Source organism: Microtus oregoni, unplaced genomic scaffold (genome assembly GCF_018167655.1).
Source record: "Microtus oregoni isolate MIOR12 unplaced genomic scaffold, Mior012 000070F_ref0000104, whole genome shotgun sequence".
In the NCBI taxonomy this organism is placed as follows: Eukaryota; Metazoa; Chordata; class Mammalia; order Rodentia; family Cricetidae; genus Microtus; species Microtus oregoni.
The window spans coordinates 2,164,248-2,293,298 of record NW_024543977.1 but is presented as its reverse complement, the minus strand read 5'-3'; the positions used below and the strand labels follow the sequence as shown (position 1 = coordinate 2,293,298).

At 43.3% G+C, this 129,051-nt stretch overlaps 1 protein-coding gene across 1 annotated transcript; it reads left to right on the top strand.

The window, feature by feature from the left end:
• Positions 1-36,071: 36,071 nt before the first annotated feature.
• Positions 36,072-127,764, top strand: Prtfdc1 (phosphoribosyl transferase domain containing 1). The gene is made up of 9 exons (XM_041641588.1): positions 36,072-36,168; positions 46,693-46,799; positions 52,694-52,877; positions 109,034-109,099; positions 118,925-118,942; positions 120,254-120,336; positions 120,809-120,855; positions 126,115-126,191; positions 126,567-127,764. Exons 1-9 carry the CDS (start codon positions 36,121-36,123, stop codon positions 126,612-126,614), a joined length of 678 nt encoding a protein of 225 aa, XP_041497522.1. The 5' UTR covers positions 36,072-36,120; the 3' UTR covers positions 126,615-127,764.
• The last annotated feature ends 1,287 nt before the right edge of the window (positions 127,765-129,051 follow it).

The window sequence follows — 129,051 nt, the reverse complement described above, 5'->3', positions numbered from 1 at the left end:
TTAACTCCTTTATTAACCAAGGGCAAATATAAAATAATGGACAGTACATGATAAACACAAAAGCTGTTACCTGGGAAATTCTCACTTGTGCAGCTAAGAGCTGCAACACTAAACCCCAGAGGAACAAAATAACTGTTAACAGACCTAGACCTGATTCCACGGTCGCACAGGATCTTTTTGCAGAAGTCTCTTTCACCATCAAAGTCCTCCCTGCCATGACTCTCAACCTTAGTTGCCTCCAGTGCAATTGCTCCCAATTCACACCCAATCCTGGCCACCCTAACAGCCAGAGGAGGGACAGACACCTGCTTCAGGCAGTTGTCCATGAGTAGTCAGTTCTCACCTTTAACTGTGAGTGAAGAGACCCAGAGACTGTGACCACTGAGGAGCAGACACCTGTTTAAATGTCCACAGCATTATCTCAGCGGATGTGACTTACCTGTGATTCTGGTCTAAGACGATTGAGAAGAACCAAGAAATGCCACCAGTTTCATTCCACTGTAATGGGCAGTCCTTGGGGTTTGAATCAGAATGGCCCCATAGGTGCACATATTTGAACGCTTTGTCATCAGAGAGTGGTGCTACTTGACAGGGATTAGGAGGTGTAGCCTTGTTGGAGGAAGGGTATCACTGGGGGTGGGCTTTGGGGTTTCAAAAGCTCAAGCCAGGCCCAGTGTCTCTCTTCCTGCTGCCTGTGGATCCAAACCTAAATGTAAAATTCTCTTGCACCATGTCTACTTGCGTACTTCTGTCTTATTAGGGTTTCTATTGCTACAAAGAAACACCATTGCCACAGAAACTCTTATAAAGGAAAGCATTCAATTGAGGGGCAGTTAAAGGTTTAGTCACACAGTTTAGAGATGTAGTCCATTATTGTCATGGAGGGAAGCATGACGGCATGCAGGTGGACACGTGTGGGAGAGGTAACTGAGAAAGCTACATCTGAATCCACAGGCAGCAGGAAGAGACAGTGAGCCATGAGGCCTGGCTTGAACTTCTGAAACCTCAAAGTCCACCCCCCAGGGACACACTTTCTCAGACTAGGTCACACCTCCAATAATGCCACTCCCTATGAGTCCATAGGCACCATTTTCATTCAGACCACTGCAGGTGTCAAGCTCCCCCGTCATGATAACAATGAATTATACCTCTAAACTCTGAGCAAACCCCAGTTAAATGCTTTCTTTTATACAAATTGCAATGCTCATGGTTGTCTCTTCACAGCAATAGAACAGTAACTAAGTCCTCTCAGATCTGCAGCTGTGATCCCCTCTGCAGAAAATGACACTTTCCCTTCTCACTGCCTCTAAGTCTGGCAGATTCTTATAGTATGTTAAGGCATTACTCCTCCTGCATTCTAAGTATTGAATATTTGCCCATTTCCCATGGAACTGGAACCATCTGCAGGGGGAGAGACTGTGTCTTTTTTGATGTAGGTGGGTCATCTATCTATGTGTTACTTTCATTGGTTAATAAAGAAACTGCCTTGGCCTTTTAATAGGGCAGAAAATTAGATGGGCAGAGTAGGCAGAACAGAATGCTGGGAAAAAGGCAAATGAGGCAGACACCATGCCTCTCCTCTCTGAGATGGAAGCCTGTTAGATTCATCCCGGTAAGCCACAATCAAGTGGTGATACAGATTATTAGAAATGGGTTGAATCAATATATAAGAGCTAGCCAATAAGAGGTTAAAACTAATGGGCCAGGCAGTATTTAAAAGAATACAGTTTCTGTGTTATTATTTCTGGGGCTAAGCTAGCCATGTAGGAACTAGGCGGGATGAAAAGCAGGCCTGCTTGCCTCGTCACTACATCTTTTTACCAGCATTGTTTTAGAATCTGAAGATAGTTACAAACAGAAGGCTCTCAGAATTCCTTATTGAAGGGCAGAGATGGCTCAGTCTAAAGGTGCACGCAGCCAAGTGTGATGATTTGAGCAATCCCCAGGACCCACAGGATAGAAGGGAAGAACTAACTCCTTTGGCTGTCCTCTGATTTCCATATACACCGTGGCACATGCATGTGTGGGTATACAAACACACACGCTAAATAAATGTAATCAATTCTCTACTGATTAAATTCATGAGTAATATCACAGCACGTATTTTAGTGACCAATTGGCTTTATTCCTATGGCCTGAAACAGACTTTGAGACTAAAACTTGGGCTTTTGTTTGTTTGTTTAGCTGGCTGGTTGGGTTTTGTTTGTTTGTTTTGATACTAAGTAAACTAGTTGATACCCAAGCAGACCTTTAATGTGGTGCTGAAGAGTCCAGGCCCTGGAGCCAAGCAGACTCCGGTCTACAACTAAGTTCATCCCCTCCCCTGACTGTGCTCTGAAACCCTTCAAAGTCACAATTCCCTTCTCTGTCAAATGGAACCAATAACACAGAACTCAGCTTTACAGAGCAATGGCTAGCAGGAGGAAACAAAATGTGGTCGCACGACTCCTGTCCTATGGAAAGACAGGGACTTGCCACTGTGATTTCTTAGAACCATTTGCCGATTCTGTGTTACTTCTGTCCAGTTGGTGCTGAGGCCATTCACATGATGTCAGCAGAACTTTCCAGGACAGGAAGAAGTGGTTGCAGTAAGAGACGTGCTTGGAGAGTTAGAAGTGCTAAGATTACCCACCCTGGTTAATCTCCCAAGTGGCTCCTTAATAACTGGCTAATATTTGGCAAAACTTTCTAAGTTACTCGGTGTAGGCATTCCAAAATAAAATATAAGCTCAATTCAGTAATGGTGCCAAATAGACACCAGGTTGGAAAGTCTTCAGGGATGTCTTCAGTAAGGCCCATCCCACAGGCAGACAGGATGCCTCAGTGGGCAAAGTAACCTCCTAGAAGGCGAATGACCTGAGATCAGTTCCTGGGACCCACATGGTAGAGGGGGAGAACTAACTGCAGAAGGTTATCCTCTGTCTTCTACACGTGTGTCCTGGCATATGTGTTTACATGCACGCGCGCGCACACACACACCAAATGTAACTGTCTACAAAGCACCTTCTTGACTGATGTTAGTGAATTAAAGCAATTACAGGCTTGATCTCAAGTCTGGGGACACCATGAATACTCTCAGGACTCCATTTTGCACGTGAACTGAAATCTATTTAAACAGAATTGTTACCTGAACATCAGTCTTTAATAAATATCTCACTGGGTGGTGGAGGTGCAGGCCTTTAATCCCAGCACTCAGAAGGCAGAAGGAGGCAGATTTCTGTGAGTTCAAGGCCAGCCTGGTCTACAGAGTGAGTTCAGAGACAGTCAGTCAGGACTGTTATATAGAGAAACCCTGTTTCAAAAAAAAAAAAACAAACAAACAAATAAATAAATAAAAATCTCCCATATCTCCCATCTAAACAAGTTCAGTTGGTACATGAAAAAGTCATAACCCAAAGGTTATTTGTAACAGGGTAAAAAAATTTGAATGGATTTATTTCATCACCACCCCTTTAGCTACCATGGCACAATCCTTGCCATTCTGAAACAGTTACATGCCAGGAACCATCCTATCTATTGGGCTTATACAGATTTTTTTAAAAGCAATGTTCAAAGGATATAAATAAACAGTAACCACACAGCCATTTATACTTACAAACTTGGTGTTTTGAAAAAGAAAAAAATAGGATGTTATGCCAGAGAACATTAAGAAGGTCTTAGATTAGATTTCGTAGTATTCATCATTTCAGCTAGATTACAGAATTAGCAGAAGTTGGGGGACGATGAAGAAGCAAAGATTGCAAGAAGAAAGAATTCTGAGCAGAGAAGATAAGATGCATGACAGAAGCAGACCGCCCTTCAGCTGGGTGGGGCTCAGGTGGGGCTCAGGGCGGAACATGCCACCTGAAGAGGAAACGGGACCAGAGAGTTTTGTAGGCGCAATGCCATCTACTTTCAGTCACTTGCTATGTTGACAGACTGTGGAAGATTAGGGGAGTTGGGCTAACCTCCAGATGGAGAGGACAGTGACATAGGTCTCAGTAACAAAGATACAGAGTAGCTGACAGCTTCCAGATACATTTATGAGCTAAAAATAAAACTTGGTGATGACTTGAAAGGGAAAGAAAGAGCAAGGTCTCAAGCGTAATAAATTCTGCTCTGAGAAAAAAGTAACTGACCGGGGTAACATCTGCTGATTGAGAAAAGCTAGAAGTAGAGATTGGAGAAAGACATGGAGGAGAGACAGAGAATGCTATGTTAGACATCTGGACAATTTCGTGACATCTACTTGAAGATTTAGACTGGCGGATTAGGGGCAGACTCACATCCACACATGAGGGAAGAGGGCGTGAACATGAGTCAGGAAAGAGATCTGGGCAGAGCTATAAGCCCAGGAATACATCAGCAGGCAAGAGACAGGGACAGTACTGATGACAGGCCACTAATGAACCCCGAGCAGCTCTCCATGAGGTCAGATGGGTTCACAAGAAGTTAGAATACAAGTGAGGGGCTGGAGATAAGGCTCAGAGGTTAAGAGCACTGACTGCTCTTCCAGAGGACCAAGTTCAATTCCCAACACCCACATGGTGGCTCACAACCATCTGTAACTCCAGTGCAGGGAATCAGATGCCCTCTGCTGGCTGCTTTGGGCACGAGGTACATGCATGCTACTCAGCATATTTGTAGGAAAAACCCATACACATAAAATAATAACTAAATAATATTTTTAATTAAAAAAGTGTTGATGGGGACAGCAAGAATGGCTCAGTGGGTAAAATACTTGCCCTGAAAGCCAGACAACCTGAGTTCATCACTGGGATCCACATAACAAATGGAGAAAACTAATTCCCTAAAGGTGTCTTCTGATCTGTGTAAGTGTGTGTGTGTGTGTGTGTGTGTGCGCGCGCGTGCGTGCGCGCACACACACACAACAATTTAAAACTTAGTCACTGAATGAGATCAAAGGTGGTAGTTTTTAAAATTTTTCTTCCACACACTAAACACCTGATGAACAAGAAATTAACAACATGTAAACATGAAACTAAAGCATGTTATTTCACTGTTAGTATAGTATAGTATAGTATAGTATATTACTTTTAATATGCAAATACTGCCTGTTTATATTTTAGAATAAAATATGTATTTTTTATTCTGAAGTAGTCATCCTGCGCAAGAAATGAAATTGTGCCAGGCAGTGGTGGCACACACTTTTAACCCCAGCCCTTGGGAGGCAGAGGCAAACAGACCTCTGAGTTTGGGGCCAGCCTGGTCTACAGAGTGATTTCCCCAATAGCCATGTCTACACAAGAAACACAATCTTGAAAAAAAAGAAAAAGAAAGAAAAAAGAAGAAGAAAGAAAGAAAGAAAGGAACAAAAAATGAAGGAATGAAGGGAGGGAAAGGAGGGAGGGAAGGAGGGAGGGAGAGCAGGAAGAAAGGAACAAAGAAACAGAGAGAGAGAGAGAGAGAGAGAGAGAGAGAGAGAGAGAGAGGTAATGACTGAGAATGGCCTCAACAGGCTTATATGTTTGAATCCCCAGTTGGTGGAACTGTTTGAGAAAGGTTAGAAGGTGTGGCTTTGGTGAAGGAGGTGTAACTCTTGGGGTGGGCTTTGAGGTTTCAAAGAGTTGTGGTATTCCCAAGTGTGATGTTTTCTGATCTTTACTGCATATGAAGATGCGAGCTCTCAGCTGTTCCTTCTGCCTTGCCTTTGCTCCATGATCATGGACTCTAACCCTCTGAAACTGTAAGTCCAATTAAATGCTTTCTTTTGTAAGTTGCTTTGGTTATGGTGCTTTGTCACAACATTAGGAATGTAATGAATATAGTAGGCAAAATGTATGTTTTTAAAAGTGCTCGGGGTTGGTGAGATGGAAGGAGAGAATCAATTCCTGCAAGTTATCCTTGACTTCCACATTCTCTCTCTCCTTCTCTCTCTCCCTCTCTCTCTCCCTCCCTCTCTCCCTTTCTCTCTCTCCCCCTCCCTCCCTCTTTCTCTTTCCTTCCCCCCTCTCATTCACATACACACATACATATGCTCTCTCACACACACATACTCACACATACAAAAAAACACATGAATAAATAAAACTGTTAAGTGATGTGACATTATTACTCTCACACACACATACTCACACATACAAAAAAACACATGAATAAATAAAACTGTTAAGTGATGTGACATTATTACTCTCACACACACATACTTACACATACAAAAAAAATCACATGAATAAATAAAACTGTTAAGTGATGTGACATTATTACTCTCACACATACATACTCACACATACAAAAAAACACATGAATAAATAAAACTGTTAAGTGATGTGACATTATTACTCAAGTGAGTGTGGTCTATGATGGAAGAACATTAAATTCACCTAAATGACACTGCTGACATAGTAATCATCAGGACAGCTCTTATAATAAAAAGTCGCCACCCCTAAAACTCTGCTCTCAAGTCCGCCTTTCCTGAGACATCCAGAGCTCTCATCTTGCAACAGCAAACACATACGTATGCACACATGGACACACAAATAATTACAGCACACCACCTACATCCCTCTAATTTTGTTTGAATTCTCCCATCTGAGTATCACCCAGGCCTGACCCTGCATTGCTTCCGAGATCAGGCATGTGCAGGGTGGTATGATAGAGTCCTTGAACTCTAATGATGGTGTGGCATTTGCCTTTGTTGTTGTTGTTAGTAATATTATGGAGCTCACGTCCTATCAAGACACACTGTCCTCACTCCTTTTGTGGATGCATGCTATTGAGTTGGATAGGGTAAAATATACTTAATCAGAGTCTTTGTGGCAGCTGCTTTCATTCTGTCAGTCTTTGCTATTAAAATCAGTGCTACTGGGAGTTAATGTGCAAGGACATCATTTTATACACGTGGCTGTTTTTATAGCCTATTATTCCTGGGAGAGAAAAAAATTGAACCTAAAAGCATGCACTTATAATTTTATTAGGTGGTATAGTTTTTCTGTGTATATGTCATTAGGTGGTATAAATACAAAACGTCTAAAATTTACAACCTATCTAACAATGAACAGGGAGTGTCTGCCTTCCTCAGGCTCCTACAGCAATGAAATCCCCTTTCCCAGAAGCAGCCACTGTAACCAACTTCTGATATATGTTTCCAAATAATATATGTATGTGGATATTTAAATACAAATATATATGTGTGTATTTCTATAGAAGTATTCTTATGCTAAAGGTATTGTCAGCTCAATAATTTATTCATATATCAGCTATCCTGAGTATTAGACATTTACACTATGGTTCATATATATATGAATATATATATATATATATATATGGAGAGAGAGAGAGAGAGAGAGAGAGAGAGAGAGAGAGATGAAGTCTCTCATTAGGAAAGAATGGTTTCATTATATTTCACTGTGTTACTGTGTTGATGGCTTCACTCTGGACAGAAGAGAAGCTATGAACCTGGAAACCTTCACTGTACTGGTCATACTCTGTTGAATGTTCCTGTTTATATCTGAGACCTTTCTGAATCCTGTTGAGGGCATCGACATGCCAACTGCTTTCTATGTATTTCTCTTTCACAATTGTTTTTCCCAGTATTAGGAGGCAACTCATTCTTTTTTTTTAATTTCAGCCCATCTGCAGAGAAAACACAACACAATCTCATCTGTTCATTTTTGCCCTTCCATGCAAACAGTGCACTCCTTGTTTGAGTCCTCCTCTTTCACATTATTTTGCTAAAAATAACAAGGAGCATCTGACCTGCTACAAAGTTCTGAGTATTTACAACCATTTCCCTTGGAAGAGTAGATGGCACTTGGGTGCTGTTCTGTGGCAGTTTTGCCACGGAATAACAATGGTCAACGGCTTTCCTGTCTGCCCTCGGGTCTTTCCCGTGTACCACCATATCCAATGCCTACTGAGAAATGCACTCTTCTGAGACACAGCAATCCCATCAGCTGTTGATTTCAGTAGGGTTCTCTTCCAAGGACATGATGTGTCATGTGACCTGAAGTGCTCAAGGCCTCCTACCAACACTAAGCTGATGATCTCATTCAAAGTTCCTTCTAAGCAAGTCAAACAAACAAACAATGGGGAACAGAGGCCCCACAGCATTTCTCCCCGTTTCCTTGATTTTCTGAGGCCAGCAATGAGGACAAATCTCATCTTGTGCAGTTCTCACCCATGAGTTGTGCTGTTTTGGACTATGGAAGGTTTCTTTTATCCTATTGGCTTTGATAAGATGGTCCATTTTATTTTTCCTGGATAAGAGGGATGGCTCCACACAGCCAGCAGGCTTGAGGCCCAGAGCTCCCTGGAGGCCAGATGTGGTTTAATCTGGACAAATGCTTTGAAACAAATTCCTGGCTTTCCTTCAGGATTACTGAGCTGACAGGCAGCTGCCACCCACATAGAAGGATGATGTCCGGTGCTGGCTAACATGGGAGCCCTGAGGATGTAGAAGGTATAAACCATGAGCCTGGGGAGCTGGCCCTCACATTACAACATCCTCAGAATTTGGATGCCCACTTCACTGGACCATTGCACTTCTGTTGTTCCTCTGTAGTTCACTGAGAGATTTTTCAAGATTCCTTTGACACACCCGTGAGCATATTAAAATACAGTATAAGCCCTAAAAGAGTCTTTTTCCTACAGGCAGATTTTATGACTTAAGAACTGCAGAAGAAAATGTGCCAAGATTCTTAGTCTTCAAATTTTCTACTTACTTCAGCATAAGCCAAATAAGCTAGTAGTGATTGGCTATTATATTTTTTTTTTAAATTTAAAAACTTTTTTTTAAAGTTCTGAAAAAATTAAGAATGTGACCCAAGGTTTTTGCTTATTTGTTTGAACTTAATCTTAATTGTAGAAGACGCTTTGTGTAGGCCTATCATGGTCCCAGCATCATCGCAGGGGTTTGAGCTGTACCTGCTACTGAGTCTTCATTTGGCCTCTTCCTTCCTCTTTCTGTTCTGCCTTCTGTTCTCTTCCTTCTTTTGCTTCTTACCTAAGTGTTTTTATGGCTTAACATGAAAGCGTTTTTATGTAAGGAGATTGCACTGTAATGAGTCAGACAACCCCCATAATACACACATCAAGGCTAATTTCCCTAAAAACAAATTTGAACTATTGTTAACGTGCTACAAGTTTTATTCTAAAGCTCACACCATAATTCAAGCATTCTGGTTCTCTCATTCCTTTCCTAGAAAATAAGTTTTAAAGGTAGTGTATTTACTAATACGCAGAGGTGGTCTTAGAGAGTTTGGGTTCCACAGGCCCCTGTATTCAGCTGGTTTTCCTACCATGGACCCTAAATGCTTCTCTTTTGTCTGTTAGTCTTCTTTGCGTGTCTGTACACCATTAAGTCTGAGGTGTTATTGTAGTAAGAAGCACAGCTATTTCACGTACCACAAAGGAAGAATTTCCTAGCAAAACGTCACAGTGTTTTCTTAGCTCTTTGAGTTCCAACTTTGTATTTGTTTGCAAATGCTCTATTCAGCTAAGATGACTTGTCTTCCCGTGATAGTGTGTGGGTCTAGAAGGTGAAGGCTAAGTGAGCCTATATGTCTTTATGTCAACAACGGGTATGTCTCTATCATCCTGATGCTCAGACCATCAATCTCAACATCTCAGCACATGTTTTGTGCCACCCAGCATGTTGGTGGCACACTTGCCACCTGAAAGACTCCAGCATCGTTTCTGTGATGCTGCTCCACTCCCTTGGCAGTTAGACAATCCTGGGAGCTCCTCCCTCAACAACCACGGGTTTCAGTTAGCATCAGACTTTTCACTAGGAAGTTTTCATCTCAAGAAAGAATAGTACAGCCTTTTGTATAACATTTTAAATGTAAATCAAATTCAGTGTACACAGAGCCAGTCGCTGACAAAACAGTCAAATAAACAATGACCAAGTTTACGCATGTGCAGCTAACATCACATACATCATAGCTGCCATCTTTCTGGGACTATGACACATGATCCCATCTAAACTGGCCTTACTTCATGCACACTCAAGCAAGAGATACGTGAACTTTTCTATTTATTTACTTACACACTTCTTAGCTTTTTCATTGATTTATTTAGAAAATAACAAAGATGGAGTCCAAGACGTTGGACATTCTATCATTAAGATACAAGCCCAGGGTCCACCCCTTGCATGTTTGATATGTTTCATTTTGAGACAGAACTCACTAGGTTGCCCCAGGTTTTTGGTTTTTGTTTGTTTGTTTGTTTTTTTAACTTGTGACCTTCCCTTATAACCCTCTCAGTAGCCAGGATTCTATGCCTGTGCCACTAGGCTCTGCTAAGACTGTACATCAAAGCTGGGCATGGTGGGGCACTTCTATAATCTCAGGATTCAAGAGGCTGATGCAGGAGGATCACTACAAATTTCAGGCCAGGCTACATCATGAGACCCTGTCTCAAAAACACAAAAGCACCTTGCTCAAAGCCAGCTCCCCCAAGCCTTCCAAGGTGAAAGTCCTTCGGACGGGTGCCGTGTTCACAGACCTGCCCACCCGACCAGCCATGCGATACCCGTGCTCTCACTCCAAGAGCAAAGCCTATGAGCCGGGTAGAGGAGCCCTCGGACACTGCCGAGCAGAGGGCTGAGAACGGCTGAAAGGCTCTGCAGACGTCCCGAGGCGTCTTCAGTGCTGGCTTAGAGAAACTCTAGTTTGAACTTCGCCTGTGAAGGGAAGCCCCTCCCCTTCTCTCCACAGATAAGGCCTGCTTATTTGAGAAAGTGTTCAAATACACAACCAGATGAATCTGACTCCCAACCAGTGTGTGATTCGTATAGCTTAGATATTTGTGTGGAAATTCACTACAATGATTAGTCTTCCATTCAGTGGGGGAACGTTTTGTTTCTATGGTGACTATCCTAGACTGGTGTGTATGTACATACTTACTATACTAGTGAAGTATGCAGCTTGTCCCTATGGGAGTAGACATCATCTTGAAAGGACTTTTTGCGTTTCAATAAGCATTGGTTTTTTTTTTTTAATCCTTTTTACCTGATTTCAGAATAAAATAAAACTTTGTAAGAATTGCTAAGGAAGAGCTTCAGGAAATGAGAACCATGAGTCACTCTGCCCTTTGCAGCTGTCATGGGAGAGGAGCTGCTCGGTCCCCAAGCGGTTTCTGGGAACACATGCCCAGGCTCTGCACAGCTTTATTTCTCCCAGTCTCTGGATTTTCCGAGCATCATCACTCTTGCTGTGTTTGGGATGTTGCTATGCAAAACGCTGTAAAAGAGTAGGGTTTTTTTTTTTCTTTTTCTTTTTTCTTTCTTTTTTTTTTTTCTGAGGCAATCAAGAGTTGAGCAGATGCAAGTTTCGGACGATACAAACATTTCTTAGAACAGTTTTAGAGTTCCTTGGGGAACGGTATAAGAACACCCATGATAAGAAAGGACAAAGGCCTAGGTTGTCATTCCACATGACAGACTCAGATACCAGCAGCTGTGCAGCTGCGGACAGCACTTCAGCAGCAGTTTCAAAACCTGCTCTCATTTGGATTTTGCGAAGGCCTTCCCAATATCTGTTTTCAAACTCTTAGTCTCCACGACTATTCCCTGTACAAATCACGGCACAATCTTACTAAGGCAACAAAATAAATAAACTAAGACTACAACTTGTGGCACTTATTTTTAAATAAGTGCCTTCATTTTTCACTTTATCTTGCTTTTATGTATGAATTTTTCTCTCAACTTGATTTATAGAGATGAATGGATGTTGGAGTTCTCTGACAGATTCATTCAAGAGGAACTGTGAAATGTGCTCATTATATCCTCAGCAAACGTGGCTCACAGACTCTAAAATCCTGAGTCTTCACAACCACAGAGATGTGAGCCTATTTGAGGACTGGAGTGAGGACTGGAGTGGGTAGAATCACTGGCTGTACAAGCGTAAGGTCCTGAGTTCAATTGTCCAGCACCCACATAAAAAAGAACAGTGTGGCTCTATGTGAGCCTGGGCCCCTGGCATTCTGGGGGAGTGGAGACAGGAGCATTGCTGGGAGTAATCATCACACTGGCTCCTGATTCAGTGTGAGACCTTATGTCAAAGCTATAAGGAAGTGATAAAGCAGGATACCTGATGCCTGTCTGGGCACATGTTAGGTCTTACACACACACACACACACACACACACACACACACACACACTACATACACACCTGTGCACACACTACACACACACACAAATACAAACAGAAAGAATGTATAATGATCTGTCCTGTCTCTTTAAGAGACAAGCCATACCCACTCCCTCTCTGTCCACTAAGGCAGGCAGATCTTCCTTCCTGCTTGCAGCCCAACCCTCTTCTTTTTCTGTCTCCCTCTCAAAAAGGCAGCTTCTGCCTCTTCCCACTTTTCCCCTTCCTCACTTCTCTCCTCCCCCCCCCCCCGTTCTTCTCCCTTTCCCCTCCATAACCCACTAAATAAATATCCAGCCTCACTCTGTTTACTCATGTCTCTGTCTCTAGCCCGCCACCCCATGGCTCCCTGCCCTGGACCAGCTGCCTTGGGAGACCTGTAGTGTGGTCTCATGGCATGCCTGTCTGTCTGTCTCTCCTCGTGGCCTGCTGAAGCCACTTGGAGAACTGGGCCATCCCTGCCTGGAACTAGCTGCTCTCGGGACCACTGCCCACAGCTGCTGCTAGGGGACCTGTAGCGCTTCTGCCACTGCAGCTGCCTGGGATCCGTAGCATTTTATTTAATCTATGACAGAATGGCCATTTATGATTTTATTTCTGTACCTGCAAAGGTGGGCTACTAGCAACTGTCTACAGAAGTTCCAAGTAAAATATAGGATACCCAGATAGTATTTGCATCTTCATGCACCCTGTAATGGTTTAGATAAAATGCCTAATAAAAGATTTAGTTAAAATTCCCCAAGCGGCAGCAGTGGGCCATGAGGGACAGCTGATCCCACCACCCTAGGCCTCTGTGGGTCCCAGTAGGTGAGAGACAGATAGGTATGCCTTGCAGAGAGAGAGAGTTTGGATATAGTTTATTCAGTGGGTTATGAAGCAAAAGGGGAAGGGAGAGAGAGAAACAGAAAGAGAGAGGGAGAGAAAGGAGAAGGGAGAGGAGAAGAGGCAGCAGCCACCTCTTCCAAAGGACAGAGGCTTGCCCCTGCAGAAGGGAGGGAGTAGGGGGGCCCGTCTCTTAAAGAGACCACTATGCACCCTGCCTGCCTTCAACCCCTAACTACGCTACCCAGAATCCCACCATTGAACCATATAAATTATTACTTGAATTCATTTTCCCATGTGGGTTGATGGGCCCCAGATAAAGTCAGAGGCAGATAAAAGAATAGAGACCATGTAGAGGACTGAGAAAAGGGACAGCTGCACAGTAACATTGGACAGGGAAGGGGGGGGGATCTTAATACAACAAAATGTATTCAAGAGGACACTGGCCACTGTGTCAGGGGCCAGCCTCCACAAAAATATCTTCTTCCAGAGTAGAGGTGTGGGAATTTAGAAATACAGTAAAGAATATGAAGATGGGAATGAAAATAATAAAACAGAGAAACATATAGGATAGTATCAGGAAGGAAATTCACCCACGTTTAGTTTCCAACTGCTTAAAATACCCCTGGCCCCAAAAGGTAGGAGTAAGACAAAAGACTGCATTAACATGATACCAGGAAATGAACGTATCAATTGAAGGTCTCAGGCTACATCCATAATCATTCTATAGCTAGAACAAAACAAGTCATACTTAGACTCTTGACCAAAACACTCGTAGGCAAACCACTCCCTGGGTGGAATGACAAGTTATCTCCATAAAGGGAACTGGAACTTAGTCATACCCTTAGACTTTTGTTTGAGGTAGGAACAGATCTACTTCTCTATTCCTGGAGCACAAGGGATAGCTATTAGCCACACCTGTTGACAATAACCTTGAGAGAGTAGAACTCTCTGACCAAGGTCTAGATGGGGCCTTTGTTTTGAGGTAGAAGCAGGACAACTTTGAAGGAACTAGAAACAAGTTCCGAATCTCTGTGACTTTTGGTCACCAGGAAACAGGCTCACATTTTCGGGTCTCCACACCACTTACTGAGCCAGGAGCACCTGCCTCTGCAAGGAGAACGGTTGAAAGCATGGAGGATTTTTCCTGCCTCCGCAGCTTGCCATGTTCACTCCACAGCACAACCTGCCCCTGTCTTTCCAGACCTCACCAAAACATCTCAGAACCAAATGACTTCTACACTGCCTTCCCTGTGCCAACCCTGAAAAAGAATTCACGCAAGAAACAAAGGAAGAGGACCACAGAGGACTTCCTCTGTCTCATCTTGGGAAAATATCCCATTATCTGAGGCAAGAAGAGCTTTTAAATCTACAACAGAAGCCAGAGAGGCAATTCAAAAGTTAAGATCACTTGTCTCTTGTAGAGGACCCGGATTTGGCTCCCAGCACCCACATGGCAGCACACAACCATTTGTAACTTCAGCTCCAGGGTATGACACCCTCTTCCATGGGTACCATGTACACACATGTTGCACCTACATGCACACAAAACACTCACACAGATTAAATAAAACAAATCTATTTTTTAGGAGGTAAAACTGCAGCCAAATATTTATTTCAAATTTACTAACATGTTTGCACAATTAAAACAATTCAAAAGTAGAATTAGTTAAAAGAATAATCAAAAAGATCCATAGTGTTTTATCACCAAAATATACAAACACATTTTTGAGAGATGTATAATAGTTATGCCACATCTTACTAAAATGAAAACACTATTGATTTATATTTCACAGATTTATTGGCATATAATTTATATACCATAAATTTCAACTATTTTGAGTGTACAATTCAATGACTTTTATTATATGCACTGAATTGTACAACTGTTACCACTATTCAAGTTAAATTGGGAGGTAGCCTTTAGGATGTGCTTTAGTTTACCTTTTTTATTTTTATTTTTTGTATTGAAAAAATTTCCGCCTCCTCCCCGCCTCCCATTTCCCTCGCCCTCCTCCCACTCCTCTCCCCCTCCCTCTACTCCTCTCCCCCTCCCCCCACTCCATTCCCCCTCCCTCTCCAGTCTGAAGAGCAGTACGGATTCCCTGCCCTGTGGGAAGTCCAAGGTCCTCCCCTCTCCATCCAGGTCCAGGAAGGTGAGCACCCAAACAGGCTAGGCTCCCACAAAGCCAGTTCATGCAGTAGGATCAAAACACAGTGCCATTGTCCTTGGCTTCTCATCAGCCCTCATTGTCCACCATGTTCAGAGAGTCCGGTTTTATCCCATGCTTATTTAGTCCCAGTCCAGCTGGCCTTGGTGAGCTCCCAATAGATCAGCCCCACTGTCACAGAGGGTGGGTGCATCCCTCACAGTCCTGACTTCCTTGTTCATGTTCTCCCTCTTTCTGCTCCTCATTTGGACCTTGGGAGCTCAGTCAGGTGCTCCAATGTGGGTCTCTATCTCTATCTCCATCCATGGCCAGATGAAAGTTCTATGGTGATATGCAAGATAGTCATCAGTATGGCCATAGGAAACTAAATAAGAAGGTGAACCCAAAGAAAAACATAGTCATCCTCCTGGATATGGGAAGTAGATAAGATTGCTGGGCAAAAACTGGGAATTTTGGGGGTGGAGTGGGATGGGGGTAAGGGGAAATGGGGAGAGAAAAGTGAGAAGGGGAGGATGGGGGGGAGCTTGGTGGAATGGGTTGGTTGGGATAAAGGAAGGGTGGATATGGGAGCAGGGAAGTATATATCCTAATTAAGGGTTGGCAAGAGATTTGACTATAGAGGGGCTCCCAGGTGTCCAGAGAGATGTCCCCAGTTAGTTCTTTGGGCAACTGAGGAGAGGGAACCTGAAACAAATCTATTTTTTTTTAACCTACTGAAATCTCTTTCAGTTTGGGGAGTGTTGAGTTATAATTATTTGGCCAGGTTACATCTGTGCTAGATGATATCTGTGTCTACATAAGAGACAGCATGACTACGGAAAAAAATCTGTTGTAGAATACAGACTTAAGTCAAGAGTAAGACAATGAGAAAGAGTAGACTTAGTGAAAGAAAACTCCTGATATTTCAACCCCTACCTCCATAGTGAGTGCTGAGCTTATTTGGAGGGTTCTTTTCCTGAGGCCAGCATCAGGCTTTTCATCATTTCTTGGCATGACATCCATTAGGTCAGTCCAGGTAGTGCCAGCTGCACATGATGAAAGAGATCACAGTTTCATTATGCAAGTAATGACAAGAGGAATGAGCAGTCCAGACCAGCTGGACCCATCACTGTCATTCTTACTGCTCACAGACACAAACACACACAGTCACGTAGACATACATACACACAAAGACACATGCACAGAGAGGTATACAGAGATACACATATACATACACACACAAATGCAGAGACATACAGATATATAAAATATATATACTAGACATAAGCACACACATAAATATATACACATATATACACACATTCATATTCACAAAGACACAGGTGCACATACACACATATACATGCACACACACACACAGAAACCACAGATACATTTATGTATACACACACACATATATATACATGCTTACACAGAGACACAAACATATACACTTGTGTAGTAATAGGGGCGACGGGGCTGCATTCCCAGCACCCAGGCCGCCTGCTCGGCTAACTTATGCTCCGAAATAACAACACACAAACTGTATTCATTTAAACACTGCTTGGCCCTTTAGCCCTAGCTTTTACTGGCTAATTCTGTTATCCCAATCAACCCATCTCTAATAATCTGTGAGAACCGGTCTTACCGGGAAGATTCTAGCCTATGTCCATCCTGGGTCAGAGCTTCATAGCGTGTGTCTGCCCGGGAGCCGGGCATGGTGTCTCTCTCTCTCTCTGAGGCGTCTGCTCCCGAGAGGAAAGCTGTGGAGTCTGAGCTCACTTCCTCTTCCTCCCAGCGTTCTGTTCTGTTTACTCCTCCCACCTATCTTCTAACCAATAAAATGGGCCAAGGCAGTTCCTTTATTAGCCAATGACCTTCCTCCATCACACTTGTACACAAGATATACACATGCACACATACATTCTTACACACAGATACAAACATACACACATAGATGTATTCACTTTTACAGATACATACACACACACACACACACACACACACACACTCACACCAGTAGAAAAGTTCTGAACTCATGGAGGCAGAACCTGAACCTGGGCCCTATGGTCTATTATGTTGATATACAAAATGGTGGGCCTTGCCCACATAGAATTATATCTGCTTATTAAATTAGGTTACAAATAAAATTAGTCTATGTTTCAAAGTCTTTACATAGACAACAAAATGAAACACAGCAACATGATTGTGTCTTTATTTCTATAGAAGTGATAGACTTACAAAGGGCTTACTGGTGTCTGCATCATTCAAAAGGCTGAACTTAAATTAACTCAATCCCCCTAATTTGTTATGCAAGTGTAGCAATATTTCACTGACAGGAAAACTGAGGTACAGAGGAGGTAGGGAGTTGTTGAGGATCTCATCACTGAGGCTTAGCTATATAATGCTGATAAAGGAGAGTATCCATACTGTAATGGTCTATCCTATCTCTTTAAGAGACAAGCCATGCCCCACTCCCTCCCTACCACCCTCCCCCACCCCTCCCCCACCCCACTCCCATCCCTGTCTGCTGAGGCCAGCTGACCTTCAGTTTCTAACCTGAGTTCTTCCTTTTTCCATTTCTCTCTCAAAGAGACAGCTTCTGCCTCTCCCCCTTTCCCCCCTTCTGTCTCTCCCTTCTGTCTCTCTCTTTCTCTCTCTCTGCCTCTCTGCTCTTTTCCCCTCCATAATCCACTAAATAAATATATACCCTCACTCTGCATGGCAAGCCTATCCATCTGTCTCTCGCCAGCTGCATGGCTCCCTGCCCGGGACCAGCCGCGTGGTCTGCTGAGACATGCGGCTTGGTCTTGTGTGTCGTCCCTGACAGGGACTGGCTGCTCTGGGGTCCTGCTGCCTGCTTCCTGCCCCTGCTTGAGGACCTGCAGCATGGTCTCATGGCCCACTGCACACTGCTGCCACTCGGGATCCACTACATTTTACTTTTACCATTACACACAGCCCTAAGTAAACCTACTTAAGCTGCTTTCAGGACCTAAGTACCTCTTCCTAAGGTTTCCTGTCCCACATTCCATGCATGCTAATCTCTGCATTTGTGGAGTGGCCTATTCTGTATTCCAAGTGAGGTGAGATTGCACAGATACTCAGGGAAAGGGTGGGAGGAAGCACGGCTGGTAGCACAGGATGTTCGGGGTGCAGGGAAGTGTCTTGTGGGAAAGGTGTTTTGATGAACAAGCAGTCTCTGTTTACACAGAAACAGGCCCAGTGGGGAAAAGAACTGAACAGAACTGGACAGTGCTACCTTTGCAGAGGAAGTCAAATGGCTTTCAAAGCCACATAACCATCTCACGGGATCTCTTGTTTGATAGGCACCTGACTATTCAGACTGTCATGTTTTGCATAAGACCCTCACAGGTTCCCGTTTAACCCCTTGGCTTCTGTCAGATCATGAGAACTGAGGACACTGTGGACCTTTGGGGAGTGGAACCTAGTAGGAAGAAGAACATATCAGAGAGATGAAGTCTATGGCTTGACTCCAATTTCTGTGCTTCTTGCTTCCTAAGTGTGCCAGGATGTGAGAAGTCCCTGGTGTAATAGTTTAGATTAAATGCTGTGGTTTCACTGTGCAGCAGGTGAGAGACCTCAGCAAGTCAGTGGGTCCCATGAGGAGCCGCAGTGGGAGATGGATAGGCACGCCATGCAGAGTAAGGTTGGATATTTATTTAGTGGGTTATGGAAGGAAAAGGGGAGAGGGAGGGAGAAGGGGGACAAGGGAGAGAGGGGCAGAGAGAGAGAGAGGGAGAGAGAGAGAGAGAGAGAGGGAGGGAGGAGGGGGGAAAAGAGAAATTACCTCTTCATCAGAGAGAGAGAAAGGAGCTCAGGCTGGAAGCAGAAGAAGATCTGCTTGCCTCGGTTGCTGGGGGAGGGAGTGGGCAGGGCTTGTCTCTTAAAGGGACAGGACAGACCATTGTCCTGGGTGTCATGGGGGCATCTGCTAGTATGCCTTCCTTACCATGGTAGACTGTATTCCCTTAAACTGAAAGCCAAACAAATTGTTTACTTCTGCCCTATCACAGCAATATATAATATTAATGATAGCAATGGAAATTGGAAGCATTGTTATGAGAAACCTGATATAATTGAAGGATTTTGTAACTGAAGGGTCCAAGAATAAGAATGTAAAAATGTAGATTCCAAAAATAAGAATGTAGAAATAAAGAAATATAAAGTTGTAAACCTAGGAGAATGAGAACAGACCATCAGCAGCTTGCAGATTAACTATTAACAATGGGTTACTCCATTTTACAACCCATAGCTCTATTTACAAGGTCAACACATCTCACTGCAAACTGAGAGCTAGCCTACGGGTATAAGCTGAGTCAACTTTTAGGAAATAGGTATATTACCTCTGGATTATGCATTATCCTCTCTATGTGAAACTGGCAGCATCAAAGGGGGGACCATAGGGCTTCAGTAAATACCACGTAAAAGTACCAGGGAAGAAAATAGATTAAGTGCAAACACTATTTAACTGAAAATCTCTGTTAATGGAGATTGTAAAGTAAGGCAATCTGTATCTGAGTTTTACCACGAGATTATAAAAATTCCTTTGTTCAGACCTACTGCTTAGTACCCTTACTATAAAAAGGTGGGTTCAGAAACTGGCCTTTTGCCACAAACCTAAAACAATCCATCTCTGGCTGTAGTCTCAGCTAGCCCATAAGCTTTTTGTGCCCCATGGAAATTTGTTTCTAATTTTTTCCTGGATTCTGGTTTCTGGAATAAAGTTTGCTTCTGGTTTATTAGACTTGGGTGGTCTGTCCCCATCTTTGTGCAGTTCCCCTGGATCCAACAGTAACTAGATTGTAGAAATAGTTCAGTATAAAGAACTTCTAGAATCCTATAATTTGAGTGTAATAGTCCATTCTGCAGGAGTACGGAAGTCTAGAATGCCAATAGAAATGCAGGCAGTGGAGGCTCATGAGGTTTCAGGAAGGACCAAGGAAAACTGGGCCAGAAGACTCTCATGTTATATTTTAACAAAAGAAAACAGACTGTATTCTGCTTCTGTCCTGAATATTTGAGTGAGGATAACAGAGTAAACTGAACATAAAGGTACATGCTAGTGATGGCAGCACTTGAGAGGTGGAGGCAGGAGGATTAGGTATTCAAAGAAAGACTCAGCTCTATAGTCAGCCTGAATTACATGAGAGTTTCTCAAAACACAAGTAAAGACCTTGTCAATTTGGCAGAAAAACAGTCAAGACAGTGCAGCGCTGGCTCAGGCTGTGCCATGGAGGTTCCTCATGACTCTAAGCCAAGATATTGAGAAAGGGCAGCAAATGGTGCTAAAAGATGTGAAAGACGTGTGGCTCGGTAAGGAAAGGAGCATCAAAGACTTAGGCACAACAAGGCTTGTCCACCAGTACAGACAGACAAAGCATCTGTATTTGTTAAAGAGATTAGCACCACTGAAAAAACTACAGAAAGATGTCTTAGGGACAAGTTCTTGCCGTCTTGAGCTCTACAGTTTAGTGCTGACAGTTCACGGAGAGGAAAATGCCTGAAAAGCAGAGCCTTAAGGCTGAACAATGGACCTAGGGAACTGGTTTCCCAGAGTCAGCCCTGAACTCACAGATGCTGTTGTCTGAGCGGGCAGAGGGACAGACTATCTTGAGTTGGTAATGGAGCTTGGCATTATCTATCTGGTGCTGGCTTTCCAGTCAAACAGAGTAAGAGTGAGGAGTTCACCAAGACTTACCAAGGTTCCAGAAATCCACTGCGGTCAAGGTTAGGTTCCTCCCATGGGTTCCTGAGTGTTCTACATGTCAAGCTGTGGCGGTGAAGACACACTGGGGTGGAGATGCAGGATACTGGTGAAGCAGAAACATGAGATCCTAACTAGGGAAAGCTGCAGACACTGCATGGAGCTGCCTCAAAGGAGAGCCATATGTGTCGTGCAGCTTGGAGGTTACCCAGGCCATGTGGGCAGATGATGCCTTACAAACCCAGATGCTGGACATGCAGGGTTGCTATTTGCTCTGATGTATTTTGGTCTTACTTTGGGTCAATGTTTTATTTTGCTCTCATTTTTTAAGATTTATATATAAGCATGTGTGTGCATGCATGTGTGGGGGGTACTGGGGATTTGTACATTTAAATGCAGTGCCTATAAAGACCAGAAGACAGAGATGGATCTCCCTAGAATGGGAGTTACAGGCAGCTGTGAGCTCCAGATGTGGGTGCTGGGAAACAAACTTGGGTGTTCTACAAGAACCTTAAGAACTCTTAACTGCTGAGCCTTGGTCCAGCCATGGTCTGACGTTTCCTTGCTGTGCTCCCATGCCTCCTCTTTGTAATGGGAGCATATACTCTGTGCCATTATATGTTGGGAATCTTTTATTTTTCTTTTATGTCACAAGGTGTCTTAGTGAGAGTTCTATTGCTGGGAAGAGACACCTTGACCACGGCAACTCTTACAAAGGGAAGCTTTCATTGGGGGAGATTTACAATTTCAGAGATTCAGTCCATTGCCCATGATGGTAGCATGCAGGCAGACATGGTGCTGGAGAAGGAGCTGAGAGTTCCACATCTTGATCTTCAGACAGCAGGAGGAGAATGTGTGCCATAGTGGGTGTAGTTGGAGAATATGAGGCCTCAAAGTCAGCCCCCACAGTGACACACAGAGAAATCTTGTCTCATAAATATATATATATATTCTGTTGTTTGTTTTCTTTTACTTCTTGACTCTTTGGGAGCCCATCACCCAACTCCTAAATAAATCACACAGAGTCTTATTCTTTTGAATGGCCAGCCTTAGCACAGATTGTTCTAGCCAGCTTTCCTTAACTTAAATTATCTTGTCTGCCTTTTGCTTCCGGGCTTTTAACTTTTTTCTATTTCTGTCTATCTTTTCTTTCCTTCTTATTCTGTGTCTGCCTGTGTAGCTGTGTGGCTATTCCCTCCCTCCTCAATTTTTCTCTTTCCAGATTTCTTCTCTTATTTATTCTCTCTGCCTGGCAACCCTACCTATCCTTTCTCCTGCCTAGTAATTGACTGTTCAGTTCTTTATTAAACCAATCAGGCATTTTAGACAGGCAAAGTAACACAGCTTTACAGAGTTAAAAAAATGCAACATAAAAGAATGCAACACATCTTTGCATCATTAAACAAATATTCTGCAGCATAAACAAATGTAACATATCTTCAACTAATATTCCACAACAAAATTCTGCTTTAAACCTTGTGTATTTAAGATAGCATTGCTCTTGGCAGTATTAAGTATGATGTTAAGCCTCCTGAAACTTACTTACCTTTCTGTGTATGGGGCATGGAAGTCTATATGTTCATTGGCATGCACTGGGGGAACCTGGAATGTACAAGGAAAGGAATAAAAAACCTGGTTTTGGCCCAAAAGGTAGAAGCAGACACGCTTAGTAGCTGCGTCGCTGCACTCTATGTGCAGTAGAGACTTTCCAGCATCAAAACCTCCTCCAGACCCTTCTCATAAACTTGTTTTCCTCAATCTATAGAACCCATCTTTATGGAAGGTGTCACATGTACTTTACGAAGAGTTTTGATGCAGGCACATCTGATCTGTATTTTGCTTATTTTGTTGCATGCAGGACCGAGTTAATCATCACAAGAATAGTCTTCACCAGATTGTGCTGTGTTTAGATAAAACAAAAATAAACCACTCAGGGTCAGACTCGCCAAGTTTGAACCAATATAGCTAACTGAACTTCATTCTTGCCTCCCAAGGCTTGTCTCTATGCTGCCCAGAAAGGTTGCAGAGACTTCTGCATTTCTCTATGAGAAATGAATATTTATGAGCTTTAGAAGTCTATTAATATTATGTTATTACTTACTATCTGATTGCTGTGACAAAAACACCCAACAAAAGCTAATTAAGGATGGAAGGGTTTATTTGACTTGCAGTTCCAGGGTACACAGTCCATGGTGGCAGCATGAGCAGAAGGAGGCTGGTCACATGGAGTTCACAGTAGGGTTGTATGGTAAGTGCCTGTATTCTACTCTCATTCTCCATTGTATTCAGCCTATGGAGCAATCTGTATAGATGGAACTTTCTATCCTGCTTGGTCCAATAGCCATTCAGCCCCAAAGAAACACACAGACGTTTATGTTAATTATAAATTGCTTGGCCTATTGGCTCAGGCTTATTATTAACTAGCTCTTACAGGTAAAATTAGCCAATAATTCTTGTCTATTTTTAGCCACGTGACTTGGTCCCTTTTCTCGGTGAAACATTCTCATCTTGCTTTCTCTGCATCTGCCTGGAGACTAACTCTCTGCCTTTCCTCTTCCCAGAATTCTCTTAGTCTGGTCACCCCACCTATACTTCCTGCCTGGCTACTGGCCAATTAGTGTTGTATTGAACTAATACGAGAGACAAATCTTTACAGTGTACAAGAGCATTATCCCACAGTAGTACTGCCCACATTTAGGCAAGTCTTTGTACCTTAACCCAACCAAAATAATCCCTCACAGACAGGATCAGAGGTTTGTTTACAAGCTGATTTTAAATCCCAGCAGGCTGACAATCAAGAACAAATATTATATATTTATATTAATAATATTATATATTATAGTCTCCCAATTCCTGTTTTGTAAGTCTAGGTTAGTGGTTCTCAACCTGTGGGCTGCAACCCCTTTGGGGAAGATCAAAAGATCCTTTCACAAGGGAGGTCTAATAGCATTGGAAAACAGAGATATTTACATCACAATTCATAATAGTAGCAAAATTACAGTTATGAAGTAGCAACACAGATAATTTTATGACTGGGGTCACTACAACATGAGGGACAGCACTAGAAAGGTTGAGAACCACTGATCTAGGTGAAAACAGAAAGTCCTCGGGTATCAAGTAGAAAGTACAAATCCTGAGTTTTAGTTTGACTCTTTTACCTGAATTTTGTGTCTACCTTTTGCATTACATTCATGTTTCTGTATTTCAGAAAGAATAAAATAGAGAAAGCCCTGCTCATCCCACACACACGGGGTCGGGGGCACTGCTCTATTATCTGTGGGTCTATAGGTGCTGGACCGATTGTTCTCTTTAATTTCCTGAAAACCAATTAGGCAACAGTTAAGACCGGTTTAAGAATTGTTTGATCTAGGATTGTTGAACTTTAACCAGTGCTGTATTCTCCACGACCCCAAGAGGCATCTGCAACTTTTGGGAGATATTGTCGAGTGTAACAATTGGCAGTATCTAGTCAAAGATGATGCTAACTCGTCTACAAAGTAGCAGACATTTCATAACAAGGATTATAAAGCTCATGTTATCTACATTGCTAATGTGGAGAAGTCCTGACTTGAAACCAGGTAAAATGCATGGAGTTTATAGGCCTGGACAAGTCCAAGGAGAAAATCTTGCACAGTGTATCCCCAGAGCAACCCCAAAGAGGTGGTACTGCCTACGGCAGACCTGTGTGCCCTCTTTAGGCTGCAGCTCATCAGAGGAGGGGCTGTGCGGAAGGCAGGCTGTTTCTGCGGTCATCACTACCTCTGTAGTCCGTCTATAACCCTGCAGACTAAGGCAGGCTGTTTCTGAGGTCAGCCTCTGTAGTCCGTCTATAACCCTGCAGACTTTGGAGATTTTGGTTCTCTCTCACTTCACATGACTTTTTCGTGATTCACTTTTGATGTCAGAGTTTTCCTTTTTTCACTTTTATAAGAAAAAAATGTTTGGGAAAACCTTTAAATCTTTCCTGTTGTCTCTAAGAGTAGAAAAAATATCTCTGGAAACCTATGTGTGTCCATTTCTAAATGAGCACAGAACGACGTCTGGACAGCCATTTAAATGGTGACTCAGGGGACCACTCTCAGCATCCACCATGTTCCAGCTTACTCCTTCATTTTCTCCATGGTTTGGGTGCTAGGAACTTAACTTGGACGTCACAGCAGTTAAGCAAGCATGCATTTCTACTGCTGAGCTACACCCCAAACCTACGTATGTCACTTTAAAAATTCCACATAGCTGACTAGACAGCTGGATTTACGGCAGGATGTGTGACTCATGTGAGAACGCAGAAACAAGCTTTAAGATTAGGAAAACAAGTTGGAAAAGAACGCATAAAGGTCATAGACAACCCTGAGACTCCAGACTCAATATAAAATGTACACAGGGCCAGAAACATAGTAAAGACTACAGAGCACTCCCTTCGCGAGGGCACGGTCCCTGTGGGAGAGGAAGAGTCACATCACCTGCCTACGTAAAGTAAGGGCTTAAAGTCCAGGTATGATTTGTGTAACTGTTGAGGCCATCTATCTACACCACTTAAGCGTCAACAAAGCCGTCAGACCCACAGGGAAGCCTGAGTCAACCATGTCTCACGTCTCTGTTCCCTGTAAAAGGTCACCAAGGTACCTGTTCTGTGGCCAGTGGTGCTGAGAAACCCAAGAACGAAAAGCCAGCAGTCTCAGTTTTGGAGGCAGGAAGCCTTAATATGTAAAAGAGATTTTTCTTGTATCAAATTCCTTTGGACTATTTGAATTTAAAGCCCATTGAAATGCTCTCAATTGTGTGACTTTTATTATTAGATTGTTTGCTACGTATGAGTTTGATAGGAACCAAAAAGAACCTGAAGGAACTTTTTCAAGCAGTCAGAAACTGACAATGTAGGCCAGAGAGCAGAGCTCAGAAGGATCCTGACCAAAAAGAAAACCAACCAACCAAACAAACAATCAAAAAAACTAAAGCAATGTGAACCAAAAAAAAACCCGTGGACCACAGCAATCAACCAGCATCTCAAGTGGCCTGTAGAAGCAGAAAGCTCTTTCAGCCCAAAACCCAACTCCGGGGTCTGCCCTGGTTCGTTTTTGTCAAGACGACACAAACTAGAGTCATCTGGGAGGCAGAAACTTCATGTGAAAACGTGGCTCTATCAGACTGGCCGGCAAGCACGCCTGGGTGGCATTTCTTGATTGTTGATTGGTGCCGGAGGGCCCAGCTCATTGCAGGCAGCTCCTCCCCTGGCCAGTGCCACCCGGAGCAGATAGTCCTTCTGATTGACTGAACCTCCTACACCTGTGGAAGGTTTACAACTCTGCAGGTTCAGAGCCTAATTCCAGTTTCTCTTGGGCTAGCTTTAGCCCACCGAGTAGCCATGCCCTGCTCACCAGAACGGGAGCCGACATCCTGACTACAAATAAAACCCTCAAGACAAATCAAGAAAGCCTCAATTTCCAACAACGAAAAGGCCTAAGAGTCACCAGAAAAGTCTCAGGCCCAGAGCTGGTATTTCTCCACTTTGCTGTAATCATGTAATTAATGTTCCTACCTGCATACTTGAGAAGTGGCTTAACTAAGACCTTTCTCTGTCGTTACTATAGAAACTTCATGAGTCTGCTTTCACGGTGGAACATGGAATTTGAGATAACTGTGTTTCTGGGCCATCATCACTCAAATTTGGATTTAAAAAAACAAAGCAAAACAAAACAAAAAAACAACCTCTTATCTTTTTTGAGGTGAGTGTAGCTTTTGCATTGGCAATAGAAACAGACGTCAAAGTAGGGCAGGATCCCTTCAACACCAAGAGACAGTGGATCTAACTCCTTCAACACCAAGAGACAGTGGATCTAACTCCAACACCAAGAGACAGTGGATCTAACTCCTTCAACACCAAGAGACAGTGGATCTAACTCCTTCCCCAGCCCTTCTTCACAGGGACACTTGGGAAAACATTACAATTTAATTTTTTAACTCAGAATTTGTATTTATAATTTTCCTTACAGATAAACTGTAAATATTGAGATTAGTTGGGTATTTACATATTATATATAGTTGATTTAAAGTATATTCATTAATTTTGCAGTTAAATTTTGTTGTCCTTTGTAACCCAAACATTAGGAACATTAAACCAAGCTATTTGCTTCATAATATAAAATAAATAAGAGGACAATGTTTTGAAAACTAGGTCTCAACTTAGACTATCATTGTACTAATTATATAAGAAGTTTCTTGTAGATTGTTTTGTTTTATGTACTTACATGTACATACATGCTCATAAATTTACAGCATTCTACAGAGGGAAGGAAGAAACACAACTTTTTGGAGAGTTTTTAGCTCACTTGAGTAAAGAACCTGTTTCAGATTGCTGGTTTAAGTTTCAAAATATAATTCAATTAATTTGTTCATTAATACAGACATTCTTTCATAAGATTTTTTTATTTGTTTGAGTGTTTTGTCTATACATATATCTATGTATCACATGTGTGCCAGGTGCCCACAGAGGCCAGATTCCCTGGGACTGGAGTTACAGAGGGTTGTAAGCCACCATTGATCCTGGGATTAGAATCTGGGTCCTCTGGAAGAACAAGAACTCTAAACTGATGAGTCATCTCTTCAGTCCCTTAATGCAGAAATCCTATAGTTCCATTTTTAAAAATCCTATTTAAATACTGGATGGATGTATTAAGCAGGATTCTATTAGTTGGCACTCTGCGTATATTGTTTAATTTTCCATTTTTACTGTATTTCCAAAGGTTAAACTCAGGGTCTTGTACATGCTAGGCAAGGGCTCCACCACTGACTTACACACCTAGTCCCTGAGTATATTTTTTAATATAGGGCATTTTTTAAGATTAATTTTAATTAATTTAGTGTGTGTGTGTGTGTGTGTGTGTGTGTCCATGCGCATGAGTGCAGAGAACCCGGATCCCCTGGAATTGGAATTACAGGCAATTGTGAGCTGCCGTGTGGGTGCCGGCTATCAAACTTGTATCCTCTGGAAGAACAGCCAGTGCTCCAACCTGCTGCTCTCCCCCAAGCCCTATATATGCCTTTAACAAGCCAAAGCTGGCACTATCTTCATTGAAGAGATGTAGCAAATAAAGCAAAGAAATTAAGAAATTTGCCCAAAGTCAGGTGACAGGAAACGGAGTCTGGCTTTAAACCTGAATCTGAAACAGAAAACCATAATGTAGAGCCAAAAACCTGGAACAGAGCACCATAAACTTTCCATTGGTCTAGGTATAGCTTTATGCTGGAGGAGAATTAATCACAAATTCAAACTGACTTTTCTTATGAGTTCCAATTACCAAGCTTTTACATCTGTCGGTTAACAAACAGGCTTTACCTTCAAATCTTAAAATGTTTTCAAAATAAAATTTTACATGATTTTTAAAACAACTTGTAAGATTTACTGTTTTTCCATTTACATTGCTTCATTCACCAGTGCATGTCAAAGGCCTTTGGTGTAGGAGGGTCTTCTGTCTATGTGTTGCTTTCATTGGTCAAATAAAGAAACTGCCTTGGCTTTTTGATAGGGCAGAATTTAGATAGGTGGAGTAGACTGAACAAAATTCTGGGAGAAAGAAAGCAGAGTCAGGCAGACACCTTAGCTCTTCTCTTTAAGATGGACACTGATTAGACTCATGCCGGTAAGCCACAGTCAAGTGGCAATACAGATTATTAGAAATGGGTTAAATCAATATGTGAGAGTTAGCCAATAAGAGGCTAGAACTAATGGGCCAGGCAGTGTTTAAATGAATACAGTTTCCATGTAATTATTTTGGGTAAAGCTAGCCAGGAGCCAGGCAGCGGGGAACAGCCAGCTGCTCCAATTACAACAAGCCTTAAAATACTTATGTCTCCTAATTTAGAAACTATTATCCTCTAGAACTTGCTAAAAGGCACATATTTTCTTACGAACATACTAATTTAAATAAATTTATAAACTTGAAATTTGTGAGTAACTTATAAACACATTAAGGAATGGTTAAATAAATGATAACCCTGGTGTTCCAAAAGATGCTGGTAATGTAGCATAACATGGGAAAACACGCGTGCTTTCTTTTTATCTTACCTGGAGTGTAAAGCAGAGAAGCATATGGAAGGGCTAAAGTCAGCTATAAGCCCCACTGTCCAAGGACAGATAACTTCCGGGATGCTGTTGTTATATAAGATAACAAGGCATGTGCTTTCGCTTCTGTAAACAAGGTTGATTGCCCCAACTGCACAGGATATGCTTGGTCACATGCAGGCAGGATGTATATACATAGACAGGAAGTACGTCTGGATGTATGCTTGCCCCTGACTGGACAAAGGCAGAAAGACATAGCCTTGTAGGTTGGGCGCTTATAGGCACCTGACTGACCTAATTTAGCGTCATTTCTCTAGGCATACTGGATATGGACCTGGTCCATCTTCCTGGCCAGAAATTAATAAAGCTTGCTTCAGTTGGACAATCGTTGATTCGATCTCTCTCCTCGCAATTTTCAGGTTTAACAACTGTGTAAGATGAACCTGAAGATACCAACTCAGGTTTTAAATGTCTTTGAAATTCACTTCTATTTTCTCTATTTTGTTTTTTCTCTTCCTTTTAGGAAGGGGTGTAAGGGGTTTGAATCTGGGGGGTAATGTATGATAGGAAGTCAGGCTAATGTGAAACAGAAAAATACCCTTTAAATTTCCTTTTAAAGTTATAAACAGAAGGGCTAAACCTCAGCTACTTTGATCTGTTTTAGGTTCAACCTGCAAAGACTCCCACTGAAGGAAGGAGTGTTCTTAACCTCCCTGGTTGGAAACACAAATGCTTGGGCTTTTCCTTCACAAGCCACAAACTATTAATACATTGCTGCATTTGCTCCCATTGTCCAGGCTGTAAGATCCCTCTTTAGAAACAGCCAGGATCTTAGCACACCCATACCCCATGTGGCTTGTGATATCACATCCCGATTTTGCTTCCTGGTTCACGAGTTTGCTCTATATGCTGACAAAGCTGAAAAACAATTGTCTTCCAAAGCCACTGAGAGCCAAGAGGAACAACACAATGACTTCCTCTCTGCTACTACTTAGAAGGCTGATATTATTGACACATGGGAAGTGGGGCAGAAGATTTGGGACTGGGAAGATAACTCAATGGTTAAAAGCACTGACTACTCTTCCAGAGGACCCAGTTTCTATTCCCAGCCCTCACAACTGTCTATAACTGCACTTTCAAGGGCATCTGATGTTGCCTTCTGGACACTGTAGGTGATGTATGCATGTGGTACATATATGCAGGCAAAACACCCATATACATAAAATAAAATATAAAAGGCATAAAATAATAAAGATTTATTTCAACTTAAAATATGGCCAGACTGCAAAGTCAAGGTCTTTGAGGAGTTGGGATATAACTGAGCCATAGCTTTCAAATTCCCTACTTCATATTCTTTACAGCAAAAACTATCAACATAAAGTTTGAAAAATGTTGATAATATCCATTCACCTTTGTGTTGTTCAATTTCTAACTGATCTTAATAATAAAAAGTCAGAGTCAGATTTAGGGGTTAATGCTGAAAGATCAGAGAGGCAGAGCATTTATCCTCTGTTCTTACCTCTCCTGAACCCTCAGACCAGAGGGCAACTCTGTCCCAAAGAATCCTTAGACTAAATGCTGTCTCTATGAGACTTCAGACTAATGCGGTGAGCTCCTGTCTCCAAACACCTTATATTCCTCTCTATGCTCAGCCTTATCCCTTCTTGTCTCTACCTCCCTCGTGCTGGAATTAAAGGCATGCGACTCCCAAGAACTGGGATTAAAGGTTCGGTTCGAGCCACCACCACCTGAATCTGATCCTTTTTTAGACGGGATCAATCTTGTGTAGCCCAGGGTGACCCTGAAATCACATAGATTCATCTACCTCCTCCTCTGCCTCAGCCTCTGCCTCCTGCGTTCTGGGATTAAAGGTGTGTGCCACCATTGCCTGGCCTCTGTAGTGACTAATTCTGCACTCTGATCTTCAGGCAAGCTTTATTTGTTAAAGCACAAACAAAATATTAGCACATTTTTGTGTTTCTTAGACATCATATCTAATTTCTGACTTGGAGATAACATTAGAAAACATAAATTTAAGTCCATATTTGAGAACTTTAAAAGTTGAAAAAAATGACAAACCTCTTCCAACCCTTTTCATCCTGAAGCCACAGCTCTCAACCTCTCTCCTAAGTATCTCCAACCTTAACTCTAAAATGCAACCCATAACCCAGCAATCCCCCTCCCCCAAGTGGGTATTGTACATCAAGTCAGAGCTGAGGAGGTATCTACACAGCTAAGCAGAATAAACAGCTTGTCACCAGCCCTGTAGACATTCAGTCTTCTTCGCGAACTAGCCAAAGCTGTAGACTTTAGGAAGTTCATTTGGTTTCTATGCGGGTTTGTTTTGTTTCCATTAGAGACTTAGCGCTGGCTGAGGTACCAGTTAATTTTGCATCAGATGCCACAGCATCATCAGCTGCTAATCCATTCATTCCAAAGCACACGGTGCTAGGGTCAGGTAGAGAACTTTTGCCTCCCACCCTGAGGGTTATTTAGTGCTTAGCCGAGAGTTCCTGCAGCTGTGTCCTTTCAGCGGCGCTTTATGATGGCCAAGAGAGTTGAGGTCGGCTGCCAGGACTTGGAATCTGCAGTAACACGTGAACACATTATTATTTTTCTCTGAAGCTATCCAATTCCTCTTCCGGTCAGATGTTGGAGGGTGTTCTGAAATGGCCCAGCCACTTACTGCTGATGCCACTGCCCACGTATGACACTACCGTGACAGAATGGGCTCCATCTCCCCTCAGCGTGATCTTTACCGAAAGGTTAATTACCAAAGAAGGTGCCATACATAAAACCTAACCCGAGCAGCTTCTGGCTTCGGCTGTGGGAGCTGCCATTTCCTTTCTCAAGGACTACACATTGGGGTCAGTCGGCAATGAGAGGCCAGGAAGATGGGTTCCTGTTGAGTAGGAAAGAGGCTCTCGTTTAAGTTGATTTTTGCTACAATCCTTCACAGCTACGATTCTCTTTGCTGCAGAGAAGGGAAATTACCTCAGCGGTCACAGGCTTTTTACTTAAACTGGAGTAAAAGTTTTTTTGTTGTTGTTTTGTTTTGTGTATGTGTGTGTGTTTGTTGTTTTTGTTATTTTGTAAAGTGTTTTGTTCAGCATGATGGAAAGGCAAACTGCCATCATCATCATCACTGGCCTTCCTCCACAGCGGCTTCTCTCCAGATTCTCGCCAGTAATTCTGACTAACCGTCTGAGTCACCAAGTTTCAGATGTTTATGTATTTCAACACAATCCCCAGGCTTACAGGATTTTATTTATTTATTTTCTGGTTTCAGGACTTGGAAAGACTCCGGCATCCTGAATCTCCCATCTAGTGTCACTGAATGACTGGGCACAAGGTGGGCAGATAGAACTGTTCCTTCACTAACAAAAGTCCAAGTGTCACCAAAATGCCACAAGATTAGTAAGTGCTTCCAGCTTGGAGGAGATTCAGTTAATGATAAATATTTGTGTTTCCACCATGGTAGTGGTGAGAAGTTAAGAGAGACATTCAGTGAAAATATGGAAAAGTGGATGTTTGGAAAATGCAGGGCAATAACTAGCTATTAACGTGGCGAAGATGTACATCTTTGTTCTTGTAGCTCCTCCAAAGCATTATGAGTGGGCACTCAGAACTAGCATACCACTTTTTAGTGAAAAAAGTCCATTCCTTTCATTATATTCTCACTTTTGACCGGGCGGTGGTGGCGCACACCTTTCATCCTAGCGCTTGGGAGGCAGAGACAGGTGGATCTCGGTGAGGTTTTTTTGTATCATATCCGTCCCAGGTTGTCTGTAGACTATAGGTATTTCTAAATCCTATGTCAATTCTTTAAAAAAAATGCTTATTTACATTTTATGTGTATGGAATGTTTTGACTTCCCATATTTAGTATCCTGTGTGCATGCCCGGTGCCTATGGAGATCAGAAGAGCGCATTGAGTGCCTTGGCAATGCCACTGGATGGTTGCAAGCTGCCATGTGGGTACCGGGAACCAAGTCCAAGTCCCCTACAAAAGAAGCAAATGCTCTTAACTACTGAGCCATCTTCCCAGTCCCTTAGGTCAGTTTTAAAGAGTAATTCCTAAGAACTGGAGAGATGGCCCAGTGGGTAAGAACATGAAGACCTGAGTTCAGATCCCCCCAATATTTAAAATAAAATAAAAAATATAAAAACAGTGTGTATAACTGTGCACACTTATAACTCATCATTGTGTGTGGTGGAGACAAGAAGGTTGCTGGGGTTTGCTGGCTATGAGGCCAGCTCCTGGCGCAGTGAGAGAGCCTGTCTCAAGGGAATGAGGTTGCATAGTAACAGAATAGGGTACTCTGTGTCCTGCCCTCATCTCCAGGTATACATACATACATACACACACACACACACACACACACACACACACACCGACTTCCTTTCTCTTTACATGAGATAATTTCATAATTCTTCCCTTTTATCTTTTTATTATTTTTATACATGTTTAATTTAAGCAGAGTTATATCACTTACACCCTCCCACTTCTCCTTCCAGTCCCTCTCAGGTTCTATCCCACCAACCCCCTTCTGGCAACCCCTCCCCCAAATTGATAGCCTCTTTTATTTTGATTATTATCATTATATACATATCCATGTATGTATATGTATGCACAAATATACACACACAGCTTGCTGAGTCCATTTTTGTTGTTTCGTAGATGGTTTCAGAGCTGACCACTTTGTATTAGAATACCAACTAAGGGGCTCATCCCCTGGAGAGTGTACTTCTTCTTCTTTTGGCAGTCATAAACTTTTCTTTGCTCATGAATTCTTTTCACAGCATCTCAGATTGATGATGTTACAGTTTTTAATATTTTCAAAGGATTTTCATGCATGTTATCGCATGCTAACCACCTTACTATATGCAGTAGAGAAATGTTTTATATGTCCTACCTTTTACAGAAGAGAGAATTGAAACACAACACATTGGTCTTACTAGTTTAGACTTGTGTGTTAAAGACACACGGGTCATACTAGAATTGAAATTCCTATCCAAAACTATTTCACTACCTTTATTACAGAAATTAAAAATCTGTCTCTAAATATTCCTAATGTAAGATTAATAGTAAGGCCTGGATATGTACACTGTTCCTTTTCTATCCTTGCAAATATAATTTAATATTATATTAATTCATGTGGTCCAGAGTACCAGTTATAGTCTGACAACACAAAACATGATAGGAAGTAAACTAAGTCTGATGTTTCACAGAGTTTATTCATCATTCTTTACAGAATGTTCTACAGTGGTATATATGGGATGTTCTGGAACATGAATTCTTAAGATTCTTGTTGTCCTTCAAGCAAGCTGTATATTTTTTATTGTGAATTCATTGCCATTTATGTCTAAACAGACTGTCTTTTGAAAAGGTTCTAGCTGTCATTTTTCAGCCAGTGAGCGTCTTTAACACATGCTTTTCCACTAGACAAGTACCTTGCAGCCCCCTGGAACCCTGTTTGTCCTATGGCTTCACAATGAGATTCTTGAGGCTGAGTTTGACAGTGAAGCAGATGGACACTCAAGTGATATTATGTCAAGCATGGTTTGTGAACTACCCACGGTCCCACTCAACGTCAACCAATACCCAGTGGAAAGAGTGTGCTCAGTGAACTTGCTCTCTGGCCTCTACAGTTACATTGTTGGCATGACAACACCACTTTTCAGTTCCTGGACATTTTTTTTTTCAAGACATTTTATGTATGAGTGCTTTGGTCGCATATATGCAACATGTGTGTGTCTCGTGCCCACAGAAGTGAGAAGAGAGCATCAGATCCCCTGGAACTGGGGTCATGGGTGGTTACAGGCACCATTTGGGTACTGAAAATTGAGCACTCTATAAGAGAAGCAATTGCCACAGAGCCATTTCTCCAGCCCAGTTTTTGGAAATTTCAATAACAGTTCTTATGACGAATGAAAGTGAAAAACGGGTGAGGGGCAGCTAGAGAAATGGCTGACTGAAACGGTTGGCCTCTGCACTGGGGAGCACCACCTACCGGTACAGCCACTTGGCAAGTACAACATCGGGAGCCTGCGCCTTGCACCCCTCTTCTTCCTTAGTTCTGGACCTTGGACATTAACAGCCAAATCGATTGTCCACCTCACATAAATACAATATTATTACTCAGTTATTCCAATCTAAGCAACTTGAACTGATGCATAACTATTTTCCCTTCAAACCAGAAACAACCAGCATTCATCTTGCCAGTGTGTGCCAGAAAATGAGTATTGAACACTTCTTTTGCACTTGATTCTAGCCAAAAGGTGAAGAAGCGCCGTGTGTGTGTGTGTGTGTGTGTGTGTGTGTGTGCGCGCGCGCGCGCTTGCTTATTGTTGTTGCTGGACTTAGAACCCCGGCGACCTTGCACATCCTAAGCAAACACTGTTATATCACTGAGCTACGCCCTAGCCCAATAAAAATCTTTTGGAGAAGACTAAATCAAGAGACTATCCATGTGAGGCCTTTAAACCCAAAATGGCCATAGGCAGGCTCTGGCAAGAGGTGGGAGAGCAAGGCCTTGGAGGAAAGAACAAAGAACTAGGGGCTGGGCTAGGAGAAAGCTGGGATTTGACAACAGATTCATAAAACAAGGTTTTCTAACCGAGTAGAGCAATCGCCTTCAGCTACAACCTGAAACAATTAGAGTCAAGTAGTAAATTAGATACAGAAAAAAAAAAAAAAAAGCCCCTGCCCTAGGCCGATCAGATCACTAGGGTTTGGTCAGAGGAAATGCCGGCCTGTGGCCATTTCCAACTCCTGGCAGGGCGCCAGGAACTGAAACCCTCCGGGATACTCCAGCCCATTCCCAAAGCCGCCGAACGCTCAGTACTGCCGCTCTTTTAAGCTTTGACTTGGGACAAATGTGCATTTAAAACCTGGCAGGGCGGAGTCTTGGAGATTGCTGGCCTGGGGGCAGCAGCGACGGACTTTGGGAAGGCTAATGACAAGAGGCTGTTTTCGCACCAGAACTGATCTCAGGCCCGCCCCATATCCCCGCGGGGTGCGGAGCCACGGGTCGCCAGGGACCTCCGAGGAGCGCGCTCAGGTGCACCAGGCGCTGCTCCACAGCTGCTCCCGCGCCGCCTCGGGAATGGGGCTCGGCTGAGGTCGCGGCTTTCCCGCCCGCAGGCTCGGGGGCGGGGCGGCCCCAGCCACATCCCCCGCGTCCCATCCCCCACCCCCCACTCCCAGTGCAGCCCGGTCTCCACATCCTCCCGGCGTCTGTCCTTCCCGCGGTCCCCACGAGAGACATGGCCGGGAGCAGTGAGAAGGCGCCAGACTCCGGGCGAGGCGTCGTGGTAAATGCAAACTCCGGACCCCGGGCTCCCTAGCTCGCTCCCTTCCCCTCCCTTCGTGGCAACCTCTTTTAGCTGAAATGCGTTAGGGTGAGAACCGGCCTCGGCTTTGTTCCTCCTCCGGGCAGAGATCGCTGCCTTCCTCGCATTCAGGCCTCCCCCCTCCACCTTGTCTGACGAAACCCCTGCTAATATTGCTCCCTCATCCTTAGTTCCCAGTAACTCCTCCTCTCCCACCCTCCCTCGGGTTCCCGGCCTGGAAGCCTGCGTCCTCCCGGGTCACCACTTCTGCTAACCACAAAGAACCTGGCCTGCGAGCAGGGGTCTGCGAGGATCCCAGGGTACAGCTCTAGCGGCCCTCCCTTCAGCGCTGCCTCCTCACTTCAATGAGTTTCAAGTTGTATTTTCAAAAAAGCCACTGAGAATTCTTCAGGGCAGCCAAGCTATAAACTAGCACAAGTGAATGGAATTGGAGCCTTGAATCTGGGGAGCAGCTCTGCAGAAGTCAGCAGCCAGAGTGCCTTATCTGTGAAGGAAGGCAAAGTGAATGTGTGAAATAGCTAGTAATGTGTCAAAACGGAAGGATGGAGGGTGGGGCCAGATCCGAACCTTCCCAACTCTGGGGATTCAGGTATCAACCCGCAGGTAGTCACTTCCCGGAATCCTAGAATCAAGCTCCAGCGGATTGTGGTTGTGACTACCTGGACTGGTGTGGAAAGGTGTACGGGTGGTGGGTGGGGCTGGTTTGACACTAAGATTCTCTTCCCAGAGTTCAGTGTGTAATTCGCAGTTAATCTGTTCATGGAAATGAATGGACTGGATTAGAATGAGTGCGTTGGAAAGGAAACACCTCTCACTTAAATAGAACTGTTCAGATTGAATGTGGGGTTCAACAGTAAGACATCCCTTTCTTAAAGGAGGGGTGCCTTTAGTCTGCCCTGCTAGTCTGGTCTTACTGATGGAGTAAGACAAAGGCTCTTTTTTTCCTGACATGTGCATTGGGGAGGGACCCAGGCAAGCAGTGCGAAAACACACAGTTAAGATAACTCAGGTGGACAACAGGAAGGAGGAGAACAGTTAGGGGGAGGGGGTGGGTGCAGTGTCTTTGCTCACATGATCAGAGTTGTCGTGACATTTCACCCAGATCTGAAGCGTAAACAAAAGCTAAACGTGGGGACCCAAGACAAAGAGACGTGTCAAGGGCAAAGAAGAGATCACTGTGTGTGTTTTTACAATAGAAACACTCCAGTCACCATGGATATGAAAGACCAGATGCGAAGGGGTGAAGATATGAAAGAGGAAATCATTAAATCAACTCTCATATTAAGTCTATAATGCTCACAGATGAGGTTACCCTGTTGGCAATTTGAAATCCATACATAAACTCCAGAATGTGATAGGGTAGATTTGGAAAATCATCAAAAGAAGGTTAGTTAATATTTTGGGGATAAATGAAAATAAAGTGGAAAATGAAAGAAAAAACAACTGTTTAGAAGAGATGCCTGGGGGAACTCCCAAATGCAAGCATTACACTGTGGCACAAAGCCAGATGAAGGGACCAAGAATGAAGAACTGTATGGGAGAAACCAAGAGAAGAGTAGGTGCCAGGAGAACATGGTTTGGTGGAAGTGGATTTGCCAGGGTCATGAGGTCATCAAGACTGTCAGCTGCTGCCAAAGGAGCAAGTAGGACGGGGTGGGCAAAAGGCCTTTAGTATGGGGCATCTTTCAAATAGCCACCCCTAGACTACTTAGAGTACCACTGTCTCATAAGTACTAGATGCTTCTAAGGAACAGTGCATGATCTGGCTGGATGTGTGCCTTAGAGGCAGAGCATTTGCCTTGCATAAAATCCACCCCAACACCACTGTTAAAAATCCAAAGGAATTAAATTTAGATGTACTAATAGGATGAGTAAATTATTGAAATCTAAAAAGTCAGTGAAGGAACGGTGTAAATAAAACAGTTTCATCTATTAGTGTCAACAGACAACTTCTTGAGAGAAATGCATGATCATAGTAAGAGGTGCATAAGGAGAGGAGAAGTTGTGTGTACCAGCTAGTGTGGGGCTTGGGCCCCAAGGGTAGCTGCTAAACTGCACAAAGTGCCCCCAAGATTGGCAATAACCAGTGTGTGATAAAAATGCCCTCTATGTATATTCATTTCTCTGAACTCCGGTTGTAAAGTTCAGAGAACATTCAGGTGCTGAGGAAAAGGAGGGCCTGGGAAACCAGGAGAAGATGAGTGTGCTGGCAAAACAGATGCAAAATCTTAAGGATGGTGCAAAAAACATCAAAAGGAAGTTATAACAATAAAAATACTAGCAGGAAAATAACAAATAATAAAAATTAAAATAATAAAACCCAGAGGTTTATTGGGCATCTCTTTTGTATTTTTTGTCAAGTTTTCATTTAATCCGGACAAATCTGTAAGTAGGTACTCCACACCCTCCATTTTACAGAAAAAAAAATAAGGGTTCTTTGAGAATACATGAAGTCCACGTTATGTAGCCATGCTAGGCACATGGCTAGCAGGTGGCAGAAGCAGAATCTGAGGCAGCTTTCCAACTCTGCTACCTAGGAGACTGCAGCTCCAGAGGTAGGGCTGCTCTGGAGGAGTGGTGTGTTCGTGGGAATGTGTTGCTCATGTAGAACTAGGGTGAAATAACTAAGTGGAGCGGTTGGAAGAGCTACAGGATGACTGAGAAAGACCAGGACGGCGGCTTTAGGAGAGCATCCAAGGTGTTTAGCAATGACTAGGAAGGAAAGCTGGGTGGGGAGAGCTGCGGGGCAAAGGTGCTAGGGGAGGAGAGTGGAAGGATTTAATCATGACCCAAGCACACTTTGTGTAAGAGGAGCGACTACTAAGAAACTGGAGCCATTCATAGCCCCGCTCTACTGAAAGACCCTCAGAGAGGAACTTTCCTCTCTGATGAAGACCCCAGAACCAGGACACTCCGAGACCAGGCCACAGGATGCAATTAGCAAGAGGTTTATTGAGTAAACACAGGTACCTGTGGGCGGCAAAGTCTTTCGGAGGACTTGCGCGCCTGCCAACTGGAGGGCAAGCTTTTTATAGGGGAGAGCAAAAAGCAAGTTTACAGAAGCAAAAGCGTGGTTATCGGTCTATTGGAATGAGGCAGGGGCATGAATGGTTTCCTCTCTCAGCATGGATGCCTGGCCTATCTTATAAATATCCTGTTTTGCAGTCAACCTGCTTTGTTGATGTCCTATCTTATTGACATCCTGCCTTGCAGTCTTCCTATCTCATAGACATCCTGCTCTCTCAAGCACATGGGATGTTCTTAGGAGAGCAGGCTGGCTGCTGATCCTGAGAATTTTTTTAAAGCAAACAGGACGTTCCCCGGGGAGCATGCTAGCTGGGGGTTTTGAGGAGGGGGTCTGTAGGGTCTTTCACTACCAGAAGTGTGCCTGAACAGAGAAGTCTCCCCTTCCGGCTGATCCAGATGGTAAAAATAAAGAATGGCTGAGATATCAGCCCCACACAAGACGGGGATGTGATCTCCTTAAGGCTCAGGGAACACTGAGGAAGAGAGGGCAGAAAGAATGTGGGAGCTTCAAGATGGAGAACGGGACTGGGAAAGAGCAGGATGTAGGCTTGAGAGCCATGTATTCCCCAGCAGCGGGTGTGCTGACAGAAGTCATGCCCTCCTGACAGTCAGCTCTGAAGAAGGACTTGGTCACACGCTGCGGATCTGTTGGCAACCCACAGATTCTGGGAGGACGAAGGAAGCATGGCTGTGTGTATCCACTGCTGAGCCCACCAGAATCTGATGGGAGGTCCAAACTCAGATGACCCTGGTTAAACAATATGGGACACTAAACAAAACCAAAGCTAATAGGGAAAGATAATTATAGGGAGGAGGGGTTGCCCGGAAGGTTCCAGAGAGAAAAGGAGGGAAGGTGGATCCAGAATACAGAGTGCACATGTATGAAAATATGAAATAACAATTTACTAATAGGAAAGTTAAAATGGGTCTTATCTACAAGTGACTTTCAGCATTTTAAAGACTAAAACAGTAGCACACAAAAATTGTTAAATAAAAAGATGTGGACTGAGTTCAGAGATCCTGCTGGAAGTTGGTTGTCACTTGGTTTGAAGCTAGTAAAGTCACCAGATGCATAGTTCACAAGTCCTCGTTATTTCTCAGGGAGCTAAGATCTTCTCTGCCCACCTGGATTTTAGGGGTCGGGTTCTCAGATAGCTTTGTCTCAGCAATTTGTGTTTTGCTAATGTGTTGTCAAATGATGCATAGTTAGTACCTACACAACGAGGTTTGGGAAAAGATGAGAAAAATCAAAGTTACTGCTGAGTTTTTGTTCCGCTTGACTCTCTCCTTCCCTTTCGTCCATCCTCATTCCCATGCGGGTGGAGTGGCAATTTGTGAGAATAAATATGAGGAAGAGAAAAATGCAGAAGAGGAAGGCGTTGCATTGGGATCCAAAGTGTCCTGTGTCCTGTTGAGCTGTCCTCGCGTTAGCAGAACGCAGGCCCTTCTTTCAGCCCTCTTGTGTCCATTGTTCTGACACGGTAGCACTGGGCTCTGGTGCTGGGCCTGTTGCTGTCTGGGATTCTCTGCTGATGGAGAGAGAGAAAGAGAGAGAGAGAGAGAGAGAGAGAGAGAGAGAGAGAGAGAGGGAGAGGGAGGCAGAGGCGTGAAAACCAATGACAATTGTCTGTCTGCAGGGAGGAGCGGGTGAGCTCGGAGCAGGACAGAAGCAGACTTAGGCTGTGCCATGTGTCTCTGAGCCGTTTTTTTTTCTCCCTGGGAAAAAACAGTCTAAGAAGAAAAACAAAACAGGTTGTCATTGTGCTTTAAATGGGAACAAGAGAGTCAGATGGGCTCTGGACTTGGACGTGGTATAATGTGACTCAGTTTCTGTGTTTGTCACTTCTCCAGCTTGGAGATGTTTTGCCTCTTTGAATAGAGAAAGCATTGTGTGGAATAAACTTGGAGCATGTTATCTGTGATCCTGAAACTATTTAAAGATTCGTTGTTTTTTATTTTTTGTTTTAAAGCAAGTGAATCCATTACCTAAGGTTCAGAGCCACCCTGCATCCTCCAGGGATAGACTTACTCATAACACGATTAGTGTGCAAAGACAGCAAAACAGACCTGGAGCCTCTTGTCTCTGAGTGTTTTATCTCCACAGTGAAAACACCATTGCAGATTAGCCAGAAACAATGGTCACTTGTGATTGTTAGAACAGTTTGCGAGAAATGCGTTTCTACCAGATTCAATTCACTGCTTGAGTTGGGGTAGTTAGACTTTGACAAAGTACACTGAGGTTTTTCCTTAAATGAGTCAAGGCCTGCTTATGTAAATGACTGTGAGTTATACGGACTACTGAGGCTTCAGTATAGTTACATGGCTAACATCATTAAGTACTATAGACCACGTGCTAGTGAGTCTTATATTATCTGTCCTGTTTAACCTTCACAATAGCCATGTGGGGCAGCCATTGACTTTATTCTAGAGACATTCATATGCCCCAGGTCCTATAGCTAACAGACTTCCCGGAGGAGGTAGACTGACGTCTGTGATATCCACCATTACTCAGGTTGCTCTGAGCTGTTGATTGCTTTGACCATTTTCATGTAAAGATTTGCCTCATATTTTTTATCATCATTTCCTTCTTTTTGGCACACGCATGTGTGTTGGGGAACTGTTGCATTTCTTCAATACTAGTTCTGCACTAGTCATTGCATGCAGTATGGATGCTATCCGCTCCATAGGTTCTCTTCTGTCTTAAAGAAAAGAGAGTCAGGACCAGGCACAGTGGCACACACCTTTAACCCCAGCACCCAGGAGACAGAGGCAGAAACAGGTGGGTCTCTGTGAATTTTACCTCCCAGTCTGGTCTGCCTCACTAGTTCCCGGATAGTCAGGCCTCCAGAGTGAGAGCCTGTCTCAAAAACTAAAGAAAGAAAAGGGAAACAGGAACTCCTAATCTAAAAATGGCAGGAGTGGAGCCTGACCTTGCCATAGAGAGTAATCTCAGTGATTCAGAGCAAAGATCTGCAAGGATTTGTGTGCAGGGGGGGAATTAGCTTGAGACACCACTGGTTACAGTGTCAGCAGACAAGCACCAGGAAGTGGAGGGGTAGCATCATGTGTCCAGAAGGAAAGTGATTGGATGACCTCCCTGGATCGTTGTTACTGTGCCAGGGGCTCTCGCAGAGACTAAATGCCATTCCGGTGCAGCTCGTAGGACACTGAGCAGCCACTCTGGTGTTAGAGGTCACAGCCGGCTCCTGGAACTTCCAGGTGGGAGCCAGTGTTGCTCTCTGTACACATTCAGCGGTCACACCAACCAGTGTGCTGGTAAGGTGCGGCAAATACGACCCTTTCTGAGTGTGGATGTTGTACACACTGAATCTCCAGAGCTGTGAAGAATAGCTCTTTCTATCACAAAGAGACAAGCTGAGGGCTGAGACTGGAGTTCTGAGGTAAAGATTGTCTCATTCATTTGATTGTTCAATATTTTTAGTACTGAACACCAGATCTCAGGTCAGTGGTCTCGGTACTAGGGATTGAACAAAAAGTAAGATGAAGTCTTCAAGAAGGAATACATATTCTAGAAGGGTGAGACGAGTAAGGATACACACACACATGCACACACATGTACCCACACACATTCATGCACACACACACGCATACACTCACACAGAGCACACACACGCATACACACGCATAAACTCACACACTCATGCGCACACACCCTCATACACACTCACATAGTAGTAATATATGCTATGAAGGAAAGTAAAATTAGATATAAAGGATACAGAAACAGGATGGGAAGGGAGGGGAGTGCAGTTTATATTTGTACTCGGAAAAGGCCTCGCTGTAAAGGTAACGGTGAACGAAGACTGGAGAAAAACAACATGCAAGCCACGTGGTCATCTATAGGAAGAGTTTTGTAGGCTAAAGAAATAGCAAAATACTAAATATTTTCAGCAGATTCAGTCGGTGAGGAGCTGTGGTTGGAGCAGAGGGAAGGAGAAAGTGATAGAGAAGCAAGAGAGGGACATGGTTGCGGCCACAGTGGGGACTCCAGGTTTTACTCAGCATGAAGTGAGAAGCCCTTGAAAAAGTTTGAGCAGGATTATGTCATGATGGGAAATTCACTCCATAACACTCGCTGCGGCTACCGTGGTGGGAGAAGGAAGGCGGGCTTGGCCGTTTCCACAGTTGTCCAGGCTGAAATGATGGCTACATAGACCCAGATCAGGGTAGAGAGGCGGGGATCAGGGGAGCTTGCTCAGGCGTGGTTCTGACTAGAGACCAAAAATGAATGAGAGTGGCGTGGGCTCTACTATAAAACATCCTTTCTAGAACCTGAGTCAAAGGGAGCTGGATTTGAGTCCTCCATACAGAGGAGGGTGGAGTGGGGTGGGGAATGTCTCAGGGTGATGGAGTGACCTGGAGTGGCCGGGAATGGGCTCTGAACCAGCCACAAACAGATAAGAGAGAGCAGGAGAATGGGAGGTGTGAAAATGTTCCCGATGAACTGGAGGTGGAGCCTTTGCTGAAGCAGAGCTGCAGAGAAGCCCAAGGGAATAGGGCAGAGGACAACTACGTGAGAGCAGCCAGCAGAGCTTCCAGGAAGATGTGGGCTTGACCTGAGCTTCCAAGAAGGAGGTGAACTTTGGCACAGAGACAGAGGAAGCAGAAACAAGGGCAGTGTGTCAGAGAGATGAATGAAATCAGGACTGGGAAGAATTAGGTGTCCTGGAGACCCCCAGAACACCTCAGGCTATAGCCATTGCTCTTGGTTTCCACCAGGACTTGATGGTAAGACCCTATTGCTGAAAATCTCACACACCTCGATCACAGGGCATGGAAGAGTCAAGTTCTAACTAAGAAGCTTCCTCCCTTCCAGCTAGTGTTCACAGTGCTGGAAAGTGCTGTGTACTATGTGGTAGAATGCCTGACACCTGTAGGTACCCTAGTGACCTGAGTTTTATGGGTGCACCATCACCTTCTGCTGCACCACAGAAACACATGTCTGGTACTGCAAATATGGCCGAGAACCCATGATTGGGAAGCTCGTAGGTTACAGCAGTGAACCTTTTACAATTATTTTTCAAAATGATATAGCATCAAACTAACCTGTAAATGCCTGTCCCTTGGGCCAGGCCTGGTGGTGCACACCTTTAATTCCAGCACTCAGGAGGTAGAAACAGATGACTTTCTGTGAGTTCAAGGCCAGCCTAGTCTACAAAATGAATACCAAGACAGGGTTGTTACAGAGAAAGCTTGCCTTGAAAAACAAACAACAACAACAACAACAACAAAAAACCAAGACAACAACAAAAAACAAAAAATAACAACAAAACAAAAGGCAAACAAAAAAAAATCCTGTCTCTCTACCCATAGATTAGTGCAGCTCTCAAACTCATCAGAGAAGTTCTTTTGTGCAGTGGATGCCCACTAATGCAGAGACTCCCAAAGCACAGAGAATGATGGCTGTGGAGAAGCCATCCACAAACAGGACATCTGTATCACGCCCCTTCCCTCAAGGCTCAGGAACCGGCTCAGAAGAGGGAGCAGAAATATTTTGCAAGTCAGAGGTCAGGGAGGACCGGAGGGCAGTCATGAGTTCACAGCACATGTGGTTTCCTGCAGATCAATGCAGTCCACATTGTAGTGTGGAGAGGAATTTAACTAAGGAGCTAGTTACCACTGATGGCTTCTGGGGCAAGTAAAGTCCGTTTTCTCTAAGGGCATAGCATCTAGTAGATTAGTCATGCTCCAGTGAATAGCAGCCCCATGTCCATCAGTTCAAAGTCAACACAACAGGTTCAAAAAATGAATATGAAATTGGAGACGTGGTTGGTAGTGGATCAATCAATAGCAGCCCCATGTCCATCAGTTCAAAGTCAACACAACAGGTTCAAAAAATGAATATGAAATTGGAGACGTGGTTGGTAGTGGATCAATCAATAGCAGCCCCATGTCCATCAGTTCAAAGTCAACACAACAGGTTCAAAAAATGAATATGAAATTGGAGACGTGGTTGGTAGTAGATTAATCAATCTGAAAGAAGCTAGGAGGAAGAGTTGGGGATGAGTATGATCAAAATACATTGTATGCATGTACAAAATGCTCAGACTTAACAAAATATTACATATATATGATATACATACACAGAATCATGACTAGATGGGAAGCCAATCCGAGGGCGAGGGCAGGGATTAGATGTAGAAATGAGGAAGACAAATAGGACGGGCCTGTGTTGTAAATGCCCTGCGTGCCTCAAAGCTGGGCAGGGTGGTCCAGACTGTGTGGAAAAATGGTTAAAGAAGGAGAGCTATAAATCCTGATGCAGAAAGGTTTCCAAGCATGACATTTTCACTATTGCATCCTTCTTGCTTATGTGAAAGGAAAAGCCACGTTCTCCTTCGTTTTCTTCCACATCTCATTATTCTAACCAGAAAACTTGCGCATTAAGTCTCAAGCAAGAGAAAGAGTCTCTGGCTTGCTGTCAGGCTGTGTTCCGTGAACAGGCCAGTTTTCTTGGAGTTTCATATCCCAAGACAGGCTGAAGTTCCTTAAAAAGAATCTCCTGTTTTAGTCTTAACTGCACTGACGGAAGTACCTAGAAGTCTGGGCTGGCTGTGACCCCGGGATATACTTTTTATAAATATCATAACCTTCCCCAGAAGATGAGGTCATTCACAATGAAGAGAAATGCAGAACGTGTCATAATAGTATATATTATACAATTATAAATGTGTATAATATAGCCATAATCTTTTCATAATATAGACACTAAGTATATGCTTACACATATATCCTTACAGTGCCAGAGACTGAGCTTAGGGCTGCAGATACGCTGGATGCTCACTCTGTTATTGAGCTGCACTGACATAGTGCTTACAAACATATGATCTCCATACTGTACCATCAGGTTAGCTATAAGACATTGAGTTTAGGGACCAGAGAGATGGCTGGGTAGTTAAGAGCACTTACTGCTCTTGTGAGGGCCCAGGTTCAGTTCACAGCACCGACCTCAATTAGTTAGCAACCACTTATAACTCCGTTTCCAGGGCGACAGATGCTCTCTGGCTTCTGAGCTGACCTTTGAGGATACCTGCATGCATGTAGCACACCTAAACTCATGCAGGCGCACACACATATAAATAAATACAATAAATCATCTTTAAATGGATGAGGTTTGTATTTTATATTGTATGATTGCCAATAGTAGAGTGGAGCTCACCGTTGATCTCTCTACTCCCTCGTCTGGTCAGGTTGCACTAGTTAGGGGTGGGGCACACTGTTATCTTAGTGCTGCCTTGTTCTATCACATTGCAAAAACTATAACCCTTACTAAGCTCTTCACAGTTCAAGGGAATATATTGATATATTGAGATCTGCAGGCCTTTTCTCTGTGTTCAACATTTTTCTCTTTTCAAGTGATGGGACTTTTCTTGTTATTTACATTAAAATATAAATTAATAATGAAAAATACCATAACTGAACTACTTTGGTTTACAGCTTTTGGACAACTGGCCAGGATATGACTTGGATTTATTCACGTACCCACAGCACTATTATGGCGACCTGGAGTGTGTGTTCATCCCTCATGGCATCATAGTGGACAGGTGAGTGCTGGGTCCTGTGTCAGCGTTGCATTGGGGCGGCCCCCTCTTGTGTGACTCTTACAGGACTGTTAGGGACTTTACTTGGTGGTAGGGAGAACTTCTCTATGGTAGCAAATTTGAACACAAGGAGTGTGGTCTTTCACTGAATGGTGTACGTACGCATTTACTCAGGAAGGTTGGTAAGAAGGATATACACATATAAGCTATTATAAATAATACCCTTCCCCACCCAAATAAGCAATGCCCTGTACAAACCATGGAGATGAGCACCAGAAAATGGCTTTGCACCCAGAAACATCCTTGTCTCATGCTTTTCACAGACTTTTGGTTAACAGGGAACATTAGGAGGTGAACTTTACCTCTGTAGGACACACTTTTAAAACCCTGACTGTCCCAGAAACTTTCTTTCCCTTTGGAAGGGACACACACCATGTCACAGGTCAGATAATCAGCCTGTGTGTGATTGTGTCTATCAGGTGTAATGGTAAAATTAATATGCTGCGGATCCCTGGTGGCTGCAGTGGCAGAAACGCTGCAGGTGACGGCGGTGGGCCATGTGGCGGCAGGCAGCAAACAGTGGATCCCAAGAGCAGCCAGTCCCAGGCATGGACGGTGCAGTTCCCCAAGTGGCTGCAGCAGGCCACAAGGAAAGACAGACAGGTAGGCATGCCACGAGACCACACTGCAGGTCTCCGAAGGTGGCTGGTCCAGGGCAGGGAGCCACACAGCAGGCAAGAGACAGAGACATGGATAGGCACACCAGGCAGAGTGAGGTTGAATATTTATTTAGTGGGTTATGAAGGGGTAAGGGAGAAGGGGAGAATAGTAGAGAGACACAGAGAGAGAGAGAGAGAAACAGAAACAGAGAGAGGGAGGGAAGGGAAAAGTGGGGAGAGTGGAGTGAGGCAGAAGCTGCCTCTTTGGGGGAGAGATGGAAAAGGAAGAGACTCAGGATACAAGCAGGAAGGAAGATCTGCCTGTTTCAGCAGAAGAAGGGAAGTGGGTGGGGCTTGTCTCTTAAAGGAACAGGACAGATTATTACATCGGGGTAATGTTTTAAGAATAATAGAACATGCAACTTCAAACTCTCTGTGAAGAGCACAGCTGTTTTCTCTCCTGTTCTTGGTCCTTCATTCCCAGTCAGTCCTAGGCACTTCACCCTATTCTTGGTTTCCAAAGGCTGCCTGCCTCTGAGTCACTATCATGGATCTGGATTTGTAGGTGTAGCCCTTTAACAGAACCACCTCAGTACCTGAACCACCTAGCCTGTTCCTGTACCAAGACTGAGTAAGTTCACATTCCCAGGGAAGCCAAGCCTCCTGGTGTTCACAGCCTAAGGCTGGGAATCAGCAACTCCTGAGAGGCCTAGACCCAGAGAAAAAAAGACACTGGAGTGATATACTGGCATCCCCTGACTCACTCTTTCTTTCATCTGTAATATTTCTACCTCTGTTGCTTTTTAATCTGTTATACTCTCATGAGGTTAAATTTAACTCTGAACCAAGTCCTTAAAGCAAAAGACAAGTTAAAAAATATCCATAGGACACTTGCCCAGACATTGTCACTGTCAGTGAGAAGAGGGACTCATACAAACTCCTAGATTGTATAAGATTTTTTGTGTTGTTGTTTTGGTTTGGTTTGTTTTAGTTTTTTTGAGACAGGGTTTTTCTGTATAACAGTCCTGGCTGTCCTGGAACTTATTTTGTAGACCAGACTGACCTTGAACTCACTGAGTTCCTCCTGTCTCTGCCTCCTGAGTGCTGGGATTAAAGGTACCCCCACCACCTGGATAGATTGTGTAAGATTTCTATTGCCTAAGACTTTTATGTCTAAAAAAAATTGTCTCAACTCACAGAGTATCATAGAAAATAAATCCTAGTTTGAAGTTTATCACGGCCTAAGATGGATTTCCCATGGCGACCACATTTAATTCTTAGAAAGGGAAGATTTTCCGTCAAATAAATTTAGGGAATTTTGCAGTTTTTCAAGGTGCAAAATCTCATTAACATATTAAAGATTGGGAAATATTGCCTCCCAAAATTGTAATGAAGGATCTTGCCTTAAGCAATTATATCAGCTTAATGTGTGCAAAAAAAAAAAAAAAAAAAACTTCATTTATTCACTTTTTCCAGCACATCTCAAGCAATTTCCCCTAGTATCTATCAGTTTGGGAAGCCTTGTGTATAAACCAATTCTCACTTTTCTCACTTGATTCTTGTGGCTTTAGTTAACTGTGCCCTGACTGAAAGCATATTCAAATCTGGGTAAAAGGACCCTAGCCTTTTCCCTACACAGACCAGAGAACTTGGTGGAGTATGTATTGTTACCCTTTATGTCTAAAAATCCTGCATCATGGTCCAGGGTGGGGCCTAAGATATCAGTTCTCGTCTTTAAAGCAAACATTTGACACATTGTACAGACTGCAGAATAGAGTTCACCCAATAGGGGGAAATGATCCTATGATATCAGTACACTTTTATTCTTGGACCCCATCTCCACTATCCAGTCTTGCAATTATGTTAATCTACAGTCAGGTTACTAATCAGCTTTCTTCCCCTGGAAATTTCTCTGAATGTGTCATGGAAATAAAGTCATATAATATCTAATCATCAATCCAGCAGTCAGAGAACCTTTGAATCTATAATTTGGAGTTGTGAACATTATATGTACATTTTGACATTTCATGGGGTTCTTCTGAATGGGGTTCTTGGGGTAGAATTTTGGGCTTCCTAGTGAGTTTCAACAGCTGCAGGTTGTTTCCCAAAGAGGCTGTAACCTCAGTAGTAGTTCAGCAGGTCCCAGTTTTCTCTACATATTTGCTGACATTTTGTATTGTCTGTCCTTTGAGTCACAGATAACCTAGTATAAGTACAATGATATCTCCCTGTGATTTGAACTTGGACTTTCTGAACCATTTGTGTGCTTATTGGCTACTCATGATCTTTTTCTGTGGGGGTTAAAGGTTCTTATCCAAGCCCTTTGCCAGTTTTGTCATTTGGTTATCTTCCTGTTGAGTTATAAAAGGTATACATATAATCATATAAAATTATATAATATAATTATATAAGTAGATATATTAGATTCAAATCCTTTATCAGGTTATGGTTTAAAAATATTTTCCAGTGTATGGCTTTGTCATTTTCTTATTGGACTTTTTTGAGAATAATGTATATTCTGTTGTTTGGTGGAATGCTGTTGAAGGAGAAAGGGCCTACTTTTGGTCCTGGCCGCCCTGATAGCTTACACCCAAAATAATCACACAAAAACTGTATTCATTTAAACACTGCCTGGCCCATTAACTCCAGCCTCTTATTGGCTAACTCTCCATCTTGATTTAACCCATTTCTGTTAATCTGTATGTCACCACGAGGTTGTGGCTTACCGGGAAAGATTCAGCATGTCTGACCTGACAGCTCCATGACAGCTCTCTCTGCCCTTCTTCCCAGCATTCAGTTCTGTCTAGTCTGCCTACCTAAGTGCTGCCCTATCAAAAGGCCAAGGCAGTTTTCTTTATTCAATCGATGAAAGCAACACATAGACAGAAGACCCTCCTACACCAGAATGCTTCACACATATCAGCTGGAACCAGTTTATTGATGGGTTGTTCAACTTTACCCTTATTGATTTTCCAACTGCTGGATCTTTCAAGCCTAGTAGAGAGAGTGAGAAGTCTCTAAGGGCAGTAGTGGATATGTCTGTTTCTCCTTGCACTGTCAGTCATCGGGTACCCAAGGCATGCAGTAAGAACTCTGTGATTTCTTCAGGAGCCAACAGGACTGATGAGGATGCAATGAGCATCTTTAGTCCTGATCGTTTTCCTTCCATTCCGACTGAAAGTAAGATGGTCTCTCCAGCTTCCCTTTGTTCTGCTTCTGCATGCTTGTCCTTCTCTAGCCTCTCACTTTAATCTGAGTCTTTACATTTAAAGTGGGATTTGGGGGACTAGGGAGATGCTCAGTTGGTAAAGTGCTTGTTGTCCTTTGGATCTGAGTTTGAGCCCCAGAAGGGAGGGAAAAGGTTGGTATGGTAACCTGTGCCTGTAATTCCAGTTCTGGGGTGAGAGAGACAGGCAGAGCCTGGGGTTTGCAGGGCAGCCAGCTTATCCTAAGTGATAAGCTTCAGAACCCACTGAGAGACCTGTCTCAAAAGATATGATGGACAGATTCCATGAAATGATGCCCTAGGTTGACCCTTGGCCTCCAAATGTACACGCACTTACACATACATGAATGCAGACACCCCCTACATATACATGCACATGTACACACACACACACACACACACACACACACACCATAGTGGTATGTATGTACACATATGTACATACACTAAATAAATAAATGTCATAAAAATTTATGAATTCAAATGCCTTTTTGTAAGATCTGATGTACAATCTTTCAGTGATCAAATTTAGAAAAACATGCCATGTGATAGTGGCCCACACCTTTAATCCCAGCACTTGGGAGGCAGAGGCAGGCAGATATCTGTGAGTTCGAGGCCAGCCTGGTCTAGAAAGCAAGTTCCAGGACAGTGAGGACTATTATATAGAGAAAATCTGTTTCAAACAAAAATTTAGATAAACACTGCCTGTAAACATAGCCAACATTCTATATGTGCATATATGTGAACACTTACTAAGTATAATATAGAATCCATATAATATGCAGAATATAGAGATTATAAAATTGTACATGCATACATACATAATTTTGTCTCTTTTAATCTAATCCAACTTTAAATGCTAGTGGGGATTTTCTTTTTTTTTTTTTTTTTTTTTTTTTTTTTTTTTTTTTTTTTTTTTGGTTTTTCGAGACAGGGTTTCTCTGTGGTTTTGGAGCCTGTCCTGGAACTAGCTCTTGTAGACCAGGCTGGTCTCGAACTCGCTAGTGGGGATTTTCTTTTTGAAGTACATGCCTGAGATCCTGCCTCTGTTTAAGTTTTAGTTTTGTGTGGGGAGTAGCTATGCCCCTGTAGACGTGGAATGAGTAGAAACCTGTGAAGATATCTCCAATGAGCTGCCAGAGCAGGCAAGGCTCACACCATATCGTACCTCTTGCCGTTGCACGGGAGCATCTTTCCCATATATGCTGTGTTTCTTAGGTGGACATAGGACTTTTGTGTTACGTTGAACTTGATTTTTCTTCTAGCGTAAGGTAAGTGGGTCACTCCCTGCTTATGGTTTCTTTCGCTGTGATAAAACACCAGGACCAAAAGCAACTTGGGGAGGAGAGGATTTATTTCGTGCTGTATTCCCAGGTAACAGTCCATAACTGGGGGAAGTCAGGACAGGAACTCGAGCAGGGTGGGAATTTGGAGGCAGGAGCTGGAACAGAGGCAACTGAAAAAGGATGCTTACTGCCTTGCTCCTCGAGGCTTGCTCAGCTTGCTTTTCTCCACACCCAGGACGACCTGCTCACATGATCCAAACCCTCCTCACATCAGTCATAAACTACACAGCACCCACAGATTCGCCTACAGGCCAGTCTTACGGAGACATTGTCTCAATTAGATTCCCTCTTCCCACATAGGTCTAGGTCGGTAACAAGTTAGGAGAAAGCCAGTTGGCACTCTCTCTCTTTCCCCTTCCTTCCCTGTGAAATGAGGCTATCACCAAATACCATCAGAACATTCTAGTTTAGCAAGCAGGTTCTGTCATGATAGAAGGACAGATAGCATGCATGCGCTCTAGCACCTCAGTGTTTATGACATGCAGCAGCTGTGATGTCCCCGTGATGTGCTTTGGACACTCTGTTTTCACCTTACCAGAACTGATCTGCCTGAAGCTCTCTGTTTCCCAAGCTTTTCTCCATATTCACCTGAGTGATCCCATCTGTATGAGTGTCATACTGTTTAGTTGTCCCATAATGTATCTTTTATTCCTTCCTTTTTTTCAGAATTGAGCGGCTGGCGAAGGATATAATGAAAGACATAGGCTACCATGATATTCTGATCCTGTGTGTGCTGAAAGGAGGTTACAAATTCTGTGCTGATCTGGTAGAACACCTTAAGAACATCAGCCGAAATTCAGATCAATTTGTCTCTATGAAGGTTGACTTCATCAGACTAAAAAGTTACAAGGTAAGTCATTACATGTTCTGTTTTTTTATTGCATGACTATTAGAACTCACAATTCCTTAGAACAAAAGAATGAGTAAAGTTATGAAAATGAAGAGTTGTGTCTAAATATTGTAATGAAAACGATAGTATAGTTTTTGTTGTTACTGTTTATTTTCAAAATATGGATTCCCTGTGTAGCCTTGGCTGCCCTGAAACTCTTGAGAGCCCAGGCTCTCCCTGAACTCAGAAATCTGTCTGACTCGGCCTCCTGACTACTGGGATTAAAGGCATGCACCACCACGCCAGTTTGAGTATAATTTTTTAAATGACAATGATAAGAATTAAAATAATATTCTTCTATTTTCACCTATGTGGAAAATAATTCTTTGGGGATAATTCTTGCACTTGTTCATGTGAGTAAAGCCAATGAGTTTGACCAGAGTGAAGAAAACCCAGTGGAGACCTATCTGCTTTTATGCTGTTTTTCTTAGTCCTGGAGCCCTGTGGGAGGGAGTCTGACCCTGTGGGGAGATGTGGTTCTCTGCCACTATCACCTGAGGTAGAGAAGGGAAGTCTGGAGGGGATGCCAGTGTGGGGAGACCGGGCCAGGGATCTTCCACAGAAGCTCTCCACCAGCTTCTGATAACTTCCTAGCCACCTCTGGATGGAACTGATAACCAGTGGTCTTCCAAACATACCCTTCGCTTAATCGCTTTTCATCATAACGTTAACTGTGTGACATTTGTTGTTTAATGATCAAAATAAGTCACTAAAGCTAGTGTGTTATTCATTTAGAACATCCTTTGGTTAAAACCATAACAGTATCTTCATTGACTAAACTACCTTGGCACATTTGAATTCTATGGTCAGCCTTAATTGGCTTCCTATCAGTCCATGCCTACACCATCACCAACTGAATGGCAGAAATCAACACAGGTTTATTCATGGACAGTTTTTTGGTTAGAAATCCGAATGCGTTTCTGGCTAGGGTCTCTGTCTGTCTTTCCTAGCTGAATTCTGATCAGCTGAGATTCAGGGTCATTTTCCAGGAACTCTGACTGTGGCCAGGTGTCATTTCCGAACTCCTCCCTGATGTTGTGCTGGATTTGACTTCCACCCCTCAGGTCTTGCCCCAGGAGCTCCCCCAAGGTCATTTCACAAGGGTGTTGTAAGTCCCTTCTCCACCTCCACACCAGCTGGAAGCTCACACTTCAGGAAAGATCCCCAACCTTCTAAGCACAAGTGAACAAGTTAGGTCTTGTTCACCCAGTCAGCTGACTAGACCTCCAACCCTGGGAGGGAATTCTGGCCACATTTTCAAGTTCCATTCACACTCAAATAAGGAGGATTGTTCAGGGCACGTGTTCCAGGAAGAGCCTTGATCTCAGTTGAGATTTTTATTGCTGTGATCAAACACCAGAACCAGAAACATCTAGGAGAGGAAAGCATCTATCTCACCCCACAACTCTCAGGTCATTCTCCACTGATGAAGGAAGTCAGGGCAGGAACTCAGGCAGGAACCTGGAGGCAGGAATTTAAGCAGAGCCATGGAGGAAAGCTGCTTACTGGCTTGCTCAATGTGGGATGTAGCCATGTGGGAGTGGTATTGTCCCCAGTGAGCTGGGCTCTCCCATATCAGTCATCAATCAAAGAAATGCTTTACAGACTTGGCCACAGGCCTATCTTACAAAGGCATCTTTCTCAGTTGACATTCGCTCTTCCCTGCTGACTCTAGCTTATGCCAAGTTGACAGAAAAATAGCCAGCACAGCCACCTTGAGGTGTGCCTGGAATTCTGCCTAGGTTTTTATGTGGCACTTTTCCAGCTGCCTCGGGTCTAGGGTAACTGTAGACAGGCTAACACTTCTTAAGATGCATCCGCGGAATTCCTGAATCTCCCAGATACAGTGACCATGCTTTTGTTTTTATGTGGGCATCCTCACCTGCTTGATGGATTCTGTGCTCTCATGAAAGCTTTCCTTTCTTCTTTCCTTTCTTCTTGAACTAAATATCTGTCCTTCCATCTTAACCAGACTCTTCTCACTCACTGGGCCCTGGTCTTCACTGTGTTGGCCTAGCACATAAAAAAAAAAAAAAAAATCTTTTTAAGGTCCTAGTAGAGCTAAAGTTGAAGAGTGAAAGTAAGGTAGTTTTCTTGAGGTTTAATTTCTATGCACAGGCATTTATCCCCTTAATTTACAGTTCTGCTCAGGTTCTACAACACAGCTCACCATGCAGAAGTCTTCGATCCCTGTAGTTCCCTGTCACTCCGCCTGCGCTGGACTCAGACTAAGTCCCTCTTCAGACCCCAGGGCCCTGGAAACTACTGTTAGGTTTTCTCTTCTGAGAGCTCTCTTTTTTAGTATCTTCCATAGTGCCTGTTTGCCTTTTCTAAAATTGTTTTTTCAATGGTAGTTAGTAATCCCTTGATTTTTCTCTATTATCTTACTCTTTTGATTTACATCAACATATGTTCTTATGGTTTTTTGTTTCCTTCTTAATGTTTGCTTTTTCTCTCCTGGTTTCATAAGATTTAGTTCAAAGGTTTGGGATATTTCTCGTTGTTCACTATAAACATGTGATGATGTCAGCTTTCCTTTAAGAACATTTTGAGCTGCATCTCATAGATTTTAATTTTAATTGTAGAATCATCTCCCGAGCCATTACCTCACGTAACAGTCTGTCTGTTCACTCAGGCAAGACATCCCTCCAATTATATAGCATCTGAAATGGAGGGGAAACCCACAGTCATAGCCTGGTCCTTGACATGAGGAATTCTCCACCCCTGGCTCATACACAGTTCCCATTCAGAAATGCCTCAGTGCTAGGTCAGGCTGGAACTGGTCATCCCCTTGCAAAACTGAATTCTTTCCGCCTGCCTGAGGGTAAAGGTCAATAAAAACAAAACACTAATAAAGGAGGAGGAGGGACTAGCTCACTGTTCTCTGAGGCATCTGGTGCTCCTTCCCTCCTCCACATCTATGCGCGCATCTTGAAAACATCTCAGTGATAATTTGATTCTGACTGTACCTTCACGACTGATGTTTGGATGCCCTCCCTCCCCGCCCCCCGAGCTGGTGGTACTCTAGGAGGCTGTGGGTTCTTGCTGGAGAAAGCAGACACTGAGGCTGGGGTCACACTATGAAGTTTATAGTCTGGACCTAATACCTCTCTTGCTCGCTCTGCCTCCTGGTTTGCTGTGATGAGAGCTGCCTGTGCCACATACTCCAGCTGATCTCCTCCTCTGTGCCTTGGGGACCCAAATCCCTGGGCATTACATCCTTCTTTCTATGTTTCTGTCAAGTACTGTGGTCATGATGACAACACCCTTCACACACACACACACACACACACACACACACACACACACACAATCACTCTGGAAATGCCCTCACATACACACCCACAGATGTCTCTCCTGGATGATGTGAAATGTTCTTAAGTGGACAATGAAGACTACTTCTTCTACCCTGTTATCTGAAGAAAATTGTGGTAACTTTTGTGTGAGACCGAAAGAGAAGGATGATTTAGTACTCTTGCCTTTCTCCCCCTTTTAGTACCCAGGGTAGGAGGCATTTCCACTGTGTCCTAGGGAAACAATACGATTCTGAGACGAGCAGCAGAAAGTTCGTTTCTCCCTTGCCAGCCCTCAGCCTCAATAGGTTATATCAGGGGTACTCTTCCCAAGGATGTTCCATTGGACGGACCTTCTTGTGGACAGAGGGCTCTAAACACCTCAGCGCTCTTGTCTGACTTGTTTTTGTTCTTATGCTAAACTTTACAGCAGACATAGAATAAATTTGCATGAGTGATAGCAATGTAGAGACCAATTGCTTAGAAATTAGTATGAGACTAATGTATTATTTTTAAAATATCTTTTGAGATTTATTATTGTTGTATTTTATGTATATGAGTGCTCTATTTGTATATATGCCTGCATGATGGAAGAGGGTATCAGATAGAAGAGGGCATCAGATCCCATTACAGATGGTTGTGAGTCACCATGTGGATGCTGGGAATTGAACTCAGGTCCTCTTGAAGAACAACCAGTGTCCTTAACCACTGAGTCATCTCTCCAGTCCAAGACTGATGGATTATGGGCACAGTAACTACTCCTGTTCTTTAAAGGAAGGAGGAGCCCTGGCAACCTGAATTCCTAACACTGAATCCTCCTCTCTCCCTTTTACCCTTCCTCCCTCCATCCCTTCCATTTTCCCGCCACTCCTTCCTCTGTCTTTCTTTCTACAGATACTCAGCTAGTGCTTCACAGCAATTATTACCTCTTCTAACCCTGTCAGGAGTCCTGCTAGGGCTCTCTCCCACCTGCCACACAGTGACACAAGCCAGGAAACGGTAGAACTGATGTCATAATCCACACCCAGCTGTCTCTCAGGCCTGCGTCCATTGTAGCAAGCAAACATTTCCCACAGAATTCCCCAGGGCTTTCCGAGAAAACTTCACTGTTTTATAAACTATTGGTATATTGGCTAACATTTTAGAAAATCAGTTATGCATTCTTCTTAAAATATACACAAGAGAAATATTAATTATGTATAAATAATGGTCATCATTATGTAAAAAAATTGCTTTTTTTTTTTTTTTGATTTTTCGAGACAGGGTTTCTCCGTAGCTTTTGGTTCCTGTCCTGGAACTAGCTCTTGTAGACCAGGCTGGCCTCGAACTCCCAGAGATCCGCCTGCCTCTGCCTCCCGAGTGCTGGGATTAAAGGCGTGCGCCACCACCGCCCGGCTAAAAAAATTGCTTTTAAGAAACAATCAAATCTGAAAACTTAGCATGAACAAAAGAAATTACATAGATGACATTCCATATGCACACATGCAAGTGTGCTCAGTAGTGTGTCCTGTAATATTTGTTTGGGTGGAAACATCACTCCAGACCCTGGCATCCATATACCCAAAGAGCCTGGAATGTTTGGGTGGAAGTTCCATCCCAAGCCCCCTCCCCTGGGAGTTGCCTAAATCCATACTCCACCCCTGAGAAAGCCTGCCAAAGGATGACCCCCTACTCAGAGATGTTCAAGACCTTTCCCACAAAGCATTTAAACAGCCCCCTAGAGAACAAACAGGAGGTTTTTTTGATCTTCCTTCCCCTTCTCCTCTCTGGGGGCTAGAAGGCCACCCGGGAACATTAATGCTCATTAAACCTGGGCTTTTTATAATTCAGTTTGATTTGGTCTGATTTGGATTATTGTATCAGTGAAGAGGTTTACTGGGGAGCAAAACTTTTCAATATTGACAAAATTTATGATACTATTCACCGTTTATTTAATAATCAATCAAATTGGTAGGAGTTCACTTTCCTGTGAGCCCAGGCTGCTCAGCTGCGAGAACCCAGAAGTACACTGTGTCTTGTGACCATTTATTTCCTGCTACTGCTTTACATATTTAAATTTTTATAGTGTTTTATTTTCCTTAAACTACTTAAAATGGTTTTTTTTTTTTTTTTTTTGGTTTTTCGAGACAGGGTTTCTCTGTGGTTTTGGAGCCTGTCCTGGAACTAGCTCTTGTAGACCAGGCTGGTCTCAAACTCACAGAGATCCGCCTGCCTCTGCCTCCCGAGTGCTGGGATTAAAGGCGTGCGCCACCACCGCCCGGCTCAAAATGTTTTTTTTTTAAAAAAAACTCTAACATATGTGCGTTCACAGGTAGAAAATGACTGTGGTACTTTCGTGGAATGATGTGGATAACTGTTAGTCCATCTCTTAGAAACGTCTAAAAGTGCTGGGGAAGTGGACTCTGAAAGCATTTGAAGTACTTAGTGGTGCTCACAAAAAGGCTAGGAATGGTCAGGGCCAACATTAAGAGCATGAGATCATCGTGTAATCAGCGGCAGAAGCCAAGTGTGTCGGCATTGGCAGGTTGGTTTTAACACTCGGTAGAGACAGGAGAAAAAGACTTGGATTAAAATAAAACTGGAAGCTGAATGAGACCCCCTCTAATAAGTCAGAGTCCTCAGCAATGCTTGCATATCCTTGATTTAAAAAAAAAAAGCCACCATCAGTAATGGGAAACCCCAAAACCTAGTTTATCCCTCTTGACTGGGATTAGAAGAGAGTGAGATCCTTTCCAGTGTAACATGAGGGGCTGCTCGTGGGGTTTCTGTCCTGCCCTGTTCCCACAGCTGGCAAGTCCCACAGGAAATCACATGGAGAGTCTACATTAGGTTATAAACTGATTGGCCCATTAGCTCAGGCTTTGTATTAGCTCTTATAATGTATATTACCCCATTATCCTTAACTATATTAGCCACATGGCTTGGTACCTTTCTCAGCCAGGCAGGTTACATGTTGCTTCTCAGTGGTCTGGGCAGGCATGGGGGGAATGGGCTTCCTCCTTCCTAGCATTCTTCTCATCACCCTGCCTCTACTTCCTGTCTGGTTGACCCACCTATACTTCCTGCCTGGCCAATCAGTGTTTATTTAAAACATAATTGACATAACACAGACAATTCTCCCGCATCCTTCCGGCATAATATTTTGGTGTGTGTGTGGCTCTGGGAATCAAACCTAGGTTGTCACAATGTTAGACAAGCACACTACCACACAGCCTCTTGTATGGTTTTTAAACGCAGATCTGCAAAATAAGTAGTCTGAAATTTTAGCTTATCTCACCTCTGCAGTTTCAGAAACACCTTTCTAAGACCTGAATTTTAAAGCTGATCTCAGTCCAGGATGTCTTCATGTTGCCTGATAAAAATCAGTCCAAAATATCTCTGCAGGGAGTAGCCCATTCCAGGAAAGATTCCTATAAATGAACTCTCCCTTCACCCAACTGCCAGCTGAGTGTGGAGGCCTTTGCCTGCAGTACCTGATGGTGGACAAATGGGAGACTGGGGAGAGCTTGCAGACAAACGCTGTTAGGTGCCAGAAAGTGCATTTCCAGCCAAACTTTTCTCTTTTTCTTCTTAAATGTCTTAATTTAAAGGCTTATCGACTTACACATAAGCCAGGGAGAGGGTGTAGCACTCAGAGTTGGTTGCTTTTCCACCAGTTTGGTTAGCTTACCTGTGAGCACAGATATTCAAGCTTCAAGGCTTTACAGCTCCAGGAGGGATGTTATTTTAAACAGGCTTGCATTCCCCCAACATACTCAGCCCCCTACCCTGTCAGTTCTTTGAATATACTGTGCTTTGTATTAGTTCATAATTCTTGTGTGAAGGCAACATCAAGAGGAAGAAACAACAAAGATAAAGCACAACCCAAAATGTAACCACAGTAGGCCTGTGAGATTAGCCACACAGTGATGTGAGCCCCTGGGAAGCAGGCATCAGTAGTAAAGAGGTGCATTGAAGCTAAAGGCTGGCCACAGACCTGTTCCCAGGAAGGTAGAGGAAAATAAGCATCTGGTACTTTCTCCCTTCTTGTTGCCGCAGCTGAGAATAAAGGTTTTTAAGTGAGTCCTTGGTAATCCATGCTGGTGAACATGGATAAAGCAGAAACAGCATCCCAGTATCCTGTGTTAGCAGGCCTCACTTTGTCCTGTGCTAGGCACGCCATTTGCTGAACTGGTTTTGTTCCTTTCTTCCTATGAGAGTCTATTAGTCATACAAAATAAAGAGTTTCATTATCACATTTTCCTACCTAGATAATGTATTGTTAATTCTATTTCTCTCTGTCTCTGTCTGTCTTTTTCTCTCTCTCTATCTGTCCCCACAGCCCTCATGCAAGAAGGTTGAGTTAAAATCTTCCTTTTCATAGAGTAGCGGGAAATTTGTCCTTCCTGGAGTCTCATCTTGGACTTACAGTGAGGACACAAGAGTCCAGTACTTTAGAGTTCTCAGCTATTAGGGATATTGGATCTGCTCGAAGTAGGTGTGTAAGTACACATACATATGCCTGCATGTACACACACAAAGAGATAAACTGAAGGATGAGGAAGGTAACCTAAACCAAAAAGGGTAATGAAAGACATTAAAAAAAAAAGAATCTAAAAGGCTTTGTTAAATCTAGGGCATCACTGGCTATCAATTACACCTCTCTTACATAGATGGACAGTAGCTGTGCACGCCTTCAATCCCAGCACTCGGGAGGCAGAGGCAGGCGGATCTCTGTGAGTTCGAGGCCAGACTGGTCTACAAAGTGAGTTCCAGGACAGCCAGAGCTGTTACACAGATAAATCCTGTCTCAAAAAACAAAACAAACAAAAAAGAAACAAACAACAAAAAAGGGGGAAATAAAGGTACTATAACACAAAAAACTAAGCCACAACATAGGCATGACATGGATTATTGAAATGCATCCTGATTTTGGAGATAGTAAAATGTGAAAAAGAAATATAAAATGTGGGTTTGATTTTTAAAAAAAAAAATGTACTAGTTCTCTCCCATAACCTTTTAACAGTATCACTGGCAAGTATTTGACTAAATGTATTATGAAAAGCATTATCTCTACTCTTTGATTCTTCTCAAATCTTAGGTCCTATAATGTTGATCTAAGGTCTAGTCAATAAATAATGAACCATGGATAGGCCTAACTTGTATGGAGTCACATAAAAACCTTATAATTGAAAGGAAGTAGGTGTGAAAGCCAGTGCATCATGTCTACAAGGCCTTTGGTCAGAGATGCTGAGGTATGGCTGTGCTCAGGTGCATCCTGAAGCACCGAGTTTGGACCACTTGCCTTTTTATTTAACTTCTGATTCTTGTTGTTGTTCCAAGATTTTTTAAAATGTGCGTGTGTGTTTTGTCTCCATATGTGTCTAGTGTCTCTAGAGACTAGAAAAAGGTGTTGGTTCCCCTGAAACTAGAGTTACAGGTAGTTTTGAACTGCTTTATGGGTTCTGGGAATAAAACCTGTGTCCTCTGGCTGAGCCATCTCTCTAGGCCCTGGCTTCTGGATCATGAGATATATTTACAACTGGACTTCAGCATATGTGGTTGAAGAGCCTTCACTCCAGCATTTATCTGGCAAGGCTATTTGAGATTTCTATCAAGTCAAAGGCTTTTGTTGCTGTTTTTCTTTGAAGTGAAACTCCAGTCTGTCCAATACGAGGTAGTTTTATTATTTCTTATTGATGCCATAAAACAATTCCATACCAGCTCAGAATTATTGATTATAAAAAGGGTTTTTTATTTAAGGGAAAAAACTTACAGATCACTGTCCTAAACAACAGTCCTCTAAGCGCAAACAGGAAACAGAGTCTAGCAGCTAGAACAGGAGCTGGAAGCAAGAGAACTGGAGCAGGATTCCCGCTGCTTTTTAAACTCTAAGAGACCACGCCCAAGTGGGCTGGTATTGGCTGAAGGAGCAGAATGTGCTCCCACAGCACCTTATGCTCTTTTAATAAATAAATGTGGATTTTATTAATGTACACTTTTTAGAAGATTTACTTTTATTACAATTTTATTTAGAGTGTGTCTCTGTGTGTGTATGTGTGTGTGTTTGTGTAGGTGAGAAGACAACTTGCAGGAGTCACTTCCCTCCTTCTACCATGTGGGTTCTGGGAATTGAACCCAGAACTTCAGGTTTGGTGGCAGGTGCCTTTACCCCCTGAGCCATCTCTCCGGCACTGTTAATACACGTTCTTTACATTTCAAACTTAGTTTTCTATAGATGAAAATCAAAAAGTGGGACAGCAAGTAAAAGAATAATGCAGGAAGGGTTACTAAATTATCCAGGAAACCAGCTGAGTGAACGTCTTCTGAGGATAGTTGTTGCCTATGTCAGCAAGTGGAACCTGGTCACTGCTGAACCCAGGGAGGTAGAAGACATGACTTTGGAGTATGGCATTATGGCTGTAGACACTAGCTGGGATCCAGGACACAGTCCCGGGAAGTAAGCAGGCATATCCATAAACTTGTGTGAATGAGTATCATTACACATACAGCTTAATTCACTAATCATTTCCAGGTAACCACAGCTCTGACTTCCACAGGTCCTGCACTTCCCCCACCCCTACACCCCCACCCCATCAAGTCAGGGACACTCATGGTTCCTTCGCAGGCTATGCCATTGAGGTCAGTGATAACTGCACTCCCAAGGACTCCCTCTGGAAGGGGACGGTCTGCTTCATTCCAGACCCACAGCTTGTAGTCACACCTCGGCTTCTGGCTTAGTTAGGATTTCTTGGCTGTGAAGAGACGACATGACCATAGTAACTATTATAAAGGAAAACATTTCATTGCGGCTGGCGTAGTCCATTGTCTTCTTGGTGGAAAGGTACCGCAGAGGGAGCTGAGAGTTCTACATCCAGGTCTGCAGGCACCAGGAAGAGACTGCGACACACTTCCCCCGACAAGGCCACACCTCCTAATAGTGCAACTCCCTATGGGCCTACAGGGGTCATTTGTATTCAAACCACCACAGCTTCATCTTGGAGCATCTCTCCATCCTCTGTTAGGTTTGCTGAGCGAACTTAAAGCAAGAGCCTTAGATGTAGGAAACAGGACATAGCACAAAGCAAAACATACAGTGAGAACTGAACCCTGAGGGCCAGGCAGAAAGGCCAAAGCCAGCCAGAGAGGCACAATACCGGCACTTAGTACTGCTTCTGCTGTGACCGCACCCACCTAAGGTCCAGCTTTGTCTTGGTGAGGCTGTCGCATTGTGCCAGAAGGTGAGGCAGAAACAGGGTGCCTTAATTATTAGAAAAGGGCTGCAGAACCTTGAAACCAGGTAGTTCCTGACCCAACAGGGAGTGTGTGTCCTCAAGTATTGTTCCCATGATGCCTCTGGGATTCGGTGCATTTCCTGCACCTGCACTCTTCAGTTGTAGTTCGAAAGCATGCTGGTCCCATGGACCTCAAGCATGCCACAAATACACTGAGCATATTAATTCACTCTTATTTGTATCTGACTTGTCTCAAAAGGGTTGTAACAATGTGGTAATTTGTTACAACACATAACATCTAATTTCCTGCACAAAAAATAATTACAGGCAATAAACCAATTTTCCTTTATAAGTTCAACTGTTCTTACCAATGTTTGGTAACTGATGTTGAAGACCGTAACAGTCATTATAAATTTATATGTTCCATATGTATTTTAGGAGAATATGGGGACTTTGTCATCAGCTTTTACAGAAATAATGTGGTTTTGGAAGGGAAAATATAACACAATCAGACATACAATAAAGTGACTTAGAAAATTTTCACAGAAATGGTGTCTCTTTAAATCTTTAATGGTAGTTATTCTTTGAATTTAATGCCCTGTTTCTTTTAATGTTTTACGTGTATGGGTATTTTGTCTACATGTATATCTGTGCACTGTGTGTAGGCCTGGTGACCATGGAGGTAAGAAAAAGGCACTGGAGGCCTGGAACTGGAGAGGGTGTAAGGCTCATGTGGGTGCTAATAATAAAACCCAGGTCGTCCAGAAGAGCAATCCGTACTCTTCACCACTGAGCCTTCTCTTCGGTCCCCTTCTTCTTTAAATTGTAGGCTATATTTCTCTTATGGCCCAAGCTTAGCATTGCTAAGGACAATTCTATCACTAACAACATAATTTTAACACACTGAAATGTTAAGATTCATAACTTTCATGGACAAGAATTATTTAGTTTTGTTAATTAATAATGACAGGGATTGATAATCCCCATCAGTATAGTTTACAAATGGGCACATACCTTTAATTCCGGTGCTTTGGAGGCAGAGGCAAATGGATCTCTGAGTTCAAGGTCAGCCTGGTCCATGAAGTGAGTTCCAGGACAGCCAGGACCACACAGAGAAATCCTGTCTCTATTTTAAAAATGAAACAAAAGAACTAGAGTGGGCTTCCCTGACCTCTAAACCACCTCTGGTTGAGTGCGAGAGCATGTCATATTGCTTAGGACAGCTGAAAGGCTATGGTACACTCCTAAAAGTTGATCCCCCACACACCCCTCACTTCCCAAAGTCAAAACAGCCAACTTGGAATCTAAGAAATTATGCTATCTCTCTTCATATTAAAATTTGCCTTTATATTAATTAGCTAATTGAGAAATCCGTGGTAGTGCTGGGGATGCAAATCAGGGCCAACAAGACAAGGGCTCTCATTGAGCTCCAGCCCCAGCTCTGAAAATGGTTTTTGCACACCCGCACATTTCCACCCATCTCAGCCCAGATCTCCTAGGAAGTGGTGTAGCACATATAATAAAAACCCAGAGACAATTCCCTCTTCTGGGAGGGCTCTAGCGGGTGTCAAATTGATACAACAACAGCAATCTTGACAGCCACATCCAGAGCCCTTTAGGGCAGATCAGCTTAGGCTGAAAAAAAGGATATATTGTAACATTCTTAAAAGTTAGAACTGTTAATAATTGAGAAGATCAGTCAAGGAGTTTTGAGAACTTGGATAAGACAACATTTGTTTCTTTTACTGGATACAAGTTAAGCTCATGTCGGATGAGCCGAGGCTTCTGTCTCCAGAGTTATTCATTCCCTACATCAGCCAGAACTCTGTTAGTTCACTTGCTCCGTGCAGAACAAATCTACAAAGAAAACTATCTCTTGTTTTTCTTAAATTAAGATATCCCTCTAGCGCTGGAGATGGCTCTGCAGTTAAGATCATTTGCTTTTCTTTCAGAGAACCTGGCTGCAATTCCCAGCACCACATTGCAATGTAAAACCATATGAAACGACAATCTCGGGGGACTGACACATAGTCTGGCTTCTGTGGGCACCAGGCATGCCCGTGGTACACAGATGTAGATGTGGCCAAAACACACGTGCACATAAATAATAAAATGAAAGACACTCCTCATTTGGTTAAATGTATCCAAAATAATAATTAAAATAGTTAATTTATTTCTAACTCAAAAGTACTCTCTTAGGTGATTCTAGGAATATTACTTCCTAAGTACAGCCAGTCTGATGAATTAGGCAACTACTATCACCTCCATCTTACAAAGGAGGAAAATGAGGCACGGAGTTAAGGAAAGTGCCAAATGTCACAAAACACTAGTTGGGAAAGAGACCAAGATGCAAAATTGAGCTATCTGACCCCAGAATTCAGCATTTTTCAACCTCTCTATTCTGCTTCCTGTGACCTTGGCTCACTTGTTTTCTCTGGGCTTCCCCTTATTTTGGGAACCAGCAAGGCTGGCCTTCAAGTTCCCTTGATTCCCTGACAGATCCAAGTTTATGTAATCTTGCAAAAAGCGACTGGTTTCCCACTCACATTTGCTTTGCATTCTCCATTAGAATGACATGACTATGTCCATAAAGTCTCAGATGACAAGCTGAGCAGGGAAGGGCCAGCAAGGCCAGAGCTAATGAATCTAATGGTGCTGGAGGTTACGTCAGCCATGAGGGCCTGGGGGAACGGTACCAGCAAAGAGCAGTTGTGGCGTCTGAAGACAGCAGGCACAGCAGACATAGGCGCTGTCAGTGTATGGCCCATTTGCACAGCACGGTCAAGAACCCCATTTCTACTGGTGCATACTCGCCTCCCCTCACACCCGGTCACCCACTATTGCAGGAGACTAAAGATGAACTTTTCTGAAAGGAAAAAAAAAAAACAATGAAAAAAAAATTGTCCAAAGTGTGGCTATAAAGCAAAGCAGACATCTCTACAGCTTTGGTTACACTCTCTGCACGAGGTACTGAGACAACCACTGTATATCCAATCAGACAGACATGTTACCGCTCTCTGCCCACACTGGTACTGGAACTGGGCAGTGGATGCTCTGTGCAGAGACTGAATGGATCTGAAGAAAAGACCTCTACACACAGCACTGGAATTCCACAGCTGAAGAGACATCTCTCCGTAGTACATTACCACCCTTCGCTTCCTAGTGCACGTATACCCTTTGCTAGCAGGCTAGGCTGGTATCGCATGTTAAAATATGGAAAGACAGACAAGGAGAAACACCCTACAGCAAAACAAAATAAAAACAACAGTCAGAAAGGGATGCTCAAGAAAAGAAATCCCCTTCTTTTCCTTGCCTCCTTGGGATCCCAAGCACATGCCCGCAATTCTGGGGAGTCACTTAAAGATGAAATAATATCTTTCTTAGAAATAGAGGTTTTCCTTGACAATCTAGTGTTTCTTAAAATAAGAAACCTTTAAGCTACACATAGTGGTACCTGTAATCCCAACAGTTATGAGGCTGAGGCAGAAGAAATGTGAATTCAAGGCAGCTTGGGCTACATGATGAGCCCATGACTTGTAAAACCAAGGGCTAGGATGTTAGTCACAGAAAGTTTGCCAAGCATATACAACTTCCTGAGTGTGAGCCCTAGAACTGTGGTAGATAGACAGGCAGACAGACAGATGATAGATAGATAGATAGATAGATAGATAGATAGATAGATAGATAGATAGATGAGATGTTTTCTAGTATGAAAGTTCTGATTTAATTTATTAAAAGTTCAGCTAGATTTATAGTAAGTATTGCTTTAGAAGCTATTATATCAAAGCATTGCCTTAAGTGTTTCACAAATATGAACGCATTAGTACTGAGCACATTCTGAAGACACTAATGGATTCATATTTGTAGAGCACAATAGGAACAGCAGGAAATGTCCAAATATTATTCCCATGGAGACAGAATAAGTAACTGGAATCCATTAAGCACAATCGAGTCTGTAACATGGCAAAAGAACACAAATAGAAAGACTTGTTTCTGCAATCAAAAGTACACACACTTCAGTAGCTGCTCTTGATCTCCTGTTACCTCTCTCTCTCCTCCACACTTCCCCTCTCAATCACAGAGGCAGCAACCTTACCTTTAGGAAGGACATATGAGAATTGGAAATAAAATGGAAGATATGAAATACATCCATGGAAAATACAATGAAGGAAGCTAAAGTGGGCCAGAGAGATAAGGGCTCGAAGGAAGTGGGACCAGAGGTCAGGGTAGCTCCCTGCTAATGGCAGGCATTGGAAGCAGAGACTTGGAGAAAACAAGGGAACAAATCACATGGACAGGAAAGTCAGCTCTGGAAAGTGGAGACAGCAAAGTTAGAGGCCCTTAGTGGAGTACATTGGTAGGAAAGCATAGGCAGCCGAGACAAGTCGGCTGGAGACACTGGATGACTGAGAGAGGCAAACCGAGGTAAAATGCTGTTGAGTCGGGCAGGCCATGGCATGGGCTGCGCCTTTTACTCGGAAAAGGTGGGAAGTTTTTCTTGGGATCTGAGTATAGTGGCATGATCCGGCTGGTGTTTTAAGGATTAAGCCAAAGTTCAAATTAGGGAGATGTTTGGGAATCCAGTGCAGTGAGAGGCAGAACGCTGACAGAAGACCTGGTGAGAAGGACGTGGTTTATAGCAGGGACTTGGAGAGACAAAGCTGTTCTTGAGAAATTCAGTCCTGGTGGACTGTAGGCTTCGGCTGGCGCAAAGGTGTGAACTGGGTTGTCATTCATTGACAAGGAGAAGAGGGAACCGGGAGTTTGATTTACTCTGAGGTATCCAGTTTGGGTGGGCATTGGATGTGTCCGTCAAAAGACTGAGTGAAGTTACCATCTAAAATGATGTCATCTTGATGAAGAATGGGTCCAGGGAATGAGAGTACACACAGAAGAGTTCTACTTAGAAGAACATACTTAGGGGCTGAGTCTGGGACATCTGCATATTTAGAAACTAGGAAACAGGATAAACCAGGGAAGACATATGGAGAGTAGCCTGTCTCAGGGACCCACCCTCTGGGAGCCAAGTGAACAGAGGCTGTCCTGCCACCAGAAATATGCAATTGATGCACCAGTCAGCGAGACTGAAACCCCACCTGTCATTTTAGTCCTTGGGAAGCAGGGACAGGAAGATTACAAGTTTGAGGTCAGCCTGGCTTACACAGCAAGATTATCTCAAAAAGCAAAAATGCCAAAGCATCAAAACAAACAGCAAAGCAAGGAAAGAAGATTGCAATCAGACCACCATACTTACCAAGATGAACATGTAGCCGGCGATAGCAAATGGTGATCCATAGCAACAATCCCAAGAGTCAAAGCAAGCAGAGTCAAGCTTGAAAGTAACTCCGTGACTGGGCGGTTCGTGCAAGTCCCACCTTATCCGTGGAATCATGGGAGCCTACTCTGGGAAGGGGGTCATTGAAAGGAAAGTGAGATGCTCTGGTGTGCTGCTTTCCATCCGAGCAGACATAGTCTGTGGAGGTTTCGTCTGTGTCAAAACCATGCTAACAGAGAAGGTAGACTGATTCCCTGTCCAAAGGTCAGAGCCCTTGAAGAAAAGCAAGCAGGACACAAAGCAATATGGAAACCATAAACACAACCCAGAAGGCAGGTGTGTGTGTGTGTGTAAGTGCTTGTTGCTAAGCCTGACAACCTGAGTCTGGTGGTGTCTGGAACCCACAGGGTGGAAGAGGAGAACTGACTTCACAAGTTGTCCTCTGACCTCCACATGTACTATGCAGCATGAACACAAAGAATCAAAAATGTTGTAATTTTTTTTAAAATGATTTTATTTATTCATTTATTATGTATACAATATTCTTTCTGCGTGTATGCCTGAAGGCCAGAAGAGGGCACCAGACCTCATTACAGATGGCTGTGAGCCACCATGTGGTTGCTGGGAATCGAACTCAGGACCTTTGGAAGAGCAGTCAGTGCTCTTAACCGCTGAGCCACCTCTCCAGCCCAAATGTTGTAATTTTTTAAAGAAAAAGAAAGATGTAATCAGCATAGATCTCAGAGTCACAAGCTGTGTTTTGGCACCAAGTCACTGACCGTTTCTGATCACAGCGTTCTCCCCAGTGAAAGAAAACCAAGGGGCGAATGACACGAGAAGATGGCTTATGAGGAAGAAGTTGGCCCAGGAGGAAGAGCTGTGGCGCTAGGTCATCCTACAGTGGGACCAACAGACAGTGTTATTGCTACTGTCTCTGAGTTAAGCCCAATGTAGCATTATTTGCGTTGACCTGAGCGTAGCCGGAGAAAGAAGCTGTAGTGTTTATAAAATGCCCTGGAAGATATTTCCACAGGCTGTACCTTATATGAAGCAAAGCAGAACTCTAGATCACATTTTCTCCATCTATTCCAAAATAAATGTCACTGACTTCTCTGAACTCTGCCCTTTAAACCAGCTCTCGCATGTGTAAGGTTAGGGACTGGGGGCCAGTGAACACCTTGTAGCCTGAAAGTGTGGGCAGGCCATGAAGAAGGTGCTTGCCAGGCACTAAGTGGCCTCAGGCTCACCTTGGCTCTGTTTTTCCTCTCGATCTCATTTATTTTCACACTGACGTCCCAGGTCCATAAGGGTGTTGGTTTTGTTCTCACGGAATAGAAAGCAGAGAGAGAACACCTCAGGAATAAGCTCTTGAGAGCACATCACGGCTTTCTTTTTGTTTTCACAGAAACTAAGACCAAATTGGAATCTAGTAGAAACAGTCACATTCTTCACTCTTGAAGAAAATATTTGAAGCTTTAGCAAGTGGGTTCAATGTCTAAAACAATGTTTACTTGGGGCTATTATTAACGTCGTTTTCTTATTTAAATATATGATTTTGAGTTCTGAACCTATGATTTATTTTTGTCTATCTGGCTTGAAACTGTATAGTTTTAGAGCCCTTGAGGATGAGACACTCAAGGAAGAGAGTGGGTTTTGAATTTCAGTTTTTGTATTTCATTTCATGGTCATTCAATTTATCAACATTAAAAAAAATTCAAGGCACATGGATATTTTCCAGAAGTCTAATGGTTTCCCCAGGGGAAACATAAAATTTCATTAGTCCCTGAATTTAAAAATCTTCTATCCCTTTTCAAAAATAACCATGGAAATCCTGTTTCTAAGGTGGGATTCAAGGAGGATTTGGTCCTGCTTCTCGAAGCTAGTTCCTTCAGGAGGTGAATGCCAGCCTTTGTGTTAGAGAAAAGCAGAGTCTGAAGTGTACTTTGGGATCATTGTCCCAAGGGGCTTTATCCTATTGTCTTTTGAAAAATGAAAATATACTCTAATAGAGGCATGCTAACTCATCTGGGCATACTTGGAAGGGTCATTTTGGTCATTTCTAAGCATTCAGCTAAGTGGTTTTATGCCTGCCTTTGTTCTAACCTCTTAGTTATCATGATCATAGAGGAATTTTACTTAACCTGTTATCTGCGCATATAGAATTATGAGCTTAGATTTAATATGGGTTGAAGGGTTTGGAACCATAGTAACAATAATAATGTCCAACTGAGTGATGGAGGAGGGTCATTTGTCTATGTGTTACTTTCATTAGTTAATAAAGAAACTGCCTTGGCTTTTGATAGGACAGCAGCTTAGATAGGCGGAGTAGACAGAACAGAATGCTGGGAGAAAGAAGGCAGTGAGGCAGCCGCCATGGAGCCAGCTTCCAGGTCAGACATGCTGAATCTTTCCCGGTAAGTCACCACCTCGTGATGCTACACAGATTATTAGAAATGGGTTAGTCAAGATGTGAGAGTTAGCCAGTGAGAGGCTAGAGATAATGGGCCAGGCAGTATTTAAATGAATACAGTTTGTGTGTTGTTATTTTGGGTAAAGCTAGCTGGGAGCCAGGCTGCAGCCTGCTGCTCTTATCACTACAACTGAGGACTTTATAATAACTGGAAATCGCACACTTGATCATCTCAGAAACCTAATCAATACGCGTGCAGTTATCCAAAGGATCAAGCAATGAGCAGCGGTTGGCACAGTCTTCCCTGACTGTGTCACACTCTCATGTCTAAACTAAGCTGCCTCTGAGCCAACCAGGAAAGCTAACTACGGCTTATCCGTTTCTGCAGTTGCTCTGTTGGGTGACTCTGCCTTGAAAGGGGACAGTCATTTAAACTGTGCTGTTTTCTCCATAGAATGCTTTACATTCTGATGATAAGTGAGAAGGAACATTTAGATGCCTTGCTTATATTTTACTTCGTGTAAAGATTGTATTATACCATACTGCCGAATCTGCTTTCAAAACAGAGTAAACGGAATCATCTCCATTTTGGTCAACACCTGTAGTGTTGTGGTCTGTAAAGAGGAGCCTCCAGGGCAGACGGAAGAGCAGCACGGTCTGGTTTGTGGTTTCAGAGGATGGCAGGGATTTTGTGCGTATGGTGGGATGGACAGAGGACAGAATCAGAGAAACCAGATGAAAGGTTGCCGTAGAGAGCTGGGTGAGAGCTGGCGACCCGAGAGGAAGGACTATGGAGCCTGAAGAGTGTGAGCTACTGTGTCCAGTGTCTGTTAGAACCAGGACTGCATGGGAGGTGAAATCGAGTGTGTGTCAAGGGCGACCTCATAGTTGGGTAACAGGCACCACCGGGGCAAAATCATTTCTAAAAGAATCTGATAAAGGTCAGGTGTCCAAACACATAATGCACTCACAACTCATTCAAAGAGGTCAAGCAACTGAATCGTTGTTAACTGTCATAGAGTTAACTGGGCCCTCTACCAGGCAAAGACAGGGAAGTAGTAAAGGAGAAAGTAGAAGATTGTCAGCATCATTAGATATGGTGTGGGTTGCGGGGGAAGATGAATACAAAGCAAAATCAGCAGGCCATATCCTCTGCACCTACGAGAGTATCCACAACCCAGAGGTAGAGTATTAAGAGTTGTTGGTGGCTGGGGAAACTGGAACCCGCTGGTGAGAATGTAAAAGGGTCCAGCCAGTTTGAAATTGCTTTGGCAGTTTCTTATAAAGTAAACACACACTTAACATGACCCACAGGCTTTCACCGAGGCATTTATCCAAATAAAATGAAGACATTTTTTCCACCAAGGCTGGTCTGCAAATCTTCATGACCACTGTATTTGTAATAACTCAAACTAGACCGTTCCAAATATCCACGGCATTGGAAGAGTGGACAATGCTGGTGCACCGTGCATTTAACACCACTCAGCATCTGAAAAGGAGACACTGCGTGCAAGGAACGAGAGTAGCTAGGCTGCAGCATCAGAGTCTCAGACAAATTAGGCTCAGTACAAGAGCTGGATTCAAAAGCTACATGACTACCTTTAAATGAAACTCTAGGGGAAAAAGCAAAACAATTATCGCAGAAGACAGAGCAGACTTGGTGAGAGGCCACACTCAGAGCAAAGACACAGTTTAAAAAGGGATCAAGCCTGATGATGGTGACGCATTTCTTTAATCCCACACTGGGAAGCAGAGGCAGGTGTTCTCTGTAATTTCGAGGCCAGCCTGGTCTACAGAGTGAGTTCCAGGATAGCCAGAGCTATTAAACAGAGAAAACCTGTCTCAAAAAATAATAAATAAATAAATAATGACATTTAAAAAATAAAACAAAGTAAAAATAAAAAGGGATACCAGGTCTGGGCAACATCGTCTGCTGTGTCAGGATTGTGACAATGGCCTCAAGACTGAGTGCATCTGTCATAGTTCACTGGATGAAATACTAGTATTGATGGACACATTTTTTTTGCCCCAAAGGAACTGAGTGTTTGGAAAAATAATTCTAAATATTACTGCATTTTATGTTTGAGGTCAGCAGATTTTAATTGAGACTTAATAATGAATATGCAGATGGACCATGCTTACACGATCTTATAAAAAAAACAAAGAAAAATATTACCTAACTCTCCGTATCTGCCTCCTCAGCTGTGAAGTACAAATCATAGCCACTGACTTGGGTTGTTTTTTTTTTTTTTTTTAAATACAAAAGGCCATGTGTAATAATGGTTTTCTTTAATTGTACTGAATGTCAGCTGCATCCAGTTCAGTTTGAATTTAGCGCAATCCAGCGGTGGTTTGTTTTAGATTCTCCTGTAGCATCATTTAAGTGGGCTTCATTACTTTGCAGGCTCACACTTCTGCATACTGTGGTTAGTCTGAGTAAAGCTGGGGGATCTATATTAGAGGATAGCGCTCTACCCCATCCTGACAGCCAGGAATGTGAGGTTTTAGCTGCCTCACACGCAGCTCACACTGATGACTGTACTTACTTGCTTGTCTTTCCATGTGCGTTACCTTAATTGCCTCCAGCCTCTTGACACGGGACTCATTATATCCACTGTACACAGAATAGATTTTTAAAATACATGAATTGTTCACTGACTTGCTTGTGGTCAGCCAACTTGTAAAATGAAAATTATATCTTAGGTTACCAGTCTTTCAAAGTGCCGGCCTTTCCTCAGGCCCCTCCTCCTCCACCCCTCCTAGTCATTCAAATACAAGTGCAAGGCACCGGGGTGTAGCCCAGGGAATAGAGCGTTCACCTGTGATCCAAAAGACTCCGAGTCGGATCCCCAGCACCTCCACCCCTTGAACATGAGAACTGTCAAGCTTGTGATCTTCCGGACTCCTCAGCTGTTGTCCAGCTCACTGGACAAGGTTATGCACTTTATAAAGTCTAGATAGGAAAGCAACCTTGCCAGTGTTGTCTGGCTACAGGCACAAAGGTAGGGTTTCGTGCTGCCTATTCGACTCTGTCACTTTACAGAGGAGCTAAGAGCTCCATGAACTTGGACAGGGAAGCAAGATGAAACAAAGTATCACTTTTCTGTGTTAGAGGATAAACTAGGGAACCAGAACATACGAAATCCCAAATTTAGCACTAAGTGTAGCTACATCAGTCTTCTGCTATTGCACAAAAGGGTCTTGTTTAGTCAGGGGTTACTCAAACACCATGAGCGAAAAGCGAGTTGGATAGGAAAGGGTTTATTTGGCTTACACTCGCATCACTGTTCATAACAGAAGGACATTAAGAGAGGAACTCAAACACGGCAAGGTCCTGGAGGCAGGAGCTGGTGCAGAGGCCATGGACAGATGCTGCTTACTGACTTGTTCAGTCTGCTTTCTTATAGAACCCAAGACCACCAGCCCAGGGATGGCATTACCCACAATGGTTTGCCCCCCCCCCCCGCCATCAATCACAAATTAAAAAAATGTCCTACAGCTGGATCTTCTGGAGATATTTTCTCAGTCGGGGCTCCCTCTTTTCAGATGACCCTAGCCTGTGTCCAGTTGACATAAAACAAACCAGCACAGGACTCTTGCTTGTGCAGAGGTGAAAGAATTTAAGAAACATGTGCAGTATTTTAAAATGTATCCATTTAGGTAGCATTTGGGGGAAGTCATTCTTGACCCTGAGAATGCAGGAGGGAAAATAACTCACACTCAGTCCATAGCTTCAGAAGGACTCCCAGACGGGTGAAGCAAACTTCAGTACAAACAAAAGCATCCTGCAACCCAGGTAACAGTGATGGGCACTCTTCGATGAAAGAGGCAGGTCTAATATACACCCTGGGGAGGCTGAGGGAAGATGGTCCCAAGGTCAAGGCTATCTGCCAATGCAAGATAGATAGTCCACTTTCCACTTACTGAGGCCAGAGAACTGGGTGCTTTGGCATCCCAGGACAGAAACAGAAATTTACATTTAGGGGTCAGAGAAATGGTTCAGTGGAAAAAGGTCCCTGCTGTATGACAACCTGAGTTTTATCTCTGAAACACAAAAATGGAAAAAGACAGAGAACGGATTTCTACAATTGTCATCTGATCTCCACAGGCACACACATACACACATGCACACAAAAATATAAAAATAAATAGAATGTAATTTTAAATAAAATTTAAGGAATTTCATCCTTTTCCTTTGTATTGACCCCAGAAAGACCTATTATTATTATTATTATTATTATTATTATTATTATTATTATTCTCTTTCTCACATTAGCTGGAATGGAAGTGGTCATTTGGAAAAAGGCCTGCTATTTCCCTCCTTCCTATAACCTCAGTTTCCAGGGTCAGAGGAGAATTAGCTCTCAGATCCAGTGAAATGGTCAGTAGTTGTCTTAGTTGGGGTTTCCATTGCTGTGAAGAGACAGCATGACCACAACAACTCTTATAAAGGAAAACAGTTAATTGTCATGGCTCACTTACATTTCAGATGTTTAGTCCATTATCATCACGGTAAGACATGACAGCATGCAGGCAGACATGGTGCTGGAGAAGTAGCCAAGTCCTACATCCTGCAAGCAACCGGAAGTGGTCTGAGACAGTGGGCAGTATCTTGAGCATATATGAGACCTCCAAGCCTGCCTCCACAGTGACACACCTCCTCCAACAAGGCCACACCTTCTAACAGTGCGACCCCATTTGGGGGTCATTTAAATTCAAACCTCCACAGTAGTACATGGAAGGTTCCAGTGCTCAGTCCTTCAAATCCTGGTCATGCCAGCAGTGTTGAGAAAAAAAATGTTAGCACAGGCTGCTCACTGATTTATTTCTGCTTGAATGAGATTGGAAAATCACCAAAGTACATAAGCATGCTTTGCATAAAAGTGGTGCCTTGAAATGCAGTGTGATAGTCCCCCCGTTCTTTACAATAGACAGAAGGTACATTTGACTAAATGTAATTCTACAAAGATGTATTGAGGAGGGTCTTCTGCATCCGTGATGGGGTTCAAGGGTGTGATGCCGCTCTGGATGCTGGGGCCTTTCCCTGTGGATCTAGCAATACTGGATGCACTTTCTTATAAAAGGCCCCATTCAGCATTCATTTCAAAGGTCTTGGATCATATCCTAGAAAGCTGTGCTGTCCTCAAGTAAAATTTTCCCACATTTACTGTTCCAAACACTTGATTGCTAGAGAAGTCTATGAAGAAATGTTACTGAAACTCAAACTCCTAGGACAAAGGTCATGACATTTCGTTGCCTGGCTCTAGAATGAAATGATCTTTTATTCCGTGTTTTCTATTTATACTGTGTTAGAAAACTTTGCTTTGAAATGATTTGAGTTGTAGTTTTAAAATAAAAAAGGGCAGAAAGAAATGAAAAAAAAGCAGCTACTCTAAATATTTTTTATTGTTAGATATTGCATTTGAAAGGATGTGATGGCTTCACCAATCCTGATAAAGCTACCCAGGATAGTCAGAAATCAAGCAAAGGGAAGCCATCGAAACCAGTGATGCTGCATTTTGATAGGAATTATTTCTTTTGTGGAACTGGTGATTCAAGATTTTATGCCTTTATTCTGCAGAGACAATAATTTATGCAACTCAGTGTCTTCATCAATTTATCTCCGTCACCATTCAGGGTAACTTTCCATTTTCATACTTAGCTATTCTGTCCCATTTTTTCTGCAGTGTATTCATTTTAGAAAACAGTAAGTAGGCCTCCTCATACGCTAAGTGGGCACATATATCTGGCTATGTTCCAAACATAAAGAAAGAGCTGGAGGCAAAGCCAAGAAGAATGTCAGGACCTCTGACATCTCTGTGTCTTCACTCAGCAGCCTCAGGCCTATTAGAGCCAAGGCCTGCTATGCTCAGATGGGAGCAAGCAATGCCTAGGCCTCGAGCTAGCCCTTGGTATACCCGAGGAGACTCTTCTACATGTAAGCTTTGTGGCTTATCTGTGAAATGAGTCTTGTAGCAACCTCTTTTTTATTTCCCTCATAAATTAAGATGTGCATTAACTGGCCAGAAATCCCAAGGCTGTGTACAACAGACAATTAAAGACAGTCTTTCGTGTACTGTCTGTGGGATCTATATTCTGTTCATGTGTCTAAGTGGGCTATCACTTAACTCATACAAGTACAATAACTTATTCTAACTTTGTGAAGTAATGTACCAGCATGGGCATGCTTGTGAAGATTCCTATGACTCTGTCCTCCAGTAACTCTCACTTGTTCTTCATTGTGTATCAAAAACCTCGTGAGAAGACCTGGCCTCTGCTGACTTGAGAGGCTACCTGTCAGTCACAGCGTAGTTGGTACCAGGATGAGGCATCTGCTGAAGAATGGATGCAGAGGATGAGAGGAGCACGAGGGAAGAGTCCTTGGCTGAGCCACGGAGTGCAGAGAGAATATGGTACATCTTCTAAAACGGGGGGGGGGGGGGCCTGCACCCGGGATGGGCAGAGCGCTATGTGCATAGGACCGGACAGACTGCACCTCCTGCGCCTCTGAGGGATTACCTGGGACCCTGTGAGTTCAGAGGGCCAGAAACAGAGGAAGGGCTTGAAGTATTGATTAAGGTCCTGAACTAGACCTCTGGCAGAAGAACCTAAGGATGCTAAGGATAGGCAGAGGCTGTTCTAAGACCAAGGTGAGGAAAGCAGACAGTACTTGCTCCGCATGAAACTTTGTGTTGAATAAATTGTTAAATCTTGCAAACCTCAATTTTATTGTCTGTAAAATCTTTCTAATGGTACTTCTTTAAAGATTCTAATCAGGGTGAAATGAGGTGTGTACTCTTACTTACTTCAGATGTCTTCCTAAATGTCACCTGTTAGCCCTGATGGAAAGTAGTATTCTCCATCCTTGGTCCCCTTTGTCCTGGGTTATTTTCTTTAAAATGTATCAATGGTACATTGTTCACCTGTCTGTATTTGTGGTCTCTCCTGACAGGGAGTCCATGAGATGGGCACTTGGCTTTGTACGCGGCAGTGTCCCCAGATCCTAAGAGTGTTTACTACATTATAGGATGCTGTAATTATCTTTTATGTTTCTATAACATGGTTTATTTTAAAACATGGCATTATTTATATCTTAAGACACAAACTCATGGTTTCATTAAACACTGGCTTTTCCAGCGTATGTCTTGTGACTGACAGACACTACGAAGTAGTAAAAATAAAATCAAAACTGTTTCCTTTTGAAACAAAGTATCATGGGACTAAAGTGCAATATGTGTATCTATTAGGTATGATTTGAGCCTCATTTCTTGTACTTTTTGGAAATCTTCAAAACATATTTCAAAAGATATTCCTTTTGCTTGATATCTCTGCTCTCTGATGAAATCACAACAGTGATTCTTTTTGCTTGTTTCAATGTGTTCACACAATCTCCCTAAACTGAAGCAAACAGGTCAGATGTCAGGAGACAGTGGCATTCTATGTACAGTCCACTGACCCAAGGGACTTGGAGCATTGCTACATTATCACTATGTGGTTAAACAAGGAATCCATTGCTGCAGCTAATGCTTTTCTTGTGGAAAGTCATCTATTCTGAAAGACTGTATTATGATGCCTAGAATACTTTATAAAAGATATTTGTGATATGTGTGTTATCATATATAGTGTGTCATATATGTGATATATAAATATACATATTATATATGCATCATATGTATATGTTTCATATATGTGAATGTCAAATATAGCATGAGACATAACAGTGCTTAATACATAATAAACATAACCTGCAATGACAACACACATGAGAAAGGGACATGTTTATGTAATGAGGTAATTTTGAAATAAGTCTTTCTTCTGGCCCCTCCTGTTGCTGCTTGGTTTTCACTCTTACTCTTTTGAGGACCAGCCACTAAACTCCAAAATAAATCACACAGTCTTATTCTTACCTATAAATGTTCAATCTTAGCTTAGCTTATTTTTAGCCAGTTTTTCTTAACTTAAACTATCCCAACTATCTTTTGCTTCTGGGTTTTTACCTTACTCTATTGCTGTATTTCTTTCTTTATTTCTTCCTCCTGTCTTGCTAGGTAGCTGGGTATCTGGGTAGCTGGGCCCTGAACTCCTTTTCCTTCTTTTCTCAATCTCCCACCTCTTCCCAGATTTCTCCTCCTTTTTATTCTCTGCCTGCTAGCCCTGTCTATCCTTTCTCCTTCCTTGTTATTGTCATTCAGCTCTTTATTAAACCAATCAGTGTTTTAGGCAGGCAAAGTAGCACAGTTCCACAGAGTTAAACAAATGCAACATAAGAGAATGCAACATAGATTTGCATCATTAAAAAAAATGTTCCATAGCATAAACAAATATAACACACTTTAAAATACTATTCCCCAACACCCACACTTTTAATTCTTCTGTGTTTAAAGCACACAAAATGACAATACCAATCTATGAGATCATCTTAAAGCTTTGGCTACATTTTCCATTTTCCTTGCTGTAATGTTTGTTCATATTTTAATTATTATTCACCCTGATTGTTTATGTTGAGAACGCCAATGAGTATATTATTTCAACATTAAGCCTATTTCTTTTGAAGCCAAAATAATTGTGCTATTTTATTAATGTGATGGAGACCTGTTTTCAATCTGCTAAAGGCGAGATGCCTAACTTCACACTGGCTTTGCCTGGGCTTCTGCAACCTTTGAATTAGGTGGAATCTCAAGCCTCAAAAGGCATGAACTACATTATTTCCTCAGGCTTCAAAGAAAGCATCATAGTCCCAAGGGTGCTAGCTCTCATCAGAAGTCTAAAGCACAAGGGCACCCATGGCTGGGCTACTGTTTCAGGTACATTTTATCTCCTCCACTTGCAGTTCTCTTTACTTGCTGCAATGTACTTTCTTCAAATCTTATTTTGTTAGCTTCTAAGAAACCAAGTTCACCTGTGCTTTCTCTTCATCATTTAGAGTCAGAAGACGATGCAGTGCACGGGCAGATCACTATCCCGGGAACCATGGCTCGTGTTGTTGGGGTCCTGAGAAAACCTCAGAGGCTGCAGCAATGGCTGCCATAGACAGTCCAGGGCTGAACAGAACTTCATATAAGGATCTCTGAATGTATATATAACTAGTGTAAACTGACAGCCATTCATTCATTCTATGTGTCTATCATGTGTGCAGCTAGCAACAGATCAAAGCAGTAAGTAGGAGTGGCAGCATTGCTAAGACTCATAGCAATTCACTGACTCCTTACGATTATTCAGGTGTCATAGAAATGATTTACAAGGCCTTTCCCACTTTCTCAGATTATTATGAAATAATCAATAACTATTAATTCCTTTAAGTGGTTGACTTACTAGATGGCTGGCCGAATCTGTTTGATAGGAGAAAGAGAGAGAATTCTATAACTCATTTCTTCTGACTGAGGCATCTGATACCTAATGAGCCCTACTGAGATCAGAACATAGAAGAAGCTCTAACAGGAGAAGCATATGATTTTGTCCAGCTTCTAAGCACCCTGTAGAGGCTTGTCTGTAGATTCCTAGGAGACCTTTAGAAGGACAAGCCTCGGTACAATTAAGATGCCTTAATAAGAGATGAAAATAGACAGTCACCGACATACAAGGAGAAAGTGATGCCATGGGCCAGATTGCCTAAAGAAAGGAATTGACAAGATTTTAGATAATAGCCACATTCAGACTGAAGAAAAGGCCTCCACCCCAGAAAGAGTGCAGTAAGGGACTTCTCTGTAAGCCTTCATTCAGGCTTCTACAGATTTCTGGAAGGTTAGGTGTTTCCAGGAAAGAAGGTTGGGGGAGGGGAGCTGAGATGCCTTAGCAGGTAAAGGCACTTGCTACTCTAGCCTGGCGACTTGAGGTCCCCATCCCCAGAACCACATATAGATGGAAGGGAAGATCTGACTCCACAAAGTTGTCCTCTGACCTCAACACGCACACTGGTGACACACATGCACAAATACACAAACGATAAACAAAATAAAACATGTTTAGAAGTGTGCAGACTGTTAAAGTCAAAGCATGAGCCAAGAGGTGCACGGAGAGCTCCAGAGCTGTGAGCCTGATGTGGCCCAGCCTTTGGCGCTGGTGGCGGGGTGTCTTCCTAATGTGCTTTGGCATGCCAGCCTCAGAGCCTCCAGGGAGCTCTTGATGGAAGAGCACAGTTGGTTGTACAGACATCTGAAGAGAGGCATCACAGTGGAGGTACATAATAACATAACTTGTCTCAGAAGTGGGCACTCCCCAGGGCTGGAGTAAACTAGGGGCTAGAGCATTTGCCTAGGATGAAGGTAGCCCTGGTTCTATCTGGTGCTGAAGAAAAGTCATTCCTTTCTACAACACTAACTTTTGTCAACTTTAGAAATACTGAGAAAATCTCAGTTTCCAAATATATATATATATATATATATATATATATATAGAGAGAGAGAGAGAGAGAGAGAGAGAGAGAGACAGACAGACAGAGAGACAGACACAGACTGAGAGAAAAACAGAAAATATATCATTGTGAGTGTGTATCTCACAATGCTGAAGCCATTCCTTTTATTATCAAGATGAGGTACCCATTTAGAATTTAATAGTTCTGTTTTAATTTTAAAAAGACTAAATGTTTCAGTTAACAGAACAGAACAAGGCTACCAAGAATAAAATGGTTCATTTTTTCCAGTAGCCTTAGGTGATGGGGCAGAGGAACTTCACTGCTGTGATGAACAAGCATGGACCAGAAGGAAAGCCGCAGGAAGAGCAGTGCCTGGGTTTGCTCAGCCCAGCCCAGCGCCTGAATCTCCTGGACACTGGTGTTCGTCCAGCACTGTAGTGTGGCTGGCTCAGCCCAGCCCAGCGCCTGAATCTCCTGGACACTGGTGTTCGTCCAGCACTGTAGTGTGGCTGGCTCAGCGCAGTCACTCCCTGAGTACGAAACTGTGTCTGTTGCTTGTATGGTTAATAGACTTTGTGTTGACATGTGACATGCAAAAACGTACACTGATCAGAAATTTGCAGTTCAATTAGTTTTCCACTAAGTGAATAGGTTTGTGTGTCATCACACCAATAGAGACTGGGGGTGGTAATGCGTGCCTGTAACCCCGGAATTCAGGAAACTGAAATCAGATGGTAGCAAGTTCAAACCCAGCCTGGGCTGCACGGCAAGTTTGAAGCCAGCTGAAGCTACCCAGTGATACTGTGTCAAAGGAAGGGAAGGAGAAAGAAATGAAGGAAGGAAGGAAGGAAGGAAGGAAGGAAGGAAGGAGAGTGGGGGAGAGAACAAGGTAGGGAAGGAGGGAATGATGGAAGGAAGGAAGGGTGGATTGAAGGGTTTTACCAATTGCCTGCTATGTTGGTCTTGGTTAAAAGGGTTAGTCAATAATTTAGCGAGGAAGATGCAATCCTCTTTGTCCTCAAAAATCTCTAGACTTTGATATTCCTTTTATATAAAAGAATCTGTGCTGAATAACTGATCTCGCCTGTTAGAGTTATTTAAAATAATTGGATGTTTGTTGAAAGAATCAATGAATGAATAGCTAAACCAACATTCATGTCCAAGTACCAAGACAGTGAAGGAGAAAGAGTTCATGCTGCTCACGTGAGCATGATCATTGCTTTCTTTAACTCACAAGACCTGATTCTTAGACCCTTGCCACTTCTTGGTGAGGGAAGGATGCTTCCTAATCCAGGTGTCATTATTATCTGCTCCAAATGTGAAGGAAAATGTAGACATCAACATGCCATGGAAAATCCAGGAAAGGCTTCCTTTCCCGAGAGACAGTTTGTGCGGGAGAGGAGTTTATGATTCTAGATGCTGGCTATGATTCTGATGTCACGGCTGATTAAGCCGCTCACTTGTTAAAGGTGAGGACTCACAACTGCTGGGGTCCACTCCTGCTCTGAGGTTCTGACGACACACACTTAAAAAAAACTGTCCAGCTGCAGTTCAGGATACAGTCTGTGACCATGGAGCAGATCAAAATAACCCGGGGCCCCACAACAGTGAGCTGTTGGCATCAGTCCACAGCCTGATGAGTTGGCCAATCAACCAGGGCAGGGATTAATGCCTAACTTGAATGTGGATTGTTGCTTTCCAAAAGAGCAATTTAAAGATAAAGAAGGGAAAATCCTGGGCAGTCTGGTCCCACTGCCACGCAGTCGCGCTAGCGGCTTTGATGAGTTAAACGTCTATTGCTCTGGGCTGTCAGCTTTCTTCTCCACCCCTATGCCGTGGTTTTCATTACCAATGGCAGTGCCAGCTTTGTCAGGAGGGACTGAACCGGCTGGTACAGAGGTCTCTGCTCTCAGCCTCCTCCTAACAATCCCCACCAAAAATAACTGTGCAGGAATGGCAGGGAGATTCCTAATGAAATTCCCGGCTTTTGGCCCTTGAAGGTGAGACCTGCAGCAAGACTCTCTGCCTTGAAGCCATCTGCTAGGGAAGTGGGTATCCATCCACCATCTGTTGGGAGGTGGGTATCCATCCAGGCTCAGGAAGTGCAGAGGAATTGGGCTGGAGATTCTGTCAGCAAATGGTGCAAATGAAATCTTAGAAATGAACTTGTTCTGCTTCTACTTAAAACAAGAGTGCACATGTTTGTGAATCCGTGCACCAAGACCCTGGTGGTCATTTCTTTGAGAAGCAACCTTCTGCCTGTAACTTCTCCTTTTATCCCCGATAACAACACATCCAGCCGGCTGCTTCCCTTTCCTCCTCTGAACTGCTGGCATGATGCCAGCAAAGAAACACCTCCTTCATTTCTTTCTTGAGATGTGCTGACTTCTCTTAGCCCTTTGGTGACACAAGAGAAAGGAAGCAGGAATCTGGCATTTGTCACTTGAGCAATAGAGGGAATTTTACTGCGGCCATCTGATTGTGCATTCATAAAGGAACTAAGATGCTGTGGGACAATGGTCTTTTATCCTGCCGCTTCTATTTTAATAAAATGTTGATTGACCAGTAGCCAGGCAGGAAGTATAAGCAGGGTGACCAAGCAGGAAGTAGAAGCAGAGCGGTGTGAGAACAGGAGAATTCTGAGAAGAGGAAAGATTCAGTCTGCAGTCATCACCCAGACGCAGAGGAAGCAAGATGAGAATGCCTCGCTGATAAAGGTATCAAGCTACATGGCTAACACAGAAAAGAAGTATGGGTTGCTGTAATATATAAGAATTAGTTAAGAAGAAGCCAGAGCTAATAGGCCAACCAATTTATAATTAATGTAGACTTCTGTGTGTTTATTTGGGACTGCAAAACTGTGGGACTGGGCAGGACAGAAATCTCTGTCAACACTAAGACACAACTAATTCTCTGTAAAATTATATAATGCTGTCTATTGGAACTTTTACATTGACCATTGCAAACCTAGATCCTTCTGGAATCTTGAACAGAAATAAAGAAGAAATGTCTCTAATTTTGGGATGGAGTATTCTGGTAGAAAAGAATACATTCTTTGAGATCCATAGCTTTTTTTATTCTTTTTAGTATCCTCATCAGAATTGTTCGCTAGATAAAAGAAGCCTGCAAGACAGATCAACACGTTTATACTTCAAAGCTTGTTTGCCGCGTTTCTCGCTGCTCCCCAGGGTTGACTTAGGTCTCTCTCATTCAAATTATTTTTGTGGAGTGTTTAAAAATTAATATACACTTGCATCATTTTACCAGTTTGTGTTTGCAAAAGCGTTTCTGCGGAGATAAACAACGATTAATCCATTCCCTTTATCTGACCCAGAACGGGGAAGGGCCGCTCTCATCCACCAGGAGACTGCCATTCTGCCTGTTAGTGCAGAGGCTAAAGGTTTTTATTCAACTGATTTTTTTTTTTTCAGAGAAGGTCACACCATGTTGCTCAGACACAGAACTCATGATTTCCCCTTCCTCAGCCTCACATGTTCTGGGATTCTTTTTTAAAGAGTTATTATTTTATGGGTGTTTTACCTCCATGTAGGTGTATGTACCATGTCTGTGTGCATGCGTGCAGTGCCCACGGAGGCCAGAGGGGGCACCAGCTCCAGTGGAACTAGAGGCACAAACGGCCGCGAGCCACCATGTTGGTGTTAGAAATCGAACCCAGGTCCTCTGGAAGTAAGACATGGTTAAGCTGACACCTCTCAAAAAGACCAGCTCCCAACCACTGAGCTGTCATGTTCTGGGATTACAAGTGTGAGCCCACACGTGGGACTCTTTATTGGCTTGTAAGATGTGTCTTCATAGAATATCCACTAATTTTCCCAAATAGACTTGAAGTTCCTTCCAGATCCATCTCCTATCCTGCTCCCTACAGCATTATTGTCAGAGAGAATAGTCAGCGGACTCTTAACTAAATGTACTCGCAAAAAGCAGCACTATTGTTCAATTCAGAATACTTCCTGCAACACAGTTGGGATTCCCCAACTGAGAGAGAGCATTTGCTATTCTGGCAGCATGTTTAAAGTGATTGTCATTTGTCATAACCATCTAGGTCTGTGGTTGTGAAGACCTGAATTTCAAAGATCTTGTTGTGTTATGTTTCTTTCTATATGGTACATGGTACAGAACAGGCACCTCAAGGGATAGCATTGTGGAGCCTGTGTTCTGCTTAGTTAGAAGTAAATATATTCTAGGAGCGAGCTCCTGGGTTGCAAGGTACTGGGTAAGTTGCTCTAGACAAACGATTGCACTGAGTTCTGTGAGGGACATGAACTCGTTTGTTAGTGCTGGCAACACATGTCATCTCTTCTTCAACAGCATCATAGCTAGAGATGGTCACACACAACTGTAGGAGTGGGATTCCGACCCTGAGCACTTCAAGGAGAGATCCCATTCCTTGCAATAAAGTAAGACATGGTTAAGCTAGCACCTCTCGAAAAGACCAGTTCCATGTGTCAGACAAGGAGGGCTGACTGAGAAGCCAAGGACAATGACACTGGGTTTGGGTTTTTTTTGGGGGGGGGTTGTTTGTTTTTTTGTTTTTTTGATTTTCAAGACAGGGTTTCTCTATAGCTTTTGTTCCTGTCCTGGCACTAGCTCTTGTAGACCAGGCTGGCCTCAAACTCACAGAAATCCACCTGCCTCTGCCTCCCGAGTGCTGGGATTAAAGGCATGTGCCACCACCACCCAGCAATGACACTGGATTTTGATCCTACTGGCTTTGTGGGAGCCTAGTCTGTTTGGAGGTTCACCTTCCTAGACCTGGATGGAGGGGAAAGGACCTTGGACTTCCCACAGGGCAGGGAACCCTGACTGCTCTTTGGACTGGAGAGGGAGGGGGCAGGGGATGGAAGAGGTAGGGAAATGGGAGGAGGGGAGGAGGTGGAAATTTTTAAGAAAAAAAAAAAACGACCAGCACCACTTATTGTGGAAAGAGAGCGCTGGTGAATACTTTTATCAACGGGAATTTTCATAGGCATAAATCGGAGCTGCTTTCTGAGCCCAGCAGTTTCCCAGGGGAGCTCGTCATGCTAGGCCAACCACCCTAGGTCCTCTCAAGGGTCTAAACCTGGAGCTCAGTAGTTGGCATAAAGACATAGACTGTGTTAGCACTATTTCTAGAGTATGCTAGTGCCTCAGTCATATGCTCAGGCTGCTCTAACAAAATCCCAGAGACTGGGCAGCATGGAAACGATATAAGAGTATTTCTCACAGTTCTAGGGACTGAAAGTCCAGGATGAGGGTGCATGGTTGGGTTCTAGTGAGAGTGCTCTCGAAGCCAGACAGGTGACTTCTCCTTGGATCCCTTAGAAGGGCGCTAATGTCATGGCAAAATTATTTTTCCAGCTAAATGTTAATGTTAAATTAGCTAAATAAATCCTTACGGTATTAGGAGATACTAACATGAGGGTTTAAGATTTTAGCATTTGAATGTGGGGAGCAAAAATATTCGGTTATTAACAATATGTGTGTTGTGGAACACTATCATCGAGCATAGTACGACCATCTTATTGAGAAGAGCTGTGATCACACACACAATCCTCCCCAGATCCATATAGATGGAGAACTCATTAGGTCCTCGTCTTAGATCCCACACCACACTATCCCATCTCCACCATTAGATTCTCGTCTGAGATCCCACACCACACCACCCCGTCTCCATCACCATTAGATACTCGTCTGAGATCCCACACCACACTACCCCATCTCCACCATTAGATTCTCGTCTGAGATCCCACACCACACCACACCACCCCATCTCATCATTAGATCCTCGTCTGAGATCCTACATCACACTACCCGTCTCCATCACCATTAGATCCTCCTCTGAGATCCCACACCACACTACCCCGTCCCCAGGCTGTATTCAATTCTGCCACAGCAGCACACGATCTTAGGAGGTGTAGAGTACGTAAGAGGTCGGAGGTTGAAGGGTGGGAGCACCTGACATGACTACATCTGAACACATACCAGAGTGGGACTCCTCAGTGACACACGTTTGGGAATCACCCACGCTACTGTATCTCCTCACCCATGCTCCTGTGTGTAACCCCAATAAACTCCTTTGTTCAAAAAGCTGGACTTGAGTAGAAGCATTTCCTTGGTCTGTTGCTAGAGTCTTCTCTGGGTGAATAACTGATCATGTCTTCCCAAGAAAAGAAATGTAACAATCTGATATGAAATTGGATAATCACGATAGCTCATGTACACCTGATGAATGGTTTGGCTAATCTAAAATACATTGGGTCTTTCTGGAAATTTTCACACTCAAGAGGGAGAAACTTTTTCTTGGGGGAAATGTGAGCTAAGATGGTAAACAGAGCAGAGACAAGAGGAAAAGCATTGCCATCCCTTGTCCTTTCAGCTGCCTCGTGCCCTGCCTTTCTATGATCAGTTGTCTCTCTCTTCTCTTCCCACGCATCATGTGTGTCTTTCCACTGTATGTAGACACATGCAGGCGAGTGTCATATGTGTACGAACAGAGGGGGACAACCCAGATTGTTGTTCCATGGGTGCCACCACTTTTTATTTTTTGAGACAGGGTCTTTTCCTCTTTTTGAGCTGCCCAAGTCGGCAAGGGTAGCTGGCCAGGAAGCCCCAGGATCTTCCCGTCTCAACCCCCCAGCACTAGGAATACAGGTGTGTGCTCCCATGCCAGACTTTTAAAACGTGTGGTGCTGGAGCTCTTCCTCAGTTTCTCCAGTCAACTGAACTCTTCACCCTGCCCCAACTCTCCCTTTTAACCAATTGCTTTCCCATTTAAATGGATTCAAAAATAGGGATCCTGTTTTGTCAGCTGGAGAAAATCCCACGCCGGTCATAGAGAATATGAGGTTTCTTTTAACAACTGGCAAGGGCCCCATTGTATGTACAGTTACAGATGTTGGGAGTGTTTCTCTATAACATACACTCAGATTCTTAGTTCTGTGATAAACATGTCTGTTCAGACAAGTGCTGTATATACATCTTTTGTTGGGTTTGCTCTCAGAATCAAGTGCCCTGGAAAGCTGATATCCAACTCTCCCTGCAAAAAAAAAGAGCTGGATTTCAGATATTCCAGGGACGGTGGCGAGAGTGTCCTCTTTTCATGGGACTGTGACCTCCAGAGAGCGCTGCTCCAACTCTCTAATCCAGCTTCCGCTTTGATAGGCAGAGAGGGCCAGCTCAGTGTTCTCTGGTTTGATAGGCAGAGAGGGCCAGCTCAGTGTTTTCTGGTTTGATAGGCAGAAAGGGCCAGCTCAGTGTTCTCTGGTTTGACAGGCAGAGAGGGCCAGCTCAGTGTTCTCTGGTTTGATAGGCAGAGAGGGCCAGCTCAGTGTTTTCTGGTTTGCAGGTTTGCATTTCTTGGGGAAAACAGGTCATGGTTATGAAGAAGCCCTGGAGCCCCCTCCAGTTTTAGAGTGCTATGCTCATGTCACCCTTATCAGCCCATGGATGCTACCCTATCAAAATGCCAACAGTTTCCCGCCACCCACGTGTTTTTCTAAAACATCCTTTGTCTAATTTTGACCCCCAATCACCAATATCTTTCTTCTTTCTGTTGCAGGGGAGCAAGACCACCACCACCAACAACAACAATAAAATGAAATTTTAGAAATATTTTGTTTTCCCATCTAGAAAATGAGGTTATATAAGTAAAACTTACCCCAGTACCTATCATCAGTTTAGCTATTATTATTAATTGCTATTCTAAATTAATGAAGTTAATATTCTAATTGTAAGAGAATGTTGAGTCAGTGTTTTTATAAACTGTGTTATCTTGTTACTTGCTGATTTAGAAATGGACCCATGGACTGACCCTTTTTGTTTTCTTTAAGTTTAGATGCTTTCCTTCTGAGCTGTGTTTAATTTTCAAGTTATCTTTGTTTCTTAAATATGTTAGATTATAGGACATAATCAATTCATTTAAACTCTGATAATATAATAGATGTCTTTGCAGAGTACATCTAATTAAAGACTAATGGAAGCAATACTGTATCAGTGTTTGCGGGGAAAGCATACCAGAGTTGTGTAAGATGTTTAAACAATGAGAAACTGGGTGACAATTATACAGGAATCCTTTGTAATAGCACTGAAACTTTTATAAATCTAAAACTATTCTTTGGAAGTTGCTCTTTAACAGCTTTCATTGAGACGGGAATCATTTCTGATATTCTTCTGTTTGCACATAGTGGTTTCCTTCTGATACCATGTTCCTTCTGCCTGAGGTAGCTCTGTAACAGGTTTGTGGTAAAGCTCGCTTGTTGATGACCATGTGGCGCCTTCATCTGGGAGGCCCTTCCTCTTGCCTCAGTTTTGAACTATATTTTTGCTTGCTGGGTGTGCACTTCTGTGCTGCTGATGGTCATGTGAGCATATAGTTCAGTGTGTCAAACTTTTCACTGGTGTTGCTGTTGGGCAGAAACCTCCTATCGTGGGTTTGTTTTGGTTTTTTATTTGTTTGTTTGTTTGTTTGTTTTAAGGCAGAGTCTCACTTTGTAGCCCAGACCAGCCTTGGCATTCTCCTGACTTCCGAGTGCTCGGATTGCAGGCATGTGCCCACGCCCAGCTTCATATGTCCTATCTCTGTCACCTAGCTTCCACGTATGTCTTCTACAGTGTCTTGTCTATAATCAACCAACCCTGTCCAGCTGTGTAGATTTCTTTTTCCTGCATAAGCAGTTACCACAGATTTTAGATCTTACAACAGGAATCTTTTATCAGCTCACAGTTTCCATGGTCGGGAGTCTTGACTGACATTGCTGGGGCCTCTACTCAGGCCTCTCGAGGCGGAAATCAAGGTTGTCCTCTGGCTGCCTCCAAATACGCTCAGTTAGGAAAAGCATCTGCTTCCAAGTCCCTTGGGCTGTTGGCAGAATTCCTTTCTGAGGGAACTTGTCTGAAGCCCTTCTTTCTTGCCTGCTGCTCGCTGTGGGCTGCTCCTCCACCCCCATTCCTGCCACATGGCTCTCTCTGTGACACGGTAGCACAACATGTCTGCTGGGACACACAGAGTCCCGTTCTGATAACCGCTGCAATGACTTCAACTTCTAGTTTTACTGTCTGGGTCAGTTCTTGGGTGATCTTAATGAGTTGATTGTTCTCAACATTTTCCCGCCTCTGTTCTAATAATCTCTCACCAGATGTCAAAAATTACAAAGTATTCTAATGTGTAATGGTATTTTAAAATCATATCTAATTGCGGTTTTTAAAAGTAGTGTAACATAAAATTGGGTGTTTTAAGCAGTTGTCAGAATATAGGGCAGTGGCAGTGTGAACATTCACTTTGTCATGCAGCACACCCTAGAACTTTCTAATCTTGCAAAATGGAAGCTCTGGGTCCATGGAGAGAGTCAGGTTCCCAGAAACCACCATTCTCCTTTCTATGAGTCCATCTGCTGTAAGGACTTAATGTAAATGGAATCATGCCATATTCTCCCTTCCTTCCCACACCATAGTGCTGGGGATTGATCACTGAGCTGTATCACAGCCTTTTTCGTTTTGAGACAAGATTTTGTAAAGTTCTCAAGGATCACAAATTCAAGGCACATCTTCCAGGTTCCAGCAGGTGATGGGAGTCAGGATGCAAAGCCCCTGCTGCTCAAGAAGCTTCTGGCTGATGAGCTAGCCACACGCCACGTTGCTATGCCCAGGAGTTAAGTCAGTTATGTAAGGTCTCTTCATGCAGCCCCTCTAGCCTCACTGCTGTGGTTGCTCATCCTAAGCCTGGGCTGCCTCCCTCTGCAGGTAGCTGTGTGCCTGGGGTCTGTATTAGTCACCTGTGTCTAATTTTAAAAAATACCAGACAGAAACAACCTAAGGGAGAAGAGATTGACTTGGGCTGATGGTCACAGAAGGATTTCAGTGGGTTGAGCCTGGCAGGCAATTTAGTTCACAGTGGCAGGAATGTGTAACAGGATTGCACACATCACAGTGGAGTAGGGATCAGAGACTATGAAAAGAACCAGGGGTCAGATATCACCTTAAAAGCCCAACCCTGGTGTATATTTCTGCTAGCGAGGCCCCAATCCCCAAAGTTTCCTGTCTCCTACCTGCTGGAGAAGAAGCATCCAAACATCTGCCCATGGGTGGACAGGTCAGATTAAACTGTAGCAGGACCTGAGCAAGGTGCCCTGATCTAAGAAGCTGCTATCGAGGGGGCCAGCAGGTCTACAGGATCATTAGGAATGCTAAGTGACACCTTTGTTCTGCTCCCAAGACTGTAGAATTCTGGGATCCTAGGGCCTGATTCCCAGAGTTCCCTGATTCCCAGAGTTCCTCCTACCTCATCTACTGCTGACGACAGAAACCTTATGCCAGCATTAGTATTCTTGTGACAAATGATAAAAGCTTCATTGCTTGAAGTATCTCCCCTCCACTCTTCTCTTCTCTCTTCCCCCTCTCCCATTCAACAAGGGGCCGTGTGGACCTCAGTCAATTACATTAAGTATATAACAAGGGCAAAGGGGAAGAGCCTGTGCTCTATTGCTAGTGATGCCTGTCGGAAAATAGTCAAGCCCCAAGCTTACTGTTCACAGCTGCTGCTGACTCTTGTCTTGCTGCATCATGTGACTTTCGGAGCACAGAGCCTGTCTAGCCTGGACACTACACTGACAAATGTCCATCAGGATGATCACACCACAGGTGTCCCCAGATACCTTGCCTTCCTCCTTGGCAGGCTAGCCTAGACCTCTTCCAGGAGCTTCTTACGTTAGACCCTTCTTTTCACTTTAAGGAGAAAGGTCAGCCCTTCTCATCCAGACTCCACTATGGTCCTTCCTCCCCGTGGGCCACTCATCTTCCAGGCTTCCACCAGCCTCATTTCCTGCTGTTTCCCAAAGACTCTCTTCTCAGTGTGGTCACAAACACACTTGTTAGAGAATAACGGATTCCTGGGGCACTTGGTTGGGGTCCAGCTTCTGCCTGGTATTATGGAGAGATGCACGCAGAGTCTGGTGCTACGTTTCGATGAGCAATGGTGTTTACAGAGTTTTCCCAAGACCACCCAACTCATTTCACATGTAGTCTTCAGCTTTCCAAGCCCTGGCCTCCAGAGGGAAAGAGAAAATGTAACTACTCAACGCCCCACCCAGTTCTGAAGACATGACTTAATACTTAAAGTATTTGCAAGCCTGCACTGATCAACATGCCTACATCAAATGGGCCATCTTTTCTCATACTTCGTTTTTTATTTTAATGAAAGGTATCTCTCAAAGCATTCTGCCCTCCGACCCTCTTGTATATTGCTGATATATCATTAGATATTTGGAGAAGTTTGAGCACAAACCATAATCTAAGGAGTAAAAGCAGACGCTGAAGCGCTTGGCATTTGGCCTCCCCAGTCTCCTGTTTTATGTATATTTCACATAAACTGCCTTTCCTTTATAGCTCTGGATTATGAATAAAGTTTCTGTTAAAAGTTTTTACCAAAGAAAATTGCTTAGGTTTTTTTTTCAGTTCATAAACATATTGGTCATTTGCTTCTTAAGTTAATTTTGAGAAGCAAGTAAGGCATCGTCTCAATCTGTTCAGGCTCCTGATACAAAATACCATAAACCAAGTAGCTTACGAACAAGGAAGCTTATTTCTCACCGTTCCGTGGGCTGGGAAGTACTGGGTGGAAACCCCTGCAGACTGCATCCCAGTTCACAGATGACACCTTCCGTCTGTGCACTCACACCGTGGAAGGGACGTGGTGGCTCTCAGTATCACTTTTATAAGGACAATAAACCTATTCACTTTATAAGGACCCACTTGAGGCTGGGCATGGTGGTAAACGCCCTCAATCCCAGCACTTGAGAGGCAGAGGTAGGATCTCTGTGAGTTTGAGTCCAGCCTGGTCTGCACAGTATGTTCCAGGCCAGCCAAGGGTACATAAAGAGACCCTGTTTCAAAAGACCAAAATATAAAAATATTTATTTGTATGAGTGTTTTTGCCTGTGTGTGTATCTGTGTGCCACGTACACACACGGGCCTGTGCCTGTAAAGGTCGGAAGGAGGCACTGGACCTCCAGGGACTGGAGTTAAGAATGGTTGTGCGCCACTGTATGGATACGGAGAATCAGAGCCTAGTCCTCTTAACCACTGAGCCTTCTCTCCATCTGCTAGGCCCCACTTCTTGGTACCAGTGCATTGGTACAACCAATACACGGGGATGCGACATGAACACTCACACCGCAGAGGGCAGACCACAGCATAGGAGCAGCCACCGATTTGTTGAAGGCTGTCCGTCATTATCATTGGTTGTCATGAACTGTTTCTCCTTATATGATCATATTTAATCTGGAAATCACCGCCTAGTATTAAATTTGGTTGTTTTGAGTTTCAGAGACATAGCTACACTTCTTGGGAAGTGTGTATCAACATGCTTTATTACAACTTAGTGTCCCAGGATGCAGGAATACACTGGTTTCTTGGATGCAGAAAACAACACGGTGTAGAAGCAGAAGATGGGCTGATTTTTCTTTGGTCCTACAGCGACACGTCTCTCCTTTTGTGTCATCATGATGCCTCCTTTAATGTCATATGTAAAGTCCTTACCTTGCATATGTTGATAAATATCTGCTGAATCAAATGTTCTTTTACCACCCATAAAAAAGCAAAGAGTGGGCAAGATGGTGAATGACAGGAGGAGCCAGACCATTTTGGTGGTAGGAGCCTCTATGGGATGCAGCTATACAACTACCTCCAGGTTCCCTTCAACGAAGCAGAGGTGAACAGATACAACTACATTGAATGAGGAGAGGTTGTCACAAGAAGGACGCTACCGTGCTTTGTGAACTGGTGCTGACTGAAAGGAAGCAGTCTGATGGGAGAGGTGAAGTCAGGCAATGGTTCATAATGAAGCCGACTTCAACCTGGCTGTCTACAAGTGATTACGGTTTTCACAGGCAGAGCTATTGCAGGGAGACATTCTATGTAGAGGGTGCACTAGCAGACATCAAATAAAGTACAGAGCGTGTACTCAACTTGGCCAGTAGACTGACATACGTGGAACAGATGGACAGAGGGTGGCCTATGGTCCTGCAGCATTCCTATTTCCTGGGAGTCTGTTAGCCAGGCATGGTGGAGCATCTGGAAGGGTGAGGCAGGAGGATCTTGTCTGAGGTCAGTTTGGGCTATATAGACTCTGTCATGGAAAAAGAGGAGTAAAAGGTGGTGGGAAGGACAGAAAGATGGGAGGTGGGGAGCGAAAAAAGGGAGGAGATGAGAGACGAGGAAAAGGAAGGAGAAGAGAGATACACAACCAAAATTTCAGCACGTGACAAATACGTGCTGGGAAGCTCTGGGAGAGCAGGAATGCAGGGAATCAAGTCCCACAGATGGGAAGATTGTGATCAGACCTGAGAGGCTGGAAAGCATGCCCCCAAGCAGGAGCTTCACAGCGACTGGAAAGAGGAAACCAAACTCCTTTGACAAATCTGTTACTCTTTATTCATGACTCTGTCCCTGTCCATTTGTCTGTATCTACACAATGTGTATGAGGTGCCTTAGAGGCCAGAAGAGGACAATGGAACCTCTGGAACTATTAGAGGCAGTTGAAGCCGCCCAGTATAGGTGCTCTAGCTCCTTAAATTTTGTGTATCTTTCTTTGTAGTTGGGAGACCTTGGGCAAGGTTACTTAACAAGGTGTTATGATTTGAACGTGAAATGACCCCACACACACACACTTGGGCTCACATTTTGTACGTTTGTTCCTCAGTTGATGGTAAGGGTGACATTGTCATGGGCTCCCACTGCTGGAAGGGAAGTTTGCATGCAATGGGGCCCTCGTTTCTGGCTATTTCAATCCTCTCCACCTTCCTGCCTGCCTTTGCCATGCGCTTCTGCCACTATAAGCTGATCTGCTCCACCATGCTTCCCTGTCATGATGGGCAGAAAACCTCTCTGAAATTCTAAAGCTAAGGAGAATCCTGACTTCCTCGTTTCTACCCAGTATTGGGGTTATAGTAACAAAACACAGTTAGGCTAGTTACAGTGCCCGTTATCTAGCAATAATCTTTTCCTTTTATTGATTCTCTGCGGATTTCACACCCTACATTCTGATCCCACTCATCTCCCCATCCCCTCACATCTTCCCTCTGCCCTGCAACCTCCCGGACCTAGCAGGAATTTTTAATAGTTTGCTTTTAGGGCAGTTTTAGGTACCTGCAAAGTTGCTCAGAAGCTACAAAGAACCCCTCCCCACCTCCACCCACACAAGAAAGTTCCCCTCTTATGAGCACCCTGCACCAATGCAGTGTGTTCATGACAATCAGGGGCTCGTGTTGATGTATTACCATCATCCCGCACCCACAGTTCACTCTAGGCTCACTCTTTTGTTTGTTTGTTTGTTTTGGAGGTGGAGTGTTAATGAGACAGTCTCACTGTATATCACTGACTGGCCTGGAACTAGACTAGGCTGGCTTAGAACTCACAGAAACCCTCTTGCCTCCGTCCCTCAAGAGCTAGAATTAAAAATGTGTGACATAATACCTTGGCTTGGGATTCAGTCTTGGCATTTAACATTCAATGGGCTTGACCAATAATACAATGGCCTCTATCTATCAATACTATGGAAGTGCCATATGAAATGGTTTCTGCCCTAAAAATCCTGAGCTCTGCCTACTTGCTTTTATTTCTTTCCCCAGCCTTGGCTAATCTTCTCGCTAATCTTTTTAAAAAACTATGTCCACAGCTTTGTCTTGTCGTGAATATCTATCCTGTCACTTAGATTATCTGCCATGTACCTAGAGTGACACAGGGTGACTTCTTTCACTGAGAAATATGCACTTTAATTTTCTTCATCTATTTTCATGGCTTGAAAACTTACTTCTTCGCACCAAATAACGAAGCCTACTGTCTAGATGTGCCATGAGTGTTCTGCTACCTTCACTAGAACCTCTGTGTTGTTTAACAGTTGTGAGTGAAGCTGTCGTGGGCAGGTTTCTGTACAGACATATACCGTAAGTTCTAGACCATATTGCATAGGTCTTGGGATCTGGGACAGCTGTGTACTCAGCATAGCTAACACTTAGGAAATTCCTAGCTGATGATTCTGACTGTCAGGCTAGCCCGAGGCAGGGGTAGATGAAGGTCCAAATACCGAAAAAAGATAAGGTGGCTAGCTTTGTCAGGGCCGAGCTAAGGCACCTAGCTCCACACCACAGGTGATGCCCCACAGGGGCAGCGTGCACAGCATCTGGAGGTTTGGCCTGCTGACCTGGACCCAGGTGCTACTTCTGTTATCCAGGCAGCCTGGCCTGGTGATTTAGGGTGTCCAGTTGGAAAATACAGGACCGTTTGTTTCTCCAGGTCCACAGTTCTTTCCTCCATCCCCACCCTCAACACAAACAGTCCTGCAGGGAGGGGAGGAGGCTCATTTCCAGACAAGTCCACCTTGCACAATTCTAACAAGCTTGTTCAGCTACAGAACTTTCAGAGGAGCTGGGTGATGTGGTGCACACCTTTAATTCCAGCGCTCAGGAGACAGAGGGAGGCAGATCTCTGAGTTTGACGCCAACCAGTTCTACAGAGTAAGCTCCAGGGCAGCCAGGACTACACAGAGAAACCTTGTCTCAAAAAACAAAACCAAACTAAAAACCTTAGGAGACTTAAAAGAATAAAACAGATGTCTGTGTTCTGGTATTTGCAGCCTAAACATTTCCATGACTAAGCGGGACTTCATTCTGCAGGCATGGCGTCCTTAGAAATAGCTGGAGGTGAGTGGAGATACTACAGGTGACTCTAGAGAAGCTGGCAGGAGTGGAGAAAGATCTAGTCTAAATGCCTAAAGGAGAAGAATCTTCTAGACTCTACCCAGCACGGCGTCTTCCTCTGGTGCTCTCCCTTGGCTCTTTCCTATCCCTGCCATATTTAGCAATCCTAACACAAGTATATGAGCTGCTTTAAGGTTTGAATGGTGTTAATCTGGCTATTTTTTTACTTTTTAAATGTTTTCATTGATCTTTTTGAGCATTTCACCATTGTATACATAGTCACCCTAACTCTTCCCCCTTAATGTACCCCACCTACCTACCCTTCAACCTAGTGTACTCTTTTTAAAATTATTATTTAATGGTCATGGACTCTAACTTATGCAGTCCATGTGCTTCTGGGTATGAGGTACCTCCTAGAGCATGGCCAGCCTACCGGGGCCACACCCTTACAGAAAACTGACTCCCCCTATCTATCCTTCCTTGAAGCTCCCAGAAGACACTGTTTTGCTCTGGTCCTTCCCTACCTCTAAGATTCACAGTCTTTCCACCCCTTCTTCGGCAATGGTCCCTGAACTTTGAGGGGGGCAGTGTAAAATAGATGTCCTACTTGTGGCTGAACACTCCACAGTCTCTTATTCACTTTGGCCTGTTGGGGTGTTAGCTTCCCCATCAACCACCATTTGTTGCACAGAGAACCTTCTCTGATGAGGTCCGAGAGCTCCCCTAACTTACAGGTAGAGGTCCACATTGAGAGGACAGTGTGATGCTGTGTCTGTTTGGCCAAATAATAGCAGTAAGCTCATCCCCAAAGCCTTGAGTGCTCTAGTTAGGTTTTTAAGTTATAGTTAGAAATCATTCCTACATTATTTAAAGGAGGGGATGACGTTGCAGAAAATTGTGCTGTAAGAGCTAGCCATCACTGGGCTTTGGCCATTTATGTGTTAAGGTATTCTCTACTGCAGTCTCTGTGTGTGTGTTTGCACACTGGATGTGGGGGTGGGGGATAGCAGTGGTGGGGTGCGGTGGGGTGGGTATTCAGATGTGTTGAGAGGTTCAGCTTGTTTGTCCTGCTTCATGATTTTCAAACCATAATTTAAATCAAAACAAAAGTCCCTACCACGGTTCAAAACAGGAGGCTATCCTGCCCTCATGCCAAGGTTTCACACAAGGTTCATGGAAAGCTCAGAGGCTGGGTCTGTTTGGAAACTCTGCTTCCTCTTTCCTGGAATCCTCTAGAGCTAAGCGGACGCTGCGCTGCTTCTGCTTTCATCCTTCTCTGCTTTCCTAGCCACCCTTCCTTATTCCTGTTGGTCTGCAGCTCGTTCGTGACATTGTGGTCCCTTTTTCTGATCCAACAGGCCTTATTTCTCAAGAACTTCGCTCTGTTGACTGGTGCTGCTCTTAGCTAACCAGCAACGCTCTTGAAGATGGGGTAGAGAGAGCACCAGTCACAAAGGATTAACAATCATTGTCCTTAAACAAAAGCATTCAGATATGGAAGAAAGTCACAACGTGTTACAAAGTTAGGTACATTAAATTCAGGGAACGCAAAGAGAACTCAATTGTGCATGTAAAACACACATATACACACACTCCTGATCACTATTGCTGCTTTGATTTCTGTTGTTGTTGTTTGTTTTTTCAAAACAGGGTTTTTCTGTAGCTTTGGCACCTGTTCTGGAACTAGCTCTTGTAGATCAGGCTGGCCTCGAACTCACAGAGTTCTGCCTGCCTCTGCCTCCCAAGTGCTGGGATTAAAAGTGTGTGCCACTACCATCCAGCTTGCTACTTTGATATTTTTAATGTATCATTAACTATTGGCAATAAAGTCAATGAATTTTACTTTAATATTCAATATTCATATTGGCTTTTGCATTTCAGCTTTTTAAAAATACTGAGGAGACTGGGAGATGATACAAGGCATACTAGTGATGAGAACAAGGAGATGCACATGGGTGGTTCTATGTTCCTAGTCTTTCCACTTCTCATGAAGCCCAAAGTCAGAGTCATTTCTGAACCTCCATCTGTCTTATAGATACTTTTTCATATGTGTTTGTTATCATTTTGGTTTTGTTTTTATCTTATTCCCTTGAAAATGAGCCCCTTCAGGATCCTGAAGGAGGAGTAGAGAGCAAGGAAAACCAATGCTACCTGCAAACGCCAAGAGGCTGTGCCTACATGCTTCTGGGCCTCAGCAGTCACTGGATGCTGCCAGGCGCTATCCACAGTGCTGCAAATGGGAAAGAAATAGGTGGCAGGGCCTGAACAGTTCATGTCTTGGCAATTTCAACATCTACAGTATTCTGCCATGGTTTGTTAACACTCAGATGTGTGTAAAAGGTTGTTGGAACCCAAAAAAAGTCAAGTTCAAGAAACTGAATTAAGAATTACAAGGCTAAAGAGATAGCTCAGTAAGTAAAGCACTTGCTGGGCAAGTGTGAGAAAGAGAGCTGGGATTCCCTGGACCCACGCAGATGCCAAGCCGGCATGTCAGCCTGCCTGTGACACCAGCACCCAAAATGCAGGCTGACTAGTTATACTAACTGAATCAGCAAGCTGTGGACTCAAGCGAGAGACCCTGCCTTGATATAGAAGGTGATGAGCAACCAAAGAAGACACGTGACATCAAACTTGGGCATCCACATGTATGAGAACATACATGTATGCACGTAGGCACACACATGCGAACACCTATACACAGGCACCACACAGAGATACATGCAATAAAATAAATAATAATAATTACCCATGTGACAAAAGATGACAAGATGTGGCATAAACAAACAGAAGCCATGACTTAGAGAACAAAGGCCATGATGAATCCTGACACCCAGGGTCTTCTGCAGCTGGTATCTATCAGCAGTGGTGAATTAGTTCACAAATAGGGGATTCATAATATTTGTCAACATTTGTGAGTATTAAATTTTTCTGTAACATTGATATTTGGAAAATATTGTTTTGTTAACAAGTAGACAAATCTATTTAAATGTTTTTTTTATTTAAGCAATTTTTATAATCCAAAGGTAATAATGTAATTCAATCTGGAAAATCAGAAACTTACCCATCCACATTAGATCCCACCTAGATTTTTTTACCACCTTGTTTTAAAAGTTCTGGAGACCAACCTAGTGACTCATGCATACTGTATATGAACTCTGCCACTGAACTCCACGCCAGACCTTGTACACTTCTAAGGCTTGTCTAAGGTCAGCTCCATACCTACTGATCTATCCACAGTATAGAAAACCAGCATGAATCCAACATGATCCCCAGTGCTTCTGCTGATGAAAATCGCAAAAGGGGATAAAAACTGTGTCCACCAAATAAACCTTTATAAAGATCCGGACTATGGCTTAGGATCTGGGAAGTCACTAAGGAACCCCAAAGAAACTCCCAGAAGAACTTGTTTCAAACCGTGGTGACCATGACTCAGAGTGCCACTGGAAGCTCACCAGTCTTAACCACATGCCTCCCGGGTTGCAGGAAGCCAGCTGTGGGCTGCAGTCAGCTTAACCACATGCCTCCCGGGTTGCAGGCAGCCAGCTGTGGGCTGCAGTCATCAGCAGTGGACCACAACCACAGAGCACACAGTTAACACATATTCAATGTATTGAGCAACTCAAACAAAGACTAAATCACAGCCCCAGTCTTAGAAACAGCAGGTGCACCTGCACGCCACGGGTGGATGTCCAGCAAGCCCTGTTGACTGCTGCATGTCAGGCACTTTCCTCAATGCATAGGGCACAGGAATTGGCCCGCCCCTCTGGATAATTCTTTGAGGTAAGAACTCTTTTTATTCACAGAAAACTAAAGTACAGAGAGGTGAAATTGTTTCAAGTTCATATACCTGTTAAAAGGAACCCGTGATGACGCACACCTTTAATCCCAGCACTCAGAAGGCAGAGGAAGGTGGATCTCTATGAGTTTGAAATCAGCCTGATCTACAGAGTGAGTTTCAGGACAGCCAGAACTACATAAAACCCTATCTTTAAAAAAAAAAAACTAAATAAATAAACAGAAAACCAAAACCAGACAAAATGATAAAACAATGTCAAGGGGTAATAAATTCCCAAACATTAGCATGATGGTTTTCAGCCCTTTGGGTTTAGCAATAGAACTTTGCCCCCCCCCCCCCCATTTTCCTTTGAATTCAGCAAGTAAGGCAAGCAAGACTACACAGCTGGAAGCAGGTACAGGCACAGATAACACACGAGGCTCTGTGTTGTATCCTCACTGTGCTGTGCTATCCCATGTAGCTTAAAGAACTAAGGGACCCAATTAAGAGTCATGTCCAACCTCACTCGGCCCTTGCTTAAAAAACTGGGGTACCAGAACCAGCCCAGTCATCCTCATTATCTGGCTTAGTATCAAATGTACTGAGAAGAAAGGACTCCATTTGAGCCTTGTGCAACATCTTAACTAGAAGGTTTCCACTGTGGGCATTAAAATTTCATGAAATGAAATATTTCTGTTCTGCATGGCTGTCCATTTCCTGGAGCACAGCAGTGATGAGCTTGGGGAAGCAACAAGTAGCAACATCTGCGGAGGAGAGAGCTGGGGACGTACGGGAGATGCAAAGCAAATTGCGCGTCGCTTAGAGAATGGCTCTTCTGTTTATTTATATGCTTGGTTTTCCTCTTCTGGTTCTTCAATGGGACAGGATATTTTCAGTAGTCATTCTTCCTCTGTTTGTTTTTCACTAAATGATATCTAAGACGTCTAATGCAATGTGCAGATTCATGTCACCCTCTGGACTGTCTGCTGCAGCAGTACCTGGAAGGCAAGTCAGCTAAAGTAACCTTCCAAATATTTCTTCTAAGAATGACAGAAGTGAATGTCAGAGGTTTGCTTTAGTGTTTTAGTCTTTCCGCACGTCCTTTATCATCAGCATTTATACCGGGATGTTTATTTCTCTCGGCCACTTCAGTTATTGTACCTTATTTCACTCCTTGCCCATGCTGCTCTCAAGAGCTACTGTGTGCTTCTTGCAAGTAGTAACACTAGGGATGGGTGGGACCATGCCTGCTAGGTGCAGCTGGGACGGACCTGGGCTCCATCACCTCATCTGAGTTCTACTACACCTTAGTGGAACTGATCAACCCATTCATACAAAAAAAATTGTATGGGGTGGAGAAGGAGACACCGGGCTTATTTTATGAGGCCAGAGCAATTCTGCTCTGAAGGTCCAGCAACAGAACACAGCAGCCCTGTCAGAGGAAGTGCTGATGAGTAACCTCAGTTTAAAGCAAACACCAACCCTACTTCCTTATGATAGTTTGCATATGATAGTTGAGAACCATTAGCTATAGGTCATGGCTACAGACATGGACTGGATTTATACAATTAAGTTTATCCCCTCCTAAAGCCTTGCTAGAATTTTTGCGTGGGAAATCATGGCCCCCTATTTGGGTTCTTGGTCTCCTTAATAAAAGAATTGAAGAACAGACCCAAGCAGAATTCCAAGACCAATTTTGTTAGAGTTTCTAAGAAAACCAAGGCAGGGAACTTTCAACTTCAGCTGCTGCCTACAGGAAGAGGATGGAGAAGAGAAGGAGGGAAAAGGCCGTGCTGCTTGTGCTAGTATGGAGGTAGACATATGGCTGACAGGCAGCCGTGAGGCAGAGGGGAAGGATGTTCAAAATGCTGGGGAGGCTCAAAGCACTAAGAAAAACCTGCTTGGGGAAGAGAAGAGGTGTGTGTGTGTGTGTGTGTGTGTGTGTGTGTGTGTGTGTGTGTGATCTTGCAAACTATAGCACGAGGGGTGGGGATAACAGGAAGGAAAAGTCAACATCTCATTAAAGTACTCATTATTCTGACCATTGAGGTCTCCTTTCTAGGTGCGGTCTCTTAACCAACTGAATGACCTGGCGGACTGGAATGTTAGGTATCCACTCAGGCCAGAAAGTCTATTTTTTCAAATAGAGATTTTTTTCCTACACTAACAGATTAAGATAAAAGAAATAAAATGTTTGTCCACGAGGACTAAAAGGAGAAAGAGAAGTCCTCCATGGTCAGGGGAGGTCAGCATTTAAGCTTTAGAAAGTAGACAAGTTGATGAGGCTCACTGGCGCTGCAGACCAGAGAAAGGGACCAGTGGAATGCCCACGAAGGGAAACATCAGCCGAGGAGCTGAGAGAAGCGCCATCGCATTCCCTGAAAGGCTCAGGAGCCTGCCACTGTGACCTGAAAAAACTGGACTAAGGGCAGACAGGAATGAAAGCAGCAACGATGCTTGAAAGCCTACAGATGGAGAACTTGGATCTCTCGGTTCCCTTTTCTGTCCCAGAAAGAAACAAAAAAGAAAAGAAATGAAATGAAAAGAAAAGGCCACTTATTTTTATAGTCACTAAAGCAGGGGAGCTGCAGACCCTAGTGTGCCTGGGAAGAGGCCGATTCCTAATGGATTTAAAAGGAAAAAGTGATCTTGATGTTCAATAGTCATCAGCTTCCATGAATGTAACAAATACCTGAGATGAGCAGCTTACAAACAGGAAAGGTTTGTTTTCACTCAGGGTTCTGAGGGTGCAGTCCAGGACTGGCTGGTTGGTTCCATTGCTTTTGGACCTGTGGTGAGGCAGCCAGTGATGGGGGGAGCACACAGCAAAGCTGGTCTAAACAGGAGTGGGAGAGTCCTTCGTAAGAGCGTCCCGTGACCGGTGAGGACCGCGGGGAGTGACAGAATATGCCACGCAGACAGAGTTTCAGTGTGGTGTTTATTTGAGATAAAGGGAATGAGAAAGGAAGAAAAAAATGGGAATGAGATGAGAGGGAGAGAGAAAGCTGCCTCGTCAGAGAGAATGGCAAAAAGGAAGAGAGAAGAGAGCGGGTTGAGTCTGTCTCTTAAAGGGACCTTTGCACCTGCCTATGGACTAAGACCCTGGGCTGGACAGGGTACTGCCTGGGTACATCCTGCCAGATGATAGGGCAGGCCAGCATAATGCCTGAATCCTAACAAATGCCACTGACCCAGTGACCAGGAAATGAGAGAGAGTGGGGGGAAGGGTCATTGTGCCAGTACCACTTTCAAGGACAAGCCCCCAGTGACACATTCTCTGTCTACTCAACTTCACCTCTTAAAGGTTCTACCACCTCCCAGGACCACCAAGCTGGAGACCAAGCTGGCAATATGTGGTGGTGTTGGGTTGCTTGCCATTCAAACAGCAACTATATGTGTCTGATAGACCAGAGGCTGACCATGCGCCACTCTCTGTACCCAGTGTTCCACACCTACCAATTGAAAACAACCCAAAGAGAAAGAGCAAGAACAAAAACAGCCAAAACAGGAAACAGGAAAAGGGGGGGAAAAACCCAAGACCCTATTTTATATTAAGACATACTTTAAAACTGTGACTATAAGAATAAAATTTTAATATTAGGAAAAGCTAATTTATTATTTCCTACTTATAACTAATTGGGAAATCAAATTAATTACTTGAGCCTATCAGACTAATTAATACCAGAATCAACATGTTAGGTTGGAGAAATACAGAAACTGACCCTTTTACATGAGGATAAAAAAAAAATTTGCTTTTAAAAACAAGCATTTCTAGACCATAGGGGGAAATAATAATTTTGTAAAGGGTGTTGGGATAATTGACTATATACACACTTGGAAGATATAACTTCCAGATGGGTTAAGGACAAATCTAATATTAAAAACATGTTTAGAAACTTGGACTAAGAAAGGTCTTTGTAAATGAGACTTCATTTGGCAGCACTCTGTGTGACTTTGAGTACAGTATTTAGTTTTCTGATGGCCCATGGTTTTTGTTGTTGTTATTGTGTTTTTAACAAACAAATATAAAGCCAATAAGATAGAGATAAACATTCGACAGTTGGGTGGAATAACAGAATTATTTGAAAATGTACTCTGATCTGTTAATCCAAATCTCACTAGCCATGTGGTGCCTTGTGGTTTGTGGTTGCATGCAGCTATGATTATCCTCGGCCTGAAATTCTGTTTCTCTTGGTTATAACATAACTGATTATAATATACAGATTATCCCATGTTGAACCCTGTATCTCTGGAGTGATAAGAAAGCATTCTCCCTTGATACTTTCTAAAGTTTTCTTAACTACACAAAGACATTGCCAAGAAGGAGAATTAGAGACCAATCTCCTTCACTAACACTGATACAAAAATACTCAATAATATACTGGGAAAATGATCATCCACCATGATCAAGTTGGTTTCATCCCAGAGACACAAGGATGGTTCAACATACAAAAATCTGTCAATGTAATCCACCATATAAACAAACTGAAGGAAAAAAACAACACATGATCATCTCATTAGATAATGAAAAAGCCTTCGACAAAATCCAACATCCCTTCCTGATAAAAATCTTGGAGAAGCAGGGATACAAGGAACATACTTAAACATAAAAAAGGCAATATACAGCAAGCCAAGAGCCAACACCAAACTAAATAGAGAGAAACTCAAAGCAATCTCACTGAAATCAGGAACAAGGCAAGGTTCCACTCTCTCCATATCTATTCAATATAGTTCTTGAAGTTCTAGCTAGATCAATAAGCCAACAAAAGGAGATCAAGGAGATACAAATCGGAAAAGAAGAAGTCAAACTTTCACTATTTGCTGATGATATGATAGCTTACTTAAGCAACCCCTAAAATTCTACCAAGGAACTCCTACAACTCATAACACCTTTAGTAATGTAGTAGGATACAAGATAAACTCGAAAAAACATCAGTAGCCTTCCTGTACGCAGATGATAAATGGACTGAGAAAGAAATCTGAGAAACATCACCCTTCACAATAGCCACAAATAAGATAAAATATCTTGGAGTAACTCTAACCAAACAAGTGGAAGACCTGTATGACAAGAACATTAAATCTTTGAAGAAATAAATTGAAGAAGACAACAGAAAAAGGAAAGATCTCCCATGCTCTTGGGCAGGTTGAATTAACATAGTAAAAATGGCAGTCTTACAAAAAACAAACTACAGATTCAATTCAGTTCCCAGCAAAATCCCAGCAAAATTCACAGACTCAACTTTATATGGTAAACAAAAAAAACCCAGGATAGACAAAACAATCCTGTACAATAAAGGAACTTCTGCAGATATCACAATGCCTGACTTAAGACTCTGCTACAGAAGCTTCTGTAAAGCAAAGGACATGGTCAACAAGACAAGATGGCAGCCTACAAAATGGGAAAATATCTTCACAAACCCCACATCAGACAGAGGGCTGATCTCCAAATTATACAAAGAACTCAAGAAATTGATCATCAAAAGAACAAATAATCCAATAAAAAAAGATGGTGTACAGACCTAAAAACAGAGAACTCTTAACAGAGGAATCTAAAATGGATGAAAGACACTTAAGGAAATGCTCAACATCTTTAGTCATCAGAGAAATGCAAATCAACTCTGAGATTCCATCTTAACACCTGTAAGAATGGCCAAGATCAAAAACACTGATGACAACTTATGCTGGAGAGGATGTGGAATAAAGGGAATACCTCTGCATTGCTAGTGGAAGTGCAAACTGGTACGGTCCCTTTGGATTTCAGTATGGTGATTTCTCAGAAAATTAGGATACAACCTACCTCAAGATCCAGAAATACCACTTTTGGGTATATACCCAAAGGATGTTCAATCATGCCACAAAGACATGTGCTCAACTATGTTCATAGCAGCATCGTTTGTCATAGCCAGAACCTGGAAACAACCTAAAATGCCCCTCAACTGAAGAATGGATAAGGAACATGAGGTACATTTACACAATGGACTACAGAGCAGGAAAAAATTGACATCTTGAAACTTGCAGGCAAATGGTTGGATCTAGAAAACATCATATTGAGTGAGGTAACCTAGACCCAGAAAGATAAATATCATATGTAGTAACTCATAAGTGACTTTTAGACATAAAGGAGAAAAAAAGACTACAGTCCACAATCCCAGAGAACCTGAACAACAAAGAGGACCCTAAGAGAGACATACATTGATCTAATCTACATGGGAAGTAGAAAAAGACAAGATCCTCGAAGTAAATTGGGAGCATGGGAACCATGGGAGAGGGTAGGAGGGGAGGAAAGAGGAAGGAAAGGGAGCAGAGAAAAATATATAGCTCAATAAAAACAAAGACAAAAAATAAGAAAAAAAAGACTTTGGTTTATGTATGGTTGTGTTTGTGTATGCTACACGAGTTCAGGCGCCCCTGGAGGCCGCAATAGAGTGTCAGATGCCTGAAACTGCTTGTGTGAACCTCTGGATGGGTGGTCTGCGAACAGAAATTGGGTCCTCTTTGAGTGTTGCAAAAGCAATTCACCACTGAGCTGACGCTCCAGCCCCCTTTGGTATTGTTTAGCAAGTTCTTAGCCACTATGATCACTCCTTGTGAATATGACTGGACCACCAATACAAAAAAAGCCTAGAATTCTGGGTATTCAGTGACCCTTCTCTCTCCTGGGTCAGACTGCTAATGTTATCTAACTTAATGGCTCACTTTCAGATGCTCCTCCAACACTGCACTAAAGGGAAACACTTTAGCAACACTTCTGTTTATTTTGGTTCTTCAGAGAGAGGGTCTCACCGTGTAGCTCTCTTTTTGGTAAAAAAGGTTCTTTACTGGCACAATTGTCATTCTTGTGTTTGGGCTATTTCTCCCTTTCCCAAGCAACCAATTCCCTGACAAAGTGACTCTACATACTTACAGAAATTGCTGCCTGTAGGCAGCAGAATCCAACTCAAGCCGGCTCAAGAAAATTCCTCCAGGAAGTGGCTTGAGAGACCACAAACTCTAAGGCTGACTGTAGCCTCCAGCAGAACTGATCTCTCTACGCCTCTAAGGCTGGTCCTGCCTGACCCTATGGGATGGACTCTTCCAAACCGGGGAAAGACTGCTAGACTACCAAATGGAATAGCTGTCTGCATCAGCAACCGAGGACATCTCCTGCTGCGGCACGGAATGGCACACACACAATTGTCTTCTCAAGTTTATCATTTTCCATCACGGCATTGCAACAGCACCACATTCTTGCTTCGTTCACGCAGCGGATTGGTTGAGTCTGTCTGCTTCAGTTCCTCTGATGTGCGTCTGTCACAAGGCAGAAGCAGAAGCAAAGAACAAGTTCCACTTGAATTCTTCCCCAAGTGATTCGTGTTATGTATACTTAAAAATAAAAAGCAAGTATTTGCTGTCTTGTTTGTGTACTTGCTTGCTTTTTGAAGTTTTCTTAGGACACAGGAATGTTCGATATTTAAACATTGTAAACAATGAATGATAAACTCACGCATAGAAGATTTAAATTTAAAAAAAAATCTCCCTGGTTCTCATATTCTTGGAGCTACAGACAGGTCCTAAGGCTTGATCACTTATGTCAGAAGATCAAGTCTTTCTTGACCACACGGTCTGTTACCATTGCTCTTGTCATCAGATGAGGGGCTGAATTTCCAAGGAAAGAGAACAGATGAGGGCTCCATTTCCTGTGAAATCAGAATTGGATTGTTCCCCACTGCAAACCATAGCTAGGGTTTATTAGAAGTCATTCCTGGAGCTCCCAACCCTCACCTCAGAAAAGCCCACAAGTGATGTCTTTCCCTACTTGTCTGACCCAAGACAGTACTATCTATGGTTTATTAAGTTTGTCTATCCTCCCTCCAGCCGTCCATCCCCCTCTCCAGTCTTTCCCCACCAGCCAGTCATTAGCTGGCTTTGTCTCAAGAGCCTGCAGGAAAGTGGCTCTTGGTAACCATAGGCAACCGTGAGCCCTTGCTAGCTATGTGCGCTAGCTATGTGCACTGTATTTGCAAGGCACAGTCTAGCCGTTAACCAAGAAGATGGGAAAATGTGCCTTTCAAGTTTCCCTGTGCACAAAAGTCATTGTCTTCCTTTTCTCCCCGCTCCCCGATTTCTGCAGAATGACCGGTCCATGGGCGAGCTGCAGATCATAGGAGGCGAGGATCTCTCAACACTGACTGGAAAGGTTTGTTAATGTAACTTCTCTGTAGGCATGCACTTCTGGGGATGTCTATGTGACCTTCATGTCAGGTCAGAGCTTCAAATGCATTTCAGCAGCTCTCCCGGGTTTGCTAATTCATGCAAATAGACGTGTGAAACCCTTTAATAATGTCTCCTGTCCCAAACACAGCCAGTGTGTAGGGCGTGCTGCAGGCCAAATCCTTGGAGCTTCCAATTGCAGTCTTATTTCAGACAGCAAAACCCTGGGCCTTGATGGCCTTTCTACTCACCTCAGAGGCACCTCTACCCCCAAAGAAGCTTTCTCTTTTGGGATTTCTGTCTGTCGCTTTGCAGCAAACACTGTGGTGAGACATTTAAACAGGTTCATTGAATCGTACAGCATGCTGTTGTGCTTCTTAAGAGTACAATTTTTAGCCATTTTTGAAGGGCTACCACCCCCACCCCATCCCACACCCCCACACAAAGAATAAAACCTACCAGATTTCGGTAGATGGGTGGCGAAGGAAAAACGTATTTTAATTTAGAGTTCTAAACTTGCCCTTGACTAATTATGTTGTGAAAGGATTATTTGGGTTCTAATCTGAATTCTGGGATTCGGAGGAGGGCAGCTTCCTAAGCAGATGATCTTGGAGTGATTTGGAACGCAGAGTCACTGGGGGTGAAAGCAACTAGCAAGTGTAGCATTGGTTTCTCTTCGACTATCATGATCTAGCCTGACCCCACCCCCACCCCACACACACCAAATAAACAAACACAAAAACAACTTCACCTCTCTAAGTAGATCTGTCAGTCTATTTCATACACTTTAATCTCTCATCCTTGGCAGCTGTTACCGTTACACAATTCCCCAGATGGGGAAAAGCAGAACAACAGCCGCATTTAATAAAAGTACGTATCATAATATTTGGACTGCTACTGAGCTGCCTGGACCCTGAGTAGAAAACAGCTTCCTCTTCCTGGGAAGACAGCTTTGTGGGTTCCAGGAGCAGTAAATTTTGTCCGGTGGCAACTGCAGTGAACTTGTTAGCATTAGCCCATTACTAGGCATCTGGCGTCGCTACGCTGCAGCAGGAAGGCCTGAAGAAGCTACTCCTGAGAAGCAATTTCCTGAAATCCATAGCATTCAACACCCTGGAAGGGTGCGTTAAGCCATTTAGCTTAGTTCTTTCCATACAGTCACCGCTACACAGTCTGCACTCGTCTGTGCTTTTGCTGAGAGGACCATTAAATGACAACTCAAAGATTTTGTTTGGGCTTCCTCCCTCCTCCCTTCCCATTTTGTTCTGAAGTGATTTCCCTCATAGACAGGCATAGGTGTGCCCTCTGAGTGCTAGGGGTGGGGGTTGGGGGTGGCTTTTTACCAGTGGTGCAGTAGGCAGTAGACAATGCCGGTCTTGGCTTTGGTGTCTCCTGCTGAAAGCAGGCACAAATCAAAAGAAAGTGGACAACTAGCCAAGAGTGCATAGAAGCAGGAGTCAACATCAGCTTCCTGTTGACAGGACTGTTTCTTTTGGGCTACCTGATGCTATCTATTATATCTATAACCTCCTGTTTATGAAGAAACATTTCTATACATTTAAACAGGCGCCAAGTAGAATCCCTTGGGCCAAGAACTTCTAAAGTAAATCAACAATACTAGGCACTCGGCAACTGACAGACTCACTTGATTTTAAAGACTAAACCTCAGGAGCAGAGGGAAAGGCTAGGTGAGCCATGGCAGACCATCCCCCAACCATCACATCTTCAGCTAGCCTGGGTGTTTATCTGCATTTTACCTTCATGGCTGTTTTCCAAGTTGTGACCCTTACTACTAAAAGTATAGTTCAGGCAGGCAAATTTTTCTATAAAGAGCCAAATATAAATATTTTAGACAGCGTGGACTAACAGTCCCTGTTGTGTCATGAGAGCAACGAGTGGCGATGTGCTCCGATACAACTTTGTTCATATAAACAGGAATGAAGCCCTAGTGGTCCTGGGACCCCAGTTATTTCTAGGAGCTTGCTGGCTCGAGGTCAGCAACACCTAGGTTCTGTTAGACCACCTAGGAGCTTATTAGAAATTGAGAATCTCGGGAGCCACACCAGAGCTCCAGACAGCAACTTCCTAGATGGGCCCTTCTCACTTCGAGCCCTGCAAGGCGCTGGTCACCCCAATCCAACCCACCACCTCCGCTGAACCACCCTTGCGTTCCCTCGAGCCCACCTTGCTTTCCTGAACTTCAGCTTCCAGCTGACTCCCGCTAGCCTTCAAACCATTCTCCACAAACTCACCCAAGGGATCTTAAAATGCAAACTGGGCCAAGTTGCTAGTCAATGGAAACCTTTCAGTGCCCTTTTAATTAACAGTTGCCAGACTTAACAAAAACAAACAAAAACCAAGTAGCCCAGTCAAATTTGAACTTTAAATATTGAATAAAAGTTCAATATAAGTATATAGTAAACATATTTTCTGTGGCTGTGTTTTGTGTGTGTTTGGGACATACTTACCCTAAGAAATTATTCACTGATTACCTGACTTTCAAATATAATTATATGTTTGTGGTTTACCTAGCAAACGTTCAGCTAAAATTCTGTAAAGATGAGCCAAATTCCTGACTACAGTAAGTACTGCTCGATTCCTGCTGGAACCCCACCATGTTGTCTTACTTCACTGGCCTTATGGTACGGAACCCTCACTAGCTAAATCTTTCCTGCCAACCCCCTGGACAAGCTGACCCTTCTCACTAGAACCCACTTTCCTCTTCCTGAAGACCAATATCTGCTCTGTACAGCATGGTTCCCCTGCAGAGCTGTCAGGTGTGGGTACCTGCAAGCCCTTCTATCTTCCTCCAGCCCAGTATATATCTAGATGCGATCCCAATCCCATAGAGCCCCTTCTACAATCTACAAGTTAGTACTTACTTAGGAGGCACTTTATTATTTGCCTTTCCCCACCAGGAAGTCAGTGCGCAGAGACCACTGTGTTCCCCATCTCATCTGCAGCGTCACAAGCAGCCTGGTTCGTCACAGGCTGAAATAAACATTGGATGAGCAGAGAGTGTATCATCTTATGCAGAAATCAGGAAGACAGTTTCAGTTCGTTTTGAGCAAGGACATGGCAGAGGCAAATGCTAAGTCTAAGCCAGTTTGGCAAGGCTTCTGGTGGCAAGTGATGGGATCCAGCTTGTGTTTTAAGAACATGTTGGCAGCTTTACAGAGAATGCTTTGGAGAGCAACAGAAGTTAATGAAGGTAGCTATGAAAGGACACATCAAAGCAGCTGATTTAGGGTAGGACTGGAGGAGAAAGGTGCTGAGTGTCCAAGAGAAGGCAAAAGTCTTCAGTATTAATGAAACTTAAAAAGGAAGATGGCAGAAGTAAAAACTGCATCACTAAGGTGGGAGAGGGGAGATAACTGGAACTGGGGGTGTAGCAGTGGGAGAGCACTTGCCTAACTGGGGCTGTAGCTCAGTGGTAGAATGTTTGCTTCAGTGGGGGTGTAGCAGTGGTTTCTCTAGCCCTGGGTGTAGCTGCAGTAGGTAGAGTACTCGCCTACCTGGGGATGTGGCTCAGTGGTAGAGTGCTCACCTGGCTGGGGACGTGGCTCAGTGGTAGAGTGCTTGCCTAGCACTCACAAGTCCCTGGGTTGAAAGGCAAGTACTCTTGGGGGGTGGGGAATTAAAATTTTCGTTTAACTTTAGGGATGTTCTTTTCCTTATAAAATAAGGACCTTGTGTTCTCAGACTTTTTAGGGCTGCAACAAAACACCCAAGAAGACAGCCAAAGAGGGGAAGGATTCATTTTGGCTCACAGTCTCGGAGATCTCAGTCTATTTGGCTCCACCGCCTTAGGTCTGTGGTGCAGCAGAACATGATGATAGAAAGGAATGGTGAGAGGTGAAGGGAAGGGTGTGCTCACTTTGCCGGGAGAGGCCGAGTGGGAGAGGCAGAGTCTTCCAAAGCAGGACATATATCATTTATCGAAGATACGCCCCAAAACAACCTACTTCCTCTAGTAAGGCTCTACTTGCAAATAACACAGTGATGAAATAGGGTCCTCCTGACACAATCACCTCTCAGTAGTGCCACCACCTGGGCACACAACACAGCCAGCCTTTCGGGAGGACAGTTTATATTCAATCCTTCTCCTGTTCAGTCTTGTCTGCCCAAGAAGAATTATCAAGACAATAAAGAAATCTCATAAATTCCAGAATCTCTTCCCAGTTATGCAGATTCTGCACGAGCCAGGGCAAACTTAAGAGAATAAAGAATTCAACACCTAATGGGCCCTTGCTTTAGTGGTTGAAGAGTTCAAAAGTATAGTAAAGTCTGCATTGGCCGGCAAGGCTGGTACAAGTCATCATCTAACTTCTGTCCTCTCATATGCTCATCTTACAGACCGCCAGCCAGTCAATACATGTGCGCTTATCATGTTATTACTCTACCAGGAATTAGACAGGGCTTCTCTCATTCAGGGCTGAGCACCTCAAGAATAGTTTTCTGAGTCAGTCCACAAATCCTTTTCCTTGGGAGGAGGAGGAGGAGGAGGAGGAGGAGGAGGAGGAGGAGGAGGAGGAGGAGGACGAGGAGGAGGAGGAGGAGGAGGAGGAGGAGGAGGAGGAGGAGGAGAAGGAGGAGGAAAAGAAGGAGGAGGAGAAGGAGAAGGAGAAGGAGAAGGAGAAGGAGAAGAAGAAGAAGAAGAAGAAGAAGAAGAAGAAGAAGAAGAAGAAGAAGAAGAAGAAACTGTGTTGATCTTAAGGAGAATATGTGGGGAGAGGAGTAACATAGAAGAAGGAAGAGAAAAGAGAAGCAGACTTAGAATGGAGGAGAAAAGGGAAAATAGAGAGGCCCAGGGCTGGCCCCGCATGACTAAGGAAACAAGTCAGGAACTGAACAAGGAAATGATAAATCGCTGGAAGTGTGGCTGGGTTGGGTTTATAGAGTACACGGATTGTCTCAATAAAGAGTTGAACTTGCGGAGTTTGGGCAGAGGCGACATCATGGAGCTACTTAGGGGACAAAGAATATATTCGTGGTAAATTGTAGAAAAGATCACTCAACTAACTAACTAATTAATTTAGTATGAATAAAAGCTAGAGCGAAGGAAGTGGGAGAGAGAGGAGGGGCAGAGCTGCCCAAGCACTTCCCTGTCTGTGTGTGCAAGACAAGGGATGCAGCAAGAACGAAGAGAGAGGTGTGGAAAGGGTTGCTGCATTGGTTTATGAAAGAAAGGACCTCAGAAAGCACATGGCAACAGTTCCCCCCGTTCAGTTGTACCGTGTGTGTTACCAGCAGCTCTGGGACCTCTGGGGTCCTCTCAAGATGCTGGAGTTCAAATAAGAGAAAGGATTCTGTCTTTCCCTCTCCTTTTCTTTCTTGCCTTCTTTCACTTTCAAGGGAGGCTGGCTGAGTCACAGTTCTAACTAGGTCATTGCTGCTGAACAAAATGAGCCCTCGCCGCTTCTGTTCCGTCACCTCTCACGCTTAAAGCCTTTACTCTGTGAGCTTAAGCTGTCCTCACAACACGTCTCGCTCTCATTTTCTATCCCCAAGTTGATTTAATCCTGGCACTTCATAAAATGTGTGTATCCATTAAAGCAGGAAGACTCTATTCATGTTGAAGAGAAACCCCTGAAAGGGTGAAAGAAAACCAGGGAAGCAGGGAAGCAGGCCCAGATCTGGCAGCGCAGACGCACAGCTGTGCAGGTTCGGGGCAAGATTTCAGGGGACAAGCGCCCTACCCCCAAATAAGTTTCTAATCAAATGCCAGAATGAAGCATTGAAACTTGCCAAAATCCAACCTCCCCCCCCAACACACACACACTCCCCGGCTGCCTTAACTGTTTAAATCATTCCTTTTTATTGCTTCTGACTCGGCTGAGAACAATGGTGGAAATGCCCACTGATGAATGACTCTGGCAACTTAGGGAGTTATGGCAGAAAATGAAATGCTGAGCGACATTCCTTTCTCTGTGGGATTTGGAGTCGCGCTCCTCCTCACAGTCGGCAGCCCACCCTCCAGCTCAACCTTGCAGCCCACCCTCCAGCTCAACCTTGCTGTGCCAATCCCTCCGAGGGTGACCACACCCACAAACCCCTATTGCGGTTGCTGAGACAGTGTGGTGTGTTGATTGCTTTGTGTTTTCAAAGGTCAAAAGTAGGGGCAGACAATTTAAGAACATTATGTATATTTGTATAATTCTTTCCTACCTTCTCCCTTCTTCATTAGGATAACTCAATGCAATAGGCTTTGCTCAGACCTCAGAATAGCAACAAAACAACACACTGGAGTCTAAAGTCCCTATAGAATTTACGCCTACAGCCCCCACAGATTTTTACTGGCTTTCTGGGAGGAAGTGAGCTAGCTGTGAGGAGATGACTAAGACAGTAATTGGCAAACATCTCAGATTCAGCGATCACGGTTATCAGATGGGAAGCGTTTTGGAGGCATAGAGAGTTCTGGAAAAAGTCCCCACGGTTGCTCACTCAGAAACTGGGGATTTTAGTGGATCTCTCGCTTGCTCAGAGCAGATTAAAAGCAGTAGATGGTAACGAAAGGCCGGGTAGAGAAAACTGCAGATGACATCTCATAAGTGAAAGAAAAGAGCCAAAATTATTCATTTACCACACAGGGCTCTCCAGGGCTCTCCTTTCTTATTTTGTCCTCTATCTCCTTCCTTCCTCCCTTCCTCCCTTCCTCCCTTCCTCCCTTCCTTCCTCCCTCCCTCCCTCCTTCCTCCCTTCCACAGAGTCATGTTGTATAACCCTAGCTGACCTGGAACTCATGATCTTCCTGGCTCTATTTCCCAGGGACTCTGCTTAGGTGTACACCACCACACCTTGAACATAAGCCTTTCTGGACTGCCTTTTCCTGTCATCTTTTCCTGTCAGCCAATGTTCTGTGCTGACCAGAGGAAATTGGCTACTATTTGTCTCTCAGCCCTTGAGTTCAATCTTGGTGCATGAAAACGAAAGGATCGGTTTCCTTAGATATCAACACTAATGCTTCCAAGGCTGGGACCATTACATCTTCTATACCTTGGGCCTTCATACATACTTATCATCCCACGGCAGAGTGGAAAAACAAGAAACAGAGGGATGAGAGACTGAAAGGGGACTCCCTCGTTCTTATAACAATCTGCTATTAAGATAACTAACCCACTCTTGCAATGATAGTCATACTCTACTCTTGAGGGCAGAATGGATCACCTTTTATTGGGCCCCACCTTAACATTTGCTGGTGATTAATTTTCAGATGCAGGAATCCTGGAGAATACATTCAAAACACAGTAGAATCCTATGTGTGGTCTTAGACTGAAGAGACAAATTACATAGGCCCTTTTAGGGACAACTGAAAACATTTGAATATGCAGTTGACTTTATATGATATTAAAAATTTATCATTTTTGTTAGATGTGAGATTTTGGCTATATAAAATAGAGAATGTTATTGTAATTTCAATATTTTTAAAGCATACATACATTTAAATTCTTTAAAGTTAAATACACACTAAAACTTAAAAAAGGTCATGGTTGGGGTATGGTTTTGTGGGAGAGCACTTGCTTACTTTGTGTGTTTTGGGGAAAAAAGGAAGGAAGGAATGGAGAAGAAAAATCTTTAGGTTTTCTGTTTTCAAACATGATTTGATACATTTAAAAACCAAATTAACTATTTAAATGTGTTAGTAAATATATCAGGCTGAGACAAGAACACTTGCCTGGTATGCAGGAGGTCCGGCATTCCATCTCAGCCTTGAAAAAAAAATACATAATGCATGTATTTTCAGAAATGTAAAGTACTTGTACTTATGAGAAACACAGGCAAACCAGCCAGGAAGGCAATGCAGAGCTCACACTGATGGCCTCTTCCAGCAGCAAGTGGGGAGAGGAGAGCTGAAATTGGAGGTGGCAGTTTTCTTTAAAGCTTTCAAACTTAAAATAATGTACCTTATGATCAGTACACATGCAAGTCCCACTTCCTACCTACAGTCTTAGGACTGTGGTTAATCTTTTCAAAGATGACTTCTATGTTACATAGTTTTTAAATGGAAGAGGGAGGGGGAAAGAGAGAAAGAGAGAGACACAGACAGACAGACAGACAGATCATTCTTTTCAGGGCTCCATAATTAGACAAGAATGCATACCAACATATTTTGGAAAGAAATTTTTGTTTACATAATTGAACCAAAAAGGGATTGTGAACAAGGAAATTCAATTAACCACAGCATTCTCTAAGCACCCTGGTTAGCTAATGGTCTTGGTCAAGCCTCAGTCAAACTGAAAATACATGTCCAAGTTAAGTGCTATGAATCGAGGGCAAAGGTCATAGCAAGCCATGTTCAAAATGCTAAACAGATTCCTGGCAGCGTGAGTCTTAGAGGACATAGTGGGCTGAGCCCCACACATGACATTAATGTCCAACAGCACAGAAAGAATACAAGGCCTTTGAGAGTAGATAATACAGCATTTCATCTTGATGATAAAATTAATACTCCTTTTCTTTTCAAGACAGAGTTTCTCTGTGTTACAGTCCTGGCACTTTGTAGACCTGGCTAGGCTCAAACTCGCAGAGACCTACCTGCATCTGCCTCCCAGGTGAAAATTAATATTTGTAATAAATAGATTTAATAAGAATGTCATACCTAAGAGAAAAGCTCTTCCAGACAGGCATTTCTACACATTTGACATGGACTGTAAAATACAGCTTTCCCAGTTTTCTTGTTTGGGGAGGTGGTTTGTTAATGTTCTTCATTCATTAAATCTCCTTTGTATCAGATATAAATAAGAAATTTTGCTTTGATCTGATATTACAGTTACTTAATCAAGGATGAATGAGAAAGATCAAGGGGCTGGGACCTGTGCCCATACACATTGACACAAAATAAATAAGTATAAAAAATTTAAAGCATTAAATAAAACCTCATTACTTTCAAGAAAAATTCTTTCCACTTAGTGATTGTAATAGTATATTATCATAGTCATAATTTGGTGGGCAGCATTTATTTACTACTACCAATCCACTTAGTTGGTTTATTTTAATTCACTGATAAAAACTAACGGTTCCTATTCTTTTTTAAAAAAATAATAATTGTTGCCTCTGCGCACAGGTAATTCAGTAGGGTCTGGGAATACATCAGTGAACAAGACAGACACAATCCCCTACTACATGAAATTTAAAGTCTAGTGGGCAAAGAGGCTACCTAACAAGAAATGGAATGAAACATAATTTATTTCTCAGGAAAAGTCGATGAATACCTTGTGAGTGCGTAGCGAGGAATCTGACATGTCATAAAAACACACAGCAGGCCCCTCAAAGCTCTTTCAGTTACCCACCCCACCACACCCCAGCTCTGTTTCTTCAGGGTTGGAAACTCACGGGGAGACACAGCGGAGGTTTGGGTGACTACACGGAAAGAGGGCTGTCACAGTTAAGTGTATGATATCTGCTGAGTTCCGTTAATGATGTAGTTGATGTTGGCCGGCTTTCCTGCTGGTGAGCTTAGGATCTCAAAGATGGGAGACAGGGACATGGGCCACTGAGATGTCATAATTTTGTGGATAGCCGCTTCAAACAGGCATCAAGGTCTGACCTGAGCCTGCTACTAACCTGAATATAGACAATAAAATTGCAACACCAAGTAATCCCACGGTGATGTTAAAATGAATCTGGGATACTTTTGTTTCCTCTGGTTGTTTGGACTTAAAGGATGGGAAAGATCTACTGAGCACATTATGAAATTCTAACTGTAAACAAAACTCGGCTTTGCCTTGTGACACACGCTTTTTATTTATTTATTTATTTATTTTTGTATTCTGAAATGCTTTTGGTTTTTTGTCTTTTTCTTTCCCTCCAGAATGTTCTCATTGTTGAGGTAAGCTGGCCATTCCTTTTTGATATTGGAAATTATAAGAGTCTAAAGGAGAGTTTCAAAATGTTGGCCTTGTTTATCAAATTGACCAAGTATCAAGTCCCCCGGCCCCCCCGGCGTGTAACACTTTAAAGGTGTTTAACAGAAGCCAACTATAGTCACTGGATTCAAATGATCCAAACCCAACAGTTTTCAATGCTTATGTGGGAGTTGGTCCTGTATTATAGCCAATCTCACAGACACCTCAGTCGGTTCTTTCATGATTTATGAGGCAGACATTTGGAGGGAGAGTAGACAGCTTGTGGAAACAGCCAATACATTCATTACTATTTATTTAACAGCAAAACCAAGGCTAGAACTCTCCTCACCTCATGACCTCTAATGCCTTTAATCCATTCTCAAGCCTCAAAAATCATAAATTCAATCAACATGACAATCCAAGGGAAAGTTATGGGGGTTTGGTGGTGGTGGGTCTTTTGCTGTTTTTGTTTTTCTGTTAAGAAAGATGCAGAAGGGCTGTAGACCCAGCAGACTCCCACAGTCAACGGCCACGTTCCCTCAGGAACACACCTGTCTAATCAGCCACGGAAAATCCAAAGAATCTTTTTGTTGTCAGGCTTTCGCTCCACATTTTTTTTCGGTGTGACCTTCTCTGTGCACAGTTCTGGCTGCACACAACTCAGGGAGTAGCCCCTCCAGCCAAATGAGTCGCTGGACCCTGGCTAGACTGGGACCTGTTGTGCTCCTCACCAACCCCTGACAGCTGAGTTCTAGCAGGAGGACAATAGGTTGCAGCTGCCAGTTCTGTGTAATCGTGCATCCACAGCTCGTCAGCAGCAGAGACCCTGTGTTCGCTGCAGCCGAGGAGCTCAGAACCCCTGGATGTCACCAGCTGCCGCGCAGACACACTTAGCATCCCCTAAGGAGTAGGGAGGCCAAGGCGTTTATCCTCTCAGTGTATTCAGATGTACATCCCATGTCCATGAAAATTCATGTGTCTGCTGTTTTGTGAAATGTAACCTCCAGGCCAAATTTAGTCCCTGACTGTGCATGCGAGAGCCTGGGTCCACTCAATGAGGAAGGACCCACATGCTCCCCAGAGGCTGAAGGATGCAAGAAGAATATTCACCAGCATGGTTTCCAGCTTCCAAATGATATGCCCATGAACGCATAACTGATTCTGCTTTCTGTGTGGACTCTTACGGGTTGGCCTTTGAAATGAATGTGCATTTTTTTAATAAGGAATAGCTCTGCAAATGTAAAGAGCAGTATGCTATGCAAATTGCTTTGGTGAACTTTCTGCTTTTTGCAAAGGATGTTGTTGGAACTGGGAGGACCATGAAAGCGCTGCTCAGCAGCATCGAGAAATACAAGCCCAACATGGTGAAGATAGCCAGGTGAGTCAGACACAGCACAGCGCAGTGCTCTGTCCTCCCAAACAAGACCAAGAGGCATCCTCTCCCAGAACACTGTCCCGAGCCATTAGCACTGAACCTGGGATGCTAGGCTTTGACCTCCCTGACAAAACTCATCTGATTGCCAGCCTGAGGGAGACAGGGATGAGAGAGCAAGGCCTTTGGCAGCAGCCTTGCTCCACATGCTTCCAGGAGCAGCCAGGCCTGCCCTCAGCAGTTGCTCAGCATGCTTCCTTCATCCAGCCCAGCGAGGCCACACTGCAGCTGCACAGGCAGGAGTTAAAGCAGGCCATGGTGGTGTGCCACAGGCATGGGGGTGGGGCAAAGGAGTACACAACAACTTAACAGTGTTTAATTCTCTTTGCAATTCATATCCTAATTTATTGGAGTGGTTAAAGTGAGGTTTTTTTTTTTTTTTTTTTTTTTTTTTTTTTTTTTTTTTTTTTAATGGCAGTTTGTTGGTAAAGAGAACAGCCAGAAGTGACAGCTTCAGACCTGACTGTAAGTGTTTCAGGGTTTGGGGTGGTTTTCTGGAGCTGGTGGCATTTCAGATGATACAAATAGTCCTACAAACTCTTTGTGTTCACCACCTCCTGATGGAGGTTCGGGCTCCTCGAAGGTACACATCTTACGATTGCATCTCTCACAACAACCTCATTCTATGTATTGGATTTATTGGTTGATTGATTGATTATATTTTAAAGAACTTCACTGGTATGTAATTCAGTCCAGGTTACTATACAAATTAGCTATGTAGCCCAGGCTGGCCTCAAACAGGCATCTACCCTTCTGTTACAGCTTCCTGAGTACTGGGATTACAAGTCTTCCCCAGGATACCCTGGTGCATTGGATACTTCAACTGTTACTTTTGTTGTTGTTATTGTTGTTGTTTTATTTTGTTTTTCGATACAGTGTTTCTCACTATAGCTTTGGCGCCTGTCCTGGAACTCTCTCTGTAGACAAGGCTGGCCTGGAACTCACAGAGATCCACCTGCCTCTGCCTTCCAAGTGCTGGGGTTAAAGGCGTGGACCTCCATGCCCAGCTCTACTGTTATATTTTATGCAGTTGATCAGTTTTAGGGTGGAAATGGCCTTCCTCCCCTAAGACCAATTCAGATATTCAGAGTCCCTGATTGGCAGCTATTTGCACCAATCAAAGAGACACTGCAAAATTTAGAAGGATTATCCTGCCCCCTTCCAGACCCTGCACATTAATGAGACATCTCCCTGATACCACCAACAAAAATTCAGGAGCACAGAACAAGAGCAAGCAGAGCTCTTGGTATGCCATGTTCATAACTGACCTCAGATTTGTACTCTGGAGGATTTTCCTTGTCCAGGGTGTCTTGCTGTCCTCCTCACAATAAGATTGTCTCTGTTCCCAGAAGGGCCAAAGCCACCGAATTATTTTTTATTCTAAACAAGAGATTTTTTATTTATTTTTTTTATTTTATTTTTACTTACTTACTTAAGGCAGACTTCAGCTAAAATTCTCTAACTTGCGTTTGTTCTAAAGTTCCTAGGATCATTTGGTTCCAATTCTCATCAGCAAGCTGAAAAAACATTAGCCAGAGAGGCATAGTATGGAGGGGTCATGAGCCAGGGTTTCTTCATTCTAAACACTGGTCTCCTCTGCTGGGTTCCTAACTGCACACCAGGTCGTCTCTGGGCAAATAACTGGAGCCCATGGCCTGTTCCTCTTGGTTGCTGGCCTTGGGGTCGGGTCTGTAAGTCACTATCATTATGTGCAGTTATTAAGCAGAAATTTTGTGAGAAGATTTTCAATTGACATTGAACACATAGGACTGGTTAACATAGGAGTGGTTAACAACGTAGTGCTCTTGCAGGAGATCCAAGTTCTACTCCAGCATCTGTACGAGGCAACTCATGGCCACATGTCACTCCATTTTCATAGGGATGGAATTGTCTGGGCTCCACAGCCATCGACACACACACACACACACACACACACACACACACCCCACAGAGTTAAAAATAAAGCCTTAAAAACAAACAAAACAAAACAAACAAATCCACTTAAGGATAGGCATGATGACATGTGCCCATAATCTTAGCACTCAGAAGGCTGCAAGAGGATCACGAGTTCAAGGCCATCCTGGGATTCATAGTGAGACCTCATATCAAAAAGACACAACCAAACAAAACCAAATTCAATTAGTTGTTAATCTCTTGTGTCATTTTATAAGAACAACATAAAATAAGAGCAACTAAGACTGGAGATGTGACTCAGTGGTAGAACACTTGTCAAATAAGTATCCTAGATCCCCAGCACCATACACACAGAGATGCACACATGCAGATGCACACACATAGACACACAGACAGTCACACACACAGAAAGACACACAGACACACAGACACTTTTTTTTTAATTTTTTTATTGAACTATACATTTTTCTCTGTTCCCCTCCCTTCCTCTCCCCTCCTCTTCTACCCTCTCTCATGGGGTCCATGCTCCCAATTTACTTGGGGGATCTTGTCTTTTTCTACTTCCCATGTTGATTAGATCAATGTATGTCTCTCTTAGGGTCCTCTTTGTTGTCCAAGTTCTCTGGGATTGTGGACTGTAGGCTGGTTTTTGTTTCCTTTATGTCAAAAAGTCACTTATGAGTGAGTACATACGATATTTATCTTTCTGGGTCTGGGTTACCTCACTCAATATGATGTTTTCTAGCTCCATTCACTTGCCCATAACTTTCAAGATGTCGTTATTTTTTTCTGCTATGTAGTACTCCATTGTGTAAATATACCACATATTCCTTATCCATTCTTCAGTTGAGGAGCATCTAGGTTGTTTCCAGGTTCTAGCTATGACAAACAAAGCTGCTATGAACATAGGTGAGCACATGTCCTTGTGGCATAATTGAGCATCCTTTGGGTGTGTACCCAAAAGTGGTATTTCTGTGTCTTGAGGTAGCTTGTTTCCTAATTTTCTGAGAAATTGCCATACTCAAATCCAAAGGGGCTGGACCAGTTTGCACTCCCACCAGCTTTGGGAAAGTGTTTCCTCTAGCCACATCCTCTCCAGCATAAACTGTCATCAGTGTTTTTGATCTTGGCCATTCTTACAGGTGTAAGATGGAATCTCAGAGTTGTTTTGATTTGCATTTTATGATGGCTAAGGATGTTGAGCATTTCCTTAAGTGTCTTTCAGCCATTTTAGATTTCTCTGTTGAAAATTCTCTGTTTAGGTCTAAATCCCATTTTTTTAATTTGATTATTTGTTCTTTTGATGAGCAGTTTCTTGAGTTCTTTGTATATTTTGGAGATCAAACCTCTGTCTCGTGTAGGGTTGGTGAAGATCTTTTCCCATTTCGTAGGCTGCCATTTTGTCTTGTTGACTGTGTTCTTTGCTTTACAGAAGCTTCTCAGTTGCCGGAGGTCCCATTTATTAATTGTTTTTTTCAGTGTCTGTGCTACTGGGTTTATATTTAAAAAGGGGTCTCCTGTTCCAATGTGTTTAAGTGTACTTCCCACTTTCTCTTCTATAAGGTTCAGTGTGGTTGGTTTTATGTTGAGGTCTTTGATCCATTTGGACTTGAGTTTTGTGCATGGCGATAGATATGAATCTATTTTCATTCTTATACATGTTGATACACCATTGATATCCCAGCACCATTTGTTGAATATGCTTTCTTTTTCCATTTTACATTTTTTGCTTCTTTGTCAAAACTCAGGTGTTTGTAGGACACACACACACACTTTTAAGTAATAGCAACTAACACTGAGAAGCTATGATGTGCCAGGCGGGCCAGGTTCTTACAGCATACAGGGTAAGTTAATTTAGTCTCCAGAACAGCTGCTATTGATATGCCCATCTAAAAGACAAAGAAATGGAACACAACAAGCTTAAATGGCTTGCCAGAGTCATGCAACCATAGGAAGAGGGCCAGTAACAAGCCTAGGCAGTCTGCCTCAGACCACAGCATTTACAAACACTGCAGGAGCTGCACTTACCAGTGAGTGATGGGTCTCTCTGATTCCTGACAGCCCCACTGACTCATCAATTTCCTATTCCATAACTTCACAATATTCGGCCTTCTACGCGGCTTTGGGCTTCAGTTTTCACAGTCTGCTTTATCACACCATTGTAATGACTCCATTGCTCCCTAGAAAGTCTGTTATTGTTCAGTAGGGTTTCCTGGAACTAATTCTGATGTGTTAGCTAGCTCAGAATCCGGTTTCCCCTTTCTGAAGTGCCGAGACAGCATTTTTGAGCGTCTTTGACTCGTTGTTATATGTTCAAACGCTAATGTCTTTCCTTCTTCCTCTTTAAATTTGTTGCTCTCTGTTCAGACAAGGTCTGTCTGTGTAGCCGGGCTGGCATCTGACTCAAAAGCCTCCTGGCTCAGCTTCCCCAGTACAGAGATTACAGACATGCACCACTGTCCACAGTTCTTCTTTGCTTATATTTCTAGAAACAGCAAGTTCAAGGAATCAAACAGGCCATCTACTTAGTGACCCCATAATTCAGGCCCCTAGAAAGCTGATTCTTCTAGCACTGTGTGTAAACTGAAAACATATTAGGTCATAGAGATCAAAATGATGGGCTGTACAGTGGTGGTACATGCTCTTAATCCCAGCTCTTGGGAGGCAGAGACAGGCCAGCATGAGATGGAGGCCAGCCTGGTCTACAGAATGAGTTCCAAAACAGCCGAGGTCTACACAGAGAAACAATGCCTCCAGAGAAAACAACAACAGCAACAAAACAAACAAAGAAGCAAACAAATAAAAAAATGAATACCCCAAATGGTAGTGACCATGAAGATCACTGTCCACAGGCTGTACCTGTGGGTACAGTGTCATGTAACTAGGCATACATGCCTCTTGTCTATCGTATTACAACAAACGAATTTACAAGATTCCAACATACTGAAGCAAATTTGAAAACCACTAGACCACACACATTACCCTGCCTGATGATCTCTGGAAGAAAATTGTTGTCTGTTTTTTCCTTTAAAAAAAAAAATTCCTTAACTTTATTTTATGGGCATTGGTGTAAAGATGTCAGATCCCTTGGAACTGGAGTTACAGACAGTTGTGAGCTGCTGTGTGGGTGCTGGGAACTGAACCGGATTCCTCTGGAAGAGCAGCCAGTGCTCTTAACTACCGAGCCATCTCTCCAGCCCGCTGTTGTTTGTTCCTTAATAAACATCATGTTCTCGAGTGTCTCCTTTTGTTGCACCCATTTCCTCCCAGTCCACGCTCATTAAAGATAAAGAGCTAAGTAGGAATCCCTGCATGGTGAATCGGCACAGAAATGACGCTCAGCGTCCTCTCCTTCAAGCTCACAAGCCCCTTTTCTTCCGTTTTGTCTCCCAGGTTTTGCTTTCCAGCCCGTCAACAGGCTGAGAACAGTGACACAGTGGGAGAATGGCTTCCCAGTTGTGGCAGTGCCACGATGCTTTCTGCTTCAATGGGCCTCTGTGCTTGTGAGACCATCTCCTTAGGCATTATGGCATTTACACACCGCTTGTTGTGAATAAAGTCACTTTGCTAACACACACACTTCTCGTCATCCACTGGGCCTCCTGAACCCTTCCTCAACTCTGCACACTACAGGTCCATTCCGCATACATGCTTGCTTGTTTGCCTTGTGTCCCCAAGCCATCATTCTGGGCCAGGCATTCATTGGATTGTCTTGTACAATGCTTCTCACTTCTGTTTACCTTTTAAGTGCCAGAGCGGCATATAGCAGTAGTATGCTCTAAACTTTCTTCCTTGTCTCTTTCGGCTAAGATGCTGGATTTGAGATTCCAGATGTCTTTGTGGTGGGCTATGCCTTAGACTACAATGAATACTTCCGAGACCTGAATGTAAGTATTGCATGCAAAATCCGAATTCTCTGTACTTAAGACGTTAATACTAGCATCAATCTAACAAATTACTAAAAACAGGAGCAAAATGTAGCTATATTTTTTGATGGGAACACTTTGGGAGAAACAATTAATTCTTCCAATCCTTCCAGTATCCCGCAAGGTAGGTTATCAGGATGATAGAAACATATCATTATCTGCATTCGGTGCTGAGAAAAGGGAAGCAGAACAATGGCCCTATACTGTTTTTTTGTTTTTGTCTATTATTTTATTTTATTTTATTTTGCTATAGTCATCAAGGCATCTAGCACATTCTATGTGAACTTTTAAGCTAAAAATAGAATCCTGATGCGTTTTTACCCTCTATGGTTTCAGCACATATGCGTGATCAACGAACACGGTAAAGAAAAATACCGAATATGACGAAGCAAAAGTCCTCAGCGTCTCTTTCCCGGATTATATGATTCTTCTACTCAGGAAGCCAGAGTGTAAAGTCTGTCGCCATGCCCCTCTTCACTCAGTAGCACGTAAAAGACTTTTTAAAAATGAGTTCTTCTTTTCGGATATTAGAATGCCAATACCAACGGTTCTTCAGGAAAAGAAGACTGTGCCTGCTTTTGACTCATTCCAGTTTGAACTTCTCATACCCCAAATCCCACCCACCTTCATGCTCCAGGACATACCTGCTGCTTTAGTACAGTCTCCTCTCAGGGGCTCTTCCTGGGAAAACTCCCACCCGATTACTCAAATATTGTTCACTTAACTCCTCTAACGTTACATGTCTTTATAACATTTTTACAGTAATAAGAACCTGCAGCCCCCTTCGCGTTAGCCCTGAGCCTGTACAGTAAGAATGCAGCTAAGTTCCCTCACTAAAACAGGAGCCAAAGGACATCTTCCCGGGAGCATCTGTCTGCCCGGCTGTGACAGGACGTTGTTATTTGCTTTGACAAAACCTTTCAGGAGTGCAGGGACAATGAACCTTAATGATGTTATGAAATGAGCCTTCACTGTGTGCTCGTGAGCTGCGCTTCCTGCATGTGATGACAGCATGTCATGTGTGCATGAATGGACTCGACTGTGTTTAATACTCTGCATTTTAATTAGAAAAAACACAATGGCAGCAAGGCCTGCCCCCCTGAGCTGAATCCTTTTATTCACGTGGGACATGAGCAAATGGCGGGATTGAGAGGCGGAGGGTGTTTGCAAAAATCAGCACTAAACAAGTGTGGATTTTCCTCTTATTTGCATGAAAGAATAAAACAGTTAAATATTGTTTTAATAATGAACAAAGGTCGAATTATTTAACTCAATGTCCTTATATGACTTCCCACACAACCCAGGGTGCCAGAGGAAGCAAGCACACATACAGAAGTTCTTGTGCATAACACCACACACACACACCTATATGTGACGCTTCCTAATTTGTAAGGATTTTAATTAAAAGTAAGCTCAAGAGCCCACAGTTCTGGATATATTGCCTCCTAAAAGGAGAAAATGCAAAATAAAATAACTAAATAGTCTTTGTTTGGTTCTGAACTGTCTACAGCATATTGCTACATTGTAGAGTCCTTTAAACTAATAATAAAAAAGACATGTTTCCCAACTGCTTTCATATGCTTTCAGTCATTGAACTGTGTGTGAGCCAGCAGCCTAAATGCATGGCTGTGTGTACCTAGCCCATGGTCAGCATGGATTAAATCCAAAACACGCACTCAGATAAGCAAACGTCAAGCCAGGAGCCATCTGCCACTTCCCTGTTGTCCTCCCTAAACCTGCTTTGTGAGGACAAGGAATTCACGTGTGAAGGAAGATTTCCTGTGTATCTATCCCCATCTCAGCCAGAGAAGAAAACAGACCCTGCCCAGATTCCCCAAGGGGGAAGCCACAAAGGGAGTCACTTCCGGCTTTGTTCCGAAAGCACATTACTGATTAATAGTAGTGTAGAACTAAATTCATAAGACTCACATTTTATATATACTTTACCATTATACCATATTTCTACCTAAAGGCCTAGAAAAATAGACACACGCTTGGTTTGGAATAGAAATTTATCCATGTAGCAGGCAGCTTAGAAATGTTTTCTTAAAAATCTTGCATTTTAAGTAAGCATCATTAGCATTTGTGACAATTGTGTTTGTTCAGATTAGAAAACTGATCTGTCTCAAAATTGTGAAGGCTTGTATATTTAATCGTCAAAAAGAAAAAAAAACAGTAAAGCACGGAAGTTTAATCATTTCTGCTATTTTTTCATATCAGACTATTTTGACACTAATATGCAAGAATGCCATCTTGGGAAAAACATTTCTTTTCCTGTTGCAAAACGCTGACTGGGGTTTATGCTCCTGAGTTTAGTCACATCACTCCAGAAACATAAAATCTGCTTAGCAACAAATCTAGGTATTTATTTAGCAGTTAGCACTTATAAGGGTCTATCTCAGTTACCCTTCTTTTGTGAACCCTGAAGAGTGACTTAAGGGAGGAAGGATTTTAGTTCCCCATTCCAGGTTGCAGTGCATCCTGGCAGGGAAGTCAGTCACACCACCAGGAACTTGAAGGAACTGATCACATCCACAATCAGGAGACAGAAAGATGAAAGCAGACGAGTTTTCATTTTAGACAGTCCAAGATCTCCTGGCCAGAAAATGACCCCACCCACAAGTAAGAGGGTTGTTCCACATCAATTAATCTAATCAAGATAATGCCACACAGGCATATCCAGCCTCCGAGATGACAGCACCAACTGCCATAGACATGGAGCAGGACTGGGACTGCTTCTCCATAGTGGGACCGGCCATGCTCAGCCCCAACACCACAAAAGCAGAAAGGAGGGGGTGCGAAGATATGTGTTACTAAATTA

Bases quoted from the DNA above. Each gene is read 5' to 3' on its own strand.
- Prtfdc1 (XM_041641588.1), top strand. From the start codon at position 36,121: ATGGCCGGGAGCAGTGAGAAGGCGCCAGACTCCGGGCGAGGCGTCGTG. The intron at 36,169-46,692 runs GTAAATGCAAAC...TTTGGTTTACAG, and splicing joins ACTCCGGGCGAGGCGTCGTG to CTTTTGGACAACTGGCCAGG. The intron at 126,192-126,566 runs GTAAGTATTGCA...CTATGGTTTCAG, and splicing joins AATACTTCCGAGACCTGAAT to CACATATGCGTGATCAACGA.